We start from the raw sequence: 144,179 nt of genomic DNA, 5'->3' as shown, positions 1-144,179 counted from the left end.
AAATATGATTTAGAGTGATTTCTACAGAAACAACTTCAGAGCTCTCATTGGGTTTGATCCAAAGTCTTATTAAGTTAGTGGTAAGGCTTATCTGTCTTCCTTGTGTTGGATTTTTCCTCTGTTCAAACAGCAGTATGCTATATTGCTCTGTTTGAAACCTGTTTCTTTGGATTCCCTTAATTAATTTTTAAGGTATTTATAGAAACATCATCACAAATTATTGCACAACTGCTAATAATGGACAAATAACTCAGAAACTTTGCCCTCCCAATGTTTCCCACATTGCAGCTTTGATAGCTGTCATATGACTAATCAGTGAATTACTGAGCAGTTAGAAGAGTCAATATACAAGTCACTTTTTAGAAGTGCTTATTTTAAAAAACAGAGTACTAGTGAATCCAAGAAAACTGATATCATTAACCCTCCTGTGTTCCAAAATGCTTTCTTGTAGATAAACAGAGACACAAGTATTCAGCAAAGTCTTTTCTAAAAAGAAAACCTACTAGTAGGAGATTCTGACTTTATGTCTGATCTACACCCCAAAATATTAGCTTATAATTAGCTTACTAGCTTATTAGTTTATAATTTTCTCCAGGAACACTCTCAAAGATGCTCCTGTCTGCATCTTCTAAAATAAACCCTAAAAATAGATAAACACAGATCTGATAGCACTGGGATCATCTTAGAAAAGGTATGTGAGAAATTTTGGAGCTCTGGTCCTAGAAAAAGAGCCGTGATACAGCCATGGCCCTGCAGCACCAGGACTTTAGCAGGAGGAATATTTTATGTTAATTTTCATTACTAGCTCTTCATCACAATCCTATTCTTACATGTCAATGTGGGGGTTTTTGTACTGCAAAAAAAAATTAAATCCCATTAAAGTTCCAGACTGCCTACCCCCACCGCCTCATGTATAATGTCCCAACAACATTCATAGCCCTTGGGCTGCCATGGTTCAGCTGCAGATCCTAGTATATAGCAAATGGATGCAAAAATGAATTGCTTCAAGGACACTGATGTACAAATGATAGTTTTGTATAGTAAAAAGCACTACAAAGTTTTTCAACACTTTAGTAGCTTTTATTTCATACTTCAATAGTAATGAAATGTTATGTTTAACTTTGAAGATATTTCAAAGCTGTATATGCTTGATACAGGAATATTTGAAGAGCATTAGTGAAACAACTTTATTTACTATAAAAGGTGCTTTATATCAATTAAAATATAATATTACAATAAACAGAATAGTACGGCACTACTATCCCAAATCTAAGACTAAATAAATAAATAAACCATGCTGTCATAGAAACATGGACTACTCCTGTCATGTTCTACCCTTAATATACCTGCAAAAGCAGCTGCACTATCCTGCATACCCCAAAATTCAACAGCTTCAAGTGAAGTGGAAAACATCAGCCCCCTTCCTTGAAGAATGGTGTCCCAACATTGGAACGATAACAGATCCAGCTTGTCTGCTTTTGCCAGTGCCTAAGACGTGACCTACTTTTTCACAAGGATTAAAAACCAATTATTTTAGAATAAAATGCTGTCTCACACTGAGAACTAATAGCTGAATATTGTCAGTCTCATATAACATATGCTGGAAGTGCCTCTGTTTAAGGAGCCCACTGCTGCATGCTATACCTTTCTAGATGTCTGAATATGCTCTAAATTAATTTAAACACAACAGTGTGAGTGAAACACAACAGACGCCTATCAGATCTACAACGACACCAATGACTACACAACAATTTTTCTGTATTAAGAGGATGAAAGAACAATCTCTTAGTGAGACAGAGGACTGTGGAAAAGAACACAGGCCACACTTGTTCCTTCAGCTTGGAGAACCAGCCTTCATCAACTGGGCTCTCCACAACGAGAGGCAGTTACACATTATCTGCTATACTCTCTTTTTCCCACTGGGAAACATCATCTTTATCAGTACAAAACTGACTTCTCAGCATCACTGATGCTGTGTAAACTGAAGAAGGATTTTATTGAAGTTATGTGGCTGCAAGCATACCTCTTTTGTCACCGTAATTCCCTAAATATTTTTTCCAATATTTAGAGCAGTGAGATTCAGCATATCAAAGCAAAGTCCCATCTCCTTCATTCCACACTATAAGCTGCAGCACAGGAGCTCTACCAGGACTGAACAGTACAAGGTTAGATCTGCTCCAGAATGGTTAATGGCCACAGTCCTCTGTGGCTGCTTGACTTTCGTGGCAGCAGCACGTCCTGATCCATCGCCACTGTCAGCAGGAGTCAAACCCACAGCTTCTGGCACTGCAAACACACAGTGCTGCCTAATGAACTGAAGTGCAGCTTAAGAAGCTTAGCAAGTCAGCCAGTAGAGAGAAATATCTCTTGAAAGAAGAGTTTATTTAAACAGACCTTCAAATTGTCAGTTTAAGGAGACAAGTTTCAACTAGTTCTACAATTATTGTCTTGTATATATCCACATAGCAATTTATTATCCTAAAGTGTCTGAACTTTTCAGGTGGGGGAAAGTCCCCAAACCTTCTCACCAAGAATCCCCACAGTACTCCAGCTAAAAAGCTACCTTTCTTACATTTATAGAATAAAGGAAGAAAATTAAGAAATATTTAGTAATTAATAAAATATATCAGATACTGGGAATAATATCAATTTTTCCAAAATTTTCATAGAACATTAACAGATTTCAGCAATATAAATGATAGGTTTACTGAAGACTTGAGGCTGTTGCTTTCCAAGCTTATAAGCAAAATAACTTTATTGTGCAGAAACTCCTTTAATTTCAAGTCTGCCCTTTTTAGCAGTTGCTTAAATGGAAAAAAAAAAAGGGGGTGGGGGGTTCCAAGATGCTGGCAGGTATGAAGTTGTTTATTTCAATTCTCATGATTTCTAATGCTGTTAAATTAGAAAATATAAAACAAGCACATTAAAAGGCACTAACCTCCCAAAAGAGCTAATGACAAAGGTGGATCTGAAATCAATAATGCATATTATAAATCCATGATAATGAATCTTGACATTCACCAAAACATGATGTCCTCAGCTCAAATCCCACCACTCATATAGGCCAAACTCCACATTAACTTGGTTGAAAGATAGGTTGTTTCCCTAGTGAAGAGATGATTTCTTACAAATATGATTAAACTCCAGGAAAAGCACACAGCACTCAACTAAATGTAAATAATTTGATGTCCACCCTAAAGAATTTACAGCCCAGAAATATAAATACAGGGCTATCACTGAAGTATGAAACACCCAGGCAAAGGGCCCTCCAAGGAGCCTTTTTGCTTTCTGCAGTAAGTTTTAAATAAATCATATAGAAAAAGAAGAAAATCCTTCTATTGTGTTAGGAGGATTATCTGGTTTGAAGTAAGTTATTTTGACTTTCTCATTGCAGTGTTTCAGGGTTTGTCTCTGCTGCCAGCTTCTCACAGGACAAACAGCAACAGAGCTCTGCCCTGCAGCCAGGCTCAGCTACCCCAGCCTCACAGCCCCATGGTGCTCAGAAAGGGGATGCTTCCCAGCTCCAAGCTCCCTGCAGCATATATCCAGATGATAAAGCCTGTATATTCTGCTCCTTTATAGTAATTACACCTGGAGAGGGAATATGTCCCATCTCACCAGCCTAACAAAGACTCTTACTGCGCTTTGCAAAATAGAACATGTTTATGTTAACAAGGCAATTCACTACAAGGTTCGAATCAGACTGCGAAAAGGAAATATTCTAGAGTCCTTCTTGGCTACTTTGGCATCTCATGCAGCAAATCCTTTAACTGGTCTCGGAGCTTTAACCCAGAGAAAAACCTGTACTCACCTGAGTGTGGATCTGAGCCTGGGCCCTTTCTCTGGGTCTCATTTTATGATACACCCAGCTCCTACATTATTCCTTCTCTCTTCAGCAGACAACAGACTTGAAGAACAGCTAACATTTTCTGTTAGTTCCTCATTTTATGCAGTCTGGGGCTGGTGAATAAAAGGCTAGATAATAGTTATTCAACACAAACCAAGTCTCAGCTCCCATGTTCTGGAGACCATCTGCCTGTGCATTCTCCTCTTTGTTCAAGAATCTCACATGTTTCAAATAGCAAAAGAATGCATTGGAAAGATGCTTTCTGGAGGCATAGTAGACTGAAATGAAATACTATATCCCAGGCTAAAATCAGAACTCTCAGAAATATGTTTGATCCCATGGATTCACTGGAGTGAATTTTTTTCAGCCTTTCCAAAGTCTGTATGTTGCTGTAGCCCAAAAAATAAGTACCCAAGCGTCTATTAGAATGGAAAGCTTTCATTTAGGCTTTGTAATATAAGGCATAAGCTGCTTTTCCTTTGAAACCAACCTTTCAAAATTACTTTTTAGATGTTCAGGCTTCCTCTTAGAGGGAAAAAGACTTTACTAACATAAGGTTGCTAATGAGACAGAACTGACTGGCATGCATAAACACATTAGCACTATGACCCATATTGATAAAATCACTCTGATTATTCTGCTTAGGAAAGTTAAAAATGAATTTTTTTCACCTATATAATACTGAAAAAGATATCTGCTAAATAGAAAGAGAATTATTTCTCTTTTTTCTGTCAAAATTTAAAATAGCTATGAAAAATAGTAAAACCAACACTTTTTACATCTTCTATGTGCTAATATCAAAACTATCATGAAATCTGGACTGTCATTTGGTCAGTTTCAATATCTGTGATTAATTAGCTTTCAAGAATACTCGTCCAAGCCCATGTTATACACTTGCCAATTAAAAATAGGAGTAGAAAAACCTGCAATTCAGATGTTCAAGTAAACACAAAGCATTTCCATGTTGATTGAAAAACAACACAGATTCAGCTTGGGGAATATCCATGGATAATTTACTGTCTTGATGATGTACAAATATTAATAGACTTCCTCAAGACAGCTCAGTAAATTGGATGATATATAGAACCTATAAAATGATTACTCACATGACAGGCTTATAATAATATCAGCTTAAGATCTCCCAAATACATAGAACCATAGACCCATTTAGACTGGAAAAGACCTTTAAGATCAATATATCCAACCATTAACCCAATACTGCCAACTCCACCACTAAACTACATCCCTAAGTGCCCCATCTACATCTTTTAAATGCCTCCAGGTATGGTGACTCACACACTTCCCTGGGCAGCCTGTTGCAATGTAATCTAATAATTAATATGAATTTTTCTACAAACAGTATTTTTTAAATTTAATAATACATTCATATAATCTCATTTTGAAGAGAATCCTCATGGGAGCATAATGAGTCAGCTGCAATTTCCTAACAGTATGGGCTGAAAGTCCCTAAAACAGTGAATTACAATAATCAGCCCTTGAGATGACAAAAGCATTAATTGGCATTTCTGTAGCTTTATGCTGATCAAGGTCTCAGCTTGGCAATTATATAGAGATTGCAAAAAGGAGCCTTTGAACCAGATGCAAATACTTACCAAATGGTGAAACTAACACCAAGGTGACACTTTATGACCAGATGTATCAAATGATGCTAAAAGCATTAAAAACTGTAATAGCAAAAAAGAAATACTAGAGGAAAAAAATTGTTTTAAATATTCTACAACATAATTTGTGCTCTGTGAAGCATTAGCACTGGTATTTTTCTGAATAGATTACACTTCTATAAATGAAAACATAATTAAGAATAAATGGAATAACATCTAAATTACTTAAACACTTGGTCACCAAAAATGGATTATTTTTGTTAGCAGACTTCTCCATTATTCGAATTAAAGTCAACCATTTAAAACACTTTCTTCCTATTAATGTGACACATGTGATGAAGAAACTATAAAATTTAACACCCTCTAATGAAACCATTTCCACCTTGTGCTTCTTCTCGTTAAATGGTGACATTCAGTTCCCCAAGGAAAAGAAACTGCCCTATGGATTTCTCAGGGAGCGAAGCCACGGGCAGTGTTTGACAGCTGAAAAAACAAACCGCAGACTGCTTTTCAGTGATTTTGTTGGGAGTAAAGAAGGATGGATACCGCACAGGCTGTCCAGGCAACCTGCTTCACTGCCTGATGTTTCAGCAACAGCCTTTCCTTAAATCCAATCTGAATGCCTCATGTTGTAACTTTTCCTTTTCCTCCCACCATGCAACACTGCGAATTGCCTGTCTCAAGCTGACATCCTCCAAGGTGCGGGGTGGGGGGACTTCTGTGAAGTCCCTTTGAAGTCATCTTTTCTCCAGGCTGAACATTCTCCCCCAGCTCCCCCATCTTCTCACAGGTGAGCTCACTGAAGTTCATCGATGTCTTCCACTCGGGGGCCCAAAACCAAATGCAGTATCTAGATGCTGAAAAGAGGCAGATAACCCCTTCCTTTAATGTGCTGGCTGTACCCCTGCTTGCACAGCCCAGGACGCTCCTGGCTGTCCCTGCTCACACAGCTGCTCCATGCCCACCTGCCCACCAGGGCCCCAGGATGCACAAACTCATCACACAAACAGGAACCAGGAGCACTTCTCTCATGCTGACAGATGAAACAGTAGCACCTGGGGCCATCTTTCCAGCAACAGCCTTGTCAGTATGACTGATGGGTTAGTTGTAGAATCATGCTTTAAGAAGGAAAGACAAGGAAAATCCTCCCCTTCCTAAAAATCTGGGAGGAAACATTTCCCTAAGTAATTATTTAGTACACCAGGCAACACTATTTCTTTGGGGACCATAAAATCACTGAGGCTTATGACTCTCTCTGAAACTGGACAATAGTAAGGGCTCTGTAAATTCAGCATTAACTGTCCTTAAAGCTTCTGTGCACTCCCATGCACCTTAGGTCAGAATTCTAAATACATCAGAATAATACTTCATGGACACTTTAAATATAGCATTAACTGAGATGAGAGTAAAAATATACTACATAAAGATTCACAACTGGGAAATCCCATAAACAGCTCTAGATAAAATCCTCTGCTAAAAATTGATTAACCACCCAAGCCTCTGCTTCTCCTACTTTAAATTATGCACTAATTAATGTTTGCTTCCTACTAAAGAGTGGCATTAATATGACAAGAAACAAGATCACAAACACTAAAAAACACACACAAAACACCTGATTAGCTCACATTACTGAAAAAGGAACCGAACAGATAATTAATTAGTCTTACGAATTATTGCTACTCCTAAATCCTATAAGAGACCTTACATCAGTGTAACTCCTATTCCCATACCAGCGTATCATCTGAGGACCTGAACAAGCACTTGCCTTTAATTTTTAATCATCTCAGCTGTCATTTCTAGGTACAGCACAGGAAGAAGTTGCCACATCACTGCAGCATGATCCCCCCTCATTGGCACTGGTGAGGCTGCACCCCAAGTGCTGCATCCAGTTCTGGACATTCACAAAAGACATTGAGGGGCTGGAGTGTGTTCAAAGAAGGCAGCAAGGCTGGTGAAGGGTCAAGAGAGCGAGTCCTGTGAGAAGTGGCTGGGATTGTTTATCTTAGGAAAAGGGAGGTTCAGGGGAGACCTTATTGCTTTTGACAAGTACCTGAAAGGAGGTTGTAGCAAGGTGGGGCTGGGCCTCTTCTCCCAGGCAGCTAGCAATGGGACAGGAGGAAATGGCCTCAGGGGAGGTTCAGATTGGACATCGGGAAGAATTTATTCATGGAATGAGATGTTAAGCATTGGAATGGACTGCCCCAGGAGGTGCTGGACTCATTGTCCCTGGTAGTGCTGAAGAAATGACTGGACATGGCACTTAGTGCTATGATCTATTTGGCAAGGCTCTGATGGTGAAAAGCTGGACTCAGTCCTGGGAGTTTTTTCCAACCGTAATGATTCTATTCTATAGTTCTATGATTTGTTGTCATCATGGAAACTTTCTTTTGCTAACTTGACAAACAGAAATAAATCCTGGATTCTAAATACATGTTTAGGATTTATTAGTTTTTATTAAGATAACAGAATTGTACAGAGGCCTGCATCTGGTTGTAGAATTGCCTATTTTTATTTTAAATATGCTCCCCAGTACATGCTTTACAAGAAACCATTCTCAACATATTTAATTTTTCAGGATCTTAATGGATAAAATAGGACTGGTCTTTTAATATATTATTTTCCCAAGTATCCTGGTTCTGGCCAGGAATGAGTTAACTTTTGCAGTAGCCAGAAGGGGGTATGGTTAGGACCCAAAGCTTAGCCACTGCCAGTGGTAGAAGGAAGAGAGTCTCTTCCATGGAGAAGGGCTCTTTTGGGTCCACATAGCATGGTGGAGGGTGCGGTCAGGTGTTGTCTGTTCCTGGGGAGGTTTCTGTGTGAATTGTTCAGCTCTTTCTTGTACCCTCTGTCATTAGTGCTGTTGCTGTTTGGTTTTTTACCTCATTGCTGTAAATTGTTCATCTTTGGTGCCTCCAAATCTCCTCCCCAGCCCAACAGCAGAAGGTAGAGGGGGAGCAAGCAGGAGGGACATGTTTTGGAGAGCCTCACTGAGAGCACCAAAGTGGGGAATACCATTGCTAAACTATGACACCATGCAAAAGAAAAATTGGATACTGAATCAAAAATTATGTCAAATTACATGCAATACATGGAATTATATGTTGGCAGTACCGTCCCATCTCATCAGGCCAAGAAACGAGGGTAGATGGGACTCTTCCCTTCAAAATATTCTTCTAGGTCATTTCTTGAAAATACATTTCTACAAGCAGAATTTAGTGCATATAGCTTCACAAGCTTCAGGAAAAAATGCAAACAATTTATAAGCAAACTGAAGTGCTGACCTTACCAACAAGTTTTCTCATTTCATTAACAAAGATGCAGACCTGGAACAACAGTATGAAGAGTTGATACTAGTAATTTCTCAAATGAAATTGTGCTGCTAGGTAATTCTGACAGCCTTCAACCACAGATAGCTCACACTAATGAAGATGGATGCTATATTAGCAGAAAGATGGTGGTAAGTTAAAACCCTGCACATCACAGGAGCTGGGTCCTTCTCTTGCGTGACTAAGGCTTCAGACTCCTTTTAACAGACAGCTTCATTTACGTTGTTTTTTTCTCTGAAGCATTGGAATTTACTCCATTACTGGTAGAGCAAGAAAGAGAGGACCCAGTAGCATGGATGCTACTGTCACACTGGAACTTCAAATGACTCTCCAGTTTCACATCAGAATGAACTTCAACTTCTCCTTCAGAAGAATCAAATCCAGTGGATCACTGGACTTTTGATTGCCTCTTGAGATTGAGTTGTAGCTGGATAAATCCTTGCCATCTCAGAGATATAGGACATGCACATGTCCCTCAATCTCTCTTATTTGCTTTACTGTGACATTGTAGTTGTTTCTTTCTGACCTTTCACTGCGTTTGTCTTGTCTTAGCTTTGTCACAGAGCAGTAGAAATCACTTTGTTATGGATGATATGTGACTATCTGTGCAGCAGATGTTCTCTAAACATCAGATTCTATGAGGCAGCTCTTGTGTGAACCCCTGAACAAGACATCTGTTGTAATAATTGTAATAATTCACTGTGATTACAGGGGATTAGACTTAATGACAGTGTTAGTTTATACCTGCCCTGTCTCATGTCTGTATAACAAATTCCTTCTTTACAACTGATAAATATTTTTCCCCCACTTTTAAAAACTATTTCTAGCCAATTCTTTAATTAGAACATATTCTGAAATCCTCAGGACTGAGAAGGAAACAAAGAAGTCAGCCTAAACTCTAAAAGTGCATACAAAACCTATGAGTAGCAAGTTACTGCTCTAGAATCTCCCCTTTGCTTCCCCTATGCAGAACACAGCCCCCACTACGCGGTGGTGGAGGATCAGATGTCTTCTTTATAGCAAAGAACAATATCCAGAGGCTCTAAGATTTCTTAGCGGATCTGCGGCTTGCCTTACAGCAAGGCAGATAACTGAAAGATCACAGAAGAAGAAAACATAGGAATTTCAAAGCCTCACAACTGTTTTCCCAAAGCAGTCAGCACATGCTATAGCTAAGTACATAGGAAGTACTTTACTATTTTCAGCCAGGATGGAGTTTTGCTGCATTAGCGGCTGTTTCGGGGTGGGATGTTCTTTTCTTTACAAGATATTTTTCCCCGTTACAGAGAAGCTGTATGAGAAACACTTCAGAAAAAAACATCCTATTCAAAGCAAACAAGACTTTCTGGGATTTGGCCACACTCTCCATGCTGGCACCACAATGGAAAAGAATGTCTTTTCCACAAAAGAACACAGAGCAGCAGTAAGTTCCTGTCACAGCAGCACAGCCCAAGCTCCTCTTGACTACTCTTCTTGTGCGGATTGCAAAAAATCCAGACAGAATGTAAGAGGCAGGGATGAGGCAACAGCTCAATAAAATGCACTTAACATTACCAAAAAAAGTATCTACTCTAAGTCCACCTCCAGTGTCACTACAACGAAAGAGCCAGTGCTAGTAGCAGCCTGTTCTGTCATCAGAAAAGGTTTGGACCTCTCTCAAAGAGCAGCAGCAATTCCCACAATGCCAACATTACTATTTTATTTAATATATATCTCTTTTCTATTATATTTTGCTCAAACTTCTGTGCGGTCTCAGTTCCAGGAAAACGGCCTCAAGCAAACTAGGATTGTCTTTCCTACATTTTGAAAAGAGGGATGAAGAGGTTAAGTTATTTTTACCAATACCGTGGTAAAAAAGAAATAATGTTATTTAATTGCCAAAAAAGTAACACTATCTACAAATTCTTCAATTACCTAATTCTGTATTTCATTGCTGAATGACTTCAACTGAGAGGACTCAGATAGTGTTACCAAACAGAAAAGACATCAAAGAGAAAGCAGAAAGTTCAGAATACTGATATTGATGTTCTAGTACTTAAGAGGTAAAGTGATTGATGGATGGCCCAAGACTGTCAAAATCGAAATTCTGTAAACAAAAGGGGGATATTTTTGTTTAAAAAATAAATTACCAGGAGAGTACCAGCCTTGGTAAGAAACAAACGAGAATGCCTCTTGCCCTGCCCACTACTAAGCTAGCTATCTTCGCCTCCTTGATGTGAGGTGAAATAGTTGCCAAAACTATTTTTAGGCTGAATGACCAGAGTATTTCTTATCTACTTCCACTGTGCAGCCAGGACAGGGACAGGATAGACAAGACAATAGGATGGCTGTATACAGTGGGATTCTAGTCATCAGCAATACTTCTGAGAGATAAAATAATTCCAAAAGAGGATAGTTGTTTTCACTATTATACAAGAACTCTTTTTTGAGTAATTATTTTGCTGTATTCAGAAGTCTGAAAAATATATACTGAATTTAGATAGCACCTCAATTCTTTGGGATTGATCTTGACAAAACCTTTTGAAATGGATCAGTTCTCTAACAAGAACATCACCACACTGGAGTACTATACTTATTATCTGACTACAAGACAATACCATTTACTCCTGCTTAAACATTTACAAGCACCATATTCTCTTCCTCTGCTCTTAGGAATTTTATTTAGCACTATTCCTGAAGAAACACGCTGGCACTTTAAGTCTCACATATTCAGCATTTGATCGATGATGCAGTATTTCACTTGACGCGCTTCCACCACAAAAGAAACTCATGCACTTGTGTAGACCAGTAAGAGGATCTCCCTTTCAGCAGCCTGCAGATGCACATAGAGAGAGCTTCTCCCCAGATGCTATTTACCACTTACATTTTCCAAGACATACCAAAAAGCTGTAAGTAAAGATACCACTTGCGCTTTCCAGTAGTTCTGTTTCTTTGTAGAACATCTTGCTCAAAGAAATTTGGCACCATTACTACTGTCCTTTCCATGACCCAAAGGAATACTGTCTCATGTAACAAGGGAGCTTTGAAGGTCAGAGCACACAGAAACCAGTAGGATCAGCCCTTATTCATCGAGGTGTTACACAAACCTGAAGCAAATAGCAGATACAGTCCCATGTAAGAAAAAAGCCATATATGAACATGAGATGCACAGATAAACACAGAATATCATCTTTGCTTATCTTAGTAGCTTAATAAATCTGCAGCTTCAGATCTGTAGACCAGCCATGAAAAAATTCACAGTGTGATTCAGATTTATTTCATTAACAGTCTGTGTGATCATTAATTCCTTGGACATGGGACACTTTAATACAAATGCAGTAAGCAAAATTGCCTAACCAGTATTCAAAAGGTAAAAAAGAAGCAAGCCAATAAAGACTAGAAAGCCACAGTACTTCAGTGAATATGATATTGTTATCAACAAATTGAGAAACAGCAGATGACCATAAATTCAGTATGTCTTTCTCTGATATGCAATCACTGTCAATAATTTTTGTTCCTGTGTAATCTCTCAGGCAAAAAATCTTACTAATATCTTACTAATTCCTTATCATAGGACCACAAGGTGTGCCACAGGCAATTGGGTTTTTTTCCCTTCCTTTACTCTTAAACACATTACCACTTTGTACTTGAGATGTGATAATTTTGTACTGCAAGACTGCTTTTCTTCACTGGATGGCACGTTTCCTATGATGCCCATCAAAATTAATAGGTTTGTTGCCTTTAGAGAATGATTAATGCTTAACATTTACCTTAATTCCCTTTTGGCTATATTTCTATTTTCCTAAGGTGTCATCCTTCTCCTGTGTACTGACAAGCAATGAGAAAAAAAAATGCTTCAAAAAAAAACCCAAGCTGACTGGAATTAAGAGGAGTAAATAGTGTGCTCACTGGGAAGTAATTAAAAGCCATAAAGCAGGAAGAAGGCTGGAGGTGCCTAAAAGGCATTATAATTAAAACCTAATGTGTGCTAACTGTGAGTGAAGCATTGAATTCATTGACATGAATGACAAAACTCCCACTGAATTCAACTGGGGCAGGATTTTATTCTATAAGAGCTCAAGAAGGCCAGTGTGGCTTCAGAGAGACTGATTGGAGGTTTCTGGATTAAAAAAAAACCTTGCTGAAAATGGGAACTGGTGATTTATATACAATGCTTTGCACAGTTGTGAAATGGCCACAAAAGAACTTAACGGAGAGAATTACAATCAAATTACTTAATCCTTAAGAAAGGGGATTTTTATTTTTTAATATGATTAGGGGAGAAAAACAAAGACCACTACAAAGGAAACAAAATCAAGAAAAATCCTGAACATGGAACAACTTTATTCAGACTAATAACCAGGAAGAAAGTGATGAAGCAGTTAAAAAGCAATGATAACTTTATAGAGCATAGCTATTGATAAAAAGCATATTGGGAATACTTAGACAATCTGAATTCATTCAATAGCACATAGTCTATTTAACCATGAAACAGAAATGAATTAAGAAAGAAAAAGAGAGAGAGTTTGCTATTCAGTATATCTAATCTCCAGAGCCCAGTTAAGTAATGGAACCACTCTTCAGAAACAGTCAATCCAGTTTCAGTGGTTTTAGCACCATGCTGTCAAAAAGTGGCAACACAATGTAAGTTTGCCTAGATGTAGATAATGGATTTACAAAAATACCATCAAAAATTTAAAAACATTTCACCACTAATCCATAATAAATATTCCACCAAAAGTACTACTTTGTACAGGGAATCTAGCAGGATAACAAACTAGTGTTTAATATGACAAAATGGAAAAAAATGTCATATTAGATACAATGCACGTGAATAGCAAAAAAACATGCAGAAAACTAGGTACAGAAAACTAGCTAAGAACTTGGAGTGCAAATGTGACAAGAAGGGAATTGTGTTAATTTGGCTAGTATATACAAAAATCTGACATCAACAGTCCACAAGCAGTGGAAATATTACCAGCCTCTGAGCCCAAGGAGTAACGATACTCTCTTTGTCTGGAGAACACTTAGAAAGTCACTCCTCTCCAGACCAGCAAATCTTCCCTGCAATATAATCTTTACATAGATTAATTCATAAAAATATATGAGGTGGAATTGTGACCATACAACTTCTAGAAGGGATGTGAGAAGCCCTGAAAAACTGGTGGGAAACAAGTATTTTTAGCAATACCAGCAATAGACAATCTCCTAAAACAATCTTTCATGGTCTGATCCTGCAAGTCAGCAACTAAAAGCATGCACTTAATTACTTATATAATTTGTCTGTGTGAGATTAAAAACAAAAGACACAGAGCCAACTGAGGGAGCTCAAGAGCTGTGCGTTCTTAAACAATGCTTCTAGAGAGTCCTAGTTGGAGCTTTCAGCGCTGGTGAGATTTCAAAGCCACAAGAGAATGGGCAGAGGATGGTGCTTCTGGGGCATCATGAGCTCTATCTCCACATCTTTTTCTCAGTCAGGCTGCCTAAGAGGTAGTGGGTCTACAGCAGACTTTTGCAGACCTCATTAAACTTCCTATGCAACTGTACCTTCTCTCAAAGGGCTGGCAGATGGCTACTCTAATGGGGTGAGCACAGGCACTTCCAACTGCTCTCATCAGTACAGTATCCTCATGAGACACTCCTGGAATTTCTGTGCTGCACTGAAAAGGCTTAGTAAGAAAATATTCCCCTCAGACGAGTCACAGTCCCTCTGCAGAATATGCAGTTTGTTCATACAGCCGCGCAAACACTCCCTGGAGACCTGACGCATATCCTCATGCACATTCTGTAGGAAACTCTTTTTTTCTCTCCTCCCAACATCCACATACAGTATAAAAAGTGCAAATAGGGCAGTCTAAAACTTCCAAAAAGCACACACTACTTGCTTATTCTAGCTTACTGTAGTTTCACAAGAATGTAAGAAAAAGACAACCCAACCAACAAGCGTCCCATTTTCTTTGTCCTACATCATGTACTCATGGCTTTATATTTACATTTACAGTCATTTTTAGAATAGTACATTTATTTTTATGTACCAGGTCAGGTCATTCTATGCATACAATTGGTAGTCTTATCTGCAAATTTTGGAAGGAAAAGGTTTCTTCAAACACCATGAAAAGCTGAGAAAATGTTGACAAGACTTAGATTATCAACAAGAAAATCACCTTTATAGCTTTTCACACCCCTTACTAGTGAAGAAATAATGAGCTTCTTTTTAAATAAGAAGTAACTTATTTCTGTTCCTGTACAGAAGTGATATTCAAAGCTAAGACTAGAATATAAGAATGATTTTGCTCATGAGTTGCGTCATATACACTGTGTAACATTAGGCAATATATTTAGAGCTGTGAAAATCAGACGTAAATCATTCCTGCTTCACAAGTCACCTGTAAGTAAGTATTTAATTTTTTTTTTACTCTACTGTGACTACATAATTGAAAAGTATGTACTAAAAATGTTTAAACATGAGATTCAATGGCTTAAAATGAATACTGACACAGTAAAAATAGATTCCTTGAGAGAATTAACTAATCATTAATAACTTGAATTGACAAAGGTAAGACTAATAAAATTCTGGCTTCATAGTAATTCTTATAAAAATGGATGTAAGGGGAGAGCAAGCTAATGAAGTGAGAATAGCTTCTACAAAAATAGTAATGAATCTACAGCACATTAACTCTTTGTAGAATTATATTTTCATTTCAATATTTCCTTTCTAGGTCAAGAAAATCACAGGTCACTTAGGGCAGGCTAAGAAGGGAAAAGATAATGCTTTTTATTACCACAAAAGAAAGGTTAGTTTCATGTTATGAAAGGGGATCAAGTGTCTGAAAGGTGCTGACCAGAAAGAATGATTCAGCTACAGACATAAATGTACAAGCCATGTTGAATATAACTTATTTGAAAACTCCATTGTTAACCAGAGTGCCCAGCTAGCAGGATTGCTATGCTCCACTAAGTTAAAGACAAAACTGAAAAAAATCAAGGTTTTATCCCTTGAATATGACCCTCAAACTTGACAACAAAGCCTGAGGTCTCCATGGGAACCAAATCAACATCCATGTGCAGAATTTACCAGGCTGAAAAGTGTGTGCAGTGTAAAGCACATGCTTTTGTGCACAGAGCGATCAGAACCCTTGTACATGCATAAACAGCACGGAGAGTAGAGACACTGGGGACCTTTCAGACGTGTCACACATATAATGCATGGCTCTACACACAACACACACGTTCAGAAGCTTCAAGTAAGATCATTCCTATGTCCAGAGTCCCAGATGAGACTAGTATGAAATGCTGATGTGCAGCAGCTGGAGCAGGGCACCTGCACTATGTTTATCAGGTATCCCTAAATCCCAGGCATATCTATAAAGAATTCAAAATGTGCCAAAATTTCTAGAGAATAAAGCTTAGAAAATCCAGTCATACACATGTGTGCTGGATTTGGCTGGGATAGAGTTACTTTTCTCCACAGTAGCTAGTATAGGTCTGTGTTTTGGATTTGTGCTGAAAACGGTGTTGCACCATAAGGATGTTTTAGGTGCTGCTGAGCAGTGCTGACACAGCACCAAATCTTTGGGTCTCTCCTGCTGCCTGTCAGTGAGGTGGCTGCGGGTGCACAAGTTGTTGTTAGGGGACACAGCTGGGACAACTGACCCAAAATGCCTCAAGGGATATCCCATACTGAATGGTGCCCTGCTCAGCAATGAAAACTGGGGCAAGGAGGAAGCTGAAGGACATTTGGAGTGATGGCATTTGTCATTCCAAGTGACTGTAATGTTTGATAAAGCCCTGCTCTCCTGGAGATGGCTGAACACCTGCCTGCCCATGGAAAATGGCAGATGAATTCCTTGTTTCGCTTTTTTGCTTTGCTTGCCTGTGTGCCTTTTTCTTTACCTATTAAACTGTCTTTACCTCAACCCACAATTTTTCTCACTTCTACCCTTCTGATTCTCTCCTCTATCCCACCATGGGATGGAGCAAGCAACTGGGTAGTGCTGAGCTGCCAGCTGGGGTTTCACTACAACAGTCCTTTTTTGGCATCCAACAAAAACATCGGGCTCAGAAGGTTCAAGATAACAATAGATTTGATTAAAATGTGCCAGATTGAATTTATGGCTGTTATTACTGTTTATCTATTAATTGGCAGATTCCTGTGCTTGCAACTGGGCTTGCTTGCTTCACTGTAAATTAGAGTCTAGTGCTAGTTAGTGGCTATTTTTTTTGTAGTGCTGTACTGCTTATGACCTTACTGTATGGTGCCTGGGAACATTTCCACCCTAGTAGTGCCCATGCACTGACAGATCATGAAGGCATCACTGCTGTTTCTGTACTGCTGTGCTGGACAGGCTGAAACTCCAGTGAGAGCTCAAGCTCAAGGGAGCTAAGCCCACGTGGGAGCAGGATGTCTCAAAGAGTGTGGCTGTGGACAAGCCCATACAAGGTACCTCTTTGGGGTATCTGTGCCCATGGCTGTGTCTGTGCCAGAGCAGGTGTCCTCCAAAGGGACTGTGGTCCAAAGGTGAGTCCCTGTTGGAGAATGCACACCTTGAAGCATCTGTGGCTGTGTATGATGACATGCTGGAGCATATCAAAGTGTGTGGCTATAGACAAGCCCATGACAGAGCAGGCACATCCCTGGAGGGATTCCAGCTATGGGTTAGTCATGTTGGAGCAGGTTTATTCCTAAAGGGATTGTTGTCCATGTACAAGACCACACTGGAACAATATGCACCTCAAAGTGGTTGTGGCTGTGGATAAGTCTGTGTCACAACAGGTATAGCCCTGTATCGACCCTGGCTCATAGACAGACTCTAGCTGATAATTGGGAAAATACTTTTACCTGTGTTCTACACATGCACACACTGAGAGTTCAAATTACTTCATGAACCTCCTAGCCAGCTTCAATTTAAAATGTTCACCTAAAAACTTCATTTAGCCTCTGCAACTGCTTCAGTCACTGAGAGTCTTTCACTGGCTTGGAGCTGGTCAAGCAAGAAAGCAAAGCAAGCAAGGAGCTTGCAAAAGGTTCTTTTGTTTTTCTTTAAGCCTTTAATTTTGTGTTAGTAAAGGCAGTGGAATTTATTTTCCTTGAAATAAATCTTATTTGACACAGTTATTCTGTCTGACTCTGCAAGGCAGACTGGGTTTTGCCAGGGATAACAGCTGTGATCATTATAAAACAGTGAGAAAAATCAATGTTATATAAAAGGAATGGTTATTTGATATATGCACACAAACACTGCACACACACATATTATGAGACCTTATCCTCTCTTCACACAAACAAGGAAACAAACTGGCTGCATTTGCTGAGGATGCCTTCTAACACCACTACTAGATTATTTTCTGGAGATGAGGCTGAGAGAAAGTACCAACAGTTTAATCAGAGCTTGCCATTTTTTTATTAACATCAGGCCTGATAATTCAGTTTATGGAAGTCTATGGATAATTTAAAAGATCACTGTAATGCCAGTTATGCTAATGATTTTCCCTTTCTGATTTCAATAGATCAGGATTTTTCCCCTCAGTTTTTTGGTTTGTTTTTTTTTTTGTAATTCTGCCTTGTACAATACTGATTTTAACTTAATGTTATTTTCTCTTTTGCATTTTAAAAAACAAATTTTTCTTCTAGGGAAATCATATCTGCCCCTGGTAGTATTGTACTTAGATTTTCTTACTAAAATACCAAGCCCACCTACTTCCAACGTTTTTTAGTTTTCTTACTAAATTCCACTTTAAGTTGACTATGCATTACCTTCTGTCACAGAAGTTCTCTGCAGAGAATATGAAATAAACATAAAGAAATGCCATAATTTTCAAGTCTCTTGAGAAACAAAGTATGTCTACTCTTATACAGTCCTACTTTAGACTGAAAATATTTCAAAATCTCAGACTTTTACTTAGTACATTACAACACATTTCAAAATCTCGGGTTGCATTTTACATCGCAGATTGACTTCATTATGTACAAACACCCCTCCTTGTTTGAAGATTTTCCAGTCAGACAGTTCTGGCTGCTTTTTGCATTTCTGTATTATCTCAAGTACTAAGGAAAGCTCTCTGTTGCACTGTGGCTTGCCATAATTCTTAAGCATCTTGTTTTTACTCAGTCCTTGTACACCAGCAGAAGGGCTGCACACTGCCAGAAATCACTTCTACAATTGCCAGTTTGCAGAAACTCCCTGCACAGCCTCATGTTGTCGATGAGAAGGAACCACACACTGCTCTTTGGTGGCCAGGGCATGTCACAATGTCATATTAACATTATGCTCTCCCTGCCTCCCCAGCAGCCCCTGATGCTGCCTCCAAGTCCAGGTGGAGGGGGAGGGTGCCACCACCCTCCCATATGCCAAGGAACATGTCAAGCGTCCTAATGGCTGGGTGGGCTTTTCTCTAGCTGCCTTCTTGGGGGGGAAAAAAATAAAAAAAAAAAAATAAAATCAATCTGCTAGCAAAGACTATACCTAAAAAAAACCCTAGCAAGGAACTGATAGTTAAAATGTTTTTCTCTCTTAACTGACACATTGGTTCTGTACATTCCCAAAGAGTTCTGACTAAATATTTGTCTCCCACTCTCTCCCTCTATGAAAAATTAGCATGCACAGGATTGCTCTGATGAAGAACAGCATGTGAAGGGCTAACAATGAAAAAGTAGTATGAAGTGACAAAACATTCATTAAGGATTAAAAAAAGCAGGGTGGCTTTACATACTGCCAAAAGTTTTACTTAAACAGGCTATTCCATCTTGCCCCCACTATACAGAACCAAACAAGGCTGACACTAGAATAAATCTCAGCTCTATAAAAAATTTACTGACAACAGAGACTACAAGAGAAGAGCTTGTTCACCCTCATCTTCCAGCTCCTGCCTTCCTGAAATATTCAACAATTTAGTGCAGCATCAATCTGTATAACACTCCCTGGGACTTCCCCATCCAGCTAACAACTTGGGAGACACAGACATCACTGGCACCTCAAGGAAACGTGGGAAATCCCTCACTTGCTGTGCTATAGGACCCCGCTGCCCCCCACCACACACCTAGAGAAGCAGAGCAGACAGAGGGGCAAGAGGAAGGGGGTATAACACAACTATATCATTTAAATTTTCTAAAACTGGGGCTGGTGGGAAAGAAGGGAGGGCCCATAGAGAAAGAGCAAGCTCTACACCACCACCTGAATGGGTTGGAGTGGCAGCAGTGCCATGTTACGTCAGGGACCACACTGAGGTGCTTCATTCCCAATGTGCCTTGCAGGGCCATGGCATGCAGGAACCAGGGGAACGCCACTGCTTTTCTGACTGCCACAACCCAGACACTCATGCCGATTCAACTACAGCCACAACCAGGGCTCCTCTGGACTTCTATTCATAATAAAAGGATCATTTTTCAATCAAGCAAGTAACTCAGTACTAATCTCATTCCTGAAAGTTTCAGATTCCAGTCTAAATTACCCAATGCCACCCTGCTGTTTGCCTTCCCCTTTTTGCTGGCACGAGGAACATTTTCTATAATAAAGGCTAGTGAAACCCTAAGAAAGATGCCCAAACCAAATACAGCTGCTTTTTGTGAACAGAGAAGCTGTACAAACACGGTCCAGGATCCTTTAGATTCAGTTAATCATATCCCGAGCCAGGATAGGTAGCATGACTCAAGAGACCTTGAGAAAACCTATCTACCTGATTCTCTTGTTTGCTAAAATGTTATCAACTGCCTTCTCCCCTTGCCTTTCCACCATATAACACAGTATCTTCAAATCTTGTTTAAAAATAAAGTTTATGCTCTGCAAGTACAGGAGAGAATTGAAGTAGGCATCTTTTTATGACAAAGGAAAGTCATCCAGGGGAAATCATGCTAATGCTGAACTAATGTTGACATGAGCCAAAAAAACAGAATTCATCATAGATTTGCTGGCATGTCTACCTCCACAATCCTTGGAGTACTGTCCATGTGGTCCTATGACACCAGAGAGTGACACACAGGAGATTAAAGTGGGCAGTGGAACAATAAACAGAATGGACAGTGTCTATCTGATGCCCAGCACAAACTGGAAACATTGAATTACAGTAATGTGGCACTGGGCACTGCCCACGCTCTGTTCAACACTCCCACTGAGGATTGATGAAAGCAGCTCTCCCCAAGGGGTGACCTGGCAGATGATCTAAAGTGAACCATGAAGTCCATGGTGGGAGAATATAAACATGGCAAAGGGGCCCAGCCTGTGACTGGTCTTCCATGCTGGAAACATGAGATCCAATTTGCAGGCAGCTCCCTTCAACGTCCTTGCCATCTCCCTGGGAAGGGATGTGAAGGATTCTCTACCTTTGTGTCAAGTTTCCATGGTCAGGTTTTGCTAGTAGAGGGGCTACAGGGGTGGATTCTGTGAGAAGCTTCCAGAAGTTTCTTCCATGTCCAGCAGAGGCAATCTTGGGCAGCTCCAAGATGGATGTGCCACCAGCCAAGGCTAGGCCATTTAGAAATAGAGGTAATGCCTCTGTGACTACAGATTTAAGAATCTCGAAAAAAGGTTATTGCACACCAACTTGCAGCCAGAGAAGAGTGGGGTGAGAATACATGAGATGAACAGCTCCAAGGACACCAAGGTCAGTGGAGAAGGAGGGGCAGGAGGTGCCCCAGGTGCTGGAGTTGAGATTGCCCTGCAGGCCGTGGTTCAGCCCACAGTGATGCAGTTGTGCCCCTGCAGCCCATGGAAGTCCATGGGGATGCAGAGATCCACCTGCATGCTGTGGAGGAACCCCACACCAGAGCAGGTGGATGCCTGAGAGGAGGCTGTGACCCCATGGGCTGGAGCAGGCTCCTGGCAGGGACGTGCAGATCCATGGAGAGAAGAGCCCACTCCAGAGCAGATTTCCTGGTAGGACTTTTGACCCCATGGGGGACCCATGCTGGAGCAGGCAGTGCTTGAAGGATCCCGTGAAAAAGTGACCCTTACTGGAGCAGTTTGTGGAGGACTGTAGCCCACTCACATTGAAGCAGTTCATGGAGACCTGTCTCCTGAGGGAGCCCACAGTGGAGCAGAGGAATGACTCCTTTCCCTGAGCAATAGGAGAAACAACTGTAATGAGCCGAACATAAACACCATTCCCTCTCTCCCTATGCTGCTGGAGCTGAGAAGAAGGGAAGGGTGGGGAGAAGGTATTTTTAAGGTCTCATTTTACTTCTTACTATCCTGCTCCAATATTGTTAGTAATAAATTCAATTAATATCTCAAATTTGAGCTGGTTTTGCCTGTGACTGTATTTGGTGAGTGGTCTCTCTGTGTCCTTATTCAAATCATGAGCCCTTTCTTATATTTTCTCTCCCCAGTCCAGCTGCAGAGGTGAGTGATAGAGAGGCTTTAGTCTTTGGTCTGGCATCCAGCCAGGGTCAACTCACTACACCCTTCCACGTGTCTGCCTAGAAAAGGATGTTCTAGGCCACGCCAAAAATACCAGCATGGCATGTTTCCACACCACTGGCTGGGTGGTTTGATCACTGCTCTGACTGTTCTGACAGGGTGAAAAAAGAGGCTGAGAAAAAAAAATGTCAGTTACATTTTATCTGGAGAATCATTTGACAAAAGTTTGATGGAACAGTGTGAAGCTTTCCCCGGTACTGGACCAGGAGATGCACTGAACTGGAAGGAGGCCAAAGGGCAGAAATCAGAAGGGCTGTAGAAGATTCAAGTGGAAATATCTTTTAGCAAGAGACCTTTCGTAGTTTCTACCCATTCTTGTTCTTGAGTGTTTAAAGTACCTTCCCAGAAACTAGGGTTATAATTACTCTCTTGCCTTTAATGCTGGACATATCATTCCATAAACTTTTTTAAACTTATGTTATGAAAGACAACACTTCCAAACAGTGAGAAATTAACCTTCATTTTTTGCATTTCTGTTTAGCCTGGCTCTGACAGTAAGAACTGCATCCACAAAGCAAGCTTTAGAGAACCCTAGCAGACACCGATGTCTCCTCAGACAACCAGAGACGTTCAGCTCCCTAATCTATTGGCTTCTGCCTCCTACTCTGCTATAATACCCCCAAAACCTCACTGTTTGGCAGAGTGGTGCCAAGGCTGGTGGAGTCAAAGACTTCTGCCCCAGTGTGGGCCAGGTGTCCCCACAAGTGGGAGAGATCCAGGGCACAGCACAGGGACATGAGTGCTATCCTTGAGAGGATTTTGCAAGAACCAGAGAATCCAGTGCCTCACAGCTGGAGCAGTCACAGCATCTCTCTGCTAGGACACTAAACACACTTCAAATGATGCATCAAAAACCCCCTGGCAAATGTTCAGTTTTTTAACCAAGTCCATTCACGCCTCAGAATTGAAGAAATTTTAAACATTTTTCAGGATTTTAGCCCTTTAGGAAGGACTCACACCTTATGTTGAATTAGGACAAAAGACTTACACCTGAGATGTGCCTTTCTCAAGACAAGGCTTGGATAATCTACTGGACAAAGTGCACGTTGGCATACAGAAGGTTCTATTTAGTTTTAAAGGTTTTGGTCAAATTTTGAACATAAACAGGTTAACAAGAATATAGCAAAAAGATGCTGCAAAAGTCAGAGATGTGTCCTTGAATGCCTTATTCTCTCCTGCCTTTAATTTTTTTTTGCCTTTTTCTCCTGCTAAAAGACCCAAACCAGAGTGTTAAAGGGGAAGATTTCAAAGTCTGTAAGTGTTATTAGATGAGGAGCCACAACATATCATATGGAAACTGCAATTGAAGAGGAAAAGATTTCTATCATTAAAGACCCTGGTCTTGCCAAAAGCAAATGCAGATGAATGCAGACTGACAAGCCCTGAAACAAAGAACCAAACTGGCAGACTATCAGCTAAAAGAAAGATTCTGCAGCATAAAAAGAGCTTGAAGTTATTACAGAAAAATCCTTTAAAGCCTTTAGCCAAGTATCCCATTGTAGTAAAGAAAGTAAACAACAAGTTAGGTAGTATTGCTAAAGGAATATAAATCAAGGCTGTTGATATCACTATAATGACACAGTAGCTAAACTTGCAGAGGAAATACACAGCATACTTCCAGTGTACATGCACTAGAGGAAAATACAACCTCCTTTTTGACAGGTTGAGCAAAAGAGCTATGAAATACTAGCAGCAAATGCAAGGTTTGAATCGAGCTAGCAGTCAGAGGAGGTATCTGTGGTCCTTCCATCAGTCAGTCTGATTTTTTTTAAATGAAGGATCATTTAAATCATTATTAATAGTTTTAATTTAAATTCAGGAGATGCACACCTTACCACTGCCACCAGAGAGTGATAAAACAGAAATCTGATATTGAGAATGTCCAAGAACTCTGTGTGAGTCTATAACTGCTTCTGTAGGACAGACTGGCTACAAGTGAGTTTTCCCTTCCACAAAATGGTATCTTTTGTAACAATTGCTGTCCTTCTTGATATTTTTCTCCATCATTTGCCAACAAGTATTGAAAAATAAGGAAGAGATGCTTTCCTTCTCTTCAGTTACAATGTGCTTTCCAGCCTTATCTAATAAGGACAACCAGAAAATCACTAAAATTGGCTGGATTTTCTCTTCTTGCCTTTGTCAAACTCCCTAAAGGCCTAATAAATTATTACCACAACTGTAAATGACTGGCATAAATCTCTTAAAAATAATATTGCTGATATACAAGTTACCCTATTGCCTAATTTACTGGAAACAGCAATGGAACCCTCTTCTTCTCATAAGTCAAAGTCCCTTTCCCCCTACCCTGGCAATGACTGAGTGAGATGGTATTAATAACAACAGGGTCTTGGCCATGCCCACATGGCTTCAGGCTCCCTCACAGCTACTTCAAAATATTAACCCTGTCCTTGGCCAAAACCAGGACACTAAGTTAATTTAGAAGGGAAAAAGAAAAGATTTGTCCAAGAGGGTTTTTTTTAATTGTGTTTTGTTTTGGGTCTTTTGGCAATACAATGAAAATAACTGTATTCCTGGAAGTCTTTCCATAGAACGGAATAGTAATATATTTATGACAAGTGAGATCACTTACTATACTAGCTGTTATTTTTATTAAAATTTATTGTTTCTATTTCTTGTCAGAGATGCAAAGTTAAATTTTTTAAAAATCAACCCAAGTCATTCATTTAAAGAAATTTAAACAAATATGTATTCATAAAGCACTACAGGCTTTGATCAAGCACTCCTCCCCAAATACAATCTACCTCTGATACCATCAGTAGAAGAAAATCTCTTCAGTGGATTCCCTCACTGAAAAAGAAACTTCTTCACCAGTTTCCAAATGCTCATACAAGAAAACTGTAACAGAACACACACAGCAGCTAATTTCAGAAGTTGGCAAAACACAGAAGAAAAAAAAGTATCTAGATTTCATTTTTCCTCTCAAATGTTTTTAAACAGCATCATGAACATAACTGAAACAAAAAGGAAAATTAAATCCACGGAAAAAGCAGCAGCAACATCCATTCAATAGAAGACTGTACAGGAAAGAAAATGCAAGAAGAAATTAATATAGGAAATTATTATGATGACAGTTTAAAAGCCCAGTAGCTTTCATGTTCTTTTAAAATATTTATGACTTTTAATACGAAATACATTTCTCTGCTAAAGGTTGGTTGGCAACACTTCATGATGCAACATTTCTGTTTTGGACTTTGCTGTCTGCAGGCCATCTTAGCCTAGTAATCACTCTGAGTTTGATATAAAATTTCTTCTGCCAGGCCTTCCAGTGGGATAAGAGCTGGAGAGGTGTATACCAGCTGGGAACCCAGTCATTTAAATCACTGTTTATTTTGCTTGTAACACATGAGGTGATTTTGCGTCCCTGAGCATCCTGGAGGCCCTTGTGCAGAGCAGCCCTGGCTGTCGAGCAGGGCAAGCCTGCAGTGTCCCATCAGCAGAGCTGGCGTGACACAGCCAAGCGCCAGGGGCTTGGTGCCTGCCCTGGTGGCAGATGCTCACTGCACAGAGCATCTTCAAGGCAGCACCATATGCCAGCAAGGCAGACAGACCAACTGCCTGCTGCGGATGGCTGCCCCCCAGCCTGCTGCCAGGCACCCACGACAGTCAGGCTTTGGCTTTGCATACGCTGTAAACACAGTACACCTTCAAGTCTAATGAGAACAGAGAGTCAGGGAGAAGCAAGCACCAGGAGCTCCACCTTACCCATGCACCACTGAATTCTGTGCTTGTGTCTCCCTGAAGATTAGTGTGAACTGCTGAGGACTGGGCAGGACTCTGGGGAAGCTCAGCATGACTGAAAAATATGCACTTCACTGCCACTTTTCTGTATAGAAAGCTACTTCTAAATACATGAACTAATATGAACTCTGGGGCAGGTACCTTATTTTGTTGTGGATTCATACAATTCCCAAGAAAATAGGGATGATCTAAGACAGCAGCAGCGTAGCACTGCCACAGCAACAACACGAGCACAGTGTAAATGTCAGTCACAGCACTGAGATCCTGCAATACATCTGCCTGTGATTCAAACAGGAAATCAGCACATTCTCAAACAAAGCCTGCCATGAAAAAGCAATTTAAACTTCAAATCAGCTGAAGTATACAATACTTTCTCTCAAAAATTTTAAGAAAACAAAGCTGTAAGGAAGTGTCAAAGCCATTATAAAAAAAAATACAAAATATTTCTCCATTTTTATTTTATGTCGAGTTTTTCAAATGAAAGTAGCAGCCTGCTTTGCTGTGCTTAGAGCTGCTTCCCTATCCAGAGTTAAATAAATAATACCTTACACAACAGCAAGATAAAAGAGTTCATGCAGACCTTCTTGGTACTTCATAGAACAAAGCATCCTAAGAACACAAACAATTAGCAGCTGCTAATCCTTGTTGTCTTTTTACTTAAGAAATAAGATGAATAATAATTTGGCTAAGTGAGTGGATACATCTCATGTTACTTCCTCCCTGGATTTTTAAGAAGTAGATGTGTAAGCACATGAGTATCACTGCCTCACTCAGGCTAAAATTTGTGTCTTCTCATGTTCCTGATCATACAGATGTCTTCCCCTTCCTTTTCAGTATTTCCTGAAAAAACACTCTTGGTCAAACAGATATATGCTTAATGAAAATAAAATCCTTAGTGGAGACAAGATGTAAAATATCATGGAAAACTATGAAAGCAACTGAAGACATTCCCCAATTTCCAGTGTTCCGTCAGCATACTCATTGAGCTTACTCACAAAGATGCATTATTCAAAGAAGCCTACAAGCTATAGGGTGGAAAAAGAATCCTAAATTACAGTTTAATTAACTGCTAAGCCATATTCCTGGGGCCATCTGCCCCTCACTCAGAAGCCACCACTGGTACCTTCCCACATGACTAACAGCCATTAAAAGTCCTCTCGCCTTCAGCATCCCCTGGCACAAAGCAAATACTTAATCTCATATAACAATACCATCTAGTGGTAAAATATATTCATTACACTGGGAATCTCGTATTTTCCTACAGCACCCCAGACAGACAAGAGCAGAAAACATCTCTGTACACAAATAACTCTGCCCAGCACCAAAACAAATTAATAACTATTCATTTCATCTAAACATATTCTTAGCTTTAAGCACATTGTTCTATGTAGAGCAGATGAGCTTGTACTCCTCCAAAGGATATTAATTTATCAATAAACCATCAGCTAAGGAGGAAAGACACCAAACCAGGCCAGGAGTCATTGCAAGGCACAGCACTACCTGTTACAAGTGTGCTGGTCACATGTGTGGAACAACACATGTGTGTCCACAGCTCCTCTATGCCATGTAACAATAAAAGAAATTTCTCCTGTTCTGAGCAGAGTAAATAGAGAAAAAAAGTGCTTGCTCCTTTCTACATAAAGACAGAAATTGTATTCAGCTGTGATCCTGAACCAGCTTCCCCTGTATGACTCCACTTATCCATGATAGCAAAAAGAGAGTGAAAACTGAACATAAAGGCAAATTGTTACATTCAGTTGCAAAATCTTTAGGAGAATGTCAATGGTTTGAGAGAGAAGAAAAAAAGCTGGAGTGAGTCAGCAAGGCAGAAAGATGACTAATGGGAAACAGCAACAACTTGTTTTGCAAAACAATAAATACTAGTTATATTGATGCTGTAGAGCTAAAAAGCTATTTGACTTGAAATAAAATTATTCGAAGACAGAATCCTGTACTAATGCAGTGGGAAAATTTGCTCTACTTCAGTGGGCTTCATGGAAACATTAGCACATTGTAAACAGCATGTTAACAAAGACTGCATATTTATGAAGGGCAAATTTAGTCAATATTCAACCTGTAGGAATAATTTAGCTCATAAAGTAGTGTCATGCACGAGTATGGCTTGTTATCAGCTTGACTTCTTGAATGTTTGTCTCTCAAAAAAGAACAAAAAGCCCAAAAGCCAAAGCATCCTCCTACCCGGGAAAAAAAACCAAACATTAAACCTGCACCCTATCCACTTACATAGAGATTCATTCGTGGCAAGCTACAAAGTTCTGCTTATACTGAAACAGAAGACATTGCAAAAACCACTTTATTGTTTGAAATATGTTCTTATAAAATCAAGTCAAATGCTTTCACAAAATGTGACGGTCTAGAAACCTTCTACAGCCTTTAACTGCAGCTGTTTTCCTGCAATATATTCACCCAAGAATCTTGAAAACTATATAAATGCTTGTCCCCTTAATGATCTAATTCAGCAAGACTAATAATATAACTATCACCCCATGAAAAACGGATGCTCTTCAGAACCTCCTTTAAGTAGCCTTTCACTTAATGAAAAGATCAGCAGAAAAAGCAGATTTCCAAAGATGAAACATTTATTAGCCAGAAATAACAACTTCCTATTAAAATTAGCATGAGCAGTGAATCCAACAGTTCTTCAGAATGTTATTAAGAGTTAAGATGTTAACAAGGGAATATAGCGACTACTTCTTACAAATAACAAATGATGGCTAATACTGTGTTTTAAGAGACTGAACAGAAATGTCATTGTGATCATATCACTTCTCTCCAATGTATATTACGGCCACCCTCAAATATACAATTACATTATCACAAGCTTCAATTAATTATTTTAAATGTTAGCTATCAGCTCTAATACATTTTGGATTTTTAAACCCTTTCATAAAGCTCTTCTTATGGACAACTAAAATTAATTTGAAATTCATTCTTTACAGAATCAATATTTGGTTGGTATCTGTAATTTATCAAGACTGTTTACATAGGGTAAATATTAGTTTCACTGCTAAATTTGAGGCAGGAATTGGTGCATTCTATTCTCCAAGGTTTCAAAAATTGAGTGAATTAGGATCTCAAGCTAGGATACTTGCTGGAACAAGATTCCTGAAGCAGCACACCTGCTCTGCTTAGTCCACCTGCACTCTGCTTGTAATACCAAAAATCCATACCCAGGTCTCTACAGAACTTCAACCTGTCAGTAATGACTATGGACTAACATAATTTCATTCAATGAAATAAAAATCTAAAAGCAGTGCTTCAGAACTAAACTATATCACTGAATGAAATTCCTTTTCATTTTTCACTTTCATAGAAAAGTTATCTTTATAAATTATTTGCTATTCCTTGCTGTTACTTGCATTTAAATTAATCACTTATGAAGTAAATTTCTTTACATAGAACATCAGACTCATAATTGTTATAATCATATTATTTAAAAAAACTTCTGGCATATTGTAGAAGCACTAGTAGTAGCATTCATGGAAAACAGTTTTCCATCATTTCCACCTTCATGATTCTTAAGACAAAAATTTCAAGGGATTGATCATCAAACAGCATACAAAAGCAAATATTGAACAGGAAAATATTAATCTCTTCAGAGATTTATTACAGAATTATAAATAAAATTTCATTTAATTCCTTAATATCTTCCTGTCTTAAAAACTGACAAATGAACTTCCTAAAATGTTTTAGAAGTTCAAGAGATATGATTGCAAATTTTCATTATACAGTTGCCAAAGTTCCCTGATGTGTGCTGAAAGGGCACCATGGCAGGACAAGCAGTCAAGTTCACTGAAGGAGTCAGGAAGAACTCTGGGCTAGAGCTGGTTCTGTGTGTGGGCCAGGCAGGGCAATGCTTGCCAGCATCTGCTGTTCACTGGCAGGGCAGAGCTACCTGGGGTGGGATAGTGGGTGGCAGTCGTGGCTGTAATGACCAAGCAATAGTGGGATGCAAGATTCTGGCAAGTAAGAAATAGAGAACTGTCCCTGTGATATTTTATGAAAAATCCCTTCGCCAGGCTTTCTTCTCCTGACAAGATGAGAAGCCTCAGCTTCTCCATGTTTTGTTTGTCTGGAATGTCATTTGGAGAATTGTTTATCCAGCATGTGAATTGTTTTTAATTAATGGCCAATCACAGCCAGCTGTGTCAGACTCTGGGTCTGTTACAGGTTTTTATTATTCATTCTTGTCTAGCCTTCTGATGTCTCCTTTCTCTTTCTGTAGTATAGTTTTAATATACCATTTTCTTTAACTATAACATAATATCATAAAATAATAAATCAGCCTTCTGAGAACTTGGAGTCAATTCTCATCTCTCACCTTGTCCTGGGGACCCCCAATAACGCCACAACAATTGGTGACCACAGAGAACTGCAGAGTTCTAGCCTGGGACCTGTCCTCCTCAATGTTTTTGTCACTAGCTTGGAGGAGACAGCAGAGTGCACACTCATCTAGTTTGCAGATTAACACCTAAGAGAGAGGAGCCAGTTGATATGCTAGAGGGCAGAGCTGTCTTCCAGAGAGGTGAAGGCAGGCTAGAGAAATGTGCTGAAAAGAACTGTGAGCAATTCAGAGGAGAAAAGCCAAGTGGTGCCCTGCAAAATGAAGCCCCCCCTGCTGCAGCCTGGGATGGGGAGGGATAAACTGGGAAGAAGTTCTGCAGAAACTGCCTTGGTGGGCAGCTGATCATGGGCCAAATCTGTGCCCTAGCCAGAGGCTAGGAGCCTCTTGGGCTGTATTAGTAGGGGCACAGCCAGCAGATCAAGAGATGAAATCATCCTCCCTTAATCCCCCACTCAGCACGCACTAGGCTTCATCTAACTGTGCCCAATAGTAGAAAGTCATGAACAAACTGGAGGGAGTTCAGCAGAGAACCCCCACAATGTCTGAGGCTAAAGCACTTTCCCTACAATGAGACTGAGAGAACCAGGGCTTGCTTAACCTGAAAAAACTTTGGGGATATTTGACAGCAGCCTGCCAATGCCTACAGGGTGATTAACAAGAATATGAAACCAAGATCTTCATGGGATGAAGACAAAAGACAATGGAAGTAACCTGAAATAAACAGTTCAGAATGGATTTAAGGATAAAAAATTTCACTTTTAAGGGCAGTTGGGCAGGGGAGCAGGTTGCTCAGAGAAACTGTGCAGCACTTCCTCTTGGATGTTTTCAAGACTATAGTAGATAAAGCTCTATACAATTCAGTCTGACTTCAGGTCTGACCATGTTTTGAGCAGAAGTGGACTTTGAGGTCCCTTCTCCTGAACTACCCTGTAATCTTATGGCCCTAAAACTAAGTGATAACCTATCTCTTCCTTATCTTTCCATAAGATACAGCATACATGCTGGTAAATTAACTAGAAGCAAAGAGCTTCCACTAGTTTGAAAGCAGAGTAATGTCTACCCATGTTAAAATTAGCATTAATAAATACAAATAAGGTTTTACAGTCAATATTCAAATAGTTCCATTTTAGCAATTTATGCATTGCTAAATATTCCTTATGAAATTTTGCTGCTGATTTGAAAACAATCTTGCAGGTAATGGATTATTCTCTTTTCAGCTCTACAGTAATAATAACCCTCAAAACCATCTGGATATTTCTGAGTTTGAGGATTCATTGGCCACAAAGAAACTGATGCCCTTTTCTGCTGACATTAGTTATTTTCTCAGCTAAGAGAAGAGGAAGAATATGCATGGAAATTTGCACTACCAAGGTGCACATCTGTTTCGCTCCAAGATCAGACCAAAACTACTCTTTAATTATTTACATAAAGATTAGTCACCACAGATTTTACTTCATTAATCATCTTGAGCTTTTCCTTATTATGACATTTATTGGCAACCAAAAATTTCAAGAATTCTTGGAACACATGTTAAAATTATATGCCCCACTACACATCTTATATATGAGCAATTAAGAAACTGCTTCTACATAAACTGCAGTAAGCTTTATGGCAATCTTCACTAATTCCTGGAGAAAAAAAAATCACTCATCCTGGAAACATCAGATCTTATTCTCACTCTCTGGAGCACTGACATTTTAACACAGGCCACAATCACCATCATAATCACAACCTGGAAATAAATCTAACCAAGTAAATGTTATAATGTTCAACTCAATATTACAGCATACTTGCTCTGTTACCTTTGAAATCTTGTGTCTAAGCCTATAGACTAAAGATAGTTTTCTCTGTGTAACATTTATCCCCATAATAAATGCAAATAATAAAATTATGTTTGGACATAAAATATGTAAGTACAAACATAATTCAACTTGAAGTACTTTTAGGCGAATCCTACAGGATTACAGTTCAAACCTCATCTTTTTCCATTTCTCTCATCATGGTACGTTTAAATGTGAGGTCCTCTCACATTCCTGAACAGGTTATATGTACAAGAGAGCTGCTGATGCTTCAAATCACGTACACAGGACTGCTCTGATGCTGCCATGAAGAGGTCCCATATGAGAAAGTGGTTTATAATATTTCTCTTAGTCTTGCTTAAGTTGTTAGCAAGGTCCATTAACCTAATCATAGGATCTGAGCAATCTCCTACTTCAATTCTCTTTTGACTGAAACTTTCACCTAATCCTTGTGCTTAGTGAAAGAGTATCCAATCTCTCTCCCTTGTTCTACCATGTGCCCTTGAAGCATCCCTGTAAGAGTCATTTCAGCAGTTCAGAGCACAAGACAGACACTGCCGTGAAGATGAACTGGGAATGAGGTCAGCTTCTTTTTATGAGTTGCAGAAATCAAATGAAAATACAGTGGCTCTGTTAAGGCCACTAAATATGAATTTCCATGTCCCATTAGAAGATGGCCTGCTGTATTCCATCCTGTACAAAACATCCATAGAATACTTGAAATAAAGCTTACAAATTGCTACATGTGACAAACCTTTTCTTTCTACAGAATTAAAATAAATACTTGCTAAGTAGCAAGTGTAAAAAAACATAAAGCCAAAACCAAAGTAATACAAAAACAAGCCCCAGACACCTGGTGTAATACCAAGTTCTAACAAGAAAAATCTGAAATACAAAGCTGCCACCATAACTTCTATTCTCTGATTGCAACTTGTACATCTTACAAGGATACAAAGAGATGTTTCAATTGGATGTATTTTTAAAACTTCAGCCACAAAGCCCAAAAAATACAGAGTTTGTTTTATTATTTAATACAAAGTTAGGTTGATTCTAAAATAGAATTACAGAAAAACACTGAATCCACAGTTATAGTGTTTGGAGTTGTTCTGCAGAAGTTTGACTATTTGGTTCAGATTTCCTCTAACATGTGCAAAAGAAAAATGAAACACAGAGCATGTGTTGTTCTCTTAGAGAGAGAGACGTGATCTTTATGGTAGAGTGTCACAAACCTGACACAAAAAATCCTCTTCAAATCTTAAGACATTCTCAGCAGAACCCTTTAATGGAAAGATTTGTTTTTGAAGATTAACAAGGATAAGGTACAGATCATCTGTAGGATGTCTCAAAGCACCTAAGGTGGATGCTCTGAACTGTACATCCTCTGGATATGTCTGATGGCCCTCATTGACATAGGAAAAGCCATGGGAAGATTATGACAGCTGCCCAGAGCAAAAGAATAGTATTAAATTTTTTTAAGACTTGAATTTCTGAAGTAGTCAGTAACAATTCATTGTCTGCTGCACTGACAGACTCTCTCATTGTGGTTCTGAGTAACTTCAATACACCACTGAAGTTTTGTTCTGTCGCCATCTTATTTCACAAGCTCCATACCATCTCAATGATTTCTCATGGGCACCTCCTCACAGCACTGACTCCTTCTTCTTCTCAGTACAGACAACAAACTCCAACTTTCTTCACAGCACAACCAACAAACTCTCTCTCCTCGCCCAACTAACCCGCTCTTGTAGCACTCGTCTTATTGGACACAGCTGTGGCCTGTTAAGGGCAGGCCTGTTCCTAATCTTTGGTGATTAGTACAGCTGCAACTCCTCAGGTGTGAGACTGCCTTTGCACTCTTGATTTTCTTACATTCTATCCCTCCACATTGTTCCTCTCAAGGAGCATTTTGGAAGCACAACATATTTAGAGGTGTTTCAGCACACAGGAGCTTAGATCTGCCATAGCCTCCTTTGTGGAAAGCTCACTCAGGCCTAGCTTAATCATTACACAGTGCCTAAGAAAAATGAGCAGCTTTTCTGGGAACCAGGCATGGAACCAAATCACAAAATCACTAGAGCTACTAAATGCTATTAGGATTATATTTCAGAATAAAGATTTGGCTTCCTCATCTTCTTAGCTACCCTCTATCTCACCTTTTCCTAGTTTAGCTGAAATCAAAATGGGGTTTCTTGTCCAAGATGAGAGCTGCTCATAGAGGGGGAAGAGAACCAAGAACCCAGACTTTCCTCTACAGCCTTGCAGGCCTCAGAACTGCTTAATTCTTTTGCACTTGGACATGATAATATGTGTGAGGATTAATTAGGGAGAATTTACCATCAGGAGAAATACTACATGCACAGACTGCTTATTTCATTCATAGCTATTCTTTTGCTATGAATACCACACAAAGACTGCTCACAGTATTATTAGAAGCCTTAAAATTTGGAGTGAGATAGTTCAACAACAGCAGTGCATCTTTTCTACCTGCTTTTGGTGCTTCAGGGTGCACTGAGGGACACTATCACCAGGCTCCCGTTCCTCTGAACCTACAATAAACAGAAGCATGTACATCACATCAGCTTGGGCTTCCTGAGTCTGCACACAAGCTGTAACCATGACTCAGTGACAGGGACAATCTCACTGCTCCCTCTGAAGTGTCACACAGGCACAGCCTGTAATACTTTCACAAGCTAATCCAGAAAAAGGTTGCAGAAACAACACCAAAGGTATGCAAAATGGGAGTCTTAGCACAGAGGAAAGCAAGCAAAAGGCAGGAAGACTCGCAAGATGCTGAGTCCAAGTGGCAATACATACAAATTAATCTAGGGACAAATTCTTTATTCTCCCCATGACCTTCACATGAGTCCCCCTGACACTACAGGAAACTGTGGAGGCTGGCCTCAGCCTGTACTACATCTGACAGATTATCAAATAAATGCAGAATCTTGCCTTTTCCTCTCCATGAATTTGCCATGCCAGATCAAAGAAGTGGGAATTTGGGACCAGTGCAGTACTGATGCAGCTGGCAGAATTGTTTATTTGAGAGGCTAAATTCAACCTTCGCTTGGTCGAATAACTTAATTGTGCTTACTGGGAGTCTGCTTTTTAAAAGGTTCAATTCTTTCTGCTGCCAAGAATCAGAGTTTGCTTTCAGCATGAAATTATCTCAGGGGAAGGCTTTTCTGAGCCAAACCAGTCCAAAAGTGTTCTTAATTGCTTTCCACGCTCTTGTGAAACATGAGATTATGCAGCAAATCCACATTCTAAACCAGAAAAATTTAGGAGAGAGAAAGGTGAAAAAACAACCTGACAGAGAATAATAAATATCTTAACAACATAACATCTGAAGTAGCATTTTGTTATTTAGGGTAAGAGTTTTTAACAATCACTGTGCCCTCCATGGAAAACTACAGTCAATTACATTAACAATGGAACACAGACTATGCAGACCTATTTTAAATAAGAATACTATTTGAAAACTCTTTGACTGGTCTATACAGATGTGTACTGTATTTTATTTGTAAACTGTCTCATAAATTTAACTGAACTTATAAGGAAGAGAGAGCATTTTGGAAGGTAAATAAATTTTCCTTTGTCTTGATTTGCTTTTACTAATACATGAGAAGTTTCAGGAAAGATGAGGTTATCTTTCATGCTAGAATAGCAATGCTGACACAACAATATCACAACTATCACTGAAAAACATTAGTCTACAGATAGTTTTCATCTATTGTACTGAACACAAACATATTTCTTCAGGATTTGGCAGCAATGCCTCAATATAAACGTAGACAAAAGGAGCAGTGGAATCCAGCTTCTGTAATCAACAGCTTTATACTCTTCAAAACGTCTAGGATTATGTCAGGCAAATTCAGAGAATTTCTCAAGTTTAGATAACAAGGAACTAGAAAGCTTTGAAGACAGATTAGTTAGAAACAGAATGCCTATAAAATACTATGAACCATTTAATACAGATATGGGTGCAGATGGGTCAAATAGATATCAGCCTAAATCATATAGGATGTGACAAGTTTTGTCTCTTCAGTGATCCTTCTGTCAGCTTGAATAATTTGCAGAGGAATATATCTGGTTTCCCCTCTCATCTACAAAGCCATCTCATTCTGTCATTCAGTAAATATAAGTATCCAAGCGGAAGCCTTTTCTAAATCTATTCACAAATACACTCATGAGTATGTCTGAAAATAATTGTACAGGAAGCTCTAAGCACTGAGGTAACTTAAATACTTACTTGAAAAAAGGTATAATTTAGAAGTGTTCCCTGACCATCTTCTCTGTAAACAGATTACAAGAGCAATCCATAATTAGTGGCAGCTCAGCTTAAAGCCAGGGGATGTCAATATACTAAGAAAATTAGGAGCCTGACATAAAATTTTTCAGGCTCAAAGCAATCTTAGGTGAGACACTTGCTAAAACAGGCAGATGACAGGAACATGCAACACAGGCTGGCCAATGTACACCATATGAAATACTCCCGCCTACAGTCATGTTTAAAATTAGCATGCCACTCACCAAAAATAATAACAGTTTTTCAGTACATTATGCCATTTCATATTAAGTTGGAATGAGTTGAGCTGAAGGAATTCACATAGAAAAGTAAAAGATCTGTAGTCTCTTCACTATTCTGCATAAAATATACAATATTTACAGGACTCATAAGCTTCCATGGTAAGGTGTGTCTGCTTGGAAGTGATTTAGAGATATTTGACCAAGTCTTCAATCCCATTAAATAACCTAATATTAAATTTGTTCTAGATTAGACATATATTCTCAGAAGCTGGATATTTTCAAATTCACACAATGTAACACCCTATAAGTTACCTATCCAACATCTATCAGCACTGGGCCTGTCTGAATTCAGTAAGTGTTTCCACAATGTTCTCAGGCACATGATGGGATTCTTGGGATGCCCTTCACAAAGCCAGGAGTTGGACTTTATCATCCTGATGGATTCCTAACAACTCAACATGATCTGTGAGGCCTTAGATGCAGCACTGTCTGAAATACTAATGAAAATACATTACACAAAATCATTTTAGCACATCTGAAATTATTTTAAAAATAATTCTTCTCCAGTGGTGCTGTTTCTAATGGAAACTACTGACCACAGATAAAAATATTACTAAATAAAAATATTTTTCATAAGATTTTCAGAACACTTCTTAATCCAAAACAATGTTAAGAAAAATCTAGATTCTAAAAAGTTACTTGATTTGGTAAATCTGACTTATTTGAATTATGGGTACTTCTAACAGAACTTCAAGTATCAGGGTTGAACTATTCACATTACTCTTACTGTATGAGTAACTTTAAAGAATTTAGAAGGTAAGATGATTGATTGATCATAGGTGTGCAGCATGGGACAGTGTCATGACATATATTCACTTTTAATAACTGTTGAATGGGACATTGATGGAAATGCTGTAGTGTGCACTGTAAGGCTCTACATATTACAAACCCATCTGCAGAGTGAATGAAAAAGAACAAGAAGGGAAGTTGCCCAAACCTTCTCTTTCACCCCTCAGTTCTTTGGGAAGAGAACTCATATAGAAAGTAAAACCAGGGTATACAAGCTATATCTCAAGCAACTGCATCACTACCAACAAGTAAAAAAAAACTTTTTTCATGATTTTCACATATGCGGGAAAAGAACCCCATTGTATTCACTTAAATTAGTATAAAAACTCAAGGCCCCACATAATTTACCTTCAGCAGATCTGTACAAACATTGGAGTTCGTAGCTGAGGCAATAAAGACGGGGACAAATAGAATAAAACAGAAAATGGGTTTCTCTTCAGCAAACAAGAATTAAGTTCTAGTTAAAATTTTAAGTTTTTTCTGACTCAAAAGGGCATTTTTTATAGTTTTGGTGTCAAACTCTTCAATCATTTTATAATTAAGGTTACTTCAAAATAAAAATGTCATTTTAAAGTAAAATTGAAGTAATTTCATTTCTATAACATTGTGTCGGGTTGAATACATGGATGTTTCCTGTAAAATCTAAGAACATTTTTAGGTTTTCAAAAATCCCTTTTTATCCCCAACCAAATCTGTTTCCCAGAGGGCAACCCATTTCACATTTCAGCCTCTCCTTACCACATCACTGAATCTGTAAATCAAGTAAAAATTTATCACAAAATATGTAAAATAAAAAGGTTACCCTGTGTAAATTATAATCTCCAAATGTCAATGCTACATTATTTCATACTATTGTTCAGTGATGTTTTCTATCATTCCCTTTCCAAAGGACTGTATGAAAAGGCTGTGGAAGAAGGGATGTAAACATTACACAATAGTATTTTTCTCTTTTGCAATAATTATACAGAAAGGAAGTCAAAAGTTTAATGATTAATAAAAAATGAGCAAAATGCTCACATGTAAGTAGAACTCTTGTGATGACATCTATGGAGGAACCTCACTGGTAATCTTACATTTGACAAACCAAAACCATGAGAGAAGACTGGACAAAACTCACAGCCTAATGCAGCTCTGAAGGGAACTCACAGTTGGCAGATTGAGATGGGAACAAGTTGCTCTACACCAGCAAGACTGTCATAGTATGCATAAATAAAAAATGCATATAGGTACACCTTGATGCTCTGGTCACTCCTGAGGTATTGATTTCCAAAGTCCCTTGGAAAATTTCCATAAGAGCTGTATGGCTAATCCCAGAGACAACAATAAAAATCTCACGCATCCATTTGAAGTATTTAAATACTGCTTACTTTTGAGTCTCGTTAAGCATAATGAAATCTTAGATCTGTACTTAGACAAACTATATGCAATGCAAAAGTAAGAGCTTTTGACGTAATGGGAAAAAAAAAAGGAGGAAAACTAATTCCAAAGTTTAAAACCACACTCACTAAGAGTAAGCATTTTGAAAAGTTGGTGCCATCCATGTTTGACTGAGCAAAACAGAAGCTTAAGTGTAAGCTTGTAAGACCTTTTTTGACACTGATAACCTTTTACTATCTAAACTGTTAAAAATTGGTTTCTTCCTTGTATTTTTATGTGGGACTGCTGTCTAGAGTGTGATATTTTCCCACCATTGTCACTGATGCTTTCTATTTTCAGTTGGCTTTCACCTCAGTTACCATGAAAAATAGATCAATGCAAAGTCTTGGAAAATATTGCAAATAACATTAATCACATTTAGAGTTAAGAAGGAGCAAGGTTTTGTCAGTCTAAATGACCATCTTAAATTGTGATTAAAATCCAGCATTTTATAGAAACATTTGTTTTGATCCTTTTAAAATAATTCAAAATTAACTTCTAGTAGAAGAGAAAATCATCAACTGAAAAAACAGTACAGTGGTATAATGTTTTTTATCCTAGTATTTTCCCAAATAGCAAGCTTACAACTCCTTTAATAAGAGTTCCTGCAGAATTCATATATTTTCTGAGGAATTTTACTTTACTTCATGATTCACAGAAAGCAGACACAAGAGAGTCCTTTCCCCTACCAGAGGGCAGTCTACTCTTCACAGGTGTCTCACTCTCAAAACCCAGTCTGCCTGCTCATGAGAACAGTTGTACAGGATGAGACTGAAAGTACATCTCCCCTCAGAAATAGTTTCTAACAGTTATCAAAAGCAGGAGCCTTGTAAGAAGTTTATACAGACCTTGTAAGAGGGTAAATATGCAGTGATCCTTTCCCCATGCTCACAACTTCTAGAAATTTGCATGTCAGTTAATTCTTGAGGCAGAGATGGCTTTTTTTTTTTGTAAGAACTTTGTGGAAATTTCTTCATGGAAGTGACCATTCCTGGAGTCAAGTACACTTTTAGAGCCCACAACAATCTGCAGCAAGCAGTTCTGCACCTCCACCACAAACCATGCCAAGAACACCCTCTGCCTCTCTACAAGACCCATCATTGTTCTCCTCTTTCTCCTCCATCCATACATACTTCAGTATTTCTTTCATATTCTTCCACCACTCTGTCCAACCTAGGGCACTTCAAAATTTCCCCATCCCTAGCTGATCGCTCCCGCATTGACAACAGCTGATCTACTGCAAAGCTTGAACCCCCCTAACATTATGAATTACATATGCCCCTTGCTTGTCATACTCATCTTGAAACCAAGAAAATTGCAGGGCTCTTCCCAAGAGAGACCTCCATCTTTTTAGTTAATAGTCTTGTTTTCTAATTTTGTTATGTGAGGAAACATAATACCTTATTTGGGTTGAATATTTACAGTCTGGTTCACCTTGTCTAACTGGTTTCCTAGATAGTTAAGATGCAAGCTCAGATAAACAATGATAAATAGCACCACCTTGAATCAAAATCTGTTATCAATTACACTCACAAAAATCTACAGAATCCTGGAAGCATGTTGTAATATATTCCCTTCGACCCACATTGTTAAGTGTGTGAGACAAAAACCTAGGAGTCATGACATTATTTTCAATTATCAGAGTTTGAGTGAGGTCCCCAGCTAAGAGAACATGCTCTGCCAAGTGCCTGAAGAAAACCATAACCTCCACAGGGCATCACCTTGGAAGGTACAGGATCTGTTGAGAGCCTGAAGGAATAATTAACTAGAGATGGTCACAACACTGCAGACAGATGGCAAGAAACTAGCCAGGGAATGTAGAAGTTCTCCTACAATGCTTTTTTGACAACATTATGCAGCCTCCCATTCCAGAGTAACTGCTTACACTGAACCCAAAACTAAATACTTTCCACAACCAGAAGTCCACCTTAGTCACCATACTTGTTCTCTCAAAAACGTCAGGTTGAATTCCAAAACAGATTTCTGACTTAGGAGAAAAACTCAAAGGAAAATGTTTCTATTCAGTTCCCTATCAGAATAATGACATTTTCCAAAAGCATGAAAATGAAGCAGAGTTGATACTCTGTGGTAGCAGTTAATTTCTTTTTTCCACTTTCAACTTTCATTGGGAATCTCAGTCAATTTATATCACAGAGGAATCTGTCTCCTACCTACAATGGACAATTTGGTTTTTTCTGTTTGAAAAATACTCTCAAGAATGTGTCTCTACACAGGGGAAACAAGATTGCCTTAGAAGTCCTGAGTACAGGTAATTCCTTCACCCAGCTATCTTCTGGTATCAGTGAGATACTCAATATGCCCATCAAAATCATATGCTCATCCAAGAGAAACAGTTTTGTTTACTGTCCATTTACAAAGATATTTTTCCTCAGGTTAATGCAAATAAGCAGAGAAAGAGGTTTACATGAGGTTTTCTCAAGATCCTTGCTAACTCTAAAAATATTAAGGAAAAATTTTATTTGAAAATAAAAGCAGGTATAAACAACATTGGCCCAGATTTGCATTTGTACAAAGATCTCCAAGTTTTGTCACTTCTGCAAGCAGCACATTTAGAAATATTTTTCTTGAGGTTTTGAACCCTGAGTATTCAAACATAGGTCTGAGTTCTTTTAGACTATCCCAAGTTTCCAGAAAGCAGTTTTAAAATCTGAGCTGTAAAATGTATCAATCTCTGCAGAGATGACTGTTTTCCCTGAGACATTCCAGGGTGTTTACTAGCCTTTTTCAGCAGCTAAACAGCCATGTGTATTTCTGCTCACTCACTGATTCAAGCCGCTGTCCTAAAAGAGGTCTCAACACTTGGTTTGGTGCAAATTGAGCCCACCTTCTACTAAAGCAGCAAGAATTCTCATGCAATAACAAGTGTAGCAAGTATATATTCTCAAACATTTTTACCAAAGCTGGTAGAGACAGAGACACTGTTTGCTGCACTCTTTTGACAACGCTTATTATTTGACTTCTCAGTGTCTTGTGGGTGATACCATCTCAAACCTGACTTCAGTCTCCCTTACACATTAAACAAACATTATCCTTCTCACAGTTATAATCTTGTTATAAACTGTGTGAAAACTTCTATAAAGTTATGCTGCTGGAAAGCAGCCTAACTTATCTGCAGTTTCCAGGAGAAAACCTTCTTGTATAATGCACCAGGACAGATCCTGGTTCAAAAATAAAAGGCTACAATGTCTTACGTAAATCTGGGGGTTGAGTGAAGAAAGGCCAGCGATCTGGAGGTCATAAATATTCTGGCTATGCTCACTCCATATGCTCTGAAGTTCAACTATAAATAGCCTACAAATTGCTACACACTTCAAGAAAGTTGAGTAACCCAGCTTTTGCTTTGTAATGTGAGGGTAAAAGTCTAATAAAGCCACAGAAGGGCAGAGGAGAAGAGCTGCAGAAGCCATGTAGACATCTGCTGAAAGGGTCCTGGCTGTGAATTTCCATAGAGAGAACCAGCTGGCTTTAACACAGACAAAGAAATGAGAAAGTACAAGGCCAGCCAGAACAAGGTCAGCTCTGTGTGGGGAGCAAGCAAAGCGGGTAACACTGACGTGAGTGGTCTATGGGAGGGAGAAAGGAACAGCCACACACACCTCTGCCTCCACACATCTAATTCCCTACAAATTCTACAGCCAGTTATGACTTTAGACTGTTTTCTTTTTACATATCAGTAAAAGTTTTGCTTATTATATGTTTAGGATCAGAAGTACTGAAAACAGCCACACACACCTCTGCCTCCACACATCTAATTCCCTACAAATTCTACAGCCAGTTATGACTTTAGACTGTTTTCTTTTTACATATCAGTAAAAGTTTTGCTTATTATATGTTTAGGATCAGAAGTACTGAAAACAGCCACACACACCTCTGCCTCCACACATCTAATTCCCTACAAATTCTACAGCCAGTTATGACTTTAGACTGTTTTCTTTTTACATATCAGTAAAAGTTTTGCTTATTATATGTTTAGGATCAGAAGTACTGAAAACAGAAGCTGGGTCATTTGCCACCCCTTTCCAGCCAATTTATTAGTAAATTTTATTGTCCTCAGAATGCATTTCCAAGCAAAATCTGCTGATGTGCTGGACCCTACCTGTAGACTTCTGGTTCCCTCTTTTGAAAATTTTTGTGTTCCTTCCAGCTGCTGGCACTGCCCACACAAACCATCAGTCCTGAGCATCCCAGGTAGCAGCAGCTGAATTTGGACACCACCAGCAGCCCTTACTGTGCCAGAGCTGCTTCTGTCGTGCTGCCCTTGCAACAGCTCTCACTGAGTTCTCAATGTGGCAATGAAAAGGACTTTGAAATCTGTTTGGCTTCATGCACAAACAACATCCATCACTTTGGAAATCACTTTTCCCACATCCTAAAATTACAATTTTGGATAGAGACTGAATTGTAAATAAATATCCTAAGAACACTCAAAAGAGAAGCTGGCTTTTCCCCGTTCCATAACATCAGAGAGGTGAGTCACAGTAATAAGCAAGAAAAAAATCTAATCAACATTAGCTTCTTATTGATCATTCATATTAGCATGCTAATTTTCTTTCAACAGTTACATTTAAGAGTCCTCAAAATAGCCAAACCCAAAAAAAGGCACAAAAAACTGTACCCTACTGTATCTTACTTCTTCAAGAACATTACCAAAAAAAACTTCCATTTCAATAATCTTCCTAGTAATCACAGTCCAGGTATTTTGAAAATAAAACTTTTTTTAATTAACATTCTTCAATGACTAGTAAAGAAAAGCAGATTATGAAATCTAGTATTTGATCCATTTTGCATGGGCATGGTTCAGAAAACATCTATGCTTAGGCCACAGATCCATACGTACACCGCTTCCTCTCAGAAGTCTAGATGAGGTAAATTCATTGATCTAAGATTTTGTGGATTTAAAGTTCTGAAGGGCAGCCAAAACTTCATTTGGGCAGCCAACATCATTTTTCTGCTCTTTCGAGAAGCTGAGGTCTTCCTTCTTTTTCCTAAAATACTTAAATGTATTTACATTGTAAACAACATTATGCTGAGAAGTGGGAAAAGTCAAAAGAAGAAAGGCATCCTTAACATTTTCACAAAATCACAGAATCACAAGGTTGGGAGAGACCTTTAAGTCTTTAAGTCATCAAGTCCAACCCAGCCCTAACACCTCAACTAAACCATGGCACCGAGCACCACATCCAGTCTTTTTTTAAACATATCCAAGGATGGTGACTCCACCACCTCCCCAGACAGACAATTCCAGTACTTTATCATTTTTTCCATAAAAAACTTCTTCCTAATGTCCAACCTATATTTCCCTTGATGCAACTTGAGACTGTGTCCTCTGGTTCTGTCAGTTGTTGTCTGGTGAAAGAGACCAACCCCCAGCTGACTACAACCGCCTTTCAGGGAGTTATAGAGAGATAAGGTCACGCTTGAGTCTCCTTTTCTCCAGGCTGAACACCCCCAGCTCCCTCAGCCATTCCTCACAGGGTTTGTGTTCCCAGCCCCTCACCAGCCTCGTTGCCTTCTCTGGACGCGCTCGAGCGTCTCAACGTCCTTCCCAAACTGAGGGGCCAGAACTGGACACAGCACTCGAGGTGTGGCCTCACCAGTGCTGAGTGCAGGGGAAGGATGACCTCCCTGCTCCTGCTGGCCACACTATTCCTGATCCAGGCCAGGATGCCACCGGCCTTCTTGGCCCACAGGGCACACTGCTGGCTCATGTTCAGTCAGCTGTCACCAGTACCCCCAGGTCCCTTTCTGCCTGGGCACTGTCCAGCCACACCATCCCCAGCCCAGAGCATTGCAGAGGGTTACTGTGGCCAAAATGCAGGACTCAGCACTTGGCCTTATTAAACTGCATCTTACTGGACTCTGCCTGTCCATCCAACCATTCCAGGTCGCTCTTCCAACGGATCAACACACGCTCCCAGCTTAGTGTCATCTTAAAATTTACTAATGAAAGACTCAATCCCCTCATCCGTGTCATCAGTAAAGATATTGAACAGAACTGACCCCAGCACAGATCCCTGAGGGACACCCCTGGTGACTGGCCCCAGCTGTGGATGCAGCACCGTTCACCACCCCTGTCTGGGCCCAGCCATCCAGCCAGTTCCTAACCCAGCACAGAGCGCTCCTGTCCAAGCCATGGGCTGCAGCTTTTCCAGGAGTGTGCTGTGGGAGACAGTGTCAAAGGCCCTGCAGAAGTCCAGGTACACAACATCCACAGCCTTTCCTGGATCAACCAGGCAGGTCACCTGGTCATAAAAGGATACCAGGTCGGTCAAACATGACCTACCCTCCTGCAGGCTGGGTCTGATACCCTGGACATCCTGCAAGGGCTGCATAATGACATTCGATATAAACTGTTCTATTACCTTACCTGGTACTGAGGTCAGGCTAACTGGCCTATAATTACCAGGATTTTGTTTTGTTTTTCAAGTTAACCACAGAGATTTTTTTCTAAAAATAAATCTTGAGCTCTGTACTGAAAAACAATGTGGGTTCATTATATTTGTTTGTTGGGGTCTTTAAATGTTGTCACATTCCTCTATTTGGCACTCTTTGAAGATGCACAAGTTCAATTGCTAGGCCCCTATGCTTGCTTATAAAATACTTTCTGATAATATGAGGGTGACCTTTCTCCACAGAACTGCCATCTCATCAACACTGTCTCTCCCTAAGCCCTTTGAAGGACACATCATAACTGAAGTGGGTAATCTGACTGACTACATAAAGATTCTGAAAGCAGTTACTCTGCTTCAGGCAGAGCACAAGAGTTGCACACTGTGCTGGACTACTCGTCAGTGTTAGGTGTTTACTAAGACTTCAAAGTCTTTTTCCAAGAGTTGGCTACCTCCAAACAGATTCTAAATGCGGGATGTTGTCACTCATGGAGTATGTTTTTCTTCAACCTTAATTAGTACCATGTCAAAGAACACATTTCATATCCAACTTCTCAGTTTCTGCAGAAATTTCAGTCCTCCAAACTGAAGGACTGAAAATCAGTACCTTAGTCCAGACCTATAAAAAATACAAAGCCTGATTTGTAAGTCATCTGCCTACCACATGAGGGGTTCCAATTTGCATAAGTCATGACTGATCACCGGCACTCAATAATGCTCTACTGCACCTGCTTTGAGAAACACAGTATATATCCCAAAAGAGGACAGTAGATTTCCAATACGCAGAGGCATCAACAATACAGCTAGGTGATGAAATCAAACAGAATGCGTAAAAGGTAAAAGATCCAGCTAAAGAAAAGATTTCTAAAGGGAGATACTTTTTCCTTTAAAATTTCACTGCTGTTTCCAGTAAATATTCTTATCTCAATGCATAATCTCCACATTTTTTGCCCCCAGTTCTCCTCTCCATCCCACCACTGGAGCAGGAGAGAGAAGTAAATGAGCAGCACATGGTTTGGAGAGTCCCAGTGGGAGCACTAAAGTGGGGAGTACCATTCCTGAACTAAGACATTTGATCAGCTGATTTTTTTTTCTGTCTGCAGGCCAAGTTCAGATACATTCATGAACCAATAAAAAACACCTGCAGAAAACTCAGATTTGGTCCTCAGTGTAATACGCAGCTATCCTGATAGCCTTGTCTCCCACGAGCAGGAAAAGTGATTCAGACTCTGCTTGGATTAGCAAAGGTGAATATTGCTTCAAGGTTGTTTCACTAGGGATTGAAACAGTGAATGTCACAACTCAAAATGCATTGAATTTCCGTCCTTGCACTTAAGAGCCACATCTCTTCATCTCAAGGCTGTAACAGCTCTCTCAAGCATCAAAAGTCCGCAGCAATTCTAACCTTGTAGCTGACACAACAGCATCCCGCGGCTAACTAAGCTTTCTAACTAATGCACAAAGGCAAAGGACGTTCTTGTCACCTGTGCCACATAACAGCTACCATCACTGAACTAAATAAGCTGAACTAGAAATGCCAACCCATCCTCTGTGCAATGAGGATGCAGTTCTTACAACAATTTGTTGAGTGGTCGAGACCTAAAACTGTTTTAAATCACATTTGGCTAGAAGCCAAATATTTTAATTGAATGAAATGGGGAAAAAATTATACATACTACTAGCAATCTGCAAATTTCTCTCTCATGGAAATGTTTTGCACAAGTCTTTGGACAAAAAACCCACTGCAAGTATCAGTACAGTACACCCACCGGAACCAAGAGATTTTCCCCCTGGGAGTTCTCTGCTTTTAACCCCCTGTGTTCTCAGAGGCATATCCATGTCCTCAGTGGCCACACCAGGTGCCAATATTCAAATTTCAGCACTAACTGGTTTAACCACAAACTCCCAAAAAACTCACTTCCTTTCAAACCAGGACACCGTGCAAAAATATTATTCAGGCAAAAACTGTTTGAGGACAGCCATTAGCTTCTCTGAGCAGACTACCTGATTACAAACCTTACTAATGCTCATCTCCTTTTTCCAGGATTTCATGACAGTCTTGAAAGCAAGCTGTATGTCCAAAATTTTCAAATTTTGACCTGCTCAGTGTAGAAAAGAATGTCATACTCATCTGAGATAGGACTCTTCTGCGCAGATAGATTAGCAAGTAGTTTAAATTTGATTTAATGAAGGAACTTGATTAAAATACAGTGTTGTTTTTTCAGCATATGGCCTGAATTGTATGCACATAATCATTTTACATGTGCAAATGACAGTAAGTTATGCAGGCTGTCTCACAGTTTGCACATGCAATCTTAGTATGTGCTCACAGAAAGTTCCCACATGGAGTTGCAGAACTGCAAATTATAACTGAGGTCAATGGAAGCTCTAAGAACTTCATATCCCTAACATCAAATACCAAGGACAGGCATCAGCTGAAAATGCTGGACCCGCTTTCCAAAAAAAGTGTTTTGACTGAGGATTATTTGGTTTATTGGCTCTGAGAAGACATCTGCATCACCCAAAGTAAAATCTGAGTAAATTTCCTCCCCATGTTGAAGTGTTATTCCCATGACCTCTGAGCAGTGCTGCTGAGGTAGCCAGCAGGTCAGATGGACACGACAAAAACACAAGCGAGCTTCCCAGAAAGCAGACTTCCTAGTCTACGTTTAGAGTAAAAGTAGGATGAAAGTCAAGATTCTAGTGAGTTTTTCTGATCATCTCTTCTGTGCTGCCATGAAGAAATAAAATTGAATATAGAATTAAGTAATAGTAGAAAAATTTATTCTGGGAAATGATGCTGATGTACTCATTTGGGGAGACTTGTGAGGAAAAGAAAGGTGAAAGTATTCAGAAGAACTCGCAAAGTTCTGTTATCTCCCACATATTTTATTATAGGAATGGAGACTGATTTTAAGTACATCTATATAGCAACCAAAACAAAACCTGCCCAAAGCTAACCATGGTAAAGATTACAATTTAATAATAAATAGTGACCCAAACTTAATAATGCAATCTGCTTATTATGGAGAAAGAACTTACTGACTCTTGATAGATATTCACTACACACACAATATATAAATACCCTCATTAATGTGGGTCCTACAAAAGCCACCATGCAGATAGCCTAAAAATAGGCTAACCATCAGATATCTTGTTTTAAAGCTGTTCTCACACAGCTCAGGGGAATTACAGCCATATGCAGGCTCATGGCTCAGTCAAAACCTGGTCCAAAAGTTCATCCCTCATTCTTTTTTTACCCAAATAGCACTCACCATCAGTTCAGCTGCACAAAATGCTGATGCTAATTCTCTCCATTATAGACAGGCCCTAGGGTTTTAAACTGCATCCGTCAATACATGTGCATCTATCCACTCTAACATTTTAAGATTAGGTCCTTGGTTTTGAAGCTTGCAATTACAGTTGCCATACAATATCACAAATAATATATCAATTTTTTTTCATTTGTATAAGCATTCTAAAGAAAAATTGTAAAAAACTTTTGTTGAAGGGGACATTTATAAAGAATGGCCACTGAGTACATAAGACAGATAATGTTTATTCACTGAGAATTCTAATCCTCAAATTCCTTCAGGAGCTTAAAATTTTACCTACCATAAAACATTTTTGACTGTATTACAAGTAGTATGAGAAACCTTTTTTTTTTTCAAATGTAATATATTTAGTTATTTGCATAATTTCTTGCAATTAAATTGTAAAAAAGGGCAAAATGGTATTTAGGATCTTTCCAACCATAATTAACATTTTCTCCTGTTTTGCAATTAATTAAAAAGTCAGAAAACTGCATTACTAAATACTGCTTGGATTTTCCATCTCTAATTAGTCAGATATTGATGTTCTGTTAATAGAACTGTCCTGCAGAAAAATACTTCAGAAATACAGCTATTGGAGGAATCAAGGCAGGTTCTTCATAAGAGCAGTGATGACCCTCAGCAAAAAAATACAGTCAAAAGTTACTTTGCATTTACTGAGAAAAGAGTAATTCTGGGGAAGACAAAAAAGGGCAATATGGGGAGAGAGGGTACATGGCCTAATCATGCCAGAACTGGGACCCAAGCATTTTATTTACTAAGCGAATTCAACTATTGCTGTCTATAATAAGAACCACTTTACCACACAAATGATAAGCAAAAGTACTTCTGTAAAAAAATTCTCTGTAATTCTGTAGTATAGAGTTTAAGAATCAAAGAAGTAGCAAAGCAGGTTCCCATTAGAAAAAGGAAGGAGAGTTGCTTTGTTTTATGATGGTCATTTTTTCCAGTTCCATAGATGGATGCTGTCCAGCGCCAATAAGCAGAGTGGGAATTTGGGGACTGATGCCAGTAGACCTACATTCTACAAAGAGCCAAAACTAGAGGAGCTTAATTAATCACAGTCAAGTTGCTCATTAGAGAATCAAAACCCCAGAAGAAATCCTTATAATATCCTCACTATTTTGATAAAACACTAGTAGATGTCAGAAATTATATACTTCTCACTCCTCAAAGGCCAGGACACAGGGACCACTGCCACAGCTACGACAATGTTATGACTTAGAGCTGGACACTTAATGACAGGCAGATGCAGTGAGGACTAAGGATTGAAAGATTCTCTTGCAGGCATCAGTCTTGCAAAGGACAGAAAAATGGGGTTTTTTATCATTGTTCAGCACCACAGTCCTGAAAGGTCATGCTAAGTGTCACTATCACAAACACACTTCACACAGAGTATGCCTCTTTCAGGACTTTGCATTTGGTTTATTGCTCTGAAACTCTGTAAGTACATTTCTACACACATTCAATATATGGTTATTCATTCTTGTGGAAACTTCTCTCATTTCCCCGTTACATCACAGTCCAATAAATGCTTGTTCTGAAATTAACTATCCTTCTGGATCATAGTTTCAGCAACAAAACCTGATCTGAGAAATAAAATTTAGCTAATGTCATGCTCCTTATAAACTAGAAGGAAAGCTGGAAGCACTCTTTCCAAACCTATGTTTAAAAGCTGATTACTTCCTTCTTATTAGTATATACATGTATATGTGTAACATATTGTATGTTACTTTTTATTATTAAAAATCTCTGATTATTTCTCTTAGAATTATCAGAAATATTAAATCTAGCTTAAAGAGTTTGATTAACAGGTTCATAACTTGTGACATATTTCAGACTTCAGCTTAATATCCAGACTTTCAAGGGGCAGCAGAGGATTTTTTCACACATTAGGATTTTGTATTAGACTACATCATTAAACAACAGACAAAAAAAGTTTTAGCAGAAATTGCCTCCAACGTTAATTAGTTTTGTTATAGTTGCATATGATGCTACTATTCCTTCTGTTATCTATCAGTGACATAGGTACCAATATGTTCAGGATTTTGGGACCTCCATTTAGGCATTGAAATGTAAGTACTCAGGTCAGTTAACTAAATCATAGCTTTGAAAAGACCTCCCAGGTCAAGTCCAACCTTTGCCAGATCACCCCCTTGTCCACTAAACCACAGCACTAAGGGCCATGTCTAGTCATTTCTTGAACACCTCCAGAGGTGGTGATTTCACCACCTTACTGGGCAGCCTGTTCAAATGTTCAGCCACCCTTTCAATGAGCAAATTTTTCCTGATGTCCAACCTGAACTTGCCCTGGCACAGCTTGAGGCTCTGTCCTCTTGTCCTGTCACAAGTTGCCTGTGAAAAGAAGCTGGCCCCCACCAATGTTCAGGCTCCTGTCAGGCATTTGTAAAGAGTGATAAGGTCTCCCCTGAACCTCCTCATCATCAAGTTAAACACCTCCAGTTCCCTCAGCTATTCCTTATACAACTTGTGCTCCAGACCTTCACCTGTTTCATTGCCCATGACACCAACATACTTCTTGTTGGGACGGGCCCAGAACTGAACACAGTCCTCAAGGTGCAGCTTCACCAGAGATGAGTACAGAGGGAAACTTAAAGTTTGACATGTTATTGATCTGCTACATTGCTATAGAGTTCATCCAAATACCCTAAATATTTCACCACATTTAAAATGTTCACTACAAATTGTTAAAATGCTACCTTTAAGGCAAGTTATTCAACTCAATCAACTTGTTGCGATTTGAAGTACAATTTAGTTGATCCAAAGTAGACAGGCATTTTAAAGCAAGCAGAATCACTTTCTGTTGTCATCTTATTGCAAAGCTGCATACCTTCTTGGTGATCTCTCATGGGCAGCTCCTCACAGCACTGATTCCTCCTTCTTCACAGTACAGCCAACAAACTCCAACTCTCTCTTTGCCCAGCTAACCCACTCTTGTAGCACTCGTCTTCTTATTGGACAGAGCTGTGGCCTGTTAAGGGCAGGCCTGTTCCTAATCTTTGGTGATTAGTACAGCTGCAACTCCTCAGGTGTGAGACTGCCTTGTGCACTATCTTTATTTTCTTACATTCTATCCCTCCACAACTTTCTAGGTCTATTGGTTCAAATGCCCAAACATAACCATTTAGAGCCATCTGAAATGCCCAAGAGAAGGGATCAGCAGATGTGATGCAAGCCATTTTGCATCTGATCCAGACAGGGTTCTGCAACCATCTGAAGCAGCACTTGGAGGCCAGACAAGGTGTTTTAGAGAGTTTTAAATTACGTTATACACCTGAATCCTACCCTGGATCTCCCTTGACTAGGAAGCTAAAGCACCCACTTCCTATTGCAATTGGACGCCTATTTTAGGTGTCAGTCTCATGCTGAATCCTGCCTTTAATACCCTTTTTTGGTAGGTTATGACCAAATTTCCAACACCTAAAGCCAAGCAGCACTTCTTTAAACTTCACAAAGCAGTAACAAAGTGACATACATAGTATTTCAATTTTGCAGAACACTGAAGTCTCTAAAGGAGTTTATTTTACCACTAAGATAAGATACTGTCATTTCAAATGTAGCTTTGCAAAGGTTCATTATCTGACAACAAAATAAATCACAATTAAAGGTGTATTCACTTTTAATTTTGCGTAGCTTGTGGTTTTTGGAGATCTTTGAAAAAGAGAGGGAGATGTCTAAAAAGGTGTTCTTTTCAGGTCCTGTATGCTGGCTCAGGAATTGTATTTGATGATGCACCATTATTACTCTTCTCCAAATACCAGAAGGTTTAATACATTTTTGAGCAGAGGCTTCAAGATTAAAAAGAATAACTTCAAAAAATAAAATTACTACCATATGTTCAAACAGGCAAGGAAACATAATACTATGAGACCTGTGAGACTGCTGCATCTATCTGTATCATTCCAAGTCACAAAATTTAATTGCTGGAAAAAGATATTCAGGCCAATCAAGTAACACAAGGGGGTGGTAAAACACAATTGTAGCTGTTATCCAGCTTCTGGATATGATAATATCAGTGAAAAGGTAAATTCCAACCACAACTTTTATTAGTGCTGAAAATGCTGAGAGGTGGCTTCACCTTCACCTTTTCAGTCAAAATCAGCCACCCAAAGAGCTTTTGTTATAAGAGATTCTCGGAGTGAATTTCAGAGTATCTGCAGTGGTTATGTGAAGGGCTCGACTCTCTTTTCTCTGACAGATCTAGGCCATCTGAGCAGGTTTTAAACCTCCTTCGTCACCTCTGAGACTGAAATTAAAAAGGAGGTATGCAGCACTCAGTCTGAAAGCTTTATAGTATTGCAGGCTAGCAGAGAAACTGAACACATGAAGCTAACCATGAAGGGATATGATGCTATTTTAAAAACCAGTTTTAATGATTGCAATGTCTGTTGCTGAAGTCCTTTACTTTTTCTGAAAAAGCTACTGTGTTACACAGATCTCTGAGCAACTGCAGAAGTCAAACCAATTCAGGGTACCAAATGGAAGAGGTAAGCTGAAGCATAAGATAAAAAGAACAGACTGTATTTTAAAATCCACTTTATATTTGATTTTTAATATTAAAAATATCTTTGGATTTAAAATGTTTCTGTCTGTTTTATATAACCCTGACCACAAATCAGTTTGACTCACCAAAGAAGCCTGGCGTTGAAAGTCAGTGGAATGGCAAAATGTTAGCTATGCTCAAAGACAGATAAAGGACTAGAGGCTTGAAAGCATTCAAAGGTATGAGGAAGTGCCCTCAAATGGCAAAGAAACAGAAAAAATTAGACCTAGTTCAGGAACCATTACAAGTTCATTGCTTATTATACTGGAAAATTAAAATTCTCACAGAAAATTACTACTATAACTTATTACGCTGATAAAAACAAAACCAAGAAATTGTGCTCCTTTATTACACCACTACTTAATGTATCTGCCATTCATTCATTGGACTGAGGGACATTTAACTTAGAGATAAAATTTTTGTAGAAGATTATATTTATAGGTAAATAAAAGTTTCTAATTGTTAGTATGTTGCTACTAATCAAAGACATTATTTCATTCAATAACAATTCTTTAAAAAAAAACACAAAAAATGTAGTAGAACAATAAATTCAGGTTCATTTTTCAAAGGAAGTATTTCTTGGGCAGAAGCCTAAGTTTGAAAGTGTTTAAATTTAAAAAAGAAAGGACATGGACAATCTCCTGTTCCCCAATTATGGTTTTGTTTTCTTCAATGCTAGAAAGCATTTACAATAGTTAAAAATGAAAGGCCTTACAAAGCAGGCTTCCACAGAAAGTCATAGGCAGACATTCTTTTCTACAATGCATGAGTTTCTGGGAAACTCTAATGAAATGTCTTCCAGAAATATGAAAAGAGAATAAAACAAAAATAGAACAGAAAGCAGAGGCCAGGTACAGTTTCTTTCCTCCGAACTGGAAACAACTACTCAGTTCCTGGTCATATTTGCATTTGTCCTGTAACAGTGCTATGTGAAACACTGTCTGCCACTGATCAGCAGAAAGAATTTGACAAAGTATTCATCAAAGTACAAAGAAGTACTTTTCTTACATTCTCAGTTCCTTCTTTTGTTAGATTGTAGTCCCACTTGTTCTCTGACTCTGGCCATTACTGAAGTACCTTAACAGAGAAACTTTTCTTCTCCTTCACAAAAGAGATCTAATGGATAAAAACTGAAAGTCCTTGCTAAGATCAGACTCACTGGAGAACCTCAGCAATAGCTGATAAAAACAAAACAGAGAAATTGTTTGTCCACTATTCTATTTCCTTTTCCAGTGGGCTCCAATCACTTATTTCATGACAATGAATTAAGTTCAAGAATTCTCCTAGTCTGAGGGGAAAGGAGAAACTAAAGCAAACTATGATTTTCAAACAATAACTTCTGCCAGAGACAGTCATATTGTGGGAATCAACTTATCATTATATAGACAGTTCCATCATCCATTTCCCTCTGCCTCCAAAACTACCTGTAGTCCAATACTTAAAAACATTACAGTAGGCCTGATTCACTCTTTAGCAAAGCCCAATTTAAAAAATGTTAATTGGCCAACAAAGAACAACTCCAAAAGTGGAAGAACAGAGAAAGATATACCTTTAAATCTTTCCAATGTCGCATCGCTATTATGATCGTCACTGTGGGTCTGAACTCCACAGCCCACTCCTGATCTAGTAACATATTGTATATACAGTAGAACCATGTATGTTTATCTTATGGTTTCAGTTGATAATGTAGACTGTCACATAGCTGTTCATACATGGTCAGTGCATAATGTTTTAAGGATTGTTATGCTTACAGGGTTGTAAATGCATTTTACATGCAAAGGCAAGTACCAGGTGCAAATAAAAAGAAAAAGAATTATATCCATGGAGGGACAATAATTTAAAGTCATAATGGCCAGGTCAGTAAATGGAAAAATGTTATTTTCAGGTGGTAGATAAAAATTATACAGATCTTCTGATCAAGACCAGAATACACACAGAAATTAGAAGAACCAGACAGCTGTAAATTGTCTCTCCAGGAGGGAGGCCATGAATTACCAACAATTGCTTAGGATACTAAAAGGACACAGAAACTGAAATCTGCAGCTCATAGAGTAGCTGTGGACAAAGCACAAAATCATAGCTTTTTACTTTTTCCCATAAAACAGTAAAGCTTAGGAAGGATTTGGTATATGCAGACTATTTTATCTCTTTGTTTAATGGGTAGGAAGTTTGGGAGACTAAAAAACATTTTACTTTAAAAATCTGGCTTTGAATCACCTGAATCATTCACTAGCGAGAAATATTTTATTATTTCAGCTGACAGAACTAGGCCCGTCATGATAAGAAACCAGAAAAGATTGCGACTGAACTGAAGCAGTGCTGAACCAAAAAGTTCCAGAGAAATGAGGGGAGACATAAAGCTATCTGCTTGACTAATTACTCACCTGTACATTTAGCTATTTTCTCAAACGGGGATGCAAAGGGGCATAAGGCACAGGTAAACTGTGACCTTACGGTATCCAAGAGAGGAATACACAACATACCCTTCAGCTACAAAGGTTACAAGAATTCTACATAATACTAAGCCTTTCACCATATTTTTCAATTATATGTATCTTATATTCATTTTGAATCTGCATTTAACATGTACAGATTCAGAGAAAGGAAATTTTCTTGCAGGAACATTTTCAATATTGCTCCCACAAAGTAACGCTGGGAATGAGGTATGAGCTCCAATATGCAACCAATGAGTGGAGTCTATCAGAGACCGTTTTACAGCAGCTGGGACATTTCTACCAACTTCCATGGCAGAGTCATGGATAAGTTTTCTTTCCATTAATTATTTCCATATTTTGCTTAAGTGGAACTCAAAGTAGCCAAAACCAAAAATATTTGCATTCGTGCAAAGATTATTAGGATTTACCACAAGGTGATCCTTTGGCAGGTTGCATATACATTTAGTTTGTATCTATTAACTAGGTATAATCAACCACAATGACAAAACCAGGATTATATAGCCTGCATTAGTATATATTATTAGATTTAATAAATACACGGATGTAAAGGAATCTTACATGTGAGCCACAAATGTTGAAGTCACTCCTCCATTGTAATTGAGTCAGCTGCAATTTCTGCCAGCTTGTGATTAGACAACCACTTAATTTGAAGAATTATCCTAACAAACAGAATATTATTCTTACCAAAAGAATATATGAGAATAACATACCAATTCAATAATGTCCAAATCTTTGCAATACATATGGAATATTACTTGTGTTTGTGCTCAGGTTTACTCAAAGCATTCTCATGGGTGAAGAAAGTGTATACTAATTTTTTTCATTTAGACAAAGCAAAAACCAACTACCCAGCCAGCCATGTATCCACCTTCATTTTATGTTTTATTAAAATAGCACATGCAGTAGCCTTGTCTACGTTATTGATGACACCATGGTGGCTATTGGACTGATATAGTGGTCTCCAGGAGTTTCCAGATATAAATGAACCCTAATGAGATAATCCCTAGTGCATGTAGATGGAGGAATGCTATCTAAATAATGCCACTTCTGTTGCAGAATTGGTTTCAAATTAATTGTTTCTTTCGAAAGCTATAATTATCAGGAGGAAAGCAGTTAGTCAGAAAAAATGAAGTTAAAAAGTGCATAATGTCTAACAGCTCATTAAATAGAAAATACATTATAAATTTGGGAATCAGAATGACTTGCAGCTAACTATGAGATGATGGGTCATGCACATGAAAAGAGACTTTTCTGGCAGGAAAGCAATTTGGTAATGCTGACTGCAGTCTGCATTTACTTGACATTCGGAAAGATCATATGACACCAATGCAGATGAGGTGAACAGTGAAGAGAAAAGGAAGGGCAAGGAGAAACAGAGGAGAAAAAGTTAGGTTATGAGCAGCTGAGACATGATGAGGAAAGAGAGAATATGAGTGTCATTACTGGGTGTTCAATTTTTCAAGTTGAAAATGTTGGAAATGGGAACAAGGTGTCATATTAAAGAGATTTGGAGCATTCAAGCAGCTATAGCAATAGCTGAGTCAACATTTTTCTTACAGATGTGTTTTATGAAGAGTTTATTTGATGAATAATTAGCAATTTTTAATTTTTCTTCCAATGAAAAAATATACCAAGTGTGTATTTACTCAGTGTCAAATATATCTTCATAATAATGCAACAAAACAAAGTGAGTCCAAAGACTATTTTAAATACTCAAGAATAATTAAGCTGTCAAAAATCCTTAAACCTAAAGAATTATACCACAGCCTCAAAGGGAGAGAAGCTCAGAACAGCTGATTTAGGCTTAAACTTTCTCTTAGTACATTTTCCATAAGCAGTGACCCCAACAATTACACAAGGGAACACAGACATGAGCAGAATGGGACAAGGCAGCTATGCACTTGCGTGTACACAAACAGGAGGGCTAAAGCTGCCTAAAACCTCTCAGAGTCATCTAAAGGCCCAAGGTAATGTACAAAGAGCTGCAAGCTGTGGGCTCAGAGTCACATCTGATGCAAAAGCAGTGTACAAGCGGAAGAAAGTTACTGAGAGTTACATTCATTTATGTTGTTGGGCTTTGGTCACAAGCTGATCTATGTGGTAAAACAAAATCTGGAATAGAATCACCAAAAATACTTCTAACAATGTACTGGTTTTAGCTGGAATAGAGTTACCTTTGTTAATAGTAGCTCATAGTGTTTCAGATTTGTGACCCAGCCATAAAAGGGATAAGGCCACAACACAGCAGGTACCCCCCTGAAGGGGCTGTGGTCCAAGGATAAGGCCACACCAGAGCAGTGGAGCACACCTGAGAGTGACCACAGCTGTGGATTATTCCACATTGCAGCAGATACACCCCTGAACAGGCTGCGGTCTATGGACAGACCCGAGCTGCAGCAGTGGCAGTCAGAGAAGTTCACCGCGATGTAAAACCCTATGGCCTGGTCCAAAGGAGACTGCAATAGATTTACATTTAAATTGCCATAAGCCCTTATTTGAGTTGCATGTTACAGTAAGTTCTACAGCAAGAACTGCCCAAACCAGTTGAGGACAAGCCTTACAGCAACCAGTGCAAGGGCAGCAGTTACCCAACCTGAACTGGCTTTTGTGTCCAGTAACTCCACAAAACAACCACCTCTCCTCTCCTGAGTGACCACCATAACAAACAGAATCCAAGTTAAGGACTAGATGAACTCAATTGGCACTTTATGGACTATACACTGGTGGGCCACAGACTGAAGGAATAATACCTGCATATATTAGCGAGTGAGAAGGGAAAAGGGGCGGTTAATGAGAGGATATTGGATGATACAGGACTGAAGTGTGATGCAAATTGTAAGAATAAGTGGTAGAGATTGTACTGGACTTGGCTGCAAAAGAGTTAATATTTTTCATAGTAGCTTTTAAGTTGCTGTGTTTTAGATTTGTGACCAAAACCATGTTGATAAAAGAGATGTTTAGTTATTGCTACACAGTGCTTAAACAGCATCAAGGCCTTTTGTCTCTTCCTCATATTGCTCCACCAGTGAAAGGATTGGAGGTGCAGGACTGCTGACCCCAAATAGCCAAAGTTATATTCCATATCATACGAGGTCATGCCCAAAGCCAAGAAGAAGCAGGAATTGCATACATTTCACAAGTCACGGCTACGTGTGATGGAGCCCCGCTTCCCTGGAGATGGCTGCACCCCTGCACCCACTTTGCCAGTGCAAAGTTTGAATTAATTCCTCGTTTTGCTTTGCTTGTGTGTGCATGTTTTTCTTTACCTATTAAACTGTCTTAACTCACAAGTTTTCTCACTGTTACTGTTCCAATTCTCTTCCCCATCTCACTGTGAGGGAGTGAGCAAGTGGCTGAGTGGGCTGAGCTGCCTACTGGGGCTAAACCAGAACAATCACAATGACAATGTTTATAACCAGAATAATAAAATCTCATTGCCATAAAGGAAAAATGAATCTGCATTAGGGAAAAAAACTCCAACATTTCCTAAATCAGAAGCTCAACCAGGATTCACAGCCACTTCTTTATTTGAACATCTATTGCACATATACCAGCATAATGCCTTCCTTATGAAGGTTTGGACACTTTGGCAGTAATGCATTTTAAATATTACCTTAATTCCAATGCAAGGTTTATCCCTCTGAATCTAGACTGAACAGAAAAAAGCAGGATCATAATAATGAGAAATGTCAGTGTACTGGCTGATTATACCATATCTAAATTTATGGCATGTTACGTTTGCATATAAATACAGTATTTCTTGTGTCTTGATTCCAGTAAGCCCATAGAACTGAACTTATCTCTCTGTATTTGCTGCTGTTACCAAATCTTCAGATAAAACTTCCCATCTTGTTTAATAATAGCTTATTTCTTTCAATGCATAGATTGACATTTTTTTACCCTAAATTCACGCAGGTAACAGAGTCTGAAGAGAGGATATACCCCAGTGAGGGTATTCTTCTCTTTTAATGGTGCTGAAACAGATCTTTTTTTCTAGGTTCTAAACATGACCTAATTTCCTGCACAAATACCAGAGCCTGATATGCTTAGTCAGAAAGTGATATTTTACTTTGGTGCCACACCAGCCACACCATATTTGAAAATTTACATTATTGTAACAGTAGCCTCTAACTTTATAATGCAGAGTACCTGTAAAATCTTTCTGAAATTTACATGCTGTTATATAGTCTCTCTTCTGAATATAATGGGATTGAAGCTTCATAAAATGTGTAGGAGTGGTAAACCACTGAAATAAAGCTCAAGTCTTAAATTTATACCCATAATAAAGACACAAACATAGTTATCAAAACAGCACCCCACCTACATGCCTTCAGCACAGATCAGTCTAAGCAGTTAGAAATATTTATTCAGGCTCACTTCAGAAAAAACTTAAATCACATAATTAATTTGATTGGTCCCATTGAAGCCACAGCAGCTGAAATGTCTCACAAGATCAGACCTCAAGCTTTGCCTCTCTGCACACAGCAGGAATACATCCTAATATGTCCCAGTGATGACTTTTGGGACTTGGACACTTCTACAGTTCAAACTGAACTAAGACTACTAATTCATCTTAGATAAACCATGAGACAAGCTTCAGATGGCACCCACTTTCATCCCTTACTGGCAAAGATCCACATTTCAAACAGTTCACAACATACAAATAGCACATAAAGACATTAGCTTTCCTCAGAGTCATCAAGGCATTCTGTGTGACTTTGCTGTGTCATTAAATGCAGTAACACAATACCCAGTGACAAAATATCATTGAGCCTAGAACCTGAAAGGCCAAACAGGTATCTTAAATGGGAAAAAACACTGAAAGTCTCAACTGAAAGGGGATCTAGAGTACATGGTTGGATGCAGGGCTCACAGCTCTCCCAAATGCACAGTGACGAGGCCGAAGGCAGCACCTATCCCAAGAGTGCAAGACTGCATGGTACAGGTTCTCTCATACACAGTTTCACACGGTGAGGGGTAAGGCAGGGACAGCCTGTAACCAGGAAGACTGTTCTGTATAAAGACGCTCAGATGAACATGAAAATCCACTGGGTGACCCAAAGGCTGAGCCACACCCTCTACGTGTGTCCTGTCGATGACACAACCTGTCAGACAGAGATGAGGGAGAACACCTGCTACATAAATGACTGCTTTGTGGCAGGATGGATCAGAGGTCACAGCTCTGCCCTATCAATATGTGATGCAGAAAATGCAGTGAGGGAGTAGAAGAAATCCAATATGAGTGTATCACTGCAAATGTGACAGACTAGTCAGGTCTGTGCTCCTGTCTCTAAAAGAGCTGGTGTGAGACTGCATGTCACTGACAGATTTATTTTAGAAATGTTTTATATCCTGCTTTTAAAAGTGAAAAAAAAGCAAAAGCAGTACACTAAGCAATTGCAGTTTGGTTCTTGCACTTCGGTTCTTGTAAGTAAAACAAATATGCAGTACTGCTATACTGCCTCCTTGCATTTCAAGAAAGAAATTGCTTTATTGAATCAAGACGAAGGTCCATCTAGTCCAGTACCTCATCTTCAAATACTGGACCTTAATATAGCAACAGAGGAGACAAGAAATATTCCACAGAGAGAGAGGCCAGCATACAACCAAGACCAAAAATTTATCTATTTTAAAAGTGTTTGATATTTAGTGACTCATTTATTAATATTTTGCTATTTATACAACCAGCCAGGTTTGTTGAACTGTGATAGTTTATTATTTACCTGTGAAGTTTGCCAGTGTAAAGCACCTTCTGCCACATTAGCTTTGATTTGTGATATAGGCATAGAAGATTACCAAACACCCAGGAGTCAATAAAAGCTATGTGTGCTTTCAGCTGAGTGCTAGCCTGTACCGTGGCTTTCCCCTTGGCATTGTTAAAGGGATGCTCACAGCTGAGGTGGCTGTATACAACGCTGTCCTGGTGCCAAGAGACCTGTGTTCAAGTTTCCTATTACAAGATCAGCAAGATGTGAAGTGAGGCAACTAGAAAATGCAAGCTATGAACATAGCACAGATTAGGAGGTTTGATAAACTTCAAAGATGAGGGGGGAAAAGCATTTTCTAACCTTTTACACATGCAATTATATAAATGATTCTTCCAGCCCACAAAACATACAGGAGCTTCTCCTGCAAGTGTTTAGTTAAGGGACTAAGGATCAAATCCATACAAAGCATTTTCCAGTGCTAGTTCAAGGAACAGCTTGAAGTGCATTCTACAGATCACTGCACCAATGTATTCAGACAGAAGAAAAAGCTAAGAAAGCTTTTTTCGGTGACTTCATCCCATTTTATCTAACTACATAGTGTCATGCCATACCTGGTAGTTATGTTAACTACTTTAACTAGTAAAGCATAAGGTCTTTGCTTTCTCTTTTCTATCTCCACTGTTTTTCAAAACACATGACATGACAGAAGCTATATGAAGATGCCTTGAATTGTTTATCTTAAAAAAGTGACTGTTCTGCACCAGTAGTATGAAAAGGCACGTTAGTTGGCCATTATTGTTTTGTTATCTCTTTTGATAAATAGCTCACTACATATGGTAAACAAGAGTGGCTGGCTCAGGTATAAGGAAACAAAGCATAAACCCCACTATCTTCCCAAGTTCCACAAGAGCAAAAGGAGATAGCTCTGTAGCTGTCACCAGGAAAAATGAACAACATTACTGTTGATGTTTCCACATTCATTCCTATGTCTGGTGAATGTTATATATCTGAACTCAGTCATGAGGAGAAGTGTTTCAAAGTAAATATTAACAGTTTATAAAACCAAATGAATGACCCAAATTTCCTGTTGAAATAGCCCTAAGAGTAAACTTCTGTTTTTAAAAAATATTTCAAATGTCAAAGTGTGTGCTTACAATGGACTCTGTGAAGCTGAGTATACTATGTAATTGTTTTACCATGCTAAAAAAATTAATAGCAAAACAAAGCACAAGCAAAATCCTTCTAAGTAATACACTCTTAAATTCAGTGATCTAAGGATAATGGAGCAAATACTCCAGCTGGTTTAAAATGTCAGAGCTGCAACTACTCCAAGGGAGCAGTGAAAGTCTACATCAGTTGGGGATAACCCTCAACACAAAAATGGTCACGAACAGGGACAGGTCAGTATTCAGTTCTGCTGGCATAGGAGCCTTCTGTTACACTTGTCCTTACACTAATTTTGGCTCAATGTCTTCAAAATTCAGCATTTCAAAAGGCAAATGAAAAATATATTTTCTAAAAAAAGCTATTGCTACCTGAATTACTTGGACATGCAATAGAAAAATGATGAAAGACATTTAAATGAGATGTTGAAATACAGACTGGAAATATGAAACTGAACATTAATTAATTAGATTGTAGGGTCTTCTGTTGCTTTAGCCTCTGTATTACCATGCAATCTTTGTTTACTGCCATTTATCTTCTTTGTTTGATGACATTTGACTAATAAATACATTGATGAATTGCATCTGTAAATGCCATCCATACATCACAAAAATAGGATGTACTCAGTGCTTCTGGCACACTGAAGCTAAAGGATATTGTTTTATTTGAAGTTTCAGTACTTAACAAAGAAAATATTACTGCTCTACTGGATAAATTTCCTGATTTTTATTTTAATTTTCAGTGAGCAAACAGCTGCAGAATAATGTGACTTAATGAAGCATTTCTAATAAAATCCTGCAGAAGATAAAACAGAGGCATAGAACCACTTGCTCACTGATATTTGTATCATTCAGAATAATTTTTCAAGATGGTGATCACATTTCTGTGTAGATGAGTATTAGGTATTGTAGTTTTCAGTCTTTCAAGTCAGTTATTTCCTTTGGTGAGATAACTGGTTAGCATTGTAGCATTACTTATTTATAGTAAGCAAAACATACAACATAATAAATGTAACATCTTTCTAGTACATTATTTAGGCTTTACACTGGTTGGTAAGTAGCAACACAGACAGCAACAGATTTTGGTGTGAAGATGCTCAGATCTGAAAAACTTCATGGTTATATTTTGCTTACCAAAAACATACTGCCTGTATTTGTAAAGATGTCCTTTATCAAGTCTGTCATCACTTCTGATGAAATCATGAAACTTCTTGGCTGCTACATTTTTCTCTGCCATAACAATTCAGTATAAAGTATTATTTGCTTTATGTAAATCTGATAGGGCTCAATGAATCATCACTTTGCAACCTGCCAGTAAAACAATCTCCAATATCCATCTGTACACACATCTATTTACTTTCATTCAGAACAAATTTTTCATGAATTCCCCACCAGAATAATCAAGTGCACTACAGGCATCTACACATAAAGCTGAGATCCCTCAGATCATGAGACAGGTAAAAAAGTTACCCCGTGTCCAGTATGATTAAAGGTACTGGCATCTTAGTCATCATTCTCTGATTAAAATAGCAAGACAGAATCAAGATTTTATCTCAGTCACCCACTACCATCAGTGTATCTAAAACTAATACCACATTTTTGAGGGATCTTCTATATACAAAAAAATATACAAAACCAGTGAGTAGTAAATCTGATTTGCTGTATCAATTGAGCAAAGCCTTCCACTGAAATTACAGTACTGAGGTAGTTTACATTTATAAGAATAACTACTGGAAATTGGGACTATGTGAAACAAAACCCACATGGTTTTCAATACTGCCTCAGCAGCATCAGCTCTCTGAAATAAAATATTAACAGTGAAATTTATAAGAATTTCTTTACTACTGTTAATTATACACTCACAAAGCAATTTAGGTATCAGTATGAGATGACAGCCCAATTAATGTGAAAAAGTATAATGAAACTTGCACCTTTGCCACCTCTGTTAAAAATATCTGAGTATGCTCTTTTCCAACTTCAGCTAAGCTATCCTCTTAGCATCACTGAACTATGTTTCAAGGGTGTACCCAGCACTACAGGAAAGAATCTTAATTTCTCAATTTGACTTAAATTAGCCCATAGAGTAGCTTTAAAATGTTAAACATATAGTAGGCTGAATGCTGAAGTCTGAAACTAGTTGGTAAGACAGAGAAACCAGATAACAATTATCATTTAGTCAATAGTAATTTAAATGAATCCACTGTGGTGCAAAGACCCTATGACCTGGAGTCCTTTACAGGGTTTTAGAGAAAGGAGTTGAGTATGTTTATTATTTAAATTGACAGTTCTGCAGGAGTCAAAGCACGGTTCTTTAAATACTGAGCCAGTGTCTACTGGGGGGAGGGTGGTAGAACTGAGGTACAAAAAAAAAAAAAAAACAACTGATAAGCTCCAAGCAAAAGCTGGAAAGAGAGAACTGTAGCTACACTTATAATTTAAAATGCTTTAAGCAATCATTTTAACTCCCATAGGAATGAAACATACAGAAGAGCCATGCGTGGCAACCCCTAACAGGGCAGTGCAAGCTCTTGCTCTTTATTCTTTGCATAGACAACCTGGTGTCCGATCCTACAGCTCCACAGGAATAAAGCAGGTTATTTTGAAACTTTCTCTGCAAAAGCAACGTGGACATGGTATGTTTCATACTATATATGCACAACTTGAAGAGCACTGCACATAGAAAGAAACGGAGGCACGAATCTTCCCTTTAACGCGTTTTTTGCTTGTTTGTTTTGTTTTTAGAGGACGCATAAAGCGACTACCCGCTCTTCCAGCCGTTCTCTTGAAGGCGGCTGATAAAGCGTCCGGGCACAGTAACCCCCAAGTGCCCGAAGGTCCTGCGAGTTAGCGGCCACCCGTTCCATAAAAGTTGAAAACCGGGTGGGTTCCCCTGCTCCCGCCCGCCTCCTTCTCGGTTCTGCTGAACTAATTTTCAAAGTAAAATCAAAGAAAAATAAGGGGGAAAACAAAAGCCTTGAGAATCGCCCGGCGAAAGGCTGTAGCCGGCTGCTCCAGGTGCCCAGCAGAAGCACGGCAAAGCAGCTCTTCTTCACATCCGGCTTCGTCCAACTTTAGGGCAGCGGGAGGGCGCAGCCCGCGGCAGCCGCTCCGCACACCTCACACCTGGCCCCGCCGCCCGCGGGGACTCCGCCAGCCGCGAAGGTATCACCCCACCAGCACCCAGACAGACACACAGACACACACACGACCCTGGAGAGCTCCGCTCACCTACCTGCAGTCCCGATTCTTGCTAGAAATGCCTAGCGATCGGCCGCCTCCCGTCCGGGGGGAGCTCCAGCCTTACCGCCCGGGCATCGCCGGCACACGCCCCGCGCCCCGCCAGCGCTCGGGGGCATGGAGCGGCGCCGTGCCGCGCTCCGCTCGGCTCCCCTCGGCTCGGCCCGGCTGGGGCAGCAGCCGTCCGCGGGGCCCGGCTCTCTCACCCCGCCTCTCTGGGAATACACCAGGAATCCGGCTAAGAGATGCTAGAGGAAGGGTGAAGTAACTGGGAATGGAGAGAAGACTTGAAGTGTTTCTTGTGCACGATTTCAGAGTATTAAAAAATGGGAAAAATAGAGAGGACGAAATATGGTTGAGCTACTGGAAAAGCGGAGATGGGTAAGTCCTGCAGCCCAGTACGGCTCCGGCCCCTACGCCAGCTGCGCGTGGTCCCGATTCAGCCCCGCCGGCAGAGGAAGGAGGAGAAGCCGGCGCGTCCTGCAGCAGTCCCTCCGTTAGAGCATCTCTGATTGGTGTGCCTTCCACACACAGCACGACTTCCCCCTCCTGCTGCCTCCTTCTCTCTCTTGGGAAAAGTAATTGGAGAGCGAGAGCTTCACCTTCAGCAGCAGCAGCAGCAGCCTCCCGCGCCCAGCCTGCGCACACCACACTGCACCGCACCGCGGAAGGGCGCGGAGACGCCCCGGGCGCCCGGACAGACAGAGGCAGTTCCAAGCGCGCCCTCCGCGGCGGGGGGGGAGGGAGGAGGTGGAGGGAGGTGGGGAGAGGGAGAGACGCCCTTCTCCTCCCCCGTATTTATCCGGCCACTCGCGGCTCTCCTCCCCAGCCCTTACGAGGGAGCAGGTCCCCGCGGCCGCCGTTCTGTCTGACCGAGCAGCGCCCGGCGCCCCCGCACTCTGGGGCTTGGGCCGCCTCCCTCCGCCGCCCGCTCCGCTCCGCAGCGCAGCTCTCCCTTCCCTTCTCTCCTCTCCGCTCCGCTCCGAGCGGCGGGGCGGGGGTGCGAAGTTGACGCCCAGGCGCGTGTGGCCGGGGAGATCACCGCGGACCCGGGGTGGCCCCGCCGCGCTCCCCCGGGATCCCTGTGCCCCTGCGGTGCGAGGCTGGGGCACCGGGCCGGGAGGGAGCAGCCGGGCCGGGCAGGGCAGGGCAGCTGCCCCGGGGAAGGGGGGCAGCGGCTGCCGGAGCAGGGGCAGGAGGGACGCGAAGGCGCCGGCGGCAGCCAAAAACTGGACTGTGTCTCCCTCCAGAGGGAGAAGGGAGACACGCACGGCAGCTCCGGCGGCAGGAGAGCTGAGGACTCGGCCGGGCCCCTCTTCCCTGGGCAGTGGGGTGGCGAGCTTGGTCCGTGTACCTGCTCTCGAGAGGTAGTGAGTAAAGGTAAAGAGTCAGATCCTAAAGACCTCTTGTTTCTCTTAAGACCGCTTTGAAGACGGGTGGCGGGTAGTGGTCGTCTGCCGCGACTATTGATTAATAAGCGGAAGTGTTGCTGAGCAAGGATAATTAAATCAGAGTATTGTAGTCAATTTTGCTGTGTTCTGTGCCGTTCAAAATGTGGTGCAGAGAAGTGGAGGGGAGAAAAAAAGGTGCGAAAGAAACCTTGCTTGTTACAGTGACATCAAAATCCTCAGTTTTGTCCTGTAATTCCAGTGTACTCCTAGATTAAATGGGGATGAATGCATGCAGCATTGAGAAGTACTGATATATCTGATCATCTGTTGGGGTTTTTTTCAATTCTACAAGCTAGTGTAATGGCCAGTTTTCAGAAAAGAACCTTTAGCTCTGTTACCACATCTTACCTGATGTTCAAAATCAACTGTCAGAAACAGAGGAGGGAAGGGTTCTCTTCTTGTTATTGTCCATGCTAGAGTTCTTCCATGCAAGCAAGCATCTGTAGAATGTTTGAATTTTTTTCGAAAGCAGACCTAAAGATCCATACAGTCAAAAGAAACAAAAAAAGGGGGGTGCGAAATGAAGACTTAATGTGGACTACTCTGCGTGCAGTGATGCAGCTGTAGGATGAAATACAAAGAGGCTGGTATTGAAAGGGCAAGTTAAAAGTAGCCTGGTATGTGACTGTCACAAGCGCTGTTGCAGAAAGCACTGCAGTACACACACATGCCGGATGCTGACTGCAGCTGAATTAAAAGGCTGCTGGTTGTAAAGACAAATATGGTCTTGTCTCATTCGTTGGAAGCTGATACAATAACTTGCGAATTTCCCTATTTGGTAACCATGTTTCTAGATTTGCAGACAGCTAAAAAATAACTTAGACGGAACTGGAAAAAGCCAAGATTGTGCTGCTATCGGCACCACAATTTCAGGAAAAGAGATGGATCCAAACTCAAGTCGATCCACAGGGGCTGGATGCTCATGGCCCACCAATTCCAAATGACATGGGGTCCTGAATACATAATAGAAAGGTTAACCTTTCCAGCTCCCTGCCTCAGTATAGGACCATAGGTATTGCTACTCCATTAAAAGCAGTGAAAGCACACCAAAAATACAACTAGAGCAACTAAAATGCAACTACAGCAGCTGTGCAGTGTAGATGTGGCAAACACCCTGTTGCTACAGGAGCACATATGTCTATTTTACCTGCATGTACCATTACACTCAAGTTGACTGCATGTTGTAAGACCAGAGCAACTTGGTGGTTTCATGTTGGCGTCCTGCTGTTGCAGAAAACTGGTAAATACATCTGTAGACACAGAACTCTTATCACAATGTTGAAACAAACAAGTCCTATGCAAACAACCAAAGAAAAAGTAGCAGACAAAGCAGTAAGTAAGCTGACCTGTTTGAAACCCAAGAATTTTGTCCGTGAAAATATTGAAAAATGTAGTCTTTGTTTATGTCATGATGCTGCTGCACGTGAGCAGTTCCAAATCTCTTTGTACAACATCTGAAAATCTGAACAAATCTGCAGTACTCACACACAGCTTGTGTGACACCATGCAGATGAAAGCATGTCCTGAAAGACATGCTTTCAGAAAGCTTCTCTGCTTGCTTTCACGGTATGGTCAACACTCCTGGGAAGAACTGAAACGATCTGTTGCACCTATAGAGGGCAGCTGGTTTTACAAATGCTTACTTGGTAAGTCTGACTCATTTCCAAAGGTGCCTTTGTACATGCAATATGATAAATTTACCATATTCTGGAAACACCAGATTGGCACTCTTTGTCTTACACAGCCTGTATTTATATCTTTCTGATTGAAAAATCCCCAGCTGAATACTGTGGCACAATGTAGTTATGAACCACAATTATTACATTAATGTTCTCTCTTTACTCCTTCAGCTAGTTTCATTTTTTGAGTTAGTGTCACTGTTTCTTACTTTTCATCAATTTGTAGGTGTCTTCCACATGCTAAAAGACAAGCATAATATATGAAAATGGGCATTGGCATTTGCAACAGGTGTAGTATTTGGAACAACTTCAGCATTTCCAGTTCAAGGTGAACATAACAGCATAAAAATCAGGAAAGTAAAAACTTGTTTCTGACTAGTTATGTGTGGATCTGGTGTGTATATCTTTTAAACACTAATTTTACTCAGAAGCATGCATGTTCTAAGCTGCTAAATAGAAAAAATGGAAAATTTATACTTCGATAGCCACATGTAGATTAGTCTCTAAGAATTGACACCAATGTCAGCACTGTCAGTACTGTTGATTATATAGTTTTGCTCCTTTATCCTTCTGAAGAGACTCCTCCCCTCCCACCACGCACCAAGCTACTAATCTAAACTAGCTAAAGGTGCCAGTTTTGGCATTGCTTTTCATTTTAGCAGTTAGGTTCTTGGTTTCTCATTTTATACATAAAGATTAGGATTTTGGTTAGGTTTTCCAACTATATTAATATTGAGCTTCACACACTAAAATAAGCAGCACCTCAGACCACAGTGCTTGCCAGGAATACCTCAGTGTAAGGAGATATACAGTGATGTGGAGCCTGATGTACAGCAGCATTCTGCAGCATTCCTTTATTGCCATCCCATAAAGCTGGGGAAGAGGAAGCGAGGATCTCAAAATGTCAGCAGCTGTAAACTATTTGTGGTTATCATCCTGACACTGTGTGAGCTGAGGCAGTCCAACAGTGCCTACAAGTCCCCTTTACAATGTGTGTACAGATACACAAACACACAATCATGTTTTTATCACAGGTGAGAATCTGGTCCACCAAATTTAAGTTCTTTACAAGCTCTGCATCATTCCAGATGTTCACATACAAAAATAAAAGTAATTGACTCCTGAAAAGCTGATGGAAATGAAAATATGATGGAGCAAAGTTATTCTGGGGTTCCTTAATAAGTCTCCCACAGGCATTTACTAAAATCATGCTGGGTATTGCATTTTGAAGAAAAAGAGGTTTTTAACTAGCATGCTGGAATGATCATTGATCTTTCAAAGCTTCCACATAAAATGGAAAAACTGTCTGCAAAACAATTACAGAAAGTAACCAGTCTTTTTTTTCTACAACATTTAAGTTATACAGATAAACACTATGGTTTGGGGTTTTTTTTTAAAGTCATTCTAAGATATAAATCACATGTATGTTTGTGCATGCTAACATAAATGCTGCTTGTGCATGCTAGCCTAAATGCTGCAGAGTAATGACATCTTCCAGGATGGGGAAAAACAAAAAAACAAGAACAACAAAAAAAAACAAAAACAAAGAAAAAGGAAAGAAAAACAACCCACAGATACAGGTATATTCAAAGTAATTTTGGGAGTGAGACTTCGTTGCTTTCATTCAAGAGGAGAGGAGGCTGGGAATCGGGGAGAAAATGGGTTGGAAGGGCATTCTGGAAGTCTTTCCAGCTCAGTCAGGCATGGGCTGACTTCAAAGTTAAATCAGGTTGCTTAGGGCTGTGTCTAGCTGTTTCAGATACCTCCAAGGAGGAATTGTGCCTACTACTCTCTTTGCCCCTTTTCCAGCCTTTGACCTCCCTTATCGGAAAGGTTCTTCTTCCTTACATCCAAACAAATTTCTCTGAATTTCTCTTTCTGCCTTTTGTGTCAGTTGCCTCAACCCTTTGCTATGCACTTCCAAGAAGCCACTGGCTCCATCTCCCCTGTAGCCATCCATATGCATTTGAGTACAGCAGTTATTTCTCCCCTTTTGCTTCTTCAAAGGGCCTGAGCAAACAACAGCTACCAGTTTTTTCATATGTCACGCCTTCACCACTGCTAGGACCTGTGGCTGACTCCTGTTCATCTTGTTCACCAGCATATCCAGGCATTTTTCTGCAAGAATGGTTGCTAGATAGTGCTGGAAGCTTGTACTGGTGCCTGGGGTTATTCTGTCCCAGGTGCTGGACTTGCATTTGTCTTTGAACACGATGAGGTTTCTGTGAGCTCAATTCTCCAGCCTGATTTCAGCCTTCCGAGCAGCAGCCTTGCCCTCCAGTATTTTGACAGCTCCCAGCATCTCAGTATCACCTGGTTGTTGGTGAGGACTGTCAGCAGTTCAGCTCCAGTACTGAACCTGGGGAAATGCCACTAGTGACCAGCCACTACTCTTCAAGACTTCCATCAATCTGCACCCATTTTTCAAACTACCCACCCAGCCTAGGTCTGCCCAGTTTGGCTATAAGGATGTTGTGCTATGCCATGTCAAAAGCCTAACTAGTCGGGATAAACACCCACTGCTCTTCCCCAGACAGACAGCCATTTCATTGTAGAAGGTAATTATGTTGGTCAGGCAGAATTTGCCTCTACTAAATCCATACTGGCTATTCCAAATCACCTCCTTGCCCATCATGCATGTGGAAATTAATTCCAGGAGAATTTTCTCTATAAACTTCCTGCAAAATAACCTGTAGTTCCCACATTTTCCTTCTTGACTTATTGAAATTGGACATATTTACTAATTTTCCAATTATTTGGGATCTTCTCTTGTCACCATGATCATTTGCAGATGTTTGAGAGAGGTCTCGTAATGACATCAGCCCACTCCCTTGGGGCATTTGGACACCCCTGGCACCACAAACAGTCCCACAGTCTGTCCGCTTTGCTTAGATGGTCCCTACTGATCATCTCCCATCAGGGGTGATGTTTTACTCCCCCAAACTCACAAAGAATCCCTCAGATGAATGCTGTTTGTCTGATTTACCCCATGGAATGTCATATGATCAGGTCTTACTCTATTTCATCAAAAAGAGTAAAATCCCCCTGACTCTGAGAACTGTAGCTATTTTGAAATATAAAGATGCTTCTTCCTTATACTTTGAAAGGCACCTAAGCTCCCTAAAAGGGAAAGATTTGAAAACCTGCTCTCCTCATTTCTCATTTGCTACCTCCTGACAAGTCATGCTGAGATTTTTAGATCTTTTATCATCATAAGGCACCTTTCTACTTTCTCTATGCATTTGAGACCCTATGCTGCCAGGCATAGCTTCTGAATCTTGCTCTGGGTGAAGCACATACAAAAACGTTAGGTGTTGCAGTATTTTATGCCATAGCTTCTACATTTCTTTTTGAATCTAGACTGTAATCCCTGTGAAAAGCAGGGGGAAAAAAAACAACCAGAAGAGTTCAGATCAAAAGTAGAACAATATTTGGCCACTTCACCTTTTGCATTTAGTCTTAAATTTTCTTTTTAACCAATTATTGACTTGGCTATATTATATATTTCATAAGTAACAGGTTTGAGCTTTTTTACATCAAAAGGAGGAGTCCACGGGCCAAATACTTGGGCGTGCCTATGGGGCTTTATTGCACAGCAAAGTTGTAAATGACAAGAATATTAAGTGTAGTACCATCTTCTTATTTGAAATAGAGTAAGTATTATTCATGTGTTTGGGAAAAGCCTCAAACTATTCCAGAGGGCAATATCACCCATTTGCCCTTCTTTTTTCTTTAAAGAATACCAACAAGTTTTCTTCTAAAACATCCCTCCACCTGCATCTGTGGGACTGGAAATAGGAAATAGAAACAATCACTAAATCAGGCATCCAGAGAAAGCAAAACAACAAATGAATAAAAGCAGGACCAAAAGTGTTCACATGCATCTGGCCTACATTTGGATTACTATATTACAGAGGCCATTAGTGCATACATTTTTCTTAATCTGATGCTATATGAGAGTTTTTATTTTCCTGGTATCAAAATAGAGTTGGTGTATCAAAAAGCACCAACTCTTGCAGTTATGCTACAAAGAACTCCAAAATTAATCAATGTTTTATCCTTGGTTATAAGTAGATTTTGTTATAATTTTACATTAAAGATTACATTATAGACAAAATAGGAAACAAAGCAGACCTTCTTACCTAATGAGTTTTTAAATTCAATTTAAAAATAAATATAATTATTTCAAAAAACATATATTGCATATATTTTCATCAAGGTTACCTTGTGAAAACAGGAGGTTAGACCAATCTGATTTAACAAAACAAATCATACTTATTTTTGTCTGAAACCTCTTTACCAAGGGCAACATGGTGTTGGCAGACTTGTGAACTCATCTACAAAAAGGATTAGGCTTCACTGTAAACATTCATGGTGCCATTTATTTATCTCACAATGCAGCATTTTCTAATCTGCACAGTGTTGTTTTAAAAACAGGCATTGCACTTTCTGGTAAAAAAGGTATCAAAACTTGCCAGCCCAGTAACTCAGTTCCTTCCAGGCTGGAGATAAACTAAGGCATGGTCAGATTGTTTGCTGAAAAACAAGAGGTCACCCTGATTATTTTTCCCCTGTTTAATAGTTACAGTATCATCCATATTTCAGAAAGTAAGTTTAGTGAAAGGTAAAGTATGTTGATAAATAAATAGGATTAAGTTGTTGTGTTCCCCAGTATTTCTTTCTGATTTTAAATCTTTTTTCCTCTAAGTTTTAACCATCTATGTTTTAATAAAGGAAGAGGGGAAAAAAATGCACTCAGGCTTGTGTATATGCATTAAAAAACCTTACAAGATGTCCTAAAAGTTGTTGAAGACTTTGCATTTTATGATGTTTTAATAGTAAGGCAAGAAGATGTATTTTTATATCATCTTTCTGCATACTGAGTACAGGAAATGTAGAGCCATTCAAAAGTCAAGAGCCGAAGAAGTAGTATTATTTAGAATATTACCATATTTATTCCAAAACAGCCTTGATCTGAGAGGGGGAAGTGGGCAGTGGAGAACAGGATGGGACCAAAACATGAATAGAAAATGATCATTTTTAAATATTCTGAATTGCAGATTTCAAGATATTTTCAAATGCATGACCAAAAGGAAACACTTCTTTTTTTGAGAGAGAGAAGAGAACTAAAGAGCATTTCAGCTTGGCTGAAGATAATCAACTATCAATTCAGCATGAAAAAAATGCCTCTGATTAATACAGAATCAAATACACCCAGTCCATATATATAAAAGATTACATTATCTATTTAGAATTACTATACCTTTCAATCAGATTTCAAATGTGGAGTTAATGGATTATATAGTTATTAGTCTGAATATAAGCAATTAATCTTGTGTAAATATGGCAGAAAATTATATATACCTAGAGAGAATTATGGCCCCTTAGGATGTGCAGGACTAGGAGGTCAGGCTGACTGAGCTTTGCCTTCTGTCTCATGCCTTTCCTCCTTCATCACACACATGGCAGGTAAAGCTAAAGGATGTGTGCCTTTGAATTTTTCTGCTTTTATGGCTCTCATTGACAGATTCTTTTGAAGAAAGTAGTAGGCAGCCTTTTCAGAGCTTGGACTGCATGAGGGCAGAGTCTGTAATGCTGTGGTGGTGCTCAGAAGTCTTCATGTGTGCCTCTCTCCAGTGCTAGAATTAAGTCCACCCTCACCTGACCAAAGTGAAATTAGTTTCTTGTTACCCATGCTAAACAGTCACTTGTGGATAGACATAAATGACACCACCTGACTCCTGTACATGCATGCCCTGCCTGGCATTCATCATCTTGCCAAAACATTTACCCTGGAGACTGAGTGCCTCACTTCTGGCCAAGTTGCAGAACTCCACCACCTGCCAGATTGTCTCACATAGCAAGTCAGTTCAAATTTCCATTTCTTTCTCACCCACAGGGCATGGTAAACATAGCATAAGCATCTTGGATTGATCTTGGATGTGTGTAATTCTCATTTTCCAAAACACAGCCCAAATATAATGTAAGGATGATAAGAAGTTAGGGAGTTCTAGATCCTTGGGCATATGTCTTGTATGGTCATGAGAATAATTTTGACATTTTCGTTCTGCCCAATGATTAATCATGTATAGTTTTCTTCTGAAAACTACATATTTTCAGACCAGTCATTTCTGTATGCACTGTGGTCCTGAAATTCAATGAGCATAATTAGCATTTTTACTTGTGGTTGGGGGACAGAGAGATCCATAGTAGCTACAGTGTCAGGCAGGTGTGCTGGCAGTTGGCAGCTGGAAGCAAGTTCAGTGCTTAGAGCTTAGTGTGGAAATATTTGCTTATCCAAGCAGTTCAGAGGTACTCAAATGTCTGCTCTACACAAACGGGATAGCCCAAGATGCAGAGATGCAACTGCTAGCTTGATAAACCCACCATATAAATCTTTGTTTTCCTCACACTTTAAGCCTCGTGGCATATCTGTGGCTCCTGACAGCCACCAGAGTTACCTCCTTATCCATAAGTGCCCTGGTTTTCACTGCTATCAAACACCCACAAGTGTCAGAGAAGCCCATAGAGTTCTGGGGGAGGGATTTCTGAAAAATTCAGAGCAAGCATTGCAATGGAGAGGTTTTGCCAGCAGATGTCAGAAGGCCGAACGTAGATAACACACCGCCTCACCAAATCCTCAAAATGACATTTCGGTCTTTTTATGCTTCCCTTGCCTGCCTTCTCCACTCCTTCTCTCCTGGCACATACATGCATAGCCATACAGAAAGAAAATCATTAAGGGAACACTGGCTTGGGTTTTTTTGTTTGTTTGTTTTCATTGGAGCCCTACACAGATACAGAAGATTCAATACCCTGTTAAGCTTCACGTCACATACGCAAGGAAAAAAGTTGTCTAAAATTTGAAGTTGCTAAACAAGCTGAATGATAACAAGTTCTGTGAGCTCTGGAACTAATGAAGTCTTGTTTTTTATGGATTTTATCTCATGGTTTATTGAAGTTTTTCCTATGCTGTGAAACTTCAAATCTTTGCTTTTTTGTGTAAAGGTGATCCCAAGGGACAGATTTTCAGAGAGATGCTGAAACGTCTTTCTGTGGCTTTTTTAGTTTCCTCCCAGGCATCCTTTCCTAATGGAATTGAATAAATTTAAGACTACTACCCATCTCTCAAATTTTGTTGAAATCACATGGGGCTCCAAAATACACAAGGCTTTTGTCTATAGGAAGCCTAGCAAAAGAAAATGCGAGGACAGCTTAATCTATTGCAGACTCAGATTAATGAGGCCATTTATTTCATAGCATAACTCTGCTAGAATTGCTTAAACCCCTGAAATTTCACTGGCAATTTAAATGTTCCATTAAGTATTCTGATGATTCCTCATTTTCCTACCAGATTATGAATTTATGGATTATACATAAATGTGTCTGATTGACCATCAATCTTTGCTTTAAAACCCCATTCCTGTGACTGCACATTAGTAGGTTACCTCTTCTCCCTTGTTTCTTCCTTCTTTCCACAACAGAGTAGGTTGTATGAAATGCCATCCTCTACATCATTCCCACATCCCTCCAGCACATCCAAGCAGGCATCATTGAGAACAGTGAGGGAGCAGATTTGCCTTCTACTGGTGTCCTGCGACTTCCAGCTGAAGTTACTCTGAATTTCTATAATGATCTCAGCGAGAATAAATGCTTGGCACTTTTCTCTTAATGTAAGCCTGTGCTTATTCCAACTCTTTTGATTATATGTGTTTTTACTATGCCAAATCAATGAGCTTTGTTTTATTAATCTATGATATTTTTAAGCTTTGATTAGTTTGATTTTATTAGCTATTGTTTAAATTAACACCCTTAAATTAACACCTTTGTTTTGTGAAGTTGTTTTTTGTTGCATTATAATGGTTACTTATCCTTCCTGACCTGAGATTATATAGCATCATAAACATACAGCATCAGATTTTAAAAATTAAATAGAATTTTTATGAAGCATGAATAATAGTCATGTGGACTCATCTATGTTCATCTATAATAATGATCACTTTTGAGCTATTTTTACAGAAATGGGTGAGTTCTGTGAAAATTTAGGATGTAGCTAAACACACTTTGACAACACTGAAAAGTTAAATTTTATCATTCTCACATTTAAAATATCATCCTCAGCAGATAGATTAAGAGCCATTTCAGTGTCTGGTAACACAACTGTACAATTATTGCACAATTACTAATGCAGTTGTGGTAGTCATAGCAAGCAAAATTTCTTAATGGTACACCTGGAAATTGCACATATAGGAAAGTGCAAGCCAATCCACCCTTAGTGTAAACAAGTTTTAGAATGATGATGATTGCTCAAAACCAAAGCCCATACACCTTATTAATTTTCCAGAGTTAGTTTTGGGTGTGTTGGTTATGCGTTTCAGTGACTTTTTAAAAATCATGTAATATCAACAAAGTACAAGCCAGTACAAGCCTTCTCTTCACCCCTTTCCACAGCTTATGCTTACTCAGCTCACCTCCACTCTGACATCCCTGTCCCAGTTCAGGTTCTGTCTGTGATGGTCAGCTTGTTCTTCATTTTTACTCCTCTCCTGTATTATCAAGGGCAACACATACTCTCATCACTGTATTATCAAGGGCAACACATACTCTCATCACACCTTTTTAAGCCAATGAGTCCATTTATTTAGACATCTGAATCAACTGAACCACTAACAGAATATATGAAATTTTAATGTCATAGTTTTACCATGAGACAATATTTTTAAAGTACTTACACTAGTCTTCAAATGCACATCCTGCTTAATCTAAAGTAAACTCAAACCAGCTTACTTGAATTGTCTCTAGAGTGTAAAAGCAGCTTTCCCACTTGCCCTCAAAGAGGCCCTCAAAGAGACAAAGAGGTAGACAAGAAATGATGGAAAGAGGCTTTCCAGAACAAACTGAAGCTGAAGACTCTTGGGCTGTCACAGATCAGGAGGGAAGAAGAAATGGTCAATAAAAATGGTTTTGCTCCTAGGAGTGTAATAAGTTAAGCTATTTTGTCCAGTCCAAACTGAAAGTACACAAGTACAGTGGTTTTCTAGCATATGGAAATCCAGACTTTCAGATGTTTTCTTGAATAAAAGCAACGCTGAGTTATGCCAAGCAAATTACTGTAATAGGCTGTTGGATCCAGGTGAATCTAATTGCAGTTTGTGTACGTATCCTGGGCAGATCATGGAGGATCATATTCCAGTATTCCTGCTTGAATCAATAAAACATGCAAATGGCTGTGGAGATGGAAATTCACCATTCTGTCAGAAAAAAATAAAGTCATACAGGATCCTGCCAAAAGGACCAGGATGCAGAAGTGTGGATGACAAAAGGTTGAACACATTTTGTTTAAATGGCTCTCTTTAGTTTAAAGCTCTTCTTTAGTTTAAAGAAACCACAGCTTCATCCTCAGTTAAATTGCTTCTAGCCTCAAGCACCTTTTCACACCAGATATTTTCCTATGTATTTACCCCAAATAGAAAGGATGAGGAGAGTTCCTGTGAGGCCTACAAGGATAATGCACTGAAAATGACATCTGAAGAGGTAAAAATGTATGCAGCAAAACTTTGCCATAGTGATCTCTCTCCGGTCACACTGGTGGGTCCTGTGGTCTGCGAGAACAGCACACCTTCCTCGTGCACAGCCACCCCCTTCAGCCAAAGAACTCTCTGGCACTGCAACACAATCAAGGGAAGCTCTCTAAAAGGTAGAAAACTGTGTCCCTTCATATGCAAATATTAACTGCAAAATAAAAACCGTTAAGTATGAGCACAAAAGCTGCAGGACAGTGCTAACAGTGTGTTGTGACTCTGACTTTTGTCCACTTCAAAGACCAGGTCCCACTGCTGGTGCAAAGGCCAGGCCTCTCCAGCAGCTGTGCTCCAGGACAGGGAGGTGTGGGATAAAGGGGGGCAACATCAGGGCCTTGGGGATGGGGTACCTCTGACCCAGAGCTCTTTGAAACCACTTCTGCTTCATCATCACCTCAGGAAGAAAGAGAAAAAAACCAAAAAGTACAAGACGTTTTATGTATTTGTTTGGAGATCCTTGCAAATTCAAAAGGAAATAATTTATTTTACAGGGTTAACTGTCAATCAGTGATTTTTTTATTACATTATAGGTTGAAGATCATTCCAAATGTCAACAGTAAAATAATTTTGTCAATATCTGAACAAGGCATGAGTCTGACCTATACTGACTGATCATCCCCTGAAGTACTTCAGTGGAAATCACTTTCCCATGTACTATTACAAGAGGCACTTTGATTCCACTGCAGAGCGCAAAAGAGGCTTTTTGTGCAACAGGTTCCAGGATGACTGGATTGTATGTAGGTACCACAATTTGTAATTGTTTCCTCTCACTATAGTCCTGCATGCACACAGCAAGGGACAACACTGGCATTCATAAAAACAAATGTACTTTTTTTACTCTGAAAAATTCTCTAATTAACAAAAGCCCCTGCAGCTTCTGATGGAATGCCAAGAGCAGCAACTCAAGATTTTTTCAATTTCTAAAACTTCTCTGTGTCTGAGATATTTTGATCAAAATATTCATTTCTCAGTCAAAATGTTTTATTTTTCATTTTACAAATGCACTGACACACTACTTTGAAATTTCTTTGCTTTACAAGATTGTGTGAATATATTTTCAGGTTACAATAAGTCTAACCAGATTCCATAGTAACAGTAATGTTTTATTCTAAAGGAAATTTAGAAAAGGAAAGCAGAAACCACATATCTAAAGTGTACAGTATTAAACTATACCTTTATGTAATTTTGTGTGCCATGTATTTAAAAAATACACCTTCAATGAGATATTTCCTTAATGGTTGTCATTCCTACATGTACATGTTTGTGCATGTAAAATGTGAAGTTGTTCTAATGCATTTGGCATATTGCTGCATTTTCTGCTGGATTTCAGTGATACTTACTTAAGGAATTAAATGTGAATTTATTCATAGTTTAGATAGCCAAACAGTAAAAATGTGCTGAAACAATTCTACTTGTGCCAACAACATTTACTTCTGCAACTTGTCATTTGGCTGTATTAGGTCCTGCTATAAATCTCACCATTATCTCCTTCCACTTAAGCACCAATTATTTTCCTTGAATAGCAGTCTATTTTTAGCACACAATGTGCAAATCTCACAAAACCTAACTTCTACTTTGTGTTGAGATTTCATGTATCTCCAACACCTAGTGCTTAAAGCCTATATTATGAATCATCCTTTTAAAACCATGGCTCCTGAATTGCATAGTTGATATGCTTTGGGCACAATTAATGCACTTAATTTTATCTCTTGCCTTCAAAACCAACCAGCTCATTTTGCAACCACACAGGAGAAAATTTGGATTCATTCTGATGTGCAAATCAAATACAGGAATTGGTAACAGTTTTGACATATCAGACAACCATGGCTAAAACCATCATACCTTTGAAATTAGTTTCTGTGTTTAAAACTCCTAAAGGAAGAACATCTTTGAACACACATACAAATGCTAAATAATTCACAGCAATCTAAAATAGGATGGGGTTTTGTGTAGAAAAAACATTGAATTAAGGAAAAGGAAAGTAATTTTATCTTGTGAAAAATGGGTAATTATTGCTTACATTAGTATCTGATCAGATCATTAAAAAGCTTATTTTTCAGACATTCTTATTTCAAGTCCTAGGCCATTAGAATTTAACATATATTTAAGCATATGTTAAACACATGATTAATCAGTAGGAATAAAATTTATTAACTACATTTGTTAATGTAAATTAGGAATACTCCTGGGACACCCTTTGTTAATCTCACTGAACTTTTTTTATCATCATTTCCCTATATTTACATCTATCATCTTTCTGACTTAATCTGTCCAGGATGCCTGATCCTGGACGTAGTCCATGAAGGGGAGAAGGCAAAAGAAGAACTGTGCATGTAGCTTTATACACATTGAAAAACTATCAATTCCTTTTTCAAGAGTCTTTTTCTCTCATATGAAAGATAATTTTGGTAATACTAATTACTAAAATTGTGGAAGAAATGTAACAATCTGATTAAATCGACTGAATAGAAAACAAACACATTTTTAAGTGTTGGCTTTTTTCTTATCCCAACAAAAGTGTGTTATTGCAATAATAGCTAGTAATGTCAATTCCATCTAGCTGAAACAAGAGTTTAACATGGCTATGTTTAGGCTCTGTGAATGAAGTAGGTGAGGCACAGACTGGATTCGGAACAGGATTCAAATCTACAGTGTAGTCATAATTTTATGTCTGGGACAGAAATGAGTACCTTAATTACACACTATTTCTCTGTCTCTCAGTCTGTAAAATTTATCCTGCATTTTCTTTCTCTCTTTAAAAAATATATATTCTTATCTGTTTCTGTCTATCATTCAACTCATGCTCTCTTGGGTTCCCCCAATTTTGTTACCTACTGAATTTTTGTTCCTGTATATTCCCCTCATGTTTACCTTACAGAAGCCCTGCTTTGTCTTGTTTAACTTTAGTCTACAGTTATTTCTGCTTTCTTGGGTGTCTTACTGAACTGTTTAAAAGAGGCTTGAAATTCCATCACTATTCAAAAATTACCAACTTCAATACAGTAAAAGAAAAGGATAGGGAACAAAACCATCAGTGGTGGCACTAGTAATTGACTTTTTGCTCCACTTTGAATTCACAAAAAACATATTCAGCTAATTAAATTAAGGTTAGCTAATATTAGCTAATTCAATTGCTTAAATGAGGGTTTCCATCAGATTTCTCAACCAAAAGTGAAATTATCTATGTTTTCCTAACAGTATGTGTGAACACTACATAGAAAATGCACTCATCGTATCCATTCCAGTATGTCAAACTCTGTGTCTGATGCAGCTTCAAACTGAAAAGGAAACTCACGCAGCCACCAGTGGTTGTGAGCTCACCACAGTCCACTGGGGAGGGGAATCTGATGCCCTCTTTTCCCCCTCCACAAATTCCCAAAGTGTAGGTGGTTGTCCTGGCTCCACCCAGGACGGAGTTTATGGTACAGTAGCTGGGAGGGGGCATGGGCAGGACCCGGAGCTTGTCCTGTGCCACCTCACATCCCTGCCAGCAATGGGGAAAGGGGAGCCTCCTCCAGGGACAAGGAGTACCTTCTGGCCAGCTTAGGGAGGCAGAGGGAGCAGTGGTGTGGCCCTGGTGTTGACCTGGAGGGAGTGGTAGCAGTGGTGTGGCTGTGGCCAGGTGGAGCTCGGTGAGCAGTTTTGCTGTGAATCAGTCTCTCTCTCTTTTGAACACTTTTATTATTAACACTGTTGCTGTTACTGTCCATTTTCTTAGCTCATTGTTTCTAGTAAATTGTTCTTATCTCAACCATGATCTTCACCTTTTGGGCTTCCAATTCTTCTCTCCAGCCATGCTGCAGGAGAGATGGGGGCGTGGAAGCGAGAGCAAGTGAGCAGCATGTGGTTTGGAGTCTCAGTGGGAGCACTAAATTTGGAAGTACCACTCTGAAACCATGGCAGTAGTCATGAAAGAAAATAAAAACTGATGGAATGAGTTATTCTGTATTACCTGTGAGTGAGACTTGCAGATGTTATTTTTACAGAATTTATTGTGTACAGAAGTTTGCTACTACTGAGACATGGAGTTTCTCACATCCCAAAAAAACAAGATGTATTTTAAGATTTGTTAGCCAAGTCCACTAATTGACTTGAAAACGAGAACTGAGAGCTTAAACTTTATGTTGTATTGGGAATCAATAGAATCATCAGTTTACACGGTTTATCTGCAGCCCCCTTGATGAATCTGTGCTGCTATACACTCTATTAATTGCATCCTTTTTTAAAATCAACAAAAAACATGTTTACAAAAATTCATCCCTTAGCAATGAAATCAGGCAAGGTGGAAGGCCCACTGATAGATGAAAGGTGTGCCACCTCAGCTAGCTTTACAGTGTCTTGCATTCACTTAAATCATATCTGTATTACAAATGCCTGTGGTTTATTAGAGAAGGTAGGTCATTCATCACTACCTCCAGTGCTGTTTCTGTTTACCAGGGGGTTTAAAACGTAAAGATTCTCAGGCACTCTCTAGAACTTCGAAATAATTCCTTGCCTGCTGATAAAGCTTGGAAAAAAACCCCAGATTTAACATGCATTTTCCAAGAATGTGGGTTAAGTTTCAGATACTGTTGCATTATGAAAAACTATTATTTCACGTGAAGCACTGGTAGTCCTAGAAAGAGTCTTACTCTTGTCTCTCCTTGGCAATTCTTAAAGCTCTGCTTCAAATGGCACATTGTATGCTTTGCTGTCTCTATTTGTAGCACCTAATACCTGTCTAGTATCCGTTTCTGTACCACAAATAGACTGAGCCCAGGAATAGGAGATCTTTCAGTGAGTAACTGCAGTTATGCAACCCAAAGCACAGAGGCATGGGTGGCTCCAAGTGAACCTTCCGGCAAAGATAGATGTTGATGGTCCTGCTCTAGCCTGATGAACAGTGAATGCAGTTTTCCATCACTGTGGATTGAGAAATATTTTCCCCAAGATTTCCATGAAAATATAATTTCTGTATAAATTCAATTTTGGAACAGAGATAACTTTCAGAATGTAAAACACTATTCTTATCTGTTAAGCCCCTTGTGCGTGGGGTGGGAACTTGTCAAAGTTCTTTCTAAACTTGGAGATTCTACCCAAGAAATTTATTCCTAAAGTGGCTGGAAACCTTCTTGTTGTTCAGTTAAGTTTTCTCTCATTAAATGTAGCCATTAGATCCATGTAGCTCTCCCTAATATCTATGTTTTACTTCCTTCCCCCTCCTCCTGGAATTTCACATTCCAGCTCTTAGGGAAGCCATGAACGTCATCACCAGTCGCTCTGAGCTCCTGGGAGTTCTTACATATTCGATATGATTTTTGTATTATAATTTTGCCTTTATTTCAATGTCATCATCCTCACTGATAATCCTGACAAAATACTTACTTAGCTTTGTACTACCATGTCTGCATAGCAGCCTTCCTTCTTTTTTGCAGCACACATATCTAAATAGCACTTTTTAGTGCTGTTTGTAACAGCTACATGCTAGTAGATTCTAAGTGCTAATTAGCTAATAATGCCTAATAGCTTATAATACTTAACTGGCAGCCTAAGATACACTGCTGGCGTTAGTCACACAGTGGGGCTGGGTGGAATGACTTGGGCACGGGAAGGGGCTAAGGTAAACAATTGCAGGCATTACACTTACACCAGCTAGATCTACAAACAAATTCTTGTTTTCAAGTGTTTACAACCAGCACCCCAGTCCTAAATTTCCAAACCATTCTGATTCTTTGAAATCTCTATACAGACGCGAAGACAGAGAGAAACCTGGTTATGTAATGTAATATGTGGCCTTCGTTTTTTGGCTGTTTTTTTGTGTGTGTGTGTGTATGTGAAATGCCAAGCAACAGGTTACACTGTTTGTACAAGGTTCAGGCAAGAGCGACTGAAACAAACACAACAAACACAACAAAAAGGTCTGCAAAAGCTAATGCGAGTCATACAAACTATTTCAACCCGCCACTGCATTTGCACAACACAGACGGTATCATCATAGGAATTATGGTGATGCAAACCACTCATCTGGCAGCGAGGCGTAAGGGCTCTAATTACGCACGCTCTCCAATTAAGGCACTGAGGGAAATGTCGCCTGCCCGTCCCTCCCCGGTGAGGGGGCGGAACGGGACCGAACGGGACCGGGGGACCTCCCGGCCGCGAGGGGGCGCTGCCTCCTCCCGGGCCCGCTCCGGCCCCCGCCCCGCGGCTTCTGGGAAGGGCGGGGCCGCGGCCGCCCCCTGCAGGCGTCACTCCCAGCATGCAGCGCGGCGCGCTCCTGCCCCTGCCGCCGCTGCCGCTGCCGGGCGGAGAAGATGGCGGAGGGAGGCGCGGCGGATCTGGAGACCCAGCGCACGGACGTCGCGGCGCTGCTCAAAACCGCCCTCCGCAAGGGCGACACCTGGTGAGGGAGGAGCGGGGGGGCTCGGGTGGACCGGCGCGGGCGGCGTCCTCCCGCCCCCGGGGCCGCTTGGCTGCCGGAGGGACCGACCTCCTTCCCCTCGCCCCCCCACCCGCTCCCGGGGGCGGCTCGACGTCTCTCCCGCTGCCGCGAAGGTGGAGGCGGGTGCCACGGGCAGGGAGGCAGGGCTGTACCACACGCTTCCCGCCGCTCGGTTCCCGCAGCTCCTGCCAGGCGGGGAGCGGCCGCCTGGGTGCGGCGGGGCCTCGGCCTGGCCCGGGCGGCGGGGAGGCACCGAGGTCAGCGCCCTGAGGGGAGGGCAGGGAGGAAGCGGCGCGGCTGCCGGGCGGCAGCCCCGAATGGCGGGCCCGGAGCCCGCACGGAGCTTGTTTTGGCTGAGCGAGGAGTGTTGAGGTGGGGGAGAAGAGCTCTGCTAGTAGGCGTTTCTTCCATTATCCAGGCTGAAATGGCCCCCGCGTCACCTTCGCGTTATCAGAATTGATATCTGTACTCTGGCCTAGGTGCCCTGATACCCGTCCGTGGCTGTGACAAACCTGGAGTTTAAATTTTATTGTGACTATGAACGTGTTGGTTTCCTAAGAAAAAGTCCCTGAAGGTGTGAACGGACCCTTATGACGCGTTTGATAATTATGGTTTTCTGGTCAGTCGTAAAATATTCCTTAGTATGTCATACAAATTGTCAACAGAATAATCCACGGTTTAATAAGCATCTCTTTTTGGCGTGTATTTGGTAATTGAGGTTTGATAGTTGTAGTGCTATGAGGCTAGGAAATGGGACCTTTTTTTAGGAGGGGAAAAAATAAGGAACTGACACTTTTTCCACGACTCAACCTCTTAATCTCCTCCTGTGTGAAACTGTCACCCAAAGACAAAGGCTGAAGCATTAACTTACAGAAAATTAACTATGAATACACAGAAGTAGAACTAGCCCACCTCATTTCAGCTGTCATCGCTCACTGTTCCAGTTCTATAAAAGACTATATTTAACAGTGTTGATACTGCAGCATGTGTCAGAAGCATACATTCTGATGCATTATTCAAATACTGCTGAGTATATGTTCGGTTTTGGCATACGAACAGACTGCTCTTGAAACTGGAGAAGTGTAAGAAACTAGAAAAAGGAAGTGAATTCACATGGTAGTGTTGAAAATGACCAGCAGTAGTAAAAGCATGCTCAGGATAGATGTCTTTCAAGACTATTTTTTTATGGTTCTGTTGGGTAATTCCCAGTTACTAAAACAATGTTTCAGGCAGTTAATATTGTTCAAAGTGATAGTACTTTTATGACTAGTTGATGGCATGACCGAAACAGTAAGTTTACTGTGTTGTTTACTTTTTTTAGTACCTTCGATATTTTAATACAGAAGAATCAGTTATGTAGGAAAAGCTTCTGAATGTTCTGTGAAAATATATCTAGCTGTGATTGACACTGATACAAGTCAAGTGTTTTAAAACTGAATAAGCTACAGCAAAGTCCCATTAAGTTTTACTCGTAAGCTGTTAAATTGAGCTACATAAATGTGTATGCTTGTGCATTCGTAGGATTTATGTTTTGACTGTGCAACTATCTTCACAAATTAAACAGTACGTTTAGTCCAAATGCTTTTGTAGAGGTATTTTGTAAATGGCTTTTAGGTCTTTTGGGACATCAGTAAGGAAACAACACTTAAGGTGCTGTAAGCCATGATTCAAAATTGCATTGATTCAGTAATAAATACTGCTGAAAAAAAATTCAGGAGTGCCATACCAGCGTGTTCTGTGTGAGCTTTAAAACAGTCAAATGCAGTCCTTTTAAAAATACTTGTACATCAAACGTCTTTTCCGTGCTCTTCAGAATTTAGAATGGAGAGAACAATAAGCTACATAAGGAAAGTTTAAAGCTTTGGGGGTTTTCTCTAAAAAAAAAACAACTAAAGAAAAGGGCAAAGAGAGACAGATCTTAAAAGCATCTATGAAGTGGCTGATGAATCTCTTTGTTAGTTCTTCATGTACACTGCCAAGAGAAAGAAATAAAATTGACTTGAAATGCAACATTTTTAGAGTTAGTTATTGGAAGAAGAATTGCTAGAACTGGAAACTGGTTGAACAGGTGGTTTAGTAAGCTGTAGAGTTTGTTCCATTAGATATTTTTAAGGGTAACTTGGGAATAGTGTGCATGAAGCTGTATTGCTTCAATGGACAGACAAGGTTAGTGTCTTTTAACTACTATAGCTGCAGGGACAAAATTTTGGGCTAGTTTGTCCCAGTGGTCTTTTTTGCATTCTTTATGGCCAGTTAATAAATTATTAAACTCTGAGAGATTGAGGATTCTTCTGTCTCTCCATTTATCCTAATTTTCCAAACATACATTAAATAAAAATCAGATTTTTCCAAGAATGACCTTCCTTTGTTTATCAGTTCTTTCGAATAATGTTGTCTATTTTTGTTAGTAAAGTCAGTATAAAAACTACACTTTTGTTCCACAGAACTTGAATTAATAGAGGTTTTGCTTCTCACAGTATTGTCAAAAGGATCTTCAGGTTCTGTGGTTCTTATCTCTATAGGAAAAGAAAAAATGCTGCATTTCATTGTATGTCTCACAGTTTTAGCATCCGATGCAATTACATCTCAGTATTCTGAAATTCTACTGGTGCTTGACAAGTGAGGAGAATTTATTGTATGAGGAGATTTTACCTTCTCATTTAGAATGACAAAAATTATTGGTTGTCACAGCTGCAGACAAATCTGAACTCATTCAGTGTCTTCTACTCTCAAATTGAAGAGCTGTTGATGTTCATTAGATTTTTAGGCACAGTATCATTTGTGTGACCAACTGGTCTTGATGATGTCATTTAATGTCTTTGTAGCTGCAGTGATGTTCTTGAGAACCTTGCCAAGTTTTTCTGTTTTTACCATATCACGGAAGTACAATTTTCAATACTGAAAGTTATTGATCTTGGAACAGTTTTGTCATAGAGGGGAAGACTGTCAGTTTTTGTATGTGACTGCTCAGGTGATTTCTCTGTAATTTCTTCCCTATGTTCAAGTGTGATTTCTTGGGTTTACCTTTAAAACCACCTTCTGCCCTTACTTCTCTGTAGTTCCTGTTCTTTTGTGGCTTAGTCAGAAATGCTGTCGCAGTAGCTTGGATATGACATTACAAATGCTTTCACACTCTTGCACATATTGTCCCTCCATGGTCTAGGATATTTAAGCACATTTCTCACCTTTAGGTATCATCTGCCAATGACTGTTTTCCTTAAAGTGCATGATAGTGACTTCAAAATAGCTAACAGCTCAGCAGTCAGTTTTACCACTTTTTCTCTCTCTTCCTTCCAGAGTTTCCCTACTATCCTTCTTTCATCTATTGCTTGCTGTGACAATTTGTGAGCTGATGAGAATATAGAAGTTACTTGGATAAGAATTAGGCAGTTACAGTGGACACAAACTATCACATGGAATTTATTTAGTGGCTAAGGGAACAAATGCAATCATTAGATGTTTGAATAGGGAATACCAAGTAGTAGTACAAATATGTACTGTATACAGAGTATAATACTGAAACCATTCTACTGTCCAGTTCTTGTGTCCACATGTGACAGAAGGTGTTCATTTAGAATGGCTTCAGACATCTTAAAATCTAGTAGGGAAAGCAGAAGCCTTGTCTTTCAGAGAAGAGCTTGGAGAACCTTTGTCTGATTTGCTAGAATTTTGAGTCGTGAAATAGTTACATAAGAGGAAGATGTCTTCTAGGATAAGAATTTTTAGACAAACAGATAAGGATTTAAGACACTATGTAAAGTGAAGCTAGTCAGGTTTAGGCCAGAAGGAAGATGTTGATTTTCAGCCTTGTTAGCCAGTGAATTTTGGTGCCAGTCATCACTTCACAAGAGTGATGAGAAAGATTCTTAATCTCTTCTTGGTTTTTAAGACGTGCAAATTAGTAAAACCTCAGAAGTATAGTATTTTTAGTTTTCAGATGTGTCTGATACACATCACTTCTGAAATTCTGCTGAGTCTAGGTAGCGTACTGTTGTTATCCATGCAGTACATTTCTTAGATGGTGAAAAAAATATTCTTTTCTTAACCTGTAGGGATTTCATTGCCTTTCCAATTGTAATACTTGGTCACTGAAGAGAGTAAGTAAAAATGAAGGGGGGTAAAAATCCTTCCCAAAGAGTGATCAGTAGATATGATAAGTTCAACCTTAAGGGATTTTTTCCTCCAGAAGTGAATTTCCCCACTGAACATAAAAGCATTTTAATTCTGGCTGCAGTAAAGACTCATGAAGCTTGATGAACAGGGCTACATCTGTAGCTGTGCTTAATAATCCTGTGCCATTACTGATGATAGCCTTGATGCTGAAGTGCTTTGCTTTAATAGCATTTTACACTGTGGACTTCAGAGAACATGCTGAGCTGGAAGGGACCCATAAAGATCATCAAGTCCAACTCAGCCTTGCACGGGACATCTCCAAGAGTCAGGCCATGTACCTTTTTCTCAGTACTGTCCTCTCAGTGTTTTCCACATTGCATCATCCATCATTGCATTGTACATGAACAGAACCTAGGCTGAATGTTAATGGAAGGTTTTACTTGATTTCACTGAAGGCATGATGAAATGTTATGGACCTGCACTTCAATAATATTTGGAATTATAGTCTAAATTATTTTGATGACTTCATAAAATGAGAAACAAGGAATACTATGACAGTGTCCCAAGGATAGATTAAGAGTTGGATGGGTTTTTATTTTCAAATGAGGTTTAAGTTGCTGATTTTGGCTTTTAAAACTTGTGGTTGAAGTTTGGTGTTAGGTTTCTCTCACTGCATAAGGAGTGGTGCTGCATGTGACCAGTAGTTTACCAAGATTTTAATTTTTCTGGACAATGCTTACAGTGGAGATGGGTAGATGTATTTTTCTTCTGTAAATTGATTAGGTGAGGTGAGAGCATGTTAAAATCATGTTTGTTCCAGGCTTTTGCCTGAAAATTGATTTGTTAGATTATTTTTTAATGAAGAGTCTTTACTTAAATGGGAAATTTCTAAAGATATACAAAACACTTATATGAATCTTAATATAATGTTCACACTGAAATTGTAACATAAAATTGCACTCCACTAATATCCGCTGAAAGGTACTTTTTGGTCGGCCTCTTGGTTGAAGAGGCCTCTTTCGGTCTATGGATGAAGAATGTGCTGCTTAGGCTACTGTAGCACATTATGGCAGTGGAGCATATGTGAGCTGTAGTGAGAATTTTATTAGCTGATTTGAAATCTTGGTGCATTTTGTTGAGCTAAACACTTATTTCTGAAGAGGAATCTGGAATACTTGGACGGATTTCTTAAAAATGGGAGGTAAACTGTATCTTTTTCTGTCTTTGACCCCTGCGCTTTTTTCTTGTGGATTTACCTATATTTTGAATAAAAAGATGGTATAGTTTGTCTGATAGAGTAGAATAATTATCCCCATTTTCAACTTTAAGAACTTGTTAATTCTGGAAGAAAATTGAATTTAAAGGCATCTATTAATTTTGAATGTATTTGGTCAAGCAATTTTTGTCACCTTAATCAAAGTAGAAATACAGATACAAAGCCTTTCTTATATTCTTATTTTTATATTGTTGCAGTTGTGCAAGAACAAAAATCAGGTGCTGTGCCTTTAAGCAGGAGTCCTAATTTGCTTTCTGCAAAACAGTTGCTCCACTTTGTCCTCTGTATTGCTTAATCTGTACTCATGCACAGTGAGGAGAGTAAAAAAAAATCCTCACCTGTCTCTCTGGACAATTTGCACAGTTTTACTGTTAAAAGTGAAATACCTTCTGTTCAGAAGATATGATGTCCCAGCAGTACACAGTGCAGAATGGGTGTCTCTCTGTGAAATGTCTTTATTGCATATTAATGTTTTCTGGTTTAGTTTTGGATTCAAAACACTGAAGTATCAGTCGTCATAAATAAATCTAGGTTAGATGTTGTTTAATTCTGTCTATATATAATGGTCACAAGAATTCAGAAGCTTTTGGCAGCAGTGGGAAATACCAAGATCTTAGTCATACTGTTCAGATATTTTTCTGTCAACTTGGATGTTGAGGTAAAGAATGAAAGCTGTTGTACATATGCAATGTTTCTATTATGTTAATTAGGTTTATTAAGTCAAAATATGCAGTAAATCACCTGTGAACTTGAATTACATTAAAAGTTTCAAACCATGGGAGAATTTTAGAAATCAGTTAGTAAGTTTCCTGCTAATACTTTCTTTTGTTCAGTGAACAATGTCCATGTAGTCATGCAGCTGCAAAATATTAAAACTTCCATAAACTTAGAATTGATTTTTATTATTTGAGTTTTTATTTAAGAAAGAAAGGTGTATTTCAAGTGTTGTAATAGCTTCACATTTTTGTACTTGTAAATTAATGTGCAAAGACTGTAAGTAATCCTATTTTGGGCTGACTTGAATCTCTACAGTTGATCATTTGGTCATACATAAGGATATGGTCTTTTCTGGTAAATTTAATTGGGTGACCCAATTTTATTGGGTTTGCATGGCAAGTGTTGGTAGCAGGGTTGCTACAGGGGTGGCTTTTAGGAGGAGCTGCCAGAAGCTTCCCCTGTGTCTTACAGAGCCAGTGCCAGCCAGCTCCAGATGGACTGACCACTGGCCAAGGCCAAATATCCCAAATTGAAGGGGACCCATAAGGGACTTCGAATCCAACTTCCTGCTCTTTGCAGGACTGCCTGAAGCTAAACCGTATGGCTAAGAGTGTTTTCCAGGTGATCCTTGAAGCAGCTTGGTGGTGTTACCACTTCCCTAGGGAGCCTGTTCCAGTGACTAGCCATCCTCTCAGGCTTTTCATGATGTGGAGTACGAACTTCCCCTGTTGCAGCTTCATTCCATTTCCTCATGTTTTATTCCACTATCTGGCATTCCAGAGGACTCAGGAGTATGAATTGTCCCTTGTATATGATAATCCACTTCAGACAGGCAAGAACCATTTTATAGGAGAGAGCAGATATATTTTATAAAGCAATCTGGAGCTCTACTCAGAAGTAAATACTGGGTAATGAAGTAGGCCAGACTGGAACTGAGAACATATTCACATGTTCTGTAGTTTTTTGATTCTGCTTGCTCAAAGAAAATTTTAAATATACATAATATAACCAAGAAAAACCTTGTAAAGCTAAACAAACTGTACAGATACTTCCAGTATTGTTAATACTGAAAATTCAATATTTGACTGTAATTTTCAGCAAGTGGTGTATGCAAGTTTTTGCTTTAGGCAAAGGTTTGAGTCTATTCCAGTGTTCTATGTTATCGACCGGTTGGCTCTAAGTGACTTGATTGTACTATTTTCTTCAAACAATTACTGATTTATTTGAAATACCTATAAATGTCAGGTATCTGCTGTTTTAGAGTTAACCAGTTCATTTGGCAGTGCAGTTGTCTTAGTTTTTAAGGTTTGCCCCCCAAAGCAGCATATGTAGAAATTTGAGACTGTTCTTGAGTTTAATCTTTATTCAAATCCTCCAGATTTCTTTTACCTCAGAAGATGGGCTGGTTATCCTGCTCACTAGCTAAACTGATGACATGCCAGAGAACAAAATTTGTGTTTCCTGAAATCTTGGTTCCATCAGATAACAAACATTTCTTAATCATAATTCTGAAAAACAGGTAGGCCATACATTTTAACTTTGCTGGGGAGTTCTGGGGTATCCTTCTTGGTCAGGTCCACAGTTCAAAAAACTACTGCAGCATTAGACTCATTTGGAACTCCTTGCTGCATTAGGTAATAGTAACAAAAATAAAGGCAAAACATTTTACCAAGCTTAATATACATATATTTTGGTCTGTATTTTAGTAATGCATGGTATTCTATTTTTGTATCTGGGACAACACACATTACAGTGTAATGTATCTGGTCCAAGTGCTTACCCCAAGTTTTTAATATTTTTTCCTTAAAAAGGGATCAAATATCATTTAACAAATGAGGATTTAGCAAATGTAGTTCTGATTACTTGAGCTTCCTCTTAAGTTACTGGATGTCCCTCATGGGTAATACTTAGTTTTCAGGTGGTTGACTGTGTCATGGGTATTAAAATGCTGATGAAAAGATAAGTTGCCTTCTAGTGGTTTCCCTTCTCTTGTGCAGATGAGTAGTCTTGTTGGTCTTGATGAGAATGCTATATTGAATGTGTTTTTAGAGTCAAAAGCTGTAAGTTATAAATCTCTGATTATTACTTTTCCCATTAATGCTAAGAAGTCTGGATTTTAGCTACAGAAGTGCTTTAGCAGGTTGATTGATCTGCCTTAAACTGAGCATGGTGTAATTGTGCTCCCTTTTTTTTTCCCTTCCCTGGCATAATCTTTAACGTGGCATATCCTTCTTGCATAAAATGAGGGTAGTGTATGGCATTTGAATGCAAATTTCTGGTTTCTCTAATCTTACTGGAAAAGTAGTATTCTATGTCTTGATTAAGAGCAAGTTCTTGTAATGGGGTATTCTGGTTTTGGCCAGGATGGAGTTAATTTTTCCACGGTGAGGGAATGGACCCTGGAACCCAGCCCTGGGCATGTCCAGGTTATTATGCTCTACCACGCCCAGGGGTGGGAGTCAAGGGCTCCTGCTTGGGAGAAGAGAGGTGTGGCTTCAGGATGAGGAAGGGCATGGCAGGAGGGGGAAACCCACCACCGCTGTTCATTGTCCCCCAGGATGAGCATTTTGCTTGTAAATCACCCTCTTTCTACAATTCTGTTATTAATATTGTTTCTGTTACTGTTTCTTTTTCTTATCTCATTTATGTTTCCAGTAAATTGTAATTATCTCAGCTTGTAATCTCTGCTTTTTATGGGGTGAGGGAAGGGGAGCAGTTTATGGGTTTGGGATTTTTAATTCAGAGTGCTAAACTGGGAAATACCATTCTTAAACCAGGATAAGGAAGAAGATTACAGCTACTGTGACTATGTTCAACAGTAACTCAAAATAGCTTTTCTCACCTGTACCAGATTCCTATTGAAGCAAAAATAGCAGAATGTTCATTAAAACACCTAATACATATAAAATATAGATATGGGTGTAACATGCACACACATGCCCGTAGCTAGTAATTTGCTGTAAGAATCCACATCTATAGTGTCTGCTAGCATTTTTCAAAATATCTACGTGCAATTGTTTTTTCTTGGTAAAATAAATTTGCTGAACTTTTCCATGTAATGCATGTTACCTCTACTTTGTGATAAAGGAACTTGACTGTACTGTTTAGTTCTTATCATACTTACAGAGTTGCATGATTTATAAGTGGCCTTTCGGCTTTCGTTATACAAGAAATATTAAGTTCTTATTTGAGCCTGAAAAGATTGCTAAATGCAAAATTCCTAAACGTGAAGGGAAATGAAAGATTTTTTTGCACTTCGTGTTAGGAAACAACAATGTTACAACATCTCTGTTAAGGAGGACCCTAAAGAGATACTGCACAGCAAATTTTGGTTGATGGCAAAATTAATTGGATATGGAAGAAGAAAGCTGATGAAGTGTTGAAATAGATAATGTTGAATATTTAAAATCTAGAACAGTGGACCGCAAGCTTTCTCACACTGTTAAATTTTAATATCAAAAATTTGTATTAATCACTCTGTTACTGGGTTGTGATAAGACATTCAACACAAAACATTTGAAAAGTAAAATGATTCTCCAGGACCACTAATTTCTTAAGCATTAATTAAAGGCAGTTTGCCTGTATGATAGTTTCTTTTCTGTGTAAAATTATATCTTTGCTTCTTAAGACTGATAGTTCATTCAAATTTAGGTCAAGTAAGCAGAGGCCACTGGGACAAGGCTAGCAGGTTTGGTGGTGACTGCGTTCATAACCATGTGCAGTTACAGCTCTTATGGAATAGAGCTGGATGGCCACAGCAGAAGAGAAAGGGAGAATGCTGTTGGCCTTAAATACATTCATGAGAATGAAAGCATGGTGTATAAAGGCAAGGGCGTGTCAGATTAATCAATTTCGGTTTCATCCTACCATAGTAGCAAAAGATTTGGAACAGACAAGGCAGCAGATTATGAATACTTTTAGGAAGGAGAAATAATACATATGGTAGCTTAAAAAAATAAATACAAATCTGAGCATCACTGATAAAATTTGGTATCTTGATCCTAAAGAAATTCTGGACAAAAAGGTATAAAATGTAGGTATCACTGGACTTTGTAGAAGCCAGACTGTGAAAACAGTTTAATCTGGATAAAAATACTGTAGAGCTGAGATTTGAAGTGTGATGTTGATAATAATTTGTAGGAGGAACATCTAGTCCTCTGTCAAAAGCAGAGCATCTACTGTTTGTGTTGATGTTAACTCAGAGGAAGAAAACACACTCTCTGGTTCTTGGCAGGGCATCAGAGTCCTGAAGTTTTTTAAGTTGCGCTTGAATATTATAAATAAAACTCCATCAGCAGACAATTCTTTACTGAAAGTTCTCTCTCACTTTTTTAAAGGGCTGTCTAATTATACAGATTTAACTTGAATCTCCTGAATTTGAAAATCAAGAACAGGAATTATAGGTGACAATCGTTCATGCTAATAATGAAAATAGTTTTTTTCAACTTGCCGTTTTTCAGCCTCTGATACGAGTTGTGGGCAGTCTTGCAAAACTGTACCTGGCGCTGTTAGTGCAATCTTTAATTGACCCCAGTTAAAGTCCTTACTGGTAGCAGATGCTGATAATGGTTAGCAGAACAGAGAGAAAAGTATTGTCATTTCACAAGGGTGATGAATGCTGGTGGGTTATGGTGAATGAGGTAGGAAGTAGTAGAATGCCAGTAATTAATATGTATGTCTTCTTCCTTTTAAGGTATCTAGTGGATAGTCGCTGGTTCAAACAGTGGAAAAAATATGTTGGTTTTGACAGCTGGGACAAATACCAGATGGGAGATCAGAATGTGTACCCTGGTCCTATTGATAACTCTGGACTTCTCAAAGGTAACTGCCTCTCACTGTGAAATAAGCCTGTAGTACATTAAGTGTGAAATTGTCACAGGTAGTTCATCTTTTGAAGTTGGCAGTGTAAATGAACCTCAGCATACATAAAGGTGAAAATTTTGGTTTGTTTTCTGACCATGACAAGGGAACTGGAATAGATTTCCCTAATAAATTTTATAAAAACAGTTATTGGAATTCTTTGTAATGGTAACAAAATGTGTAACAATGTAGAAATTCCTGGTTTATTTTGGGCTGTTTTGAGAACTGAAATTTAGTCAAGTTGACAAAAAGGTGACTTGAGTTCACTGTGATTTCCCTTTATTTTGGTAGCTTAACCAAATTGGTTGATTTAAAATATGATTTTTAAGTTGAACTCTAAAACTTACTTCTGTAAATAAGGCCCAAACCCTTACTTTAGTTCTGGAACAATTGAGGAAGTGCTGTTTTTCAGTTCAGTGACTTAAGTTGTGTGAAATGATAGAGGATAATTTCCTGTTTTCTTTATCGTCTTGTAAGGATGTTGAACTCTCACTGCTGTGATTACTCAGGTCTGACTGACTTCTGCTGAACTGTAGCTAAATTTGTGAACACAGGTCTCAGAATGCTTTTCCACATATTTTAATTTTCACATCAAATTTTATATTTAATGTCCATTAAAGATGTTAATATTTAATCTAGCAGATACAAAATTGAGCAGATAATTGGTTTTCTTCTTTGCAGTTACAGGTAATGTAACAATACTGCTTGTTCTATTGGCACGTAGAGTAATATCAGTTTTGGCAACTTCACAGGGTTTATGAAGAACTCTTCGCTTTCTTAATTCAAAACTTCTGTGATTAGTATCTCATTATTTTACAAATTGAATGTTACAGATGATTGCACCTTTTATAAAACTTGTTGTACCATGTTCTACTAATTGTCAGTGTGAATGAGTATGTCTGACACTGACCAGTGCCTTTGTAGAACGTGCTGTATTGTCATATACATCTATATGTTCTCTTCCATCCAGAAACTTAAGGGTGTTTTTGCTCCAGGTGAGTGTTGTGTTTTGTTTTCTGAAATGTGAGGATTTAAATGTTTTACACGTTCTTGTAGTAAATCTTGCCATGAGGCAGGGATGTTCAGGTGATACATCTCAGCTGACATCAGATGTAGCAACATCTTTTTATCCTCACGGAGCTTGTTCTCTCTTTTGTGTCTTCCCCTTCAAAAATAGGTGATTTCTAGTTGTGTCAAAGACTGTTAGTTCATCTTTACCATTTATAACTTAATCTACGTACCTGTTCAGCTTAAAATTACTGTTGTTATAAAGTCTAATGTAGGGTTAGTGGTCCAGACTAGAAGTCATGTTAGCCATTTTGCTAAAAACTTCTGAAAACCCGTATTCTGTTGTTTTGACACTACCAGTGCCCCTTTCAAAATAAACAACATCAGGGGTTGTGAACTTGCTTGTTGCTCATTCATGGTTGTAAACTATGGCTCCACATTGGCAGTGATTCCATGCATCCAGTTACCCTGCGACATCTACTGTTCCTGTGTAAAGGTAGTTTTAAAATTAAGGGCATTAATGCCCAGCAAATAATAGCTTTCTCTTTCACCCACTGCAATGCAACAGTCCTCTATACTACGTTTTCCATGTAGCATAAACTGACCCTGAAAATGCTTGGATTTTAATCTTGTCTTCAGCCCATAATATGCTCTATTTGCTGTCACGCTGCTCTCCTTAAAAATGTGCATCTGATATAAAGGATAAAATAATCTAAAATGGGTATGCTTTCTCAGGTATTCTGCAGTGTAATGCAGTGATAAGGAAAGCTGTAATAGAATTCACAAAAGATTGATTCCAGGAAACTGAAGCAGTATGTTGTGCTTATATTACTTAAATGCTTCTCCCTTGTTTCCAGAACATTTGGATGAAGTGAGAGCAATGAAAAGTAACAGGTAGAGATTTCAGTTAATCTCAACATGTGCAAAAAAGATTGAATATGATGTAATGTATGTGTCATGTTCAAAAGAAGAGATACTTCATCAAAGCGGGCACAAGGAAGTAGGTATTTAGAGTAGCTGATTGTTCATCATAGAACGCAGTGTTGTACATGAAGGACTGAATTGTCAGAATCAGGGTATCTGTTTGATGGTTCTGAAAAAAATTATATTAGAAGAAGTGTTGGTATTTTTAGGAGATAATAGAATCCAAATTAAACCTCTCACCATATAAGATCAGTGCAGAAGTACAGTGTGAATCTTGTGAAGAGTTATGTAGACCTGAAGAAGTGCTGTGGATTTCTCCCCTCACTGTGCTTGCAGTTACAATGTGATGCTTCCAGACGGAGGGACAGCTGTCCTAAATGTTTGAAGCTCACAGTAGCTCACATCTGGAGTCACCTCTTAGACCTAAAAGATAGTTGCTAGTAATAAGGATTGAATGCAAACTAAAAGCATGCTGTTTACCTTAAGAGATTCCAAGTTGTGCTTCACTCAAGTGCAGCATCTCCCCTTCTCTGCAAAGAATTTTGTAGTGATTGTTAACAGAGCACATAGGATCTTTGAAATAGGAGCTTGTACTATGCTACTTTCCTAGTCTGACTTAGGGTGAATTACTTCAAACTTTGTCTTGAATCTACGGTTAACTACTCATTCTTGTTTTCAGCTGTGGAAGTATCCATTATGATGTGGGAATATGTGTGAAGTGAGTGGGAGAATTGGTTCCTCTGAAAGCTAGGATGGTGTATGATAACAAACTAGGTGCTTATAATTGCATGGGAATATAAAGTTGTCACTCATACAGTAAAGAATACCACCTGTAATAGGTGTGCTGAGCATAAACTGGATAGTTTGCCTACATGGTTTCAGAAGACCTGCTTTGAACACCATAATACTGGTAACATAATTGTGACTCAAAATATTTTGTCTGCTGTTTATGTAAAAATGTTACACTAAAAACTCAAGTACAGAATTACAGTATTCAAATGAAAATAATCTTTCTCTTTTAGATGGTGATTCTCAGTCTCTCAAGGAACATCTCATTGATGAGCTGGACTACATCCTTTTGCCAACTGAAGGCTGGAATAGGCTAGTGAGCTGGTACACACTGATGGAAGGTCAAGAGCCAATTGCACGCAAGGTACTCTTTAACTACCTGCTGGGATTAGTATGATTCAGATGTATGCCTGCAAGTACACAGGAGCTGCACAGGAATTTATTAGCAGACTTTTAAATCCTGGCCTATGATAATCATGTAAAGAACTCCTGCTTTAGTTGCTTATTGATATCTAATTTTTATTCAGATTTTTGAGGCTTAAATGTGTAATATTGTGACAGGGAGATGCAAAGGACATAATGCTTTCTTTTTCTGGAAGTAAGTTGTCTTGATAAATATCTCAAGAAGATTTTGCTTTAGAAGCTTGTATGGCTATTAATGCAAATGATTTTGTAATTAGATAAATAACTGTAAAATTGTATTGACTGTGTTAGTGAAAAGTCTAGCTCTAATAATGGTTACATTGGTGGAGTAATTGGTAGTTTCTTGATAAACACTCTGCTCAGCTACTTGCTAAGGCAGTTATTTCTTCAAGCAAAAATCTTGGCTCAGTGCAAGTAGTAGCCGTGGTATAGTGCATAGTGTGGCCCTTCATCAATGTGAGATACTGAAAAATTAACATCTTTAAATTTTTTTTTGTTTGCTCCAAGCTCATAATCCGCTTATTATTAAAGGTGAGAGGACATTTCACCAGTTTACTCATGAAATCTTTTTATGTTATTGTTATTTCTTAAGATTTTTGAATTAGTGATTTCAATTGCATCCTCACTGGACTGAATTACTTAGTTTTTAAAATATATTTTGGTATATTTATCCTTTTTGTATTGGCTACTGGGGTGCATTTTTTTTCAGTTATGGGGATCTTTATTTTAATTCTTTTTAAATCACTAAAAAAATATTAGGCTTAAAATTTAGTTTTATGATTTCTGGTGTAATACAAATTTTGTTTCCTTCTTATGACATAAGTATGGTCTAACTGCATGCATGCTGGCTGCTTACTTCAAGTCCACTCTTGAAATAAATGGTAGATACAGCTGTAGAAGAAATTCTGGGTGTTCAAAATTAATTTGGTCAGTAACAGAAGCTTGTTAAAGGGTTTTATAATATTTTCTCTAATATGATAAAATAGTTGTTTGGTTTTTTGTTTTGTTGTAAAGAGACATCCCTGAAATGTCTGTCATTTCGTCTAGTTTTGTTAGAGCTGAAATCCATTAAAATAACTCTCCTTTAAAGATACATCTGTTATCAGCTTGGTATTGTTTCTTCTGAGGATGGGTTTCAGTGAACTGTATACTCTTCCATCAACATAGTAAAGTAAAAAGTCTGTAATTTTTTTAGTTTGGGAGGAAAATGGAAGGAGAGAGCAGTGAAATGTAACTTCCATTCCACTTCGAAGTAGCTAACTGGAAAAATACATGGAGTATAACGGGTGGCCAGGTAAACTGGCTTAGCTTTGTTATTTTCTGCCAGTATGAACAGGAGTTATCTTCTGAGAAGCATATTCCAGTTCAGCATTTTTGTTTCTGATGCTTTTATCATTCATCATTATTTTTCCTGTCTGCCATTATGAAGTGCCTTTTTTTTTCATAAATGTCGTATTATACTTTATTTCGTCCCCTTTGTTACATCAGCTATTTTTGAAATGTGGATCCAAATTTGAAGTTGATAAAATTTTATATTCGATCTATATCAAATACTGTTAAGACTTTTTGGTTGTACCTACCACTAGAGTGTCGATTTTTATTCTAAGAAACGTGTTAGCCACACTGCATAGTTTTGTTTACTGCCACTATTTTGTCATGACTCTAGTAGCTGAAAACTATTAAGCTGCTCAAATTAAGATGCATTTTTGTTTAAATGCCATGATTGACAGCCATTAAGGCTGAGGCAAGAAATTAAATAATTCACTAATTTCTTCATTTTTTTCCTATGGCACATACATGTAAGTTGTATTTGTACAGCAGATAGCAGATCTCTCCTAGCAATTAGCTGGTGCCTTTATTTTATCCGTATTTGTCAGATGTATCACATATCAGGCTGATGGTTATTTTTGGAGCAGCCTACATGACTATGCAGTTACACTTTGGAAGATCAAAAGGAAAAACATTTAAGAGGTGACCCTGAATATTTTTTTCTACATTTTACTTTTATTAAAAAACAAATCCTGTATATTTAACTATTTCATAATCTGTGTTGAAAAAATGAACATAGAATAAACAGCTGTAATGAGTAGGTAAAATTTCAAATGAATGTATTCATTATCAGAATGTGATGAGAGTGGAAGATTTGTAGGTTTTGTTTGAAAATGTGATATCCAGATTTTATTAGTGTGTATTGTATTTTTTGATAAGTACTCTTTAACTGTGAAAACTAGTTATTGATGTTCTGAGGAGGTGATATACAATTAATGTATTTGCAAATAAAAGTACCTTTTGGGTGTTTTTACCTTTTGGTCGCATACCTTTGGATTAAGGTTGCATATTTGTGATTTCTACTTTCTACATTTTGAAAGTCTTCGTGTTATACACAGGTAAGACAATCATCATCATGGAAAAATGTACTTTCTAGTTTACTGTATTTCTATAAAGCTATAGGAGAATTTTAGTTCTCATTTTTTGCATTTATATTACATGAACTTCAGTTTCTTGAAGAGTTCTCAAAAATATCTTGTGTGTGTATATGAAAACATATTCAGATTGATCTGTGATCCCATTCTGTTTTTCAGGTCGTTGAACAGGGTATGTTTGTAAAGCACTGCAAAGTAGAAGTATATCTAACAGAATTAAAACTGTGTGAAAATGGAAATATGAACAACGTTGTCACACGAAGATTTAGTAAAGCTGATACAATAGGTATGCCCAATTATTTTCTAAAAATATGTGATTGGTACTTGTATATGGTAGCAAGCTCTGAATAAATGTCTAGATAAAATGATAGATGGCTATTTTGACCATTAAGAACAATGGGAGTAGTTTTGTTTGGGTCAAAGTTAAAAGTTAACAAACTGGAATATTGAGGGGATTTAATACAACTGTAACAATAAAATTGCATGTTTTATCATCTAAGCATCTGTATTAACTTTAGAGATTTGAGCTTTTAAGAAAGTGAATAGTGTGATGTTGTTTATTGGGTTTCATAGTACTTTTTCTTGTCTTTTGATATGTAAGAAGTGTATTTTTTGTGTTTCATTAACCAACACATTCTAATCATATATATGAAGAGAAGGATAGATTACAAAACACAAGAAAGAATGTGATTAATAAATTAATGCCTAAAGATGACCTACAAAAGCAGTATTCTTCATGTTGTGAAGTGGCAGGCCAGGCACAATCTTTTACAGTAATTGAATTGTCTATTAAACCTTTAAGTTGCCTTTATTTGTATTTATTTTGACTGCTCATTGAGCATTCTGTCATTGTTTGAAACAGTATTTTGATAAGATATTTGACTTTGAAAATAACAATCAGAACATTTTCAAAGATATTGCTTCTCATTTTTTGGTGTATTTGTGCATGTGTATCTGAGATAACAGTCTTTCAGTTGTCTGTATTTGTGCAGTTTTGTACTTCATACAGAATTGTACTTTATGCCCTTGGCACTGTATGTCCAGCCATCACTTTGCTTACGTTTGTTGACAGCAGTGTATGTTTTTTAGCTTTTGCTTCTCTTCACATGACTTATACTTACCAGCCTTTAATTCTTTGCAGATTGCTTGCTTTAGAAGTAGTTCTTTTACTTTGTTAAATTGCAGTATTCTAAGTTAGAAAACAAATCACCTCTTGTGTTAGAATAAAAACTTCAAAATTTTGAAAATTCTGCTCAAAACAAGGCTTGTTGTTAATTTAGTTTTTTTAGATCTGTTTTGACTTGGCAAGTTATACTTCATTATCTTCTGAGGAAACCAGAAATTTGAAAAAGGCAGTTTAACATTGTCCTTCTTGTAGGACCAAATGCAAGGTATTTTGCAGGTATACTGAATTTAATTGTATCGCTGAAATTATAGGTAATGGATGAATTTTCTTTCTCTAATCAGAAGCAGGGCATTTTGGAATGAGAGTTACTTGAAATAACTTCATTTTTTCTTAGCAAAGAGAGAATTAAAATGATGAATAAAATGTTGTAAAAGGTAATTGGAAGCAGTCATAATTCACTGGCAATCCCTTTCCAGACACTGGCCTTGTTTGCTTTCCTGAAATGTGCATGATATGCTCCTGGAAGCTTTTAGAAACATGCCCTTCCTGAAGCTGAAGCTTGTTGTGTAGAGTACCAAGCAGAGCCATCCTAGCAAGGCATCCAGAAGAGTTTGTACCTTAGAAGAAGAGCTAGAAAAATACAACCCACTTTAAGAGTGAAATAGTTACTGATTCCTCTTATCCATTACTAAGATTGTGATTTTTTTCCCCGTTTATTACCTTGAGTATATTTAAGGTAGTTCTGGAATTCATCAAATGCACAGCAGAAGTGCTTATTATATCAATAAATAATATGCAAGAGGGATCTTTGAGAATCTTGATTATTTTTTTACTCTTCCTTGTGTATTCCAGTAAGGGATGCATTTCTATTATAGTTGCAGAAGGCTTATAGTACAAAACAGTCAGTAACAGCCCCAAGGAACTAAGTAGACCCAGGGTAATATGGTCTTTTCAAGAAATTTTAATTTTTCTATCCACCATCATTAATTATATTATTTACTGCACTCAAAAAATAAGTACAAGACCTTTCTTAATTAAAAAAATCAGATAAATATCCTAAGAATAATACTCATTTATCAGTCTTCAGATACTTGTTATTCCTGGAATATCTTTGCTTTTCCACTCAAATAGAAGCTAAGCTGTGTCAGTAAATTAGTACAAAGTCAGTTCAGATTGACAACATTAGCCTAACATCTGAGAGTTTCCTGTAGCCAGCATTTGAGATTGCACTAGCTTTAGGAGCCAGGATGTATTTGTATTAGGATTTCTTGAACTTTTTCAGCATCTCATCAAGACTGTTCCACGTAGTCTTTCAAAGTAGTATTTCAAGCATGCAGTTGTTTTTATGGATAAGCTGTATAATATTTAACAGTATAGGCTATTATCTGTATGGGAGCTGTAACTTTTAACTCTCAAATTGAACTTTTTCAAATTGTGGGTATACAGCTGATGGAGTGAGAGGCATCTTTAAATGGTAGTTCTTCCTGTCCCTTTTAGACATCATGCTAGTACTGATCATGTCATACATTGGATGTATATAACTAAAACTCCCCAGGGAAGTGTTGGAGTCACCATCCCTGGAAGTATTTTAGAACTGACTGCATGTGACACTTAGTGCTGTGATGTAGTTGATATGCTGGTGTTTGGTGAAAGGTTGGACTCTCATCTTGAATGTCATTTCCACCTTAATGAGTCTATGATTCTACTAGGGGAGAACCCCATACACAGTGTGATTCAGACAATATCTGATAAGTTTTCATTTATACTGGAACAGGCACTTCGACTTTACTTCATAAGCCAGCGCTCCAGTAATAGTTGGTGGGGATGGGAGGAAGAATTATAAAGTGAGCATTGGTTATATGTTCATGGAAGTACATAAAAGAATCTTATTTTCACAGTCTCAAAATTGGCATAGTAGTCAAGTGGAACATCTTCCCAGAGTCTTGGACATAATGTGTAGTCATCCAATGGGATTCATTCTTCCTCTCTTATAATAGTTCTGTTAGCAAAGCTGGAACTTAATAAATGTTAGCTTAGTGCTTGTGAAGAAAACAACCTGCAATGCTTAGATAATTAATTGCCATGGTATTAATAGAATGAATAATTATATTTTGTAAATTCTTCTTTTAGTGAAAGCCACTGAAAAATCTAGATTTTCTACTTTTTTACAAGATTGTTGCTGACTAGTTTTATACTTATATTCAGATACAGTTATTTGAATTCATTGGTTGAGAATTGATTCAGACAGTAGATGATTTTTTTTTTAAACCCAACAAATCAAATAAGTCTGTTGCTTTGTTGATATCACCTACCTTGCCTATATATCATCTGTTACAAAAACAGATGATCCAGTCTAACACTTTCTTTCAGACTGAAATGTGTGATAAGTAGTATAGAAACAAACTGTATTCAGTTGCCTACAATATCTACAAATATTATATCGGCCCACTCTCATACATTTCACAAGCCATTCCAGGCCATGTGTGGACATTTGCAAGGGACTTTTAAGTTTTGGGTCTCAGTTTGGCTTTTCCTGTTTAACCTAGTGGAGGAGAAAAAATCTTGAGTAAAAGGGAGCAAGAGAAGCTGACACACTAGTGTTTTCTCCTTAGACTTTGGAGGAATGTCTTTCAAAGAGCTTACAGGGCCGATTTTTATAACTGTGCTTTCAGTGATCATCAGGGATAAAGTGTATGTTTTTTGGCTTCTGTTTTGTGTTCTGTGTTAGCTGTTATGAGACATAGCTTCCATGGGCCTTTGTGAATCTACCAATTAAAAAAAGCAGCTAAGTGGAATTGCTATGATACAGCACTGTACATAGTAGTTTAAAAACCCAACTCTTTAGTAAACTCTAATTTGGTGTAAGAAGAATAGTGTTAATTAAAAACTTCACTTAAATTTCCATTGTAGATGAGCTATGCTACCTTAAAATTATATAACACTGGTTATATTTCTATTAGGTAGAGTAGGAGCTGGTAGACCTTTCTTCTTTGAATCTTTCAGGAACATAAAATATTTCACCTTCCTTTTAGAATAAATTTATGTGCTTCAGTTTTACAGAGGAGTCATCTTTTTTTTCTGTGGACACGCAAATTAAACTTCACACATACATATTATATGCTGTTCTTCATGCTAATTGCACTCAGATATGGGTAGAAGCGTAAAACCCAAAAAGGGTTGATTTAGGGAACAGAATGACTTCCTGCGCTTGATTTTGCTATCAGTCTCACTTCTGATAATTTGCTACCTCCTCACACTCTTCTATTATCATACTCAGAAATTAGTAGATGGCTCCTGTCATCAGCTTCTCTTTATTTGGTCTGCCTTGCTAAGGGGTTCAGTCCTCTGACTCTTTCCATTTTAAAGGCAAGCTAGCTAGCAACTTACTGCTTGTCCTACAAAATGATGTAGTTGCATGGCAATTTATACAATTTAATTCATATTTTGAATATGAGGAGATGAATTCTGATGCTTTATTTGACCATATACTGTTTGTGTATTGAAATGTTAAATTTGTGTTCTTTCCTTCACAAAACAGACACAATTGAAAAGGAGATAAGAAAAATCTTCAATATTCCAGGTGAAAAAGAGACCAGATTGTGGAACAAGTACATGAGTAATACTTTTGAACCTTTGAATAAACCAGACAGTACCATACAGGATGCTGGTTTATACCAGGGACAGGTACAGTGAAATACTGGTTTTTTTCTGAAATACATTTATCTTCTTGCTCATAAAAATGTAGCTGTCAACGATTTTTGCTTTTTTTTAAACTAAAATGCCTTTCCAATAGATTGTTAGGGGTAGCGGATTTAGTGAACAAATTTGTTGAAATTAGAGTAGTCTTTGTGTGTATTTTCAGGATTAAAGACTGCAAAGAGAGATGAAAGAGAGGATTTAACTCTTCTGATGAAGTTAAAATTTTAATATACATCTAAATTTTAAATTTTATTTTTACCAAATTTCGTGAAATTGCTGACATGAATTTGGTAAAATCTGAAGTAAATAATTATTCCTAGAATCTTGGATATATTCCTATAATGAAACCCAAAATTTGAAGAGCTTTTTAGGTATTCTAAAAGAGTAATGTCTTCTACTCAGATTCCACTGTCTAGATTTCACAAAGAAAATAACAAAAAAATGAAAATACTTTGCTAAGAACAACAGAGACAGTGGTTTGTAAACCTGCTTTAACATGAGACAATGTCATCACTTCAAAATCATTCTTTACAGAGGAATTCTTCGCAAGATAACTTTTTTACCTTTCCAGATGAATATGAAGAACAAGCATTGAATGTTAAACTACAAAATAGAGATGTAAACAGATTGTGCAATTGCATTGATAGAATAACTTTTCAGATTATTACACTGATTCTTTAGTCTTCAAATAGAGTTGAATGTTTTTTCAACAGCTGTAGTTCTTGCAGTCACGCTACAAATGCGGATGGATGCAATTTGATGGCAGTAACTTTAGGCGAGATTATATTAAAGTATTTCCTTTTGCTTTGAAATACTTGACTATTACCTACTCCCAGTATTTAGGCTTTCAGGTTTTTTAATGGTATGGAAGGTAGGTAATCAGTGCACCAAAATTGCTACTTGAGCTATTGTGTCCTGTAGCTTCATGCTGCATGCACTTAAACCCTCACACAGGTAATTTTAACAATGCAGAAGTCCTACTGGAAGGGATCACATCTCTCATAAAAGATTCACATCAAAGATGTAACTTGCAAATTATCTCTGTCCCAGTGAAACATTAACTATGAAGCAATCATGGTCTAATAGAGCCATGACAAGATCTCTAGGTGACATCTGTACCTTGAGCAAAATGAATACTGTTTAAAACAGAGTTTAATCATGGTTTCTGAAAATGATAAATGTCGTGGTAGGCCATATGTGTTTGGTCAGTTCCACTTGCTGACACACATATGGTTATTTTTCTTGCTGAGTTTCCTAATCTAATAATAGTTAGTCTGACTATTACAGTCTGTCTAACCTAATAGTTATGCTAGGGTACACAATTGAGTAAAGTAATGCTTTGAATTTATCAGTTGATTTCTGAAGCACACCTTTAGGGATTCCATTGAACTCTTCAATCTAAATCTACTTTCTATGTAGTAAGCTTTGAGTAAGTCAAGGAAGTATGGCAAAATCAGTCTTTCAGCATCAATGACCAAGGATAGCAGACTAGTCTGTTCCTGATAGAAAGCTGGTCATGATAGAAGGCTTGTTTTCAGTCTCATGCTCAAGTGTGTTCAGACTGAAAATGTGATTACACCTTCAAGTGGCTTATACACAAGGTTTTGAGCATTAGTACTTACCTGAATTTATGTCACAGTGTAGATGCATACAGGCACAGCATGGCAGTTAATTAGTGTCCTGAAACATCAGTGTACAGTTGTGCAGAATTAGTTGCATTGGAGGTGGGGAGCTGGATTCAGTTTAAGCATTGGAGTCTAGTTGCCATTTCAAAGGATCCAGCTATCTCAGCTGTCAATCCAGAAAAAGACATGAGCTGTTTGTAGGTCCTGTGTCATATCTGCCAGCATAGGGGCTATCTCAAATACCCAAAGGAGTTTCAAATGACACCTGGTGCCTGTGTTTGGGACTGAGTGTTCTGTCCTGCTTTCTGTACCAATAACAAATAGAATGAAATTAATTTCAGTGGCCAACTATCCTGTTGAAAACATAATATTAGATAAATGCTTTGGTAAAATATACAGGAGTAACCATACAGGTATGGTTTTAAGGCTATTGAGGCAGAAAATAGTTTTTTTTGGGTTTTTTCTTATCCATCTGTGTGAGGCAAAATTCCTTCAGGAATTATCCCTTCCTTAACAGGGCTGTTATATAGACATGTGATTTCTGTAGATTCACAGGTGCTGCTTAAACATTGCAGGTCATCTTCTGACCCCTTTGAGAGATAAGTGGCTTGCCATCCATGGATTGTAGAGGAATAGAACTGTTAAGTGACTTGCCCAAATTATGATGGGTGAAAAAAGTAGAGGAAGGACCAGTGTAATGGATGGAATACGAAGTGTAATGGCATATTCTTGTATCTCAGTGAATAGTAACTTAAATATCAGTCTTTTCTCGATCACATGTCAGCAAATCGGTTAAAAAGATGGAACAGAAAGCAACCTACTGATATTTTTGTTTCTGTTTTCTAACTACACTTTTTGTGGTAGGTCCTGGTGATAGAACAGAAGAATGAGGATGGAACATGGCCAAGAGGTCCTTCAACTCCTAAGTAAGTTATGAATTCCAGTCACATGATTAGTTTGCATATTATTTTGCTTTATGAAAAGAAAGTTTTTAAAAGTGGCATTTTATTTTGAAAATCAGCCTTCAGATATTTAATTGAAAGTACACCTGAATATATTTGCTGTAAGTGTCATGCATTGTAGAACATAGCATAATAATGGTGAATTCGTGCATATATACTGCTTAACTTTGTTGATTTCAACCAGTGATATACATTGTCGTGCTGAAAAATGGAAAAAAAATTCCATAGTAGAAAACTGTAAAACTCAACATATTTTATTTAGATTTCTGTTTCAAAGCACAGTGTATCTGTTAGGTCAACACAGATTTTATCAGTATTTTTCTTACATGTAAATATTTTCATGGACACCTTGTTCCTTTTGTGCCCAGAGCATATTTACCCACCAAGTTTATTTGAATTGCAGCCTACATTACCATCATGTGGCTTTTATTCTTTGTTGGGCTGTCATCAGTTAATGCAGAATGATGTTGGTTTTATTTTCTATTTTTCCTACTGCTGTTATGAACAGCACCTTGATAATGGCAAGTGAATAGAAAGAAATAATTTTCTCTTGGTTTTGAAGAACAGTTGGAACCATTTAATTAATATGATGTCAGGCTTACAAATAGTTAACTGTTTCTTGGCTTTGTTGGCTGGTTCTTGATCATATCTGTCATAAAAAGTTTAAGTTCTTTTAAGTTCTCTTTATTCCTTTTGAGATTATGTATCCATGTAGTTAAAGTCACTGTTCTAAAGCATTTTTTTAGTATCATTGCTTATCATTTGAAGGACAGTGTTTCTTTATCTTTGCTGTTTTATCTCCAGCAGTTATATTTGGAACACTATTTTCTATTAAGCTGTTTAGTGAAGTCTGAGTTCAATTTAAGATTAGTATGAACAGTATAATCTTGCTTATCAAGATGTTGTAGCACCAGACTTTAAAGAATGTGTAGCAATAGAAAGAATGGGATGCTAAGAACTTGAAGTTTAATCTTTGACCTCAAAAAGCATCTAGTAGAAATTTAAATTCTTAGTCAAATTTTAGATGAATCTTTGAAAGGTTAAAAGAACTTACATAACTCAATGTCATGGATTATTTTGGAAGTTTTGGTTGGAAGGTATTCTGGTGATGGTATCTGCTTTTCTTCTACCAAACTTCTTTTTCATTTTATAAAAAGCATTCAGGAGCAGTATATAAATTAAAGAATATCTCCTGAAAAATGTTTGATCTGGGGACAAGTGAAATGCTAGTTTAGAATGCTGGTGTCAGAGAAGGCTGTAAGTAAACCAGTAAATGAGGATGAATAGTACTACTGTGAGGTTGGTATGGTTTTGAGATCTGGCAGCTATCAGAAAGTTAGGAATTTGATATTCAAATACACTGTAATAATGGAAAGTTTGCAAAATTTAGTGAATTCAAATAGCAGCTATCAACAGGCCAGAACAGGTAATAGGACATGTTTTTACATCCGTTTAAAACTTCATGAACAACCTAATGAATGTTTAAAGGGATAGATATATTAAACTCACTTTGGAGTTTTCTGGGTGAGGTCCATTAGAAGTATTAGTTTGTCAACACAAGTAGCATATATCCACATACCTTCCTGCAGCCCTGTCATTGGTCACACACTGGCTCAGTGAGAAATTACCTCTTTGTAGTGCTTAATTTTGAAGAGTACAAATTGTGAACAAATATATATATATTATATCTTACATCACGGTATAAAAGGCCATATTTAGAAATGTCAAAATATAGGATACTGGAAAGCATGAAGGATGATAGAGGTTAAAAAGTCAGGATCATTTCAGAACATGAGCTAAGCTTTTCTACAGAGTCACAGAATAGTTGATGTTGGAAGGCATTTCTGCAGATTCTCTGGTCCAACCCACTTGCTCAAAGACAGGTCACCTAGAGCAGGTTGCATGGGACTTTATCCACATAGGTTCTGAGCATGTCCAAGGATGGAGGCTCTACTGCCTTCCTGGAAATCCTGTTCCACTGTTTGGTAACTCCTATTTTGAAAGTCCTTGTATTTACAAAGAATTGCCTGTGCTTCAGTTTTATACCGATTGTCTCTTCTCCTTCCAACATGAACATGACTGAGAAGGATCTTCCTCCATCTTCTTCATTCCCTCACACTGGTTATTTATACATGTTGGTAAAATTGCTTTGGAACCTTCTCTTTTCCAGGCTGAATGGTGCCAACTTTCAGCCTTTCCATAGAGGTCAGATGCTGCAATCCTTAATCACCTTTGTGGTGTCGCACTGGACTTGGTCCAGGATATCTCTGTCTCTCTGGTGTTGGGGAGCCCAGCACTCCAGGTGTCTATAGCCAGTTCTGAGTGGAGGAGAAGGATCACCTCCCTTGAGCTGCTGATAGTGCTTTTCCCAGTGTAGCACACTGGGCCAAGGTGGTTGGCCCAAGGATGCACTGCTGGATCATGTGCAGCTTTTTGTCCAGCAGGAACCCAGGTGGTTCCCTGCCAAGCTGCTTTCCATTGTCACCTGCCCACACACCCACTTCTTCCCGGTGTATTGGTTCCTGGCATTGTGCCTCCCTAGGTGCAGGCCTTTGCATTTCCCTTGACTGGACTTCAGGAGGTTTCCTGTTTGCTCATTTTTCCAGCCTTTTGAGGTCTGTCAGAATGACAGCAGAATCTTTATTGTGACGATTGAAAATGAGAAACAGTAAGATGGAAAGATGTTCTGCACATTTTCCCTGCCTCTTTCTCTCAGAAGCGTAACAGCAATTTTTATATTGCTTCTTTTGGCAATTTTTCTGTATTCCTCCTACTACAGATGATGATTGCTGTCAGTTTTTCATGAGAAGTATGTTAAATGTGTGAGCATCTTTTCTTCTGCAAGAAAAGAACATACTTTGAAAGTGGCCAGGTTGGGACTTCAGTTCAGTACAGGAAGGAACACTTTTGAAAATGATAATTCTGTTTTTCTTGGGAGTATAATGAATTCATACAAGAAAAAAAGATTGATTATCATCATAATTGTCACTTCTTCTGAAATTAGAAAAGAGTGATTTTGAGATCCTTTTCATGTAGGAGCAGAGACCATGCTATACAACTTAAGTTCTGCACTGTGTTCAAGCTTGCCAGTGTTTGCATTTATTTTATGTGTACTGTTCTTCTAACTTCTGAATTTACTTAATTTTGGAGGTAATTGCAATATCCACTGTAAAAACCCTGCATGATTTAATGATATTTGTTATCGTGTCATATTTTAATGCTGCCTAAAATGTTTGTCAGTCTTGGGTTTTTTAGTCTGAAAGTATCTGAATGTGGTGTACATTCTTCAAATATTCACAGGGTTATAGTCAGGTTTAGGAATAGCTGGATTTTTTGCTTTCTGAGAGGTTGTTTATATCAGCAGCTGGGATGTTTTTTGCTCTGGGAGGTTGACTTCTATGAAACTTTCTGTTTATTCTGGAATGTCTTAAACATCACCTGCTCCCAAAAGAGGTATTACTTAGCAGTAATGATTATTTTTGGAGAAAATTTTGTTACACTAACATGTCTGTGAGTAGCTGTCTCTCAGTGTCATACACATGACAAATTTATACAAACGTACAGATCCCAGTTGTTTTTGTAGCGTAGTTGCTGCTGATCCCAGTATTTAATGAAAATTTGAGATCTCTGTGTAGACTTCCTTTTTTTAATCTGTGACCTTATATGAGAAATTATTCCGCGTGCAGAAAAAAACAGCTAATCCTGCTTGAATGGTTTATTATTGTCAAGATGCTGTTTTAAACTAAAAAATAAATATAAATTTAAAAAATCTAAAATTGTAGTTCAAGTTACTTGAAGAACTGTACTACAAAATCAAGTTACTTATGTTCAGGAAAAACTGTACATAACTTAAAACCTTTCAGCCAATCTGTGATTGTAAAACTTAAGATGAGGAGAAGTGAGGAACTCGAGTTTTGACATTCTATGGGTTACCTACTGAATAGTCAGGACAGGGTTTCTCTTAGTTTTCTCTTAAGAAATTGTTTATATACCTGCATATATGCAAATATAAAAGCAAGTTAGGGAAGCATACAAAAAAGCTATAAACTAGTAGGTTATTTCCTTCTAATTTTAAAAAAGTGTTGTAGCTGGGTTTTTCTAGAAAACTTAAAAACAAGTTTTAAATCTACCGATCCATCCTATTCTTTAAAAGTGCTTTCCATGTAGTAAAAAACTAAGAATTTTTAATTACCTGTCTTTCTGTATCTCTGCGTGTGTTTTAAAAGTAATGGATTTCATTCTGATACTTGTTTCATTTAGATATCACTGTGGAATAAGTAATCCTAATCTAATAGCTGACTACTTAGTATTATTTACTGATGGCCTGCTGTTAACTTTAAACAATTCTCATGCGTGAAAGGGAATATATTGTTGGTAGTTGGGGCATTTTTTGACCTACAGAAAGGCGAGTCTGCACGCATTCATAGCTTAACTCTTTTTCTCCTTGTTATAATGAACATTTTCTTACCGTTTTTTTCAGATTTTTTTTTCTGGTTCAAACTATAGGCCTTTTTATCTTGGAAAAGCATTAAAGGCCCTTTCTCAATTCTTTTCTTTTACTGAGTTGGACCCCATAATGTCTGTTAAGAGGATGGAACAGAAGGATAAAAGATGTTTAGAAGTCCTTTTTAAAATAATGTAATGCTCATTTATCTAAGTTTTTTAGGGAAATATATCCATGAATCTTTAAAGGAAAAAGTGTGCTTGGTTTTTTCCTTGAGCAGTTGTTATGCAGACAGATGTGCATTTCTACGGACTTTTCTGTAAGAAAGAATTGTGGTGTATAGAGCTAACTGGGGACTTACTGTGATGTCTTTAATTGTATGAGCAAGAACTGTCAGCTTGTTTGTCAGCCAAGAGCTGGACTGCCATTTGCTGATAACTAGTAATTGAGATAACCATGTGTCTGAGCTCCTGAGGGTAAACACCAAACATTGGTGATGTTCAACAGACATTTTCAAGTTAGTTTTACAAACATGTTCATTAATACAACGTAATGGAGGATTGAAAAACTCTTAATAAATGCATGTCCTTAACATTATTTTTTTTTTGATTGATGAATGTTAAAATATCGACCTTTTTTACTGCAAATTCCCCAAAGTGTGATTAGCTGAATTAGTTAGGGTTTGTAAGAAGAGAATAGTTTAACTAAAGCTTGCTGTAAAATTATATGCTAGCCCAATCAGAGCTTTAAGGAATAGAGCCCTTGGTAATGGAAGGACCTCTTGAGAAAGTATCACCTAGCTCCCTTACTCAAAGCATGGGAAGCTGTAGCAGATGGCTTAAGACCATATCCGGGCATATTCCCTGTTCAGATGGAATTTTATTTATTTTGTTTTATACTCATAGACTTTGTCCTTTTGGTGGGCACCACTGAGAAGGTTCTTGCTTCATCTTCTTCGTTCCCTCCCATTGGGTATTTACACAAGTGGTAAGATCGTTCTGGAGCCTTCTCTTCTTCAGGCTGCATGGTCTCAGCTCTCTCAGTTTCTTCACATAGGTCAAATGCTGCACCTTTGTGGTATCTCGTGAGTCTTGCTCCAGAATATCCCTGTCTTTGTGGTACTAGGGAGCCCAGAAGTGAACCCAGCACTCCAGGTGTCTGTAGCTAGTTCTGAGTGGAGGAGAAGGATCACCTCCCTTGAGCTGCTGATAGTGCTTTTCCCAGTGTAGCACCCTGGGCCAAGGTGGTTGGCCCAAGGACGCACTGCTGGCTCATGTGCAGCTTTTTGTCCTGCAGGACCCCAGGTGGTTCCCTGCCAAGCTGCTTTCCATTTGTCACCTGCCCCTCCAGGGGTAGGATTGAATGGTTTTCAGTCCATCTCACTGTACACTAACATAACCCATGTTTGATCTACTTGTCTATGAGGGTGTTGCAGGAGACACTGTCCAAAGACTTGAGGAAGTTGAGATAAACCACACCCATTACTTCCCCCTTATCTGCCAAGATAGCCTCCTATGAAGAGATTACTATCAGGCTGGTTAAGCAAGATATCTACTACTGCTTTCACTGAGACACTTTGTCTTCACATCCACCTTGGGTCAGAAGCTCCTTGTTCATCCACTCAACCTTCCTGCTGCCTTTGCTTAATTTTTTACTTCTCTGTATGGACCATTATTGAGCGTAGGGAACTTAATGATCTTAGGGGTCTTCTCCAGTGTAAATGATTCTGTGAATATCATCCAGCTCTCTTGGGGGCCCCTCTTCTCTCCAGGGCTATATCCCATGACACTTGTCCAAGCTGATCCCTATAAAGTCTAAAGTCTGCTCTGCAGTAATCCAGGGCTGTGTTCCTGTTTTCTGCCATCCTCTCCCTCAAGATCTCGAATTTCACCATCTTAAGGTCATTTTGGCCAAGGCCCCGGCCTTCACATTCCCAGCTAGTTCTTCCTCCTTGGTTTTAAGTATCAGATACAGTTGAGAAGCTCTCCTTATTACCTTCTCAGTCGCCTGCATCAGATAGTTGCCCTCATTGCATCCCAGAACTTTCCTGCATTTTTTGTGCCCTGCTATGTTGTCCCACCAGCAGGTCCCCTGTAAGGACTAGGGCCTGTGAATGGCTTATCCAAAAAAGTCTTATCTGCCTTCCTTTATCCTGATCCAGTCAGTCTGGGTGCCCCCAGAGATAAAAAGACGTCTAGCGGCAGTTGGTTTTGCTGTTGTCCATATTTATCTCCTTGCTGTTGGTCCCTAGGGGAGTTCTAGTGCAGTTTAACCATAGTGTTAATGAAGTATGTGGGAAAGTGAGTATCTAATGTGTTTGGCATACTACAGTTAAGTGGGTTGTGTTAACCTGTCTCCTATCTTTTGCTGTTAAAATGCTAAATTATAATAAATGTTTTTTGTTACATCATTAAAAAGTTACTTTTCAAAATTATCTGTTAGTTTCTGCTGCTGTTAAGAATGTTGAGAATTTAGTTTACTCTTCTCCTGCATTTGAGAAGCAAGCCATTTACTGATTTAGTAGACCTTAACTGGTTTCCTCTGGTTTCTTTCAGTTTTTATATACAGCAATTATACATTGAGTTGTAAAATGTAAAACTATATTGCATTTGAATTTGGTTTAAATTATATAAAAGTTTCAAATTGGTTTTGAGAAGTTCAATTTCAGTTCAAAATTATTCAAATCAAATAGCTTCTTCTAAAATAAATACATGTATGAATGTCATAATTAAATACTGTTCTGGATGTAAATGGGATTAAACTGACTTCAGTTTGGTATCTTTTGTGGACAGTCTGTATTTTACTTCTTTGAAGACAATATTCCAAGAGAAGGATTTAGATTGATAAAGGAAATTGCAGGAAAGCTTTGTGAACGTTGATCAGAATACTTGAAAAATTAACTAACATGTTCTTCATGTGGTGATACATAGAATGGTTTAGGTTGGAAGGGACCTTAAAAGTTGATCTAATTTCTTCTCCCTACCATGGGCAAGGGCACCTTCAAATGGACCAAGTTGTGCAGAGCCCCATCCAACCTGACCTCAAATACTTACAGGGATGGGCCATCCAGTTTCTCTGCCTGTTCCAGTGCCTTACCACCCTCACTGAGAAGAATTTCTTCCTCATGTCTAATCCAAACCTACTCTCTTTCAGTTTAAAGTCACTCCTCCTTAGTCCAATGACCACATGCCCTTGTAAAAAGTCCCTCTCCAGCTTTCATAGCCCACTTTAGGAACTAAAAGGCTTCTCTAAAGCTTCCCCAGAGCCTTCTCTTGTCAGCCAACCCAGGCTGAACAGCCCCAGCTGTCTCAATCTTTCCTCATTGGAGAAGCACTCCAGACCTCTGTGTGGCCCTGCCGTGGACTCACTGCAGCAAGTTAATGTCTTTATGTCGTGGTCCCAGAGATGAACACCGCACTCCATAGGGTGTCACAAGAGCAAAGCAGAGGGGGAGAATCACCTCCCTCACCCTGCTGGTCCCACTGCTTTTGATGTAGCCCAGGATATAGTTGGCTTTCTGTGCTGTGAGCTCACATTGCTGGGTTATGTTGGGCTTCTCCAGCACACCCAGTTCTTTTCTCTTCAGGGCTGCTCTTGATTCATTCTTTGTGCGGCCTGTGCTTATGGTTGGGATTGCCCTGACCCAAGTGCAGGACCTTGCAGAGTTGTTGTCAAACTCATGAAATTTGCATCAGCACCTCTCTCAAGCCAGGTCCCTCTGGATGGCATCCATTCCCTCCAGCATGCCAACCACACAACACAGCTTGGTGTCAACAGCAGACTTGGTGAGTCCAGTCCCTTGCACCAGTCCCTCTGTCCATGTCACTGCTAAGCAGCACTGGTCCCAGTACTGATTTGTGAGGAGCACCACTGGTTTCCACTTGGACACCGAGTCATTGACCACAGCTCCTTGAGTGCAACCATCCAGCTAGTTCTTTATCCATCAAGTGATCCATCTGTCAAATCTATGTCTCCCCAGCTTAGAGACAGTGTCTAATGCTTGGCAAAAGTCCAGACTGATGATGTCAGTCTTCCCTCATCCATCTGTCTATTTGGTTTTAGAAGGCCAGCAAACTTGTCTGACAATATTTGCCCTTAGTTGACAGCATGTTGGCTGTCACCAATCACCTCCTCGGTCTTCCAGGTTGGATGGCCCATAGCAGACCCTCACTGTAATGTTGTCTGTCCTTGCCCACCCTTTATTCCTTACATATAAGGGATCATGGATCCCTAAGAGGAGCTCCCAAGAGGTTCCTCTGCCTGTCCTTCCTAAAGAGTCTATATCTTTTCATTCCAACGCACCATCCCACCATTTATTTGCCAGTGATGGCAATAGGATCGCATCCCTCACAGGCATATGCACATCTCCAGCTCCTCTTGTGTTTTGCCCCTTGTGCATTTGCATGGAGGCATTTAAGTGGGACACTCAACAAAGCTGAGGTGCTGGCTGCAGTGGCTTGAGTTCTTTTGTGCTGTACTTCAGGTTCATTACTCCTGACCTCCAAACCCTTTCCAGGCTCTGGGCAGCAACTCTTGCTAGCTCTGGCATCAGTTGGTGTGAGTGGTGTGGATTGAGGTTCCCCTTCCCTGGCAACTTTTCTTTTGGAAAAGGTTTATTAAAAGAAAGTTGAAAACAGTTGTGAAGATATACTTGGGAAAATTCCCAGTGTAAAAATGTTCATTTCCTTATGGAGTTTAGTTCTTGAAAGGTGCTTAAAAAGTCCTGAGCATGCAGTTCTTAATATAGCGATGTATACTTCAAAGCTTTTCAATGACAGCTGGAACTCCCAATTCAGTTGGAGTTACATAGGGCCCACAAAACCAGGAAGTTACATGAACTCCTTTGAGTAGTCTTTTCCTTGTGCACCTGTAAGATTTGCTCAAGAAAAAATACACTGCAGGATAGTTGTAAATATTGTATTTGTTATATTCAGAAGTCTTTGTGATGAAAATAATCAGTATTCTTGTATTTTAAAGTAGTCCTAAATCATGGGGATAAGTGATAATGCTTCTTTTTTTGGCAAAAAAAAAAGGTTTTTAAAAATCCAGTGTTGTGCATAATATCCTGAAGTTTTCTAACAATATTACTGAGACAGTTTTAACTAAATGGTTCCATGCTGCTGTTAAATTAATGTGAAGTATTTATCTTGATCATTTTTGTATCTCATCTCAACATCTATTTAGTTTGAAATGAAAAATTAATAAAATTCCCACATTAGAAACTTCACATTTTAAGTTCTAGAACATCAGAATATCTACAGTTGTCCTTAAAGCTGAAAACTTTTTTTTTTTTTGCACAGTGGCCAGTGCTTTCTTTTGGTTTTTAATATCTCTGTTTCTTCAACGAATTATGGAAGTTTTAAATACTATGAAACATTTCAAGTGTTAAAAGGCAGATAAGGCAGATTCTGAGGGCTGCATGTCCTGGGTATTTTTAGTGCTTTGCCCACTTTTAAAAAAGTATTTCTTTTCCATGCTTGTTTATCTGCTTCATTCATTTGTTATCTTTCTTTCACAGTTTTTAATATCTCAGCATTTTTGTCTAATTTATCATTTTCATATTTTTAAAGGTCCCCAGGTGCATCCAATTTTTCAACTTTACCAAAGATCTCTCCATCTCTATCAAATAATTATAACAACATGAACAACAGAAAGTAAGCAATATACCTTAAAACATTATTTAATTAACTACCCCAGTGTAATATAAACAAAGTTCAATGTATTATAACTCCTCGCTTAAGGATTTTGAATTACTTTGCACTATTTGGCTTGTGAATTGCTATCGGTTACTATTTCATAGCGTAGGTAATGCTGACACCAAGAAATGAAACAACATTAGAAATGTTTGTAACTCTTACTCTTGAGCTGGGAAGACGCTAGAAAGAATTTTGGCTGTTGTAAGGAAAGGTACAGATTTCATTTAGAGTTTATAATTCTGAAAATACATTGTTGCTATTATTATCCTGCCTGAATTTAAATGGACAACGAGAAAGGTATAAAGTACTTATTCTTATGATCAGATTTTCCCTTGTTTATTGTTCCGAAGGTATTAGAGCAGCCTATGTACCATTACACTTTGATTTCAAATCGTGACAGCTGAATTGTGTTAGCTGTAATGTAGCCAGCAGCTTAACTTCTGTTTCTTAGTGCTAGAAGTCTTGAGAGAGATCAGACTGTGTGCTTGACTTTTGCAGTGAACAAAGGCTTATTAAGAGACTTGTCACTTTTACATGATTTCCCCTTTATATTCCAAATTAGAAGGTTTTTAAAATAAATAGTGTGATAAATCTCTAAAAGAAGAGCTTTCCTATTGCATTGGCCAACTTTTTGTGTAATTTTGTTGTTGTTGTTACTGTACGCAACTGTAAAAAAAGTTGGTGAATATAGAAAAACATGGAATTATTTCACTTTAACAGATAATGGAGCATCTTTGAAATGCTTGAAACCAGAGCGCACTCATCTTTAATGCAAGCTGGGGGAAGTTGAAGAACCTTACTCTTACAATTCATTCAAATTTGTAGTATTTTTCTAAACATGCATTTTGTGATCACATTTGAAGATGTTAAATATTAAAAAGGTGACATAAACATTAAATATACAATATCTTCCAGTTAAATACTGCACTTATCAGAAGTGATTTTTCCTAAGGGGTGAAGTGTCACTTGTGCTTCTACCAATTGTGAGTAGCCCCAACTCTCACTGTTGAAAGTTGAAATCTGTGTAATTAACTGCAGTCTATTGTACTCTGTGTGTGGATGTGTAGTAAATAGGAAGAGTTTTGTATATATGATTGTGCAAAAAGTTACTTGATCAGAGCTGAGCCTCCAGCTGAGAACTAATTTCTTCTTCTCACAGTGTTTAAGCAAAAGGCAGTGCTATTGCCAAGCGCGACACATAACAGTGACTTTTTTTAGGGAGCTGTGATTTTAAATCAAACCATCAAGGCTTTCTTATTTTCTTTTTTTTTTAATGTTAGCTTCTTGCTGGTGATATAGTTATTATTAGGAGGCACTTATGAAACTTGTTGCCAGCTATTGCAACTTTTAAAGATAGTTTGTTCACATGATTTACCTGATTTTAATTTTATTTCTTGGTTTATTTTGGAGCCAAAATGTGAGCTTTTAGAACTTGAGAAAAAATTTTGGGATTTGGAGGTGTGTTTGTTTGTTGTTATTTTACAAGTTATAATTTTCAACAGAAATATGTTTTTAAAATGAAGTCATATAAGTTGCAGATTTGGTAAAGAATTGGTCTTTTTAAGTGATTTAGCTATAACTTAAGCATTTGTAAATCAGTTAATAGGTACACGTACTCTGTAGTATTATGAAATACCAGTCATTTTTCTCTTCTATATCAAAACACAGTACATCTGGGTGTTATGTGAGACAGATATTCAGTGCAGAAGTATATGATTTTTCTTACAATGCAGTAATCCAATTATGATGACTTAAAAATATTTTATAAATCACAAATTAATAATTTAATGCAAGATGTAATACAGATGAATCTTTAGCAGCACTTATCTCGGAGTCTGTGTTCAGTTATGAAGTCATATCCATTATATACTTTGTACTTTAAAGTACATACTTTTGCATTAAGAATTTTTGGCTTCAAATAGTAAATTGAAAGATACATTTCTGTATTTAATTCTATTATATAATTGTGAGTTCAGAATGTTCTACTCTTCTTGCAAATATTTCCTTGTCTAAGAAAGTACTTCTTTTTCATTAATTAATACTATCTTTGTTACTTTCTTAGTTAACTACTTAATGTCAGCTTTGTCTTCAATTTATTTCCATGCTTATGCTTCTACCTTATATTATATTGCACATTGTCCCTAGTACATTAGAGAAATTATACATTTGTAGCTTTCTAGGACCTCTTGGCATCCCCATATGGGCATGAGATGCTGTGACTCTAAAGGAGAGACCAGCATTTGGTTTGAAGATAGTTTTACCTGACAAATATGATTTATAAGGCAGAAAAAATCAAACAACAGGTTGTGTGTATTAATGGTCATAAATAGTAGTCATTGCAAGTCTGCTTTTGCAATTGCTAGAGCTCACCTATAGAGTACGAGTTATGTTAAAAACCTGCAAGTTTCATGGTTTTTTTGTATGGTACACATTTCTGTCATGTTTTTCTAATCCAGGAGGTGTTCTTTGTAAGAGTAAGCCTCAGATTGGTAGATACTTAATTTTGTGTTAAGGTAGTTAGATATCAGAAATAGCTTGTGCAAATTTTATCCAGTCTGAAGCCTTCATTTATGTAAATGTGAGTTTGCCTTTGATGGAATGGAGGATTCCAAATAATTGATCATTGATGTTCTTTTGCCTTTGCTGGTGATATTACTGAAAATAACACAGGAGGATTAGCATAATATGTGTTAATGGATTCAGAAGAGCAGGGAGAGACATGCATCTTTTAGGTCTTACTGGAATTTCTGTTTATTGTTGTTAATAAAGCAATACATACCATATACAGTGTTTTTTAAATTAAGTGGAATGGAGATTAAAAACACCTGAACAGGGATTTTGCTTGGGGAATTAAGTGGGAAGTTGTTCTGTTTCCTTAATTCGTAACCATTGCTTTAGGCTCCTAAAATGACTTGTTTGCATCATTTAGTGGTGTCAGCCTGTCAAGGGCAGCTTTGTTTATATGCTATGTATATTTCAATATGCTTATTCTAAGAAGTGTAAGTGTTAATTACATTACATTACCTCTAAAAACAGTTTCTTCATGTTGTACCTGACACATAACCAAATATTATGACAAAGGGAATTTAAATATAATGTTATATTTTGCTTTCCAGACAATGATCATGAGCAAAAAATAAAGATAGTAATCTTTATGTAATGAGATGGGCCTCTGCTGCTGCTTCAGGTATCTCTAAAATCTGATGAAACCTGGTAATAGGTTTCTTAAAGGGGCTGGTCACAAAAATACATTGGCACTGCATTAAAATGGTTGAGATATTACACAGCTCAGTAAGTCTTCTCAACTTCTGATTTTCTGTACTCATTATTGCAACTCAAATTCCTTTATGTATGTACCTGTTGGTACATGGCAGTCCTCTGTCAAATTATGTCTTTTCCAAATCTAGTGATGCTTTTCCAGTCTTCTCTGTTCAACATCCATGCTTCGCAGAGCTCTAACTGTACAGTGAGTGCTCTGGGTTCATCATCACCATTTGAAAGCTGCTTTAATGTCTAAAGGCACATACAGAAGGTACAAACAAGTCATTTCAGATCTAGCACATGCAATTCAAAATTTGTAGATCTACAGGTAGTAAAATCTCATTTGGAAACCTCCTTTTCCATTTTTGCCATTTCAAGAGCTCTGTTCAAGGGTCTGAAGATGGTTTCATGTTTTCAGATCTTGCCTTACTTTTGTGAAGCTATTTTTTCTAAGAACTGTTAGTGTTTTCTTTCTGTTACTGCTCTACTTGACTGGCTTATCCTAATACTAGCCCTCTGCTTTTCCCTGCATGGTTCCTTCATTAGTTAGGAAAGTTTTGCAGGAAAAGCAGCTGGAGGCTTGGGGACACACAGTTATCACAAGTTACTTTTTCTAGGATATTTCTGTTTGAATTAAATAAATGTAGACTTACCTTGCATCTTTATTTGCTTTCCATTGTTAGCTACTTATTATTGACTGTTAATAATAATTTTTTTAAATCCAGTTTAAAAGCATAAAAAACAAAGCAACAATGTAATTTATATAAAAATAATTTTTCCACAACAAAACAGTTTGCAAATTGATGGAGCTGTAAAGAGACATCTTCTAGTATCCTGCAAACAGTAGGCAGTGTTTTGTAGGATATGTTTTGATAAAATATCATAGAACTATGAAATAAAAATATATTAATAGACCTGACTCACAGGATGAGTGGTAAACCTTAATCTCTAAACCTCTCAAATATATTTCTGTGGGCCAGTACAGAAGATAAAAGAGCTCAGAAATGTCTTTCCCTTTTGAGAAGTAAACTGAGAGAGTTTACTTAGAGGAAATACACACTGCATCTATCTGCACTGCAATTATCTTGAACTAAATTGTCATCATGGTACTCAGCTAATTTGAGAAAATCTTCCACATGAGTAAGCTACAGCCACAAAATACCAGTTGCATTTCCTTAGCTTTCTAGTGTCCCTACAAAGCTGTCAATTTGTGAAGGAGGGAAAGCTGCAGAGAAGGAAATAAAAACGAAAATCCCTAGTAGAATTACATTCAATTTGTTCATTACCCCTACCTCTAAATTTCAGAGAGACTTCTTTTTTATTAAGCATGTGAAAAGTTTTATCTCTGAGTCAGGTCAGGACAGCAGTAGGAAGGAAGCAAGGCTGAAAGTGTAGAAGCTTGTTGTGTACCCTGTGCGTGTGCATTGCTGTTACTGCTGTGCACTGCTGGGTTAGTTATGTTGTGGGGGTTGCATTAGCACCAGTGGCAAGCTTGTGGTTTTGATTCCTGGGGGAGCTAAGGCTTATCAGCCTAAGGGAATTGGAGTTCACTGCAGTAACTGGGCTGCAACTGGGAGATGGAAGGTAATTTTTCCTGGGGATCTCTCATACGTGGGTGAACACTAACTTTATAGGGTTTTTTCCATCAAGAATGACCAGTGAAAACAATACCTCTTAGCTAGTTTGGGGGCAAGCTAGAGAGCAGAGAAAATGCATATCTATAGAAAAAGGAAGAACTAATAGGAAAGTCAGCTATTAAAAAGAAATGAGCAGATGTAAAAGTGTGATAACAGCAGCTTTATGGACAGTGGAGCTATAAACTACACAAATTTCTGACCATTGAAAGAGGGAGAAATTTCCATCCCTGTCTGTTTTAAATTTTTGGTAACTTAATTAAAAAACAATAGTTATTTATGAAAAGTGAGTAATTGTGCACTGAAGAGACGGTTGGAATTCAGTAAAAGGGCATGATAGTGTTCAGGAGTAATGGCTGGAGTGTAACCTTTGGGCACTTGCATCCTCAGACTTTTGCAATTACAAATCTCAGTTTATCAGGATTTATTCTTTGCACTACATATTTTTCCTTCATTCTTACCATCTGACTTTCAAATTTTTGTTCATGTTCTAATATGAATGATGCTTTAATAGCTGCAGAAATACTCCAGAACTTTAGCCAAAGCTGCTGTCACACAGATTTCATTATGATCAGCACCTGAAATGGTTAAAGTGGTTGTGGTTGCTTGGTTTTTTCTAACATATTGCAAAACATTCCCTTACAAGATTTCTTTCTTTCCAGTGTTCTCAGATATTCTCACTTTGCTGGTCTGAGTGTTAGTTTATATTTGATATTTTTGTATTTCATCTGGAAACAAACTGTTTTAAATATCATCATTTTACCTATTTCAGTCTTCTACAGTTCCTTCTATCTGCAAACAAATGCAGCATAGATTTATATTGAAGTTGTTGCACGGCATTTTGCGCATTCCTTTACCTCTCAAGGCTTTTCTGCATTTGCATGCTGGATTGTGCTGTCCTAGCAGGGAAGCTATAAATAGACTGTCTGATGCAGTGAGGCAGCTATGCCACAGTGGCCTTGGAAATCTCAGCTTTCACCTGTAACTCTGCATTCCCATTGCCACCGACCTCACTCTTGCAGTAGCAGGATGCAAAAGGAACATAAATGATTGATTGCTGCTGGTGGTGTCTAAAGTCTGAGTGTTTTAAATATGATAGAACAATGAAGAATAGAGTAAGCTGTGAAGCTGCTCCTATAAAAAATGGGTAGGGATGTAATAATTGCAGTTACTGCAGTACGTGTGATTTTGGTTGTTGATGACATTTAAATTGACATTGATGTTATTACATTAAAGTTAAGTGTTTTAAATCTTTACTTGTTCACAGAAGTTAAACATTTTAATCATTTAAGTCTGTAAAGTACTTGTATGCTTTAAAGTACTATAGAGTACATGTTTACATTGTGAAAGATGTCTTGTTTTCTTACAGTGTGAAAAATTCAAACTATTGTCTCCCATCATATACTGCTTATAAGAATTATGATTATTCAGAGCCAGGAAGACACAATGAGCAGCCAGGCCTGTGTGGCCTGAGTAACTTGGGGAATACATGTTTCATGAATTCAGCAATTCAGGTATGTACTTTAAAATAAAATCAGTTAGTGTTATTACTTGAAAATAGTATCTTGTTTTATTTTGTCATTTTCAAAACTGATATTAAGAGATCTGATAAGTAGCAGGATAAGATTTAAAGTGAAGAAGTAAGACATCTTTATTGGTATACCTTAAAAGTTGATTTACATAACTGCATTCATAATGATCAATGTCAGAAAGACGTTTGACCAGTGTTCTACATGAGTGAACTCTTGAAATTGGATTCTTTGCTTTTTGTAGTAATTGCCATTCATATTATATGTTACAAAAACTGCCTTTTCCTTTTGAAATGCACTTGAGTACCAGTTGCAGTACTGAAAAAAGTGTCGAAAAGTAGATGACTGATAGATTACTGGGCCTTTATTTCTGACTCATGTACTTTTAGTGCACAGGTTAACATACAGGAACCTTGGAAAATATTTTCCTTTGACCTTTCCTCTCAGAATAGCTATTTCATGGATGAGATATTTTACAGGAATGTGTTAGCTTGTTCTTTGCTATGAATGCAGGAGAAGTACTAGTATATCTAATATTCCTCTACCAAGATGAAGAAATCTTAGTGTTCTGATTTTAAATGGAAGCTGCAGTTGCTGAATAATTAACAGTCAGAACTAGGACTTTTGTTTGGTTATGTTTAGTTCTCGAATTCACCTTTTGTCGTTGGAGCAGTCTTCTGTCACAAAACTGTTATGTATATGTAAGTTCTTGTTCACATATTTTCCTGCTGAGTATGAAAACTTTAGATCTTAACCAAGCATGCTGCAGAGTTATCTTCCTTTTCTCCTTGGTCATTACAAGAGTTCTTGGCTTATGTTTATGATTTCTTTGGGTAAAATTAAAGAAAACCCAAAACCACAACCCAAACGAGTAGAAAAGGAATTTCGGGTACATTTGTATGAAGTTGTTGAAATTTGTTCAAAAGAAAAAGCACACTCTTCCAGTGTGTCATAGTGTGTGTAGATACTTCTATCCCTTCTTCGTAATGAGAATCAGTGAATCATCTGGCCTTAGTTTTCTGTAGCTTCCTGTTAGGTAGCTGCAGAGAGCCAAAAGCTCTCCCCTTAGTCTTGTCTTCTTCAGATTGAACTAATGCTTACAGCTCTGCCTTTCCTTGTATATTGTTGTTCAATCCCTTGACCACATTGGTGTCCTTTCTCTGCTTTTTCTTACACTGGGGAGCCCTGAACAGGACAGTGCTCCTGCAGCAGTCTCACAAGTTCCAAATGGAGGGGAAGATTTGCTCCCCTTTGCCTCTGACTGCAGTTGCTAATACAGCCCAGTTTGCAGCTGGATACCTTCCCATGAGGATGAACAGCAGGATCACATTTCCACAGAAAAGAACTGCTGGGTCATATGATGCAAAATTGCTTTCTAGCCTGTCAGCCCTCACCTGTTAGTGGTATATAGGGTAATTCCATGCTTGTTCCATACTTATTGATATAAGGCATCCATAAAACTAAACTTGTTTGTAAAAATGTTTTCATGAAGATACTTGAAGAGCAGTTGAACAGTGCAGAAATTAAATACTTTTTAGCATGCTATGTGGAAGATGGCTAAACTGAAAGGGGGAAGGACACGCATTTTGCAGTGTCCATTCTAACTAAAAATGCTACACATAACCTCTCATGATTACTGAATTGCGTCATTGTGCTGTTGGAAAGAAAAGCGTGTGGTTTTGTCTAGTGTGTCAACCAGAATTATGTTTTGGGTTTGAATTCAAAGAATATTCTTGCTAAGGTTTTTTTATGATTCTACCTTGTTCATCAAGCTATACTGATTAAATAAGGATAATTTTATTTACTCATTCAAACCTTAATTGAGCTGATATATGTGATTTGCATGTATGTAATTCAAAAGTAACCTTTAAGTCAGAATTTGAAGCATGGGTTTTTGCCTTTAGGAGTCCTGTGCAGCGTAACAGACTTGTTACACATCACATCATTATCCCATTGTGTTAAACAGATTTCATTCTGAGGTCTGCATTAGAAATTAAATCAGCTTTGATTTCATTGCTTTTCAGTTACATCTAGAGAATTAAGTTTTCAAATAATTCTGAGAAACTGTAGTGTAAATTAAAAAACACAGGTTTGCTGATTACCAAGACAGTGCTCTAGGTAAGAAAATGAGGTGTTTATTGAGCAGAGTAGCTTTTAGTTTGGCATGGTACCTTTAATATGTCCTTGAAGGTGTGTTTTTTCAAATGCATTATTTAGTGGCTTTCTTAGCAAGGAAGTGTATCTTTCAGTTCATCCTACTTGTATGTCTCAATGAAAGTACTATTCAGAGTTTAATATCATCTAAGAAATCCATGGAAGTGCATTTTAGTGAAAGTATATGTTCTTAACACACTGAGGTGTCACAGACTGCAGTCTTCCTCTTGCCACCACTTTCATCTTTTCTCAATTACACAGAAAGCGTGCATTTCACTTTGCTAATTTGCTGTTATTTTCATGTTTTATCAAAGTAACATTGGATTATTATGCCAATAGCTGGAGCACTCTGAATACGTTTTGATCTGTCTTAGTCTTGGAAGCAACAAAAAGATGGGCTCAAATAGTATGTGAATGGCAAAACCGGGAATTCTGCTTGGGAATATTGGCTGCTCTAGGCATTTACTTGGGTGATGGAGTACACCCTCAGCAAGATGAGAGATCACACAAATCTGCAGTGAGGAATTGCTATATCATATGGCTGTGCTGCCATTCAGAGGGACCTCAGTGGGCTGGAACCTCATGAAGTTCAGTCACAGGAAATGCAGAGCCCTGTGCCTGGGCAGAACAGCCCCAGGAACCAGTACACACTGCAGCAGGGGGTCAGCGACTGGATGGAAGGCAGCTTGGCAGAGAAGCACCCAGGATCCTGCTGGACAAAAAGCCAGCAGTGTGTTCCTGTGGCTAGGGCAGACAACAGCATCCTGGGCTGCACAAAGGAGAGTATTGCCAATAGGCTGAAAGAGGTGATCCTTTCCTTTCACTCAGCACTGTTCTGAGTTCACTTCTGGGCTCCCCAGAGAGTTTAGGGAGCAAGTCTGGTGAGAGACCACATAGGTGACCAAAGATTGCAGCATCTGACCTGTGTGGAGAGACAGAGAGCTGGGACTGTTAAACCTGGAGAAGACTCCAGAGTGATTTTACCATTTTTTGGAAGTACCTGGTGGAGAAAAGAAAACTAAGCCAAACTCTCCTCAGTGGTTCCCGCTGAAAGAAAAAGAGGCAATGGGCATAAACTGAAGCATGTGCGATTCCTAAATATAGGAAACTTTGTTCTAAAATGGGATTTATCAAACAGTAGAAAATGGTTCTCAGGGAAACTGTGAAGCCTCCATTCTTGAAGGTGCTTAAAACCGAACTGAAGTCCCAGGCAACCTGCTCTAGGTGACCTGTCTTTGAGCAAGTGGGTTGGACCAGAGTATCTGCAGAGATGCCTTCTAATGTCTGCTATTCTGTGATTCTCTGATCTGTTCTGGTCACCTACTTTATCTTACCTATCCTCCTAAGGTGTATTCCTTCACAATTGTGCTAACACAGGGCTGGTTTTCAGGATAATTGTGTTTTCTTTAAACAAAATACTTTACTGTAGAGTACTAGACTCTGAAACAATTTCAATTCCATTCCTGTACCAAAATCTTTGCTTCGATCCCTTCCATTCCGTTCATGCTGGGTGTGATCAGTGTAGCTTCCTTCAACCAAAGCAGAGTTTGGTTGATCCATTTTCCAGCTGATTGCCGCTTCTCTCAGATCTCTGTGCTTTCCAGGGAACATTGAGGCCCTTGAGTGTTCACCTGGGAGCCGTTTCTGCTTCAAAAACCACTGCATTTATCACACAGCTTCTCTTTGGTCTTGTCTCATGTACAGTGAAGAAAGTTTGCATCAGAGCTGTTGTTCCTTGACAAAGAGGGACAATTCCTTCACACAGCTTCATCTCCTGAGTCTGACAAATTTGTGTGAAGGTTCTTGCCCTGTAAACATACTAGGTAGAAATGTGAAAATCCTGGCAATGTCTTAAATTTTGTTGCAAGTTTAGTAGTTCTTCAATCTATAGGTTAGGCTTGACCCTTTATCCCGCTGAGTGATTATTGTGGGGACCTTTGCCCTTCCAAGTAGGGGTTTTCAGTGTTAAGAAGCTCAGGACAACTGGAGGACAGATGATGAAGAGATAGGTGAGATCCTCTGTGGGGTTACAGACAGCTGCAAGCTGAATTAGAATAAGGCCAAGAAGGTTAAAATACCATTGCCTATCTCCCAAGTGCTGTTCTCTTACTACTGTTCCTTAATTTTAAAAAAACAATAATTTGGTATTCTTATTTTAGTTGTACTGGAATCTTTGTATAGTTTTTTCAGATTCTTTTGAAGGGAGTATTTCATGTATTTATTTTATTTCAGTGTAAACACCTAAGGCTTGATTTTTTTTCTAATTAGGCCTAAATGTCTACTTTTGCAGATCTATTTTTGCATAAATAAAACAGGAAAGACAAAAGATATTATTATAAATATTGTAATTATTATTTTATAAATAGTTATATATTTTTATTATTTATAATAAATATATATTATAATTATTATACCGATAATAAATATAATGAATATTATTATATATTTTATGTGTTATCTCTAGATATTTTATATTATAAATAGATAATACTATATTATAAATAGATATTATTATGACTACTTGAACCCATATTACAAAAAATATTTGGCAAGCAGATGTTTCATTCACATTCACTTAGGTACATAGCTATATTCTAAGCTGAAAATAAATTAGAAAAAATGAGTCTCATTAAGCATCGCTGTGCTGCCACCTGTGGATGTTTCCCAAGTCTTACTTTCCTCTTTCGGTGGGATATTACAGATTAGAGCTCTGTGGAAATGTTTGGATTTTTAATTTTTCTTTTACAGCAAAAATGTGAGAGTTCCAGAATTTTCATTTTGTGATTAAAAAATGTGAGAAGGAAAAAAAAATATTTTCACTAAAAAGATTCATTTTTTCCAAGATTTTTATTTTGATGCGTTTTTCCCATTGGTGTGATTATAAACACCTGACTTCTGAACAAGCTTTGAAATGGATATTTCAGAAGTTTTTTTTTCTTCAGAAAGCTGAATAATATTCCCTCTGAAGTTACTTACGGCTGTGAGTTTATCTAGACAAAAGATAGCATATTTCACCAATACTTGAAATTCCTAAGTTTTTATAGTTCTGTTTCAGTTGCCCTAGGTATGTGGAGTTTGGATTAAGGAGCGTATTAATTAAGCGCTTTTTGCCATGTTTGATAGCATACAGACAAAAGTAGGATAGACACAAGTAGGTGTAAAGTAAATCACTTTTTCTCCTGTCCCTTGGATCTTCTTTTCAGTCTGGCAGCTCTTAGTCTTTTGTTAGAAAGATGAAATACGAAACTTCAGTGTCATTTGCATAAAATTCTTAATAAGTAGCACCTGAAGCTGAAGAACCAGGACACTTAAGGGACTGTTCAATTTTCAGTATGTCCATTAATGATTCTACTGTCTCCTCCTCATTTCCCCAGTTCGCTGGCATGATAGGTAGTGATGTTTTCTTTATTTTGGAAGTTTATTTTTATCATTATTTTTGTGCAATATTCCATATGGGATGTGGAGAAATGTTTCCTTGTTCCCTTAGGATTACAGAGTGATTTGTGGAACTTAAGGAGGTTTCTGGTGCAACCTCCTGCTCAAAGGAAGGTTAGCTCTGAGGTCAGAGCAGGTTGCCCAGGGCTTTATCCAGTTGGATCTTGAAAACATCCCAAGAAGGTAGAGACTCTTAGTTCCACTACTTGACTGTTCTCAGAATGAAAACCTTTTTCCTTATATTCTTAACCTCTCATATTTCAACTGATGCCCATTGTTTCTTTTCTTCCTAGTATGTGCCACTGTGAAGAGCCTGGTTCCATCTTCCCCTTAACTTCCATAGAGATACTAGAGGGCTGCTCTTGGGCCTCCCTCAAACGTTCTCTTCTGCAGCCTGGACAAGCCCTGATGCTTCAGTCTTTTCTCACAGGGCAAGTGCTTCTAGGCCACTCACAGTCTTGGTGGCCCTCTTCATTAATTTTTACTTTCCTTTTCTATCAATCGGGTCTGTGCAAACTCTTACATCAGAATTATTCCATACTTAAACTACAGAGATTTAGAAGAGTATGACTTGACTATTTTCATTATTCTATTTCCCCCTTCTATGAAGGTTTCGTAGGACAGGTAGACTTGGAATCATTATCATGAGCTGGTATTGTACACAGTATTCCAGTGAGGCTACAGCATTGAGATGTGTGTGTGTGTGTGTGTGTATATGTGCATGTGTACATAACACTAAAAATAATTATTTCTTTCTCATTTTCCTGTGCATCTTAATAACTTTTTTCCAGGTTATTAATATGTAATATGGAAGTATGATTTCAGTGTTAATCTTTGTCATGCTGAAGGTTAACCTTTTCTCCTGTGGATTGTCTCTTGGAGTTTCTGCCTTCTGTTCTATACTTCCTATGATCTTTTCAAATGATCAGTTCAGGGTCAGAGAACTTTACAGAAATTTTATTAGTTAAAGAAAACTTGTAGAGACAGTAGTGCCTGAAATGAGGTGACATTCTGTTACCTCTTTAGTTCACAGACAGTTTTCTATAGTTTTACTGTATTTGTTTGCCTATTATGGCTGCTATTATTCCTCACCTTTTGGTATACTTTTAGTTTACTTATTGTCTGTGTTTTGAAACAAACAGAAAACCCCACATCACTAGGTTGAACAGGACACACAAATCTGGTAACTTAACTATCCTGTAGATTGTCTTGGTTTTAATAGACAGTTTCCATAAGGCTTCCGTGATAACTTACAACATATGACATGAGAAAATAAGAATGTAGGATTCCTTCAAATTGGCTTCTGGATGCTTTTTTTCTTCTGACTTTAATCATGATCTTAAATAATTCTCCATTGTCAGCCTTTTCAAAGAGGAAGCATGTTTGTAATCATTTAGCTTTGTCACTTACATTGAAAAGATCAATGCATATATGGCCAACTTTATTAGCTCCTCTAGAAGCTACTCTTTTAAAAACTATTGTATCTGGTATTTTAGAAAAATATGTCAGCTCTGTACCTCAAAACTTGCTGTGTTGAGGTAGACATTTGTGCATTCCAGTACTACCATTAGTGTCATCTTATGCTATAATGTGAATATTGTTAAAGGAAAAAAGGAAGTTATCTGTAGTAATCTTCCTGACTTGTACTACAAATATTAATTAATATTCTGAGAAAGTGACAAAATCAGTTTATTAGGTGAAAACTAGAAACTGGTGAATTATTTTTTAATGGACTCCAAATTGTCAGGACATTGTATAATGCTTGACTAACAGAAAGACCTGTAGAAAAATATACTATTTTTTCATTATTTAATTCCTTGTATTGGACATTCCTCATGCTAAACTGAACAGTTGAACTGATTTCATTTCCTAAACCAGCCCAAAAATAATCCAGAAGACAACACATCTGTGAGGTAGGGGGAGTTGGGATCACCACTACTGGAAGTAAAAACTCTTTGCCATATAGCAAGAGAAAAATGAGATTGCTTCAACCCCAAGTGTCCAAAAGTGTCTGTAATACCAGGAATTTTTTTTTGCAGTGTTGACAGATCCTGAAAGCTTTAGGTGAGGAGGAAGAGAAAGGAAGGAGTTTGATATAGGCATGAAACTCAGCTCTCTACAGCATGTGACTGGTTTTGCTTTGTAATATTGCACAGGTATGATAGGCAGACATAGGAATAATATTTTTTTGCCCTACTCAATAAAGTTGCAATTCTTCCAGTCTAATTCTTGTATCTTATGCAACAGCATATGTGGAGCTCTTCCCCTTGTTTACAGAGGGGCAGACGAGACTGGTGAAATACTTGACCTTTCCTCAAATCTTTTAATAAAGGAAAGAATGCAGAAAAGCTTACAATAGTTAATGGACAAACTCTTAAGAATATATGCTAAGGCATGGCATGGGGATTTTTCCTGAGTGATGGAAATGTTTATGTTTAAAGGAGTATGAAGAGAAGCACACAAAAATTGAAAGTGAAATTGTAAATCATACTGCAGTGATTACGTCCTGCTGTCTTCAAATGCTGAGAGAAGAGACAAACTGGTATAGTTTGTCTGTAAATCTAAACCAAGGTCCTTGCTTTCCTTGGACTAATTTCAGCTCTAAACTGCATCACAAGATTTAAAAGAACATAGCAAGGGCTTACAGCACTGTGATTCAAAGTCTAGTCGCTCTAGCATAGATTGCTGTCTCCAACAGCATCCATAAGCTGATATTAACAAAGAGAAGGAAAAGGCCAAGCATCCTCACCTTCCCTCGCCTGCCAAAATAATCTTTTTTCAAATGTTGCTCTGAATATGCTATAATTTGAAGTAATAAGCTCTGTTGCCTCTCTCTTCCAAACGTGTGCACTCTCCACTTTGCGCATCTATTACAACCTCTAGCAACAAGTTTCATAAAGCCATTCATGTCTCAAGAAACACCTTGTTTTGTTTGTTTTAAATCTTGATACACATTATGTTGTCATGCTGTGGGTTGTTTGGACTACTCTGTGTTATAAATTTTGAGGTAAAGCTCTTGACAGATATTATCTTTGCATAACTTGTAATGACAGCTGTAGCCAGTCTTGGTTTAAAGCCATTATTTGTTTCTGGAAAAAAATGTTTAGGGTTTTTTCTCTTTTCCTTCCAGGCACTAGACATTGCAATTCATGGCTGCTTTAACAAAATTAAAACATTCTTTGTGTAGAACTGATTCAAATCACTGTTCTAAAAAGTCTGTATTATTTTTTGCAGTGTCTGAGCAACACACCTCCTCTTACAGAATACTTTCTCAATGATAAATACCAAGAAGAGCTGAATTTTGACAATCCTTTAGGAATGCGAGGTGAAATAGCAAAATCTTATGCTGAGCTTATCAAGCAAATGTGGTCAGGAAAATACAGCTATGTTACCCCAAGAGCATTTAAGGTCAGTAAGGAAATTACGTGGAATTACATGTCGGTTTTGGTTTTGTACTTTTACGTATATAAAACTTGGAGAAACACGCAACAAAAAAAAATTGAACTACTGTTTATCAGTATGCAGTTCATTCATTGAACTGGTAAAACACTTGGATGTATTTTTCAGTAGCTGTCACCTGTCCTTGTGCTTTGAGAATTAGTTTTGACTTCCTGTCTCCATTGAAAAGCTTACCTTTTATAACTACAAGTTTTACCCTTTCAATATGCTGCTATAACATCTCAGAAGTATCTACTCTTTCTGACAGTTCAGGTGTCAGGAGTGTTTTGCATTTATTTTTTTTTAGACACAAGTGGGACGATTTGCACCACAATTTTCTGGTTATCAGCAACAAGATTGTCAAGAGCTACTGGCTTTTCTCTTGGATGGTTTACATGAGGATTTGAATAGAATTAGGAAAAAACCTTATATTCAATTAAAGGATGCAGATGGGAGACCAGACAAGGTAGGGATTTTGGAGCTGATCATCTTCATTTTAGTCAAAGTTGTATGCTGTAAGATACTTCTACATGATTATGCACTGGAAGGTTGGGAAACTGATTATGTGGGGCTTTTTCTGGAAGACATTTCAGAAAATAGGACAGAACTTGAAAATTGACATCTTGAGAAACTGTGTAAATTTCTATTTTTTTTGAAGATAATGAGGGGGGATGGAGGATGGTAAGTTCTTTTTTAAGACTTCATTAAGATAATCGTTCTTGTTCAATTCAGTTCTGTTGAAAAAACAATTCCTGTTCTGTTGTTCTTTTATTTTTATACCTACAGTGTGTGCAGCATTCTGTCTCTCTCCAGTACTCTTACTTCAGGGAAACTCTTCTTTTGTTATGAGTATGAGTTAATTCAGATGGAATTTGTAGGTTTATCTGCTTTTTGTCTTCCCCCAAGCTACTTGAAAGTCGCTCTCAGACTGTGTAATACCACTGACAGGATCTCTGTCCTAGGAAAAGCATACATCTTTTAACCTGGAAACCTGATAGTAGTAACATTCCTTACGGGTCCTTTGGAGTGACATTTCTGTGTTTAGGTTGTTACTGAAAATGTTCTGTCAAGGACTTCTACTAAAAATTCTCACTATTCATTTCTGACTACTTTGTCATAACCCAGATCATGCTTTCTTTACAGGTGGTTGCTGAAGAAGCCTGGGAAAACCATTTAAAGAGAAATGATTCCATCATTGTAGATATATTTCATGGCCTTTTTAAATCTACTCTAGTTTGTCCTGAATGTGCTAAAATATCTGTAACCTTTGATCCCTTTTGTTACTTGACACTTCCATTACCCATGAAAAAAGAACGCACTTTGGAAGTTTATTTAGTTAGAATGGATCCACTTGCAAAGCCTATGCAGGTAAGCGGCTTAATTTGCAGACAAACACTTTGATTCATGAGGCATTAACAGTGAACCCAAGTTCCTTTACACAGTGCAAATTTATAAGCAAATCCAACAAGCTTTATTTTTCTGGTATGTGTTCTGAAGTCTCACTTAGGAAAATGGGGAAGACTATACATACTTGAGGAAAACTGTACATACCTTGTATAGTTTCAAGAAAGAATTGGTAATTTCTTTATGGTTGTGTTAATAGGGCCTCTTAATCTTTAAAATGTATGCTGACATAATTTTTTGAGAGCTGCTGTGATGAATTTTTATGTTTATAAAAATATCTATACTTAATCTGTAAGACTTGAAATTTCTTGGTTTCTTATTGACAAAAAGCAAATATTTGTAAGAAATGGTGCAAAAAACCCTCATGACTAGATGTACTGGGTAGTCTCTCACCTCATAGTCAAAACATTTCAGATGAGATTTCTTTGTGAAGAGTATCCCTTTTGCCGTTTTTTAGGAAGGGGATGATATTACACACCTTAGAATGTAATGAAAAAATGTACATAAGGTTATCATAACCAAGTCATGATAAAATGGTTCTAGCTGTACCTTATACAGTAAGTGAGGGTAAGTGAAAAAAATACAACACAGGCAGTTATGTAGGCGTTCAAAAAGGCTCTGACACCTTTTTAGTACTGAAATCAGTACTATAAGAAGGAAAGTGGGAGAAAAGAGTGTTCTCAAAGGCAGTATGAGTCGAGGAATTTGAAGGTGAAGGGAGATGAGCCTGCTAAAAATTTAATTGTGAAAATAGGGGACGCACAGTAGTTGCACAGGGGACAAAAAGTAATTGAAAACTACTGAAGTAGTTGAATGTGACTCATGCGAGATGGTTGTGCTGGAATTAATAGTTTGGGAAGAGTACCAGTTCAGTAGAGTTTTTGTGAGTCTAAATTATTATAAAACTTAAGGATATAGCATGCAATGCTTGGCAATTAATTACAAAGTTAATAATAGCTTATTTCTAATTAATCCTATCTTTATTATACAAATAACAGATAAGAGTCTTGTGTGGAGTTTTGTTACAAACTTCAGGAGCGCTGCATAAGGGAAGCCACAGAGAGGTTTTCTTTGACTTTAATCAAGTTCTCTCTCTGCGTGTGAAATGAGAATCTGTAGTCAGTGTATGTGTATTTGTAAAGTTATGCATAGAATTGCTATATTTTATGCAGCTTTTAGAATTTATGTTAGTTGATCTACATACTTTACACCTTATATTTGTTTATCTAAATACTTTACACCTAAAGTTTCAAAAATATGAAAGAAATACATGAAATATGCTGGACATGTGTTGTTTGGGCATTTTTCCTCGTGTATATTTGTTCTCTTAATAAATTTAAATTATATTTTCCTTTTTAGTACAAAGTAGTTGTTCCCAAAATTGGAAATATATTGGATCTTTGCACAGCATTGTCAGCTTTGTCTGGTGTTGCTGCAGATAAGGTAAGAGTGATCTCTTAAATAAAGCACAACAAATAGCATTTTAATGTGTATTAACGTGGTTTAACAGTGTATACTCCGTTTTCTTTTCAGATGATTGTTACTGATATATACAATCACAGGTTCCACAGGATATTTGCCATGGATGAAAATCTAAGTAGCATTATGGAACGTGATGACATTTATGTGTAAGTGTAGATAATGCACTTCGCGTTTCTTTGGAGTTTGTTTAGGTATTTGCAAAAGATTAAAACCTAGACACCAGATAAAGATCAAACTGGGAGGGGATATTTTTTCTTTTTCCCCTTTGTAGCCTTTTCCATGACCATTTTTCTTTGTATTTCTGATTGTTTTTCTTCTAGATTTGAAATTGCCATCAATAGAACAGAAGATACGGAACAGGTCATAATTCCTGTTTGTTTAAGGGAGAAGTGCAGGCACACTAGCTACAGCCATAGTGGTTCTTTACTGTTTGGTCAACCTTTTCTCATAGCAGTGCCTAGAAACAATACTGAAGATAAACTATATAACCTGCTGCTGCTAAGAATGTGGTAAGATTATTGTTAAAAGAAAAATTAGTTTGTTAAGAATAATGCTAAGAGTTGGAGTCATTGCATTTCTAACATACTGATTCATGTGCATTTCTAACATACTGATTAGATTTGAGCACTTGTATTTGCTTTCTGTTGAATATTAAATATAAAATTTTAGCCACTAATGTGGATTTTAATTTGATTTTTTGTTAGCATGACCTCATCTAAAAAGTATTTGAGAAGACAAATAGTTCGACAAATAGTAGAGAGTCAGTCTGTATTGTTAAATAATTCTCTTGTATGCTTAGCTGTTTGTTAGGTTGGTAAAGTGGAAATGTTTTCCAGTTGTTATGCTATGGTTATACTTCCTGTAGCTGCTGTTCAAGTTAATGCACTAATTTTTGTTGTAGAAGTACATGGTAGACACTTTCTGAAAGTAGACTAGAATTAGTGTCATTATATAGAAGAAATTAAAATCATATAACCTCTAATTTAAATTTATGCTTCTTTCTCTGTTGATGTAACTTTCTCTGTAATATGGTTAATGAGCAATTTAAAAAACTGAATAGTGGACAAACAGAGAGTGAGACTAAGAATCAAGCTGTTTCAGACCAAGTAGCTGCCAAAAATACACAGTCACATATGAGCAGGTTTTCCTGTGTGCTTGTAACACTAGACACATTTGGCAATAAAACTGATAATCTGAGTAAATCAGAAAGGAGTGCAGAAATACAGTACAGTAGCAAGGACTTGTGAAAACAGTTTAATTACCAGTTTGAACAATGAAAATTGTTTAACAATCCATTGCTTCTAACTGTTGCTTTCATGTGTTACATTTAGCCGATATGTAAAAACATGTACTGAAAGTGAAGACACTGAAGGTTCCCTGCATTGCTGTAAGGACCATGGTATCAATGGTAATGGCCCAAATGGAATACATGAAGAAGGATCTCCAAGTAAGACTGGAATATCTACACTTGTTTAGTATTTGGTGTTGAATTTCGAATGGAAGTTAACTCTCTAGTGTTTTTCAATTACTGTCATTCTGTCTCATTTCTTCCTCTTTATTCTTCCAATTGCTTAAGGTGAAATGGAAACAGATGAGCAAGATGATGAATCCAGCCAGGATCAGGAACTTCCCTCAGAGAATGAAAACAGCCAATCAGAAGACTCAGTTGGGGGTGACAATGACTCTGAAAATGGATTGTGTACTGAGGATACTTGCAAAGGTCAACCACTCACGGGACACAAAAAGCGATTGTTTACATTCCAGTTCAATAATTTAGGCAGTACTGACATAAACTACATCAAAGATGATACCAGGCATATTAGATTTGATGATAGGCAACCTAGGCTTGATGGTAAGTCACAGGGAACAGAGTGGGCAATATTTGGTTCTGAGACTCTTTTCTGACTCTCATGTTTCATTTTCTTTGTGTGCTGTTTGATATATTTTTCTTTTAAATAGTAAATTCTGTATAATTAACTAAATTTTTATTGCAGTTGACTTTTTGAAGTACAGGATTTTTATATGCTTCAGTTTTTTGTAATTAATTCATTGTACAATTGTTTAATTTATTTTGAAGAGTGTTTGCCCAAAGTTAATACAATTTCATGTAAAGCAGGAAATAACATTAAGAGAAAACTATTTTTTTTAATCTTAGAAAGATCTTTCCTTGCTTTGGATTGGGATCCTGAATTGAAGAAGAGATACTTTGATGATAGTGCAGCAGAGGTAAGCTGTTTATGTTTCTCCCTTTCCCAGCACAAATAAAAACTAAACATAAAAAATGCAGTGTGTCACATACGGGATTGTAAGTCTTCGCAAGAAGCAGCAACTGTATCTTTTTTTCATGTTATTCTTAGTAAATATGTAGTCATAAATAAACTTCATATATACATCCATGTAATTAGCAATTCTGAGGCTTATGAACTGGGAAGGAAATCTGAAGCTGTGGAAACTTTTACTTGAACGGTTTCTGATCAGTTTTTCCATATATAGGAGCTTTGTAGTTACTGTTTATAGTAAGACGACATCACTAAAATGAGTTTTGTTTCATTTGTTCTCTTAACTCAAGAAATACTTCTCTTTAGGATTTTGAAAAACATGAAAGTGTGGAATATAAGCCTCCCAAAAAGCCTTTTGTGAAATTAAAAGACTGCATTGAGCTGTTCACAACAAAGGAAAAACTAGGTGCTGAAGACCCATGGTAAGCACAAAAGATTAAAATTATGTACTGTGGTCTATTTCTCAAAATTAATCAAAACCACACTTGAACATGGAGATCAGTAGCTGATTTATTAATGGCATTTTGAATCTTGTTATTTCAAACATAGTTGAAAATTCTCAAAATGCTTTTTGTTTTTGTCCATTACTTAACCAAAATTTTTACCATGTACAGAAGGTTTTATTTGTAAGGAAGACATTTAATGCATTCACAGTTAGGAGGAAGGGTTGATACTTTAAGTGCTCTAGTCTGTGAACTTTGATGGACAGTGAATGAATAATATTGTGGCAAATTCAATGTAGTGGTTTAAACTAATACTCCTTTCTGAGATGAGAGAGGTTGGTGCATACTGTAGTTTCTTTATGCAAATACATAACTTGCCTTGCATTGATATATTAAATGTGCATAAACATTAAATATGTGCATAAACAGCAAGTTTATGGGATGGGGGATGTCTGTAGTCAATAATCCCCTCAAATTCATGTTCTAGCCATTAGGTTTTTGGCAGAGACTTTTATGCTATTAATGGTTTTTCCAAATTATCATTTGGAATCACATCTGAAGATTCATAATTACAGTATGTTCCCATAAGATCCTTTTTTTTCCAGGAGTTTTCTAGCAGATAATCTTTCATCAACACCTTTAAGCTCAGAATTAAGTTTGAAACAAGAGTCTGCTAATTTTTCTTCTGTGGATACCTGAAAGTTTTGAAGCTTTCCAAACACTGTCACTAGAGTTTCCCCTATATTTGTGCAGGGTAGGGAGCTAACTTACAAAATCTCTTTTTTTTTCTGGGTTTGCTAGATTATACAAAACAGGATAGATTGTTTGAGATACATACACACATAACTCAGGTGTGGTACGTCAGCACTTCCATTTTGGCAGCACATTTTAAGCAAAGTATTTTAACTACTAAATACAACTGCAGAAGTCGAGCAGCTGTTACTAAATACAACTGCAGAAGTCGAGCAGCATCTCACTGAGGTCATTAATCACATTTCTCTTTGTTTGTTAGGTTATCACAAGTCTAATCTACAAGAGTTCACCATGCCTAGTCCAGCACCTTTTGTATTCTACGTATTCTAAGCCAACTGGGATAACAGATTTTCAATTCCAGCCTGCCATTACAGTTCTCCTAATTTTTTGTCATTATCTGATGTTGCTATTTAAAGACACTTGGGCAGTCTTTTCATTAGGGTTCATCTCTTTTCTTTTTTTTTTTCCCTAGATTTTTACTTGTTAGATGCTAAAGTGTGGAATATGCATAGACTACTTCAAATAAGAGTTTCTTCCATTCATTCTTACTTATCTTCCTCCCTGAGCATTAGTTGCTGAACAGTTGGAGTGTGCATTGCAGGGAACAGAAATTTCTAAGTCACCGCCTGTTCAATACTTGCCTACTAAGAAGGGAAATTTCTAGTAATGAGTTTTTCCCAGGTTCCAGGAATCACTGTAATCTGGTTTTAGATGGTAGATGGGATAGGGTGGTGGATGGATGAATTTGGAAACTGAAATTTGAAAGAATCACAGCTGCTTGTTATTTTTGGTTTGTTTTTTTTTTTTTTAATGGTCAGTTTCTAAACACTTCATCTCTTTTTCGTAAAATACAAGAATGCTGTGTTTTAACTAAGGATACAGGGATCTGATCAGGGATGTAGGAGATGAGAATCCAATACTGGGGGATGCTGCTTCTGTGTTACTGATGTTGAGCTTCACTGGGATCACACTTGCACGTTGTAAGCTGGAAGGGATATCTATGGCATTAGTAACAGAACATGAAGAGTGTGTGGTTTTTGCTCATTTAGTTCCTCCCATGAATGTGACTTTCTCTTTGGTAATGTGTTTTAATGTTCATATGGACTATAGTTAGTTAACATTTATGATTTTTCCTTTTAGGTATTGTCCAAACTGTAAAGAACATCAGCAAGCTACTAAGAAGTTAGACTTGTGGTCACTGCCCCCCGTACTGGTAGTTCATCTGAAGCGCTTTTCCTACAGCAGATACATGAGGGACAAGTTGGATACATTGGTTGATTTTCCGATAAAGTAAGAAATTCAAATATTTTGATGCTAGAAGTATAAAATTGTGACTAGGGCATGTGTTTAATACAGTGATTACATAAAACGGATTTGTTCTCAGCTTCCATGAGAGGATCCAGTAAACTAATGACAAAATGCTTCTGGATTAAAAGTATAAACTTGCAAAATAATTATAATGTAAAAATATGGAAGATTGCTTGTTCCTGTTCCATTACTCATGGAGTGAAAGAGATGCACTGGCAGAGTAGCCTGGTGTATTTTTCTAGGACATATGAAATAAAGGGCTCTGAGACCACCAAACTGTGGTTAAAAATGCTATTAACATGACTGAATTTTGGTTGGGTTTTGTTGTTTGTTTTACTTTATTTTGTTTTGTTTTGTTTTTTAACAGTGACTTGGACATGTCAGAGTTCCTTATTAATCCCAATGCCGGGCCTTGCCGCTACAACTTGATTGCTGTTTCGAACCACTATGGAGGAATGGGAGGAGGGCACTGTAAGTTGATTTCAAGTGTCATCATTCTAGATGTCAGCTTTTATTTCCGTGTTGATTTTGATTGAAGTACTGATCACTTTGAATCAATGGTGCTTTTTAATGGTTGGGGACAATTTTTTTTCCATTACCTTGAAATGCTTTCACGAGTATTTCAACACAAAAATCTGTATGCAATGAGCTTTCAGGGGTAATTGTAGGTTCTTTTATACTTGTAGCTACGCATATTGTGAAAAGAGAAAACATAAGAGCTGCTGTACTCTTACACCTGATTTTGTCTTGCTTGTCTATACTTTTATTCATTGTGCTTCTCCTTGAAAGCAGAGAGAAAAAATGACTGAGGCATTGTATTTTGACTGTCCTTTTCAGTATACATTGTCTTTAGGAGGGAAATGTTAGTGATTAAACTCTCTTTGCTAAAAATAATGTGTTAAAGATGTTTAATAGTGATAATGAGGTTTAGTTAGTTAAATATTAAATGTTAGACAGTAACACACTCTAGTAACTGATTGTATTACATCTATGAATATACAAAGTCCTGAGACATTTTACTTTTTTGTCTTAGATACTGCTTTTGCAAAAAATAAGGATGATGGAAAATGGTACTACTTTGATGACAGTAGTGTGTCCACTGCAAGTGAAGACCAGATAGTGGCAAGTATCTTTTATGTTTCCAGATTTGGGGCTGTTGATGTTTTCATATCAGGGCAGGCAAAATGAAGAGTAAACCATGAAACCTGTGTTAAATTTGTAGGCGGTAGTTTGTGTTCTTGCAAAGGACAGTACAAACCAAAAATGCTTTGCTACAACATGCAGAAATAAATTTAACATAAACAGTCTGCATTTCTTTGTCATTTTACCTTGTGTACTTGGAAGCAAAGAAAAAGAGTTAGTAACCTGGATTATAAATATTTTGTTTGATGTCTAATGAGCATAATGTACTGCTCTCTTTTGCAGTCCAAAGCAGCGTATGTGCTCTTCTACCAGAGACAGGACACAATCAGTGGAACTGGCTTTTTCCCACTTGACCGGGAAACTAAACAAGGTGCTTCAGCTGCCACAGGCATCCCACTAGAAAGTGATGAAGACAGCAATGAAAATGATAATGATATAGAAAATGAAAATTGTATGCACACTAACTGATGGGAAGAACTAGAAGCCATAAAAGAGACTCTCTTACTGGGGATATGGATTGAAAGAGTGAAAATGCCCACCAAATTAAGAATAAAAATCTGAGATGGGGAGTTTCAGATAATAGAATGTAAATCTTTATTGCATTTTAACATGTGCAGTACTTGAAGTGAAACAATAAAAACTTAAACAGAAATTGTCTCTAATACATTTACAGTCTCATATTCACAAGGTATATATAGGAAATCACAAATAAACCCCTTTTAAGTTTTCTGCTGCTGTTCTGATGGATTATGTTTTCTTTTGTTTTGGATGTGAATTAATAACTAAAATATTAAATCTGTGGACTTCTGACATTTACTTTCCTAGTACTGCAAGAAAATACTACTGCCACGTCTAGTTTCTGGATGAATATATACATGTTCCTTAGGCTGCCAACAGAGTACAAGTAAAAATGTCATAAATACCTAAAGT

At 38.2% G+C, this 144,179-nt stretch overlaps 1 protein-coding gene across 1 annotated transcript; it reads left to right on the top strand.

Annotated features, from left to right (window-relative positions):
* The first annotated feature begins 84,723 nt into the window (after nt 1-84,723).
* USP15 (ubiquitin specific peptidase 15) lies at nt 84,724-143,901 on the top strand. The gene is made up of 22 exons (XM_030959363.1): nt 84,724-84,862; nt 95,701-95,828; nt 98,822-98,952; nt 101,594-101,720; nt 106,099-106,244; nt 108,749-108,810; nt 118,861-118,944; nt 125,251-125,395; nt 134,234-134,407; nt 134,745-134,903; nt 135,581-135,805; nt 137,201-137,284; nt 137,375-137,469; nt 137,644-137,832; nt 138,655-138,770; nt 138,900-139,175; nt 139,479-139,549; nt 139,909-140,024; nt 141,939-142,088; nt 142,474-142,577; nt 143,140-143,228; nt 143,532-143,901. The coding sequence occupies exons 1-22, from the start codon at nt 84,774-84,776 to the stop codon at nt 143,715-143,717; spliced, it is 2,946 nt and encodes a 981-aa protein (XP_030815223.1). The 5' UTR covers nt 84,724-84,773; the 3' UTR covers nt 143,718-143,901.
* Nucleotides 143,902-144,179: the final 278 nt, after the last annotated feature.

This window comes from Camarhynchus parvulus, chromosome 1A (genome assembly GCF_901933205.1).
Source record: "Camarhynchus parvulus chromosome 1A, STF_HiC, whole genome shotgun sequence".
In the NCBI taxonomy this organism is placed as follows: Eukaryota; Metazoa; Chordata; class Aves; order Passeriformes; family Thraupidae; genus Camarhynchus; species Camarhynchus parvulus.
This window is presented reverse-complemented; position numbering and strand designations above follow the sequence as displayed.

Excerpts from the sequence above, each read along its gene's own strand:
- USP15 (XM_030959363.1), top strand. The coding sequence starts at position 84,774 with ATGGCGGAGGGAGGCGCGGCGGATCTGGAGACCCAGCGCACGGACGTC. Across the intron at positions 118,945-125,250 it reads AACAACATGAACAACAGAAA|TGTGAAAAATTCAAACTATT; the intron begins GTAAGCAATATA and ends GTTTTCTTACAG. Across the intron at positions 139,550-139,908 it reads TTGATGATAGTGCAGCAGAG|GATTTTGAAAAACATGAAAG; the intron begins GTAAGCTGTTTA and ends ACTTCTCTTTAG.